Genomic DNA, 144,179 nt, shown 5'->3' on the forward strand with positions numbered 1-144,179 from the left:
TCAAAGTAGAGCTTGCAGCTCTCTCTGAATGCAAAAAACTGACTTCTCTCCCTGGAGAAGCAATCAGGAAGCGTAGCTCAAAGTTCTGACACAGTTCCTGGAGTGAAAGGGGACTGCACAGAACCCACAGCCACCACCTGTTCCTGCAGCTGCAAGCGGGTGGTTAGGTCCTGTACAAGGTTTATAAGGACCGCCACAGCCTCTATCGAGGGGTTCAAAATTGCTGGTCGTATACAAGGGTCTGACCTCCCTTCGACCAGTGTTACTATCAGGACAGGGTCCGGGATACTGGAAGTCCCTGAAGAAACCCGCGACCCCTGTCCCTGCCTACTTGCCCCCCTGGGCTAAACCCCACGGTGACAACTGGGCAGCGGTCCCTACACTCAACTAGGGAAGCGGGACATGGGAGCGACAAACAGACATTGGGGACAAACAAACAGTAGAATGGTCAGACTATCCGGGTCAGCAATAGGAAGGTACGCGGTACTAAGGGGTCAGGCAAAAACGAAGTCAAGTCCAGAAAGCAGAAAGTCAGAAAGCCAGGGTCACAACAGGAGTCAAACAATATGCGGGTGCAGCTGGAAGACCAAACTAACACTGGCAACTATTTGCACACACAGACAGGTTTAAATCCTGTCAGAGCTCCCGCCCCAGCAGCTGATTGAGGCGGGGAGTCTCACAGCCACCGGAAACACTCAGCCCTGTTGGGGACCCCGGCCCCAGCCCTGAGGGAGGCGGAGAAGAAGATGAGTGCTGGGTTGCCATGGAGCCGAGGACGCGGCGTGGTGTGGCCCCCACCGCGTCCCTAGCAACCCGGCGGCGAGGAGGAGCCTGGCGGCCAGGGGAGATGACAAGGGCTGGGGCTTCCCTGTGCGGCACGGCAGCTGCCTGTGTGACAGGACCGGCGGCGAGGGAACGGAACCATGAGCCGCTGGTCCTGACAGAATCAGGTACACAACATCAGATGTGGAACATGTGAATGTCCCTGGGATCTTATAGTCCTGCTGTGTGTTGGGAATCTCTATCCTGTCCATGGTCAGTACATGTCAGCAGGTCTCACAGCCCCTTACACTGCAGGGATAAGTTCCTTTTTGTGTGTCAGAGGGCAATGCACTCCTGATTATAAAGTTACCCAAATTTGGAGGTTGCCTGTAACACATAAGCAGAGGGTCCAGGAATATAGTGTTCAGAGGGTCATCCTTGTGTAGGTATGGTGGAGTTTCTTTGCAGTTTTCCTTAGTACCTCTAGTTGCAGATTGTAGGTCACTACTAGAGGTACACAATTATTTCTTTCCTTCTCCTTGGCATTGGACAGAGTGGAATTGCACGCACTTCATGGTGAGCAACAAAGTGTGGATGTGGACTTAGATTGTATTCTGGTGCAAGATGGCTTCCAGCCTTGTTGTTCTTCTTCTGCATCTCAACCCAAGCCCGTGAAAATTTCCCGCCTCGCTGTTACCACCAAGGCTGTGAGAAAATAAGGGGGGTCACCCCCATCATGGAGCAAAGTCCAAGACCAATCAATGCACAGCAAGCTGAGGACAGCCCAGGAAAGAAGTCATTGAGCTTGGTGAGTGGCACTCTGGACTTGTCTCTACATACTCGCCTGAAAAACCCAGTGAAGAGGATGTCTACTGATGCAACTACGGGCGTCCCTAAGAAAAGAGGAAGTTTCCCTTTTGGACCATGGCTGGAAACTCAATCTTGTCTCAGTGATCAGCAAGATATGCCTGTGTTCTCCCTCAGTCGTCCTGTTTCGCTTCCTTCTGGGGAGGAAAGGCTGAGGGAGCCTGCTACTGTGGACTCTGGTGAACGGGAGTATCCATCTACCACCTATTATTCCCCACCGGATATAAGACTACAGAGGCTGCAAGAATACCGGACTGAGGAGGGTATAGTGGAGAGTTGCTACCCTTGGTTGATTCTAATTCACTACCTCAACCAAGAAGTAAGGGACTTGTTGCCGGCATGCTTGTTACAATTTATCAAGGTGTATGGTGACCAGAACTTCTCCTTCCTTTTTGTGCAGGAGCGTAATCGGCACCCAGTGAGACCGCATCCAATAGTTCCTGCTACACCACCTTCATACAAGATCTGTCCTTGGCCCTGGAGGGAACCCAGGCCATTGCAGGGGTTGGCTGGTCTATCTCAACAGAGCACCATACAGGACTTCTATGCAACACGGCGGCAGACTGACTTGGGCTGTTGTAAGCTGCTTCAGCAAGCATCGGATGCTGATACGGACTCTGAGGACATAGAGGTAAGTAACATACATAGCATGCTAGGCTGATTGAAGACAATATCCATCTAATTTAGCCTGCTTCTGCACCCCCCTTGTTGATGCAGAGGAAGTAAATAAAACCCAAAGAGGCAAATGCCAATTTAGCTCATTTGGAGGAAAAAATTCTTTCCCAACTCCATAATGGCAGTCAGAATAATTTCTGGATCAACGTTTGCGTTCTACCTAACTCCAAGACCTGGATCACCAGCCCCACTGGTCACCTAATGTCTATATCCTGTAATATCATAGTGCTCTAGAAAAACGTTTAGTCCCTCTTAAACTGCTCTGTGGATGCTGTCATCACCACGTCCTCAGGCAGAGAGTTCCACAGTCTCACTGCTCTTACAGTAAAGAACCCCCTTCTGTGTTGGTGATGGAACCTGCTTTCTTCTAAATGTAGAGGATGCTCTCTTGTTACCATCGCAGTCCTGGGTATAAACAGATCATGCAGAGATCCTTGTATTGTCCCCTCATGGATTTATACATAGTTATTTGGTCGCCCCTTAGCCATCTTTTTTCCATGGTAAATAATCCCATTTTCAATGCTTCTCTGGGTATTCCAGCCCTCCCATTCCGTTTATTCAAGCACTGCAACATCTTTCCTGAGCACCGGTGACCAGAACTGTGCGCAGTATTCCATGTGGGGCCTGACAAGTGCCTTATATATTATAATAATAATGTTCTCGTCCCTCGCCCCTATACCTCTTTTACTGCACCCCAAGACTTTATTAGCTTTTGCAGCAGCTGACTGGCATTGGTTGCTCCAGTTTAGTATACAGCCCACTAGTACCCCCAGGTCTTTTCCCTAGCAGTACCCCATTTAGTGTATATTGGTGACATGCGTTTCTCCTGCCCATATGCAGAACCTTACATTTATCAACATTGAACTTTATTTCCCATTTTTCTGCCCAAGCCCCCGGCTTATCTCGGGCCGTTTGTAGCCGCACATTGTCCTCCGTTGTAGTAATTATCTTGTAGAATTTTGTATCATCTACAAATATTGATATTTTACTGTGCACTCCCTCTATCAGGTCCTTGATAAATATATTGAACAGAATGGGGCCAATACTGAACCCTGGGCCCCCCACTAGTAACAGGGGCCCAATTAGCGTATGAGCCATTTATTACCCCCCTCTGCTTTCTATCTCTGAGCCAGTTTTTTTACCCAGATACACACGTTTTCACCCAATCCAAGCTGTCTCATTTTATATATCAGCCTATTGTGGCACAGTGTCAGATGCTTTAGAGAAGTCCAGATATACGAGATCAATAGACTCTCCCCGGTCCAGCCTAGAGCTTACTTCATGGTAGAAGCTGATTGGTCTGACATGATCGACCCTTCATGAATCCATGCTGGTGAGGAGTTATTCCGTTGTTCTCCTTGAGGTATTTTAGGATGGCATCTCTCAGAAACTCCTTGAATATTTTTCCAATTATTGAAGTGACACCGGCTGTAGTTACCAGGCTCACTTTTAGATCCCTTTTGGTATATTGGGACCACACTGGCAATGCGCCAATCCAGTGGTACAACCCCGTTATCAATGGGGTCCCTAAATATAAGAAATAGCTGTCTGTCTATCACTATACTTAGTTCCCTTAGAACTCTTGTGTGTATTTCATCTGGGCCCGGCGATTTATCGATTTTAATATTCTTTAACTGGCTCTGCACTTCCTCCTGTGTTAGGTATGCAATTTCATTCCCCTGCATCTCATGCGACATTTCATTTTCATTCGTGAATACACTTGAGAAAAAGCTATTTAATAGATTTGCATTCCCCCCATCGTCTTCTATGAGTTGTCCTGCATTATTTGTTAAAGGGCCAGCGCTTTCTGTACAAATCCTTTTACCATTTATATAATTGAGGAACAGTTTAGGGTTATTTTTGCTCTCTTTGGCAATCAGTCTCTCTGCCTCCTCCTCGGTAGTTTTGATCTTTCCTTTACATAATTTTTTCCCCTCTATAATTTTGGCGCTTCTTCACTGCCTTCTTGTTTTAGTAATTTAAATGCTATTCTTGTCTATTACCCCCCCCCCCCCATCCTTACAGTCTTGTCGAGCCACATTGGTTTCCTCTTATTTTTGAAGGGCATGAGGTACAGGAGGTAATTAGGATGTTTTTAAACTTCTCCTATTTATCGTCTGAGCTCTTGTTTTTGAGGACATTGTCCCAATTTATGTTCCCAAGAGTAATTCTGAGCTGATCAAATTTGGCTTTACTAAAGTTTTTTTTTTTTTTTGTAGCTCCCTGGTAAGGCTTCCTATTGAATGACAGCTGGAATTTAGTTATATTGTGGTCACTATTTCCTAAGTGTCCCTGCACCTGTACCCCCATGATTCGGTCTGATTTGTTAGTTAATACTAAGTCCAGAGTGGCCCTCCCTCTAATTGGTTCCTGCACAAGTTGGGGGAGGTAGTTATCTTTAAAGAGGTTGTCCGGCTGTGACAAGTGCATGTATGCACTTCTGTGTGGCCATTACAAAGCACTTTGTAATATACTATGTACTTTGTAAATGAGCCATACAGAAGTTATATACTCACCTATAAAGGGGCCCCCTCCCCCCTTATGCTTACCATTCTGCCATCCCTGGATATAACAAATTCTCCAGCTGGTCTTCTTTTCTTGTTGTGCTTGTCAGCTCTTGGAAAACGCGTGTCTTCGCGCATGTGCAGTTTACTTAAAAGTCCACGCTGAAACCAATTCTGACAGCAGCATCCACCAGCTGACTGTCATCAGCTGAAGGGTAAGTATTACTATTGAGGGCAGTGTCGGGGGGATGGGTGGTGTCACTATTGCTAGGGGCAGCTATTGGGACAGCTATTGGAGTCCCTATTACTGCTGGGGCAATTACTGGGGGTCACTATTACTACTGGGACAATTATTGGGGGTCACTATTTCTGCTGGGGCAACTATTGGGGGTCCCTACTTCCGCTGGGGCAACTATTGGGGGTCACTATTACTGCTGGGACAACTACTGGGGTCAATATTACTGCTAGGGCAATTATTGGGGGTCACTATTACTACTGGGGCAACTATTGGGGGTCAATATTTGTGCTGGGGTAACTACCGTATCAGGGGTCACTATTACTTCTGGGGCAACTATTGGGAGTCACTATTACTGCTGGGGCAACTATTGAAGGTCACTATTACTGCTGGGGCAATTATTGGGAGTCTCTATTACTAGTGGGGCAATGTTTGGGGGTCATTACTACTGCTTGGGCAACTGCTGGGGGTCACTATTACTGTTTGGGCAACTGTTAGGGGTAACTCTGCTGGGCCAACTGTTGGGGGTCACTATTACTACTGGGACAACTGTTGGGTCACTATAACTGCTGGGGCAACTGTTGGGAGTCACTATTATTGCTTGGGCAACATTTTGGGGGGGTCACTTTCTGCTGTGGCAACTGTTAGGGGGTCAGTTTTACTGCTGGGGCAACTGTGGGGTGGTCAGTATTACTGCTGGGGCAATTGTGAGGGGGTCAGTATTACTGCTTGGGCAATTATTGAGTTGTCAGTATTACTGCTGGGGCAATTATTGGGAAGTCAGTATTACTGCTGGGGCAACTGTAGGGGAGTCAGTATTACTGCTGGGGCAACTGTGGGGGGAGGTCAGTATTACTGCTGGGACAATTGTGGGAGGTCACTATATTGGGTTCTATTTTTAATGCGGTCTCGGGTGTGGTTTTTGGGTGCTGTTCCGCATGTGGTTTTTGGGTGCGGTTTCAGGTGCGGGTTTTCAGTCCGCTTTTTGGGTGTGTTTTCGGGTGCAGTTTGTGCCACGTTTTCGGCAGCGCTGCAAACGCTGCCCATTCATAGCAATGTTGGTCATTCAGTTTAATGGAGGTGGGCGAGGTCAGAAGAGACTGACCTTTAGTTCAATGAAGGTGGGCGGGCCATGGGCGGAAGCTGTCGGGGCCAGGAGACACTGCTTTTCAGTTCAATGTGTCCTGCCATCATCGGGAGCACGCACACAGAGGCATAGGGCATTGTGGGAATGCAGCACAATGGGGCCATCTTTGAAAGCTGCTTTCAACATCAAATTACAAAGTAAGAAACAGACATTACAGCTGATATGCCTGTCGGTTTGAATCCCTGTATGCTGTGCTTTACAATGCTTAGTAAAGGGAAGCATTAATATTATAAAAAAAGTTCACCCTGCGTGGCCGGACAACACCTTTAATTATTCTCAAAAACTTATCGCCTATACTGCATTTACCGGTTTTGTCTTCCCGTATTATATCCGGATAATTAAAGTCCCCCATAATAATCACTTCATTGCAGTTTGACACCTCTTCTATCTGCCTTAATAATAAGTTTTCATTTTCTTCTGTTGCTTTTGGTGGTCTATAGGAGACCCCTATCAGGATTTTGTTATTCTTTACTCCCTGTATTTTTACCCACAGTGATTCCACGAGTTCATTTCCTGCACCTATATTTTCGGCATTAGGTACGATTTATCGTACAGACATACCCCTCCCCCTTTCTGGTTCCCACGGTCTCTTCTGAAGAGATTGTAACCCAGTAAGTTCACCGCCCAATCGTACTTATCATCAAGCCATGTTTCCGTTATTCCCACTATATCGTAATTTTCATCCTTCTCGCTTCGAGCTCACCCACTTTACTGATCAGAGTTCTTGCATTCGTTGCCATACAATTTATACGGTGGTTGTTATTCTTTATTTTCATTGTTCTACCTTTGGTCCTATTAGCTATACTGCCAGTTCTAACTGTACTAACCCCACCTCCTGCTCGATCCCCACTCCCATTACTTGGTCCCAGGCCTCTGTCTACACTATCTACCCCTCGATTTCTCTTGGTGCCCATCCCCTGGTCCCTAGTTTAAATACCCCTCCAGCCTTCTAGCCATCTTCTCTCCCAGCACAGCTGCACCCTCTCCATGGAGATGCAGCCCATCCCTACGGTAGAGCCTGTAGCTGACAGCAAAGTCAGCCCAGTTCTCCAGGAACTCAAATCAGGGTGAGAGATCCTGATAGTTCATTCCTTAATGCCTCCATAGGAGCGAGCTCTTGGAGCAGCATGCCAACTCCCATCGGCTGTAGTACTGAATCGGAAGTTGAAGAGCCGATAGGGGCCACCAGTACTTAGAAGAGTAACCCGCTGTTGAAAACGACTCTCATTTGCTTAGACTCTTTTTCAGAGACATTATTGTTTTCCCCATTAAGCCCAAAAAGGACTGAAAAGTTAAATATTTCCCTATGTATAATCTGAAAAAATGTTTGCATATTGTGTCTTTCAAAAGTTGATTGCATTACTGCTTTAATGCATAGTAATGTTAAGATGATTAAGTAATGTGCAGGAGGATAATGAAAGTATCAAAGTAAAGTCGCTTGCATTATTAGGAATGTTTGAGTTTGAGTGACTTGTATACAAATGTACTAGTAATTATTAGGAAATTATTATACCAGTGTTTCTGGTGGCGCAATGCGCCACACAGCTTTGCCACATACACGTCACACACACAGCTGTGGTACATGGAGGTGTGACAGACACACACAGCTGTGGTACATGGAGGTGTGACAGACACACACAGCTGTGCTACATGCCATGCAACTGACAGACACAGCTTTGGTACATGACATGTGCCTGACAGACATGACATGCGCACGGTACAAACACAGCTCTGCTACATTATATGCGCGTGACAGACACAGCTATGCCACAGTACATGTGGATGCTACAAACTCAGCTCTGCTACATGACATGCGTGTCACAGACACAGCTTTGGTACATGACATGTGCCTGACAGACATGACATGCGCATGGTACAAACACAGCTCTGCTACATTATATGCGCGTGACAGACACAGCTGTGCCACAGTACATGTGGATGCTACAAACTCAGCTCTGCTACATGACATGCGCATCACAGACACAGCTTTGGTACATGACATGTGCATGGTACAAACACAGGTCTGCTACATTATATGCATGTGACAGACACAGCTGTTTCATAGTACATGCCTATGTTACAAACTCAACTCTGCTACATGACATGCGCGTCACAGACACAGCTTTGGTACATGACATGCGCCTGACAGACATGATATGTGCATGGTACTAACACAGCTCTGCTAACACTATATGCGCGTGACAGACACAGCTGTGCCACAGTACATGCACATGTTAGAAACTCAGCTACATGACATGCACGTCACAGACACAGCTTTGGTACATGACATGCGCATGGTACAAGCACAGGTTTGCTACATTATTTGCACGTGACAGACACAGCTGTGCCACAGTGCATACACAGGTTACAAACTCAGCTCTCCTTTATGGCATGTGCATCACAAACAGCTTTGGTACATGACATGCACCTGAGAGATATGACATGCATATGGTATAGAGATGAGCGAGCACCAAAATGCTCGGGTGCTCGTTACTCAAGACGAACTTTTCGCGATGCTCGAGGGTTCATTTCGAATAACGAACCCCATTGAAGTCAATGGGCGACCCGAGCATTTTTGTATATCGCCGATGCTTGCTAAGGTTTTAATTTGTGAAAATCTGCAAAACCCAAGAAAGTGATGGAAACGACACAGCAACGGATAGGGCAGGCGAGGGGCTACATGTTGGGCTGCATCTCAAGTTCCCAGGTCCCACTATTAAGCCACAATAGCGGCAAGAGTGGCCCCGCCCCCCCAACAACTTTTACATCTGAAAAGCCCTCATTAGCAATGCATACCTTAGCTAAGCACCACACTACCTCCAACAAAGCACAATCACTGCCTGCATGACACTCCGCTGCCACTTCTCCTGGGTTACATGCTGCGCAACCCCCCCCCCCCCCCCGCACGACCCAGTGTCCACAGCACACACCAAAGTGTCCCTGCCCAGCCTTCAGCTGCCCTCATGCCACACGCTGGCCTTATAGCTACACCACCCTCATGTCTATTTATAAGTGCGTCTGCCATGAGGAGGAACCGCAGGCACACACTGCAGAGGGTTGGCAGGGCCAGGCAGCAACCCTCTTTAAAAGGGGTGGGGCGATAGTCCACAATGCTGTACAGAAGCAAAGAGAAATGCAATCCTGTGCCACCTCCATCTGCAGCTGCACACGTGGGCATAGCAATGGGGAACCTATGTGCCACACACTATTCATTCTGTCAAGGTGTCTGCATGCCCCAGTCAGACCACGGATTTTTATAAATAGTCACAGGCAGGTACAACTCCGCAATGGGAATTCCGTGTGCACCCACAGCATGGGTGGCTCCCTGGAACCCACCGGCTGTACATAAATATATCCCATTGCATTGCCCATCACAGCTGAGGTAATAATGTCATGTTTAATGCAGGTGGGCTTCGGCCCACACTGCATGCCCCAGTCAGACCGGGGTTCTTTAGAAGTGGACAGATGCATTTACAACTCCCTGTGGACCCACAGCATGGGTGGGTGCCAGGAAGCCACCGGCGGTACATTAATATATCCCATTGCAGTGCCCAGCACAGCTGAGGTAATAATGTCATGTTTAATGCAGGTGGGCTTTGGCCCACACTGCATGCCCCAGTCAGACCGGGGTTCTTTAGAAGTGGACAGATGCATTTACAACTCCCTGTGGACCCACAGCATGGGTGGCTCCCTGGAACCCACCAGCGGTACATAAATATATTCCATTGCAGTGCCCAACACAGCTGATGTAACGTCAGCTGTAATGCAGGTGGGCCAAAAATTAATTGGATTACACTGTAGGCGAGGGCCCCCAAAAATTGGTGTACCAACAGTACTAATGTACCTGAGAAAAATTGCCCATGCCCAACCAAGAGGGCAGGTGAAACCCATTAATCGCTTTGGTTAATGTGGCTTAATTGGTAACTAGGCCTGGAGGCAGCCCAGTAAAAATAAAAATTGGTTGAGGTGAAAGTTTCAACGCTTTAATGAGCATTGAAACGTATAAAAATTGTTTACAAAAATTATATGACTGAGCCTTGTGGGCCTAAGAAAAATTGCCCGTTCGGCGTGATTACGTGAGGTTTCAGGAGGAGGAGCAGGAGGAGGAGGATGAATATTATACACAGATTGATGAAGCAAAAAGGTCCCCGTTTTTGATGGGGATAGAGAACGATGCTTCCATCTGCGGGTGCAGCCTACGTATTGCTTAGGTTTCGCTGCTGTCCGCTGGTGGAGAAGAGAAGTCTGGGGAAATCCAGGCTTTGTTCATCTTGATGAGTGTAAGCCTGTCGGCACTGTCGGTTGACAGGCGGGTACGCTTATCTGTGATGATTCCCCCAGCCGCACTAAACACCCTCTCTGACAAGACGCTAGCCGCAGGACAAGCAAGCACCTCCAGGGCATACAGCGCGAGTTCAGGCCACGTGTCCAGCTTCGACACCCAGCAGTTGTAGGGGGCAGAGGCGTCACGGAGGACGGTCGTGCGATCGGCTACATACTCCCTCACCATCCTTTTACAGTGCTCCCGCCGACTCAGCCATGACTGGGGAGCGGTGACACAGTCTTGCTGGGGTGCCATAAAGCTGTCAAGGGCCTTAAAGAGTGTTGCCCTGCCTGTGCTGTACATGCTGCCTGATCTCCGCGCCTCCCCTGCTACCTGGCCCTCGGAACTGTGCCTTCTGCCACTAGCGCTGTCGTATGGGAATTTCACCATCAGTTTGTCCGCCAGGGTCCTGTGGTATAGCAACACTCTCGAACCCCTTTCCTCTTCGGGTATGAGAGTGGAAAGGTTCTCCTTATACCGTGGGTCAAGCAGTGTGTACACCCAGTAATCCGTAGTGGCCAGAATGCGTGTAACGCGAGGGTCACGAGAAAGGCATCCTAACATGAAGTCAGCCATGTGTGCCAGGGTACCTGTACGCAACACATGGCTGTCCTCACTAGGAAGATCACTTTCAGGATCCTCCTCCTCCTCCGGCCATACACGCTGAAAGGATGACAGGCAAGCAGCATGTGTACCCTCAGCAGTGGGCCAAGTTGTCTCTTCCCCCTCCTCCTCATCTTCCTCCTCCTCCTCACCGCGCTGAGATATAGACAGGGGGGTGCTCTGACTATCCAGCGACATACTGTCTTCCCCTGGCTCTGTTTCCGAGCGCAAAGCGTCTGCCTTTATGCTTTGCAGGGAACTTCTCAAGAGGCATAGCAGAGGAATGGTGACGCTAATGATTGCAGCATCGCCGCTCACCACCTGGGTAGACTCCTCAAACTTTCCAAGGACCTGGCAAATGTCTGCCAACCAGGCCCACTCTTCTGAAAAGAATTGAGGAGGCTGACTCCCACTGCGCCGCCCATGTTGGAGTTGGTATTCCACTATAGCTCTACGCTGCTCATAGAGCCTGGCCAATATGTGGAGCGTAGAGTTCCACCGTGTGGGCACGTCGCACAGCAGTCGGTGCACTGGCAGATTAAAGCGATGTTGCAGGGTGCGCAGGGTGGCAGCGTCCGTGTGGGACTTGCGGAAATGTGCGCAGAGCCGGCGCACCTTTCCGAGCAGGTCTGACAAGAGTGGGTAGCTTTTCAGAAAGTGCTGAACCACCAAATTAAAGACGTGGGCCAGGCATGGCACGTGCGTGAGGCTGCCGAGCTGCAGAGCCGCCACCAGGTTACGGCCGTTGTCACACACGACCATGCCCGGTTGGAGGCTCAGCGGCGCAAGCCAGCGGTCGGTCTGCTCTGTCAGACCCTGCAGCAGTTCGTGGGCCGTGTGCCTCTTATCTCCTAAGCTGAGTAGTTTCAGCACGGCCTGCTGACGCTTGCCCACCGCTGTGCTGCCACGCCGCGCGACTGCTGGCGACGTGCTGCTGCTGACACATCTTGATTGCGAGACAGAGGTTGCGTAGGAGGAGGAGGAGGAGGGTGCTTTAGTGGAGAAAGCATACACTGCCGCAGATACCAGCACCGAGCTGGGGCCCGCAATTCTGGGGGTGGGTAGGACGTGAGCGGTCCCAGGCTCTGACTCTGTCCCAGCCTCCACTAAATTCACCCAATGTGCCGTCAGGGAGATATAGTGGCCCTGCCCGCCTGTGCTTGTCCACGTGTCCGTTGTTAAGTGGACCTTGGCAGTAACCGCGTTGGTGAGGGTGCGTACAATGTTGCGGGAGACGTGGTCGTGCAGGGCTGGGACGGCACATTGGGAAAAATAGTGGCGACTGGGAACTGAGTAGCGCGGGGCCGCCGCCGCCATCATACTTTTGAAGGACTCCGTTTCCACAACCCTATACGGCAGCATCTCAAGGCTGATAAATTTGGCTACGTGCACGTTTAACGCTTGAGCATGCGGGTGCGTGGTGGCGTACTTGCGCTTGCGCTCAAACACTTGCGCTAGCGACGGCTGGACGGTGCGCTGACAGACATTGCTGGATGGGGCCGAGGACAGCGGAGGTGAGGGTGTGGGTGCAGGCCAGGAGACGGTAGTGCCTGTGTCCTCAGAGCGGGGTTGGATCTCAGTGGCAGGTTGGGGCACAGGGGGAGAGGCAGTGGTGCAAACCGAAGGCGGTGAACGGCCTTCGTCCCACCTTGTGGGGTGCTTGGCCATCATATGTCTGCGCATGCTGGTGGTGGTGAGGCTGGTGGTGGTGGCTCCCCGGCTGATCTTGGCGCGACAAAGGTTGCACACCACTGTTCGTCGGTCATCTGCACTCTCAGTGAAAAACTGCCAGACCTTTGAGCACCTCGGCCGCTGCAGGGTGGCATGGCGCGAGGGGGCGCCTTGGGAAACAGTTGGTGGATTATTCGGTCTGGCCCTGCCTCTACCCCTGGACAGCGCACTGCCTCTTGCAACCTGCCCTGCTGCTGCCCTTGCCTCTCTCTCTGAAGACCTGTCCTCAGTAGGTGTAGCAAACCAGGTGGGGTCAGTCACCTCATTGTCCTGCTGCTCTTCCTCCGAATCCTCTGTGCACTCCTCCCTCGGACTTACTGCCCTTACTACTACCTCACTGATAGACAACTGTGTCTCATCGTCATCGGCCTCCTCACCCACTGAAAGGTCTTGAGACAGTTGCCGGAAGTCCCCAGCCTCCTCCCCCGGACCCCAGGAACTTTCCAATGGTTGGGCATCAGTCACGATAAACTCCTCTGCTGGGAGAGGAACCACTGCTGCCCAATCTGAGCAGGGGCCCGAGAAAAGTTCCTGGGAGTCTGCCCGCTCCTCAGAATGTCTCATTTTCATGGAGTGAGGAGGCTGGGAGGAAGGAGGAGCAGCAGCCAGAGGATTCTGAGTTGCAGCAGTGGATGGCGCAGAACTGTGGGTGGACGATAGATTGCTGGAAGCACTTTCTGCCATCCACGACAGGACCTGCTCACACTGCTCATTTTCTAATAAAGGTCTACCGCGTGGACCCATTAATTGTGCGATGAATGTGGGGACGCCAGAAACGTGCCTCTCTCCTAATCCCGCAGCAGTCGGCTGCGATACACCTGGATCAGGAGCTCGGCCTGTGCCCACACCCTGACTTGGGCCTCCGCGTCCTCGGCCGCGTCCACGTCCTCTAGGCCTACCCCTACCCCTCAGCATGCTGTATTACCAGTAATGCAGAAACAGAACGCTGTAATTAAATGTGCCGCTTATTGGCCTGTGGTTGGAGGCTCACTTCGCTTACGGAACGCCAGGAAATAATTTGGCGCAAGCCTGCTGTAACACTTAGCTGGCTGCGTATGATTTTGTAGAACTACTACACCCAGCACAGTCAGACCCAGAACACTGAGCACAGTCACAGGCAGGCCAAATAGATTTTTTGACCAATATTTTTTAGAAAAGGCCCACTGCCTATATTCAATCAATAATATGTCTTCTGTCCCTGCCTCCACACTTCTGTCCCTGGAGTATTACTGCAGGGCGCAATGCTCTGCACGGCCGATATACCAAAAAAAAAATGTGCAACACTGCAAAAAGCAGCCTCCACAGTACTGCACACGGTTAGATGTGGCCCTAAGAAGGACCGTTGGGGTTCTTGAAGCCTACAATAACTCCTAACACTCTCCCTATAGCAGCTCCAACACGATAGCCCTTTCCCTCAGCTATGTCAGAACGCATCTGTGGCGAGCCGCGGGAGGGGCCGATTTTTATACTCGGGTGACACCTGATCTCGCCAGCCACTCACTGCAGGGGCGTGGTATAGGGCTTGAACGTCACAAGGGGAAGTTGTAATGCCTTCCCTGTCTTTCAATTGGCCAGAAAAGCGCACTAATGTCTCAGAGATGAAAGTGAAAGTAACCCAAACATCGCGTGGTACTCGTTACGAGTAACGAGCATCTCGAACACGCTAATACTCGAACGAGTATCAAGCTCGGACGAGTACGTTCGCTCATCTCTAATATGGTACAAACACAGGTCTGCTACATTATATGCGCGTGACAGACACAGCTGTGCCACAGTACATGCACATGTTACAAACTCAGCTGTACTACATTTATGCTGACTGCACACGACGCACACAGCTCTTGGATACAGTGATGAGCCCCTGGTCATGTGATCCCTGTCTCCACCCACACAGGTGATCAAATGATGGTGACATAATCACCAGTCCTGTACTTTGTCAGCTTATCCAGTATACAGTACTACCAAACTCCAGATTGGCTCCTCCCACAGCAGTGACGTCAACACAGGTCCTTTAGCCCACCAGATCTCTGTGGTGACGGTAGGTCAGTGTCTTCTGTCAGGAATGCTGAGTTGTCTCTAACATAACAATGGCTTAGTTGTATTCTCAGTGTGTTAGGACCTGCCATAATGGCACCAGGGGGTGGAGCTATGACAATACCAGGGTGTGTGGCTATAATGTCATCAGCGGCGGGGATATGTCATTGCCAGGGGTGGGGCTATGACATCAGGAGGGAGCCGAGCTATGAGACTCACTCACACACTTACTTACTTACTTACATACAAACAGACAAGTGATTGTTAGTAATTTGCTTGGCTGGTTTTATCTACATGTCTCCACTAATCCACTTTACATGTGTGCCAGTGCCTGATTGTTATCTTGTCTGTCACAGGGGATACAGCCTCATTATCATTTTTCTCAACACGGTTGGGGGTATTGACTTCTAGCTACCACCCTTCATGTAGTTTTTTCAGGGGATGTGATGGTCATTCCACTTGCCTCCTGTTTCTAAACCTGTCAGTCACCCTTTTCTATTTTTTGTCTAGCTACAGTGTTGTATTTTCTCTTTTTCAAGTATTCTTTAGTCTTTAGGGAGAAGAGTTATGTAAGTGCCCCATAGCAATGCTAATGCATCTTGGATTCTGTCCAACCTAGCAATAATCTCCAGTCATTATGGCCATACCACATTTCATACACACTGTCCTATATTAATGCTTTTCAAAGAAAGTGATGTCTTAGGTAGTCTAAGAACACCTGGATGGGTAAGCTCTGAGTAGTAACCAGAGGGGGAATAAGTGTTTAGAGGTTTCGCCTTGCACACTCCAGATAACGTGGAATGTGGATTCTTCTGCTATACTGTGATTTTGCTCTCTGTCACACCACTTTGCATTTTGCCCCATTTTCCTGCTGGCATGAGTTTGTACCACTGTTGAACTGTGCGGTTATTTTTCAAGTAAACAAGCACTGCCGACAGTTCCCGACTATGCTCCTTAAACATTTCCCTGTGTGTGGACCACTTATTTCAACACCTGGATCAACCTGGAGGAGGGAACGGTGGCGTCACGAGTGACAGGACTTTTAAGGTAATCAACGTATCGGGTTACCCCTGTGAAAGTTTCCCCTGAGGTAACTTAGACAGGTCCTGTGCTACCCCCACCCCACAGGGAGGAGATGGCAGAGCCCCATGACAAGGCCTAAATAATAATAATAATAATAATCTTTATTTGTATAGCGCCAACATATTCCGCAGCGCTTACATAGACAGGGGGGATACAGAAAGGCAAAAGTACAAACATTACAGAACCACGGTTACATATAGTAATCAGTTGATGGAGACAATAGGGGTGAGGGTCCTGCTCCAACGAGCTTACATACTACAAGTAATGGGGTGATACAGAGGGTAAAGGGGCTGGAGATGTGCACGGTATGGCGAAGTGTGAGGGATGCTATACACATAGACAATGGTCAGACATTTAGCCGTGTGACGGCAGAAACGGTGTGACTGCAGGAGCGGTTTATGATGGCTAGCAGGGATTGCAGTCAGTAGGTCAGGGAGCATGTTATCAGGCGGAGTACAGAGAGGTTTGTTTAGGGAATGCGGTATGCCTCCCTGAAGAGGTGCGTTTTTAGAGCACGCCTGAAGTTCTGCGAGTCCTGGATTGCTCGGGTAGCCTTTGGTAGTGCGTTCCAGAGGACCGGTGCTGCTCTGGAGAAGTCTTGGAGGCGGGAATGAGACGTTCGAATTAAAGGGGCGCTCAGTCTGGTTTCGTTAGCAGAGCGGAGAGCCCGGGCTGGTTGATGGATTGAGATAAGGGAGGCGATATAGGGTGGCGCTGCACTGTGGAGGGCTTTGTGGATGAAGGTAGCGAGTTTGAATTGAATTCTGTATTTAACGGGCAGCCAGTGCAGTGACTGGCACAGGGCAGAGGCGTCCGAGTAGCGGCTGGACAGGAAGATGAGCCTGGCTGCCGCATTCAGGATGGACTGGAGAGGGTAGAGTCTGGTGCAGGGGAGGCCGATCAGCAACGAGTTGCAGTAATCAAGCCGGGAGTGGCTGAGGGCGACAATAAGCGTTTTTAACGTCTCCACAGTGAGAAAAGAGCGGATTCTTGCGATGTTCTTGAGGTGCAGCTGACATGTTCGGGCCAGAGATTGGATGTAGGGGGCAAAAGAGAGATCAGAGTCAAATATGACCCCAAGGCAGCGGGCGTGTTGTCTATGAGTTATGGTGGCGCCACACACTGAGATGGAGATGTCAGGATGACGTCGGTTAGTGCAGGGCGGAAATATCAGTAAGTCAGTTTTAGAGAGGTTTAGTTTTAGGTAGAGAGAGAGGACATAGTGTTAGAGACAGCAGACAGACAGTTGGTGATGTTTTGGAGGAAAGGTGCAGAGATGTCACGGGAAGAGGTGTATAGCTGGGTGTCATCAGCATAGAGGTGGTATTGGAGGCCAAAACTCCTGATGGTTTGTCCAATAGGGGCTGTGTAGATAGAGAAGAGAAGGGGGCCAAGGACCGAGCCCTGGGGGACCCCAACAGCAAGGGGAAGAGGAGGAGAGGTAGAGCCAGCAAAGGAGACACTGAAAGAGCGGTCAGATAGGTAAGAGGAGAACCAGGAGAGGGCAGTGTCCTTTAGGCCAATGGAGCGTAGCATACTGAGGAGGAGTTTGTGGTCAACAGTGTCAAACGCTGCAGAAAGGTCGAGGAGGATCAGTAGGGAGTAATCGTCCCTCGATTTGGCTGTCAGTAGGTCATTGGATACCCTAGTAAGGGCAGTTTCTGTCGAGTGTTGAGGTCGGAAGCCAGACTGTAGGGGGTCTAGGAGAGAGTTCTCTGATAAATAGCTTACAAGGCGGGAGTAAACCAGCCGTTCTAGTAGTTTGGAGATGAAGGGGAGGTTTGAGATGGGTCGGTAGTTGGCAGCATCGGTCGCGTCCAGAGTCGGTTTCTTTAGCAGTGGGGATATGATGGCGTGTTTGAAAGAAGAGGGAAAGATGCCAGAGGTCAGAGAGAGGTTGAATATAGTGGTGAGATGGGAGATGACCACTGGGGAGAAGGAACGGAGGAGGTGTGAGGGGAGAGGGTCGCTAGCGCAGGTGGTGGGGCGAGCAGAGAAGAGCAATTTGGAGACTTCTTCCTCTGTCGCTGGTCTGAGTACAGACAGTGAGCAGGAGCTAGATGCAGTGCTGACAAGACTAGGGTCAGGGCTAGTCTGGGATTGGGAAGTTATTTCCTGACGGATGTCGTCTATTTTCTTTTGAAGTAAGCAGCCAGCTCTTCAGCACTGAGATCCGTCACTGGGGGCTGCGGTTTTGGGCTGAGAAGGGAGTGAAAAGTATCAAAGAGCCGTTTAGGACCTTGCTATCTCCTCGGCTGTGGGCCTGCTCCTCAGACACTGCATCTGTGCTCTGCGAGTTCCATGCTGGGAGGAGTGCAAAGTAGGGAGGCTTCTTCTCAGTGGTCAGTGGTCACTGACTCTATGACTCTTCATCTCTAGAGCTTCTGCCACACTGCACGATGGAAGAGAATTTCTTTGAGTTGCCCACAATTGCCGCAAACTTCAATATTAGCTCACAATGTAACGTCAACAAGAGTTTTACCTTTCGCTATTTATCTTCCGTTTCCTTTGTTGTCTTCCACCTTGGATTATTAGGCAATGGGTTTGGACTGTGGAATTTGTATATGAATTGGAAGAAAGGGACATCACTGAATATGTTTGTGTTGAACCTTGGCATTGCTGCCCTTCTCTATGAGGGGACATTGACATTTTTTGTGTCCTATTACTTCAGTGAAAGTGAATATGAAAAGTGAAAAGGTTATGAATTCTGTCGCCTCGCATGCCTTTTTACCACATTAATATGTACGCAAGTGTTTCCTTCCTCACCTAGAAACTAGAACAATATGGAAAGGAAAGTTCAAGCCTAGGTAAAAATATACAGCTATTTAATACATTTGAGAACCTTGCTATTAGAAGTGAAAAGAAAGGACAAAGACAAACAATTCAGAAGGAAAGCAGAGGAAGAAGAGACCCTGATCACAAACTAACATGTTCCTACACAAATGCCCAGAGCATGGGAAGCAAACAAGGAAAATTGAAGCTCCTAACACAGGAAGAAAAATATAATGTCATCGGCATCACGGAAACTTGGTGGGATGATACACATGATTGGAATACAAGGCTTGAAGGATACAATGTATTTATAAGAAACAGACCTAATAAAAGGGGAAGAGGTGTTGTGTTGTATGTTAGGAGAACATTCATCTCCGCAGAGGTTCAAGTTTCAGAGCTGGGAGTTCTGTAGAAACTGTTTGGGTAAGAATACAAGGAGAGAACAACAGAAAGGACACCATTGTAGGCATTTACTATAGGCCGCCTGGACAAGCAGAAGATATGGAGGAACTCTTTCTACATCAGATGGCCAAGCTCTCAAAGACGCCCAACATAGTGATCATGGGAGATTTTACCCATCCAGACATTTGTTGGGAATCTCTCAGGTAAATGTAATGGATCTAACAGATTCTTATCCGCTCTTGTGACAACTTTATCTTCCAGAAGGTAGAAGAGAAAATAAGGGGATCTGCAATCTTGGACCTAATTCTTACCAACAGGGAGGGCATGGTTGAGGAAGTAAGGGTGGCTGGGACCTTAGGAGGCAGTGATCATGATATCCTTGGATTTTGGATAACAAGGGGAGGAAGACCTGAGAAGACTAAGACCTCAAGGTTGGATTTCATAAAGGCAGACTTTAATAAACTCAGAAAGAGGAAGAATCCAATGCCTGGATGTTCTTAAGGACAGAAATGTTCAAGAAGGTTGGGAAATATTGCTTAAGGAGATTCTCAAAGCACAATCGTTACCAATCCCTAAAAGAAGGAAGAATGGGAAGCATTTAAAGAGCCCAGGATGGATGAACACAGAACTTGTACACATGTTATAAAGGAAGAAAATATGTTTATTAAATGGAAAGAGGGAGAATATCTAAAGAAGAATATAATGCGGTCTGCAGAAACTGTAGGGCAAGGGTCAGAAAAGCTAAAGCTAATAATTATTTTAGGCTTACAATAGAGGCCAAAAGCAACAAAAAAAGGATTTGGGGGGTCAAAAGCAAAAGAAAAGTCAAAGATGCTATTGGATCCTTACAAGATGAAAATGGTGAATTGGTTAAGAATGATGTTGGGAAGGCCGAACTTTTAAATTCCTATTTTATATCTGTTTTCTCTTAGAAAGTAGATAGAACATCAGCCGACCCTCCCTGTGATATTGGGAGGATAAGAGAATGCAGTCTATCTATAAGCAGAAAGATCAATCACAAATAGTCAATTAGTCACAGTACACGCTTCACCTTAGCTTGTAAGGAAGGATATCATCACATAAGTGGTGCACGCTTGTCCCGATCCTGGATCCCTGGATCAAAAGTATGTCAATCCACTGAAGAAGAGAAGAGCAGCACTCCAGGGAGTAAAATCACATTAGTATCTTTATTGTGCCCATAATGGGGCACAATAAAGATACTAATGTGATTTTACTCCCTGGAGTGCTGCTCTTCTCTTCTTCATTGTATAAGCAGAAAGATGGTGAGGGAACACTTAGCTAACTTAAACGAATTGAAGTCTCAAGGTCAAGATGAATTATTTTCTAAACGTTTTCTTTTTATTGAAATAAATCAGAAATGCCAGGGAATTGAAACAGTCTGGCCTCACAGGGCCTAATTAGTTACATATACAAAGTGTTGAAATTGTAGCATATAAAGCGTATATACAATATATGTGATATGCTCACAAAGATATGAAGACTGGCAGTAAATTGAGGGGAGCGGTGGGGGTGATACAGGATGGGGGGGAGAGGTGGGTGAGGGGGGGGGTAAAAGAAAGTAACAAAGTAACAAATGGCAAGCACAGTGTCTTTTTGTCATAAAGTCCAGATGAATTATATCCTAGGATACTAAAGGAAGCAGCGGAGATAATTGCCATAATCTTTGAAAACAGTAGAACAGGAGAAGTCCCAGAAGATTGGAAAAGGGGAAATGTTGTAACTATCTTCAAAAAAGGGGAAAAGGTGGATCCAGGAAACTACAGGCCTGTGAGCCTGACTTCTATACCGGGAAAGATCTTTGAGCCAGCATGGGTTTCTAACAAACAAGTCATGCCAGACGAATCTTAATTCCTTCTATGACAGAATCACCAACTGGGTTGACAGGGAAAGGCAGCGGATATAGTTTATCTTGACTTGAGTAAAGCATTTGACAAAGTATCTCATACCATACTTATTGAAAAAATGACCAAATATGGGATTGACAAGGCAACTGTTAGGTAGATTCACAACTGGCTGAGTGATCGTACTCAAAGAGGGGTCATAAATGGCTGCACATCCACGTGGAAGAATGTATCAAGTGGGGACCACAAGGCTCTGTCCTAGGCCCAGGGTTGGTCAACATTGTTATAAATGATCTAGAGGAGGGAATTGTGGGAAACTGATCAAATTTGCTGACAACACAAAGCTAGGAGGGATAGCTAACACTAGGGAAGAGAGGGAGAGTATTCAAAGAGATCTAGAAAAGCATGAACAGTGGGCGAGGAGAAATGCAAAGTCCTACATCTGTGCAAGAAAAATGAAAAAGCACATACAGAATGGGAGGAATTGGGCTAAGCAGCACATGTGAAAAAGACTTGGGTATACTAATAGATCATAGACGGAACATGAGTCAACAATGTAATGCAGCAGCCAAAAAGGCAAACACAATTCTGGGATGTATTAAGAGAAGCATAGAGTCTAGATCACATAAGGTCATTATCCCCCTCTACTCTTCCTTAGTCAGACCTCATCTGGAATACTGTGTCCAGTTGTGGGCACCCCACTTTATACAAGACATCGACAAACTGGAGCAAGTTCAGAGAAGAGTTACCAAGATGGTGAGCAGTCTGCAAATCATGTCCTATGAGGAACGGTTAAAGGATCTGGGAATGTTTAGCAGAAGAGAAGGCTGAGAGGAGAGTTAATTGCTGTGTACAAATATCTGAAGGGCTGTAACAGTGCAGAGGGGGATCAGCCCTATTCTCATTTGCACAAGGAAAGAACAGAAGCAATGGGATGAATTCTCCTTCAATGGAAGTGTTCAAACAAAGGCTGGACAAATATCTGTCTGGGATGATTTAGTGAATCCTGCATTGAGCAGGGGCTGGACCCGATGACCCTGGAGATCCCTTCCAACTCTACCATTCTATGATGATTCACCTGCGTCAATGTTCAGCACTACCTGGGAACAGCTTCCAGAACCTGCTCCCCTCATTGTCCATATTGCTCACTGTTCAGACTTGTTACAACCAAGCGCAGTGAGCGCTTATAAAATACAGAAGCCCCATGTTACCATGCATCGGCTGCCGGGGCCGCGGGTGGTTGGTCGGCGCAGTGCGCACGCTCGTGGGTCCGGGCGGTGGCGTGTGCGTCTGTGAGTGCAGCTCTATGCACGAGTCCCTGTCCTGAGATTCTGCTGGGAGGCGTTGCCTCCCCCTCTCCGCCCCTGGGCGGAGGCTTCTGTTTATAAGGCTGGCAGTGAGGTCCATTCACTGCCAGTTAGTGGTTTCTGTTTGAGTGTGCTAGCTGCCTGCCTCTGGCAGTCTCCTGTTTTCAGCTTTTGCTATTTCTGCCAGGTTAACCATCTGCCTTGGTCTGCTGCTATTTTCTGTTTGTTTATTCACCTACCCTTCCTGTCGGTATCCTACCCTGTTCCATCTTGGTACGCCAGCGTCCCTCCTCGGTCCCTAGCAAGTGTAGGGACCGCCGCCCAGTTGCCCGCTGGGGTTAGCCAGGAGTGGAGGCAAGTAGGCAGGGACAGGGGTTGTGGGTAAATTCTAGGGCAACCCAGGCTGGCGTATCATCGGGTAGGATACCGTAACACCCCAACCCTGAAGCATCAAGCAAGTATTCCTCATCCTGATCCTATTGGCCGTCTGCTTCTTCCCATATCATATATTTCAGAACATTTCTGGTGAGCTATAAGTTACGCCAGAAAAGGTAGAACCCCTGTTTGAGATACTGCAGGGAAATGGTGAACTACCCACGCATACGGCTGGCGCTGGTACGGTGTAGTGCATGGACCTGTCACGGTGGCACTTACCAACTCCTAGTCCCGGAGGGAGTTACCACAGCAAAGGATAGGGCCAGTAGTTCTCAGGATGAGGGGAGTAATCGTTTGTAGTTAGAAAATACGAATATATATACACACACATATCTATATACACACACATACACACGTGTGAGGAACTATACCAGACCTCCGTGTGTTGTGTTTTTCTTTACTGCCGGCTACGGGATATTGAGGTGGGCCTGATTGATGCTGTAAGTGGTGTTACCCTAACAGTAAAACTTTATTAGTGACTTTTGAAACACAGTATAGCAAACTTCAGCAGGCAGACTTTACAGTGCAGGAAAATTAGTATTTTTCAGCAAAACTTGACATGAAGGCCAATGGCCACAGAATGGCAGTAATTATCACCCCACTCTCATAGACTTTAATATGTGTGGGTGTCAGTTAAAGGTGTACCACTATACGGGGATCCAGACTTCAGACGGCCGCATAGGAATTATAAACAGACATAAGATTATTCTCAGAGGTTCGGTAGACTTCTGCACTGGCCTTGCTTGAGGAAACGTACAGTCACCAGAAGAAGGAGTTACTTTCAATGGCTCTCTAGTAATAGGACTTTTGGGGAAAAACACTTAGGCTCACTCACTCCCATTTTCAGTCCTCTTTTAACCCCTTAATGACGCGGCACCTTTTTTTTTTAAATTTTGTTTTTTCCTCCCCCCTCCAAAAATATCGTAACTCCTTTATTTATCCATCGACGTCACTGTACATGGGCTTGTTTTTTGTGGGACGAGTTTATTTTTCAATGGGGTTATTTAAAGTAGCATATAATGTACTGAGAAGGAAAAAATGGGTAGCGCTCCAAGAAATGGATAGAGAGTATGGTATTAAATAAAAGGTATAGAATGCTGTGGAGAGAAGACTCACCCCGTGACGCCGGGCCCGTTTGATGGGCTCCGGTACGTCAAAATCCGGAATTGCGCATCAACCCACAATATAGATAAACTTCCTTGCACTGGTCATAGGAGACATCTCGAAGAGAGCGTCATGGTTGATCCCAGAAGTGAAAAAGCTCACCACAGGATAGACAGAGCAAATAAGTATAGTACAGAAAATTAACCAGCGCTCCAGTGTTTGGAAAGTAACAAGCAGAATGTATAACGATGTATTGTGAGATCTGGTTGTACAATATATCTCACTTACTTCACAGGGGTGCTTATAGGAAAGCAGGTAGAATTCAAACGATGTAATCGGAAATCTTTATTTGCGACGCGTTTCGGCCGAGCTGTCGGCCTTTCTCAAGCACGCTTCTATAAGCACCCCTGTGAAGTAAGTGAGATATATTGAACAACCAGATCTCACAATACATCGTTATACTTTCCAAACACTGGAGCGCTGGTTAATTTTCTGTACTATACTTATTTGCTATATAATGTACTGAAAAACTTTTTAAAAAGTAGAGTAAAATGAAAAAAAAACGACATTGATACCAAACATGTATAGTTTTTTTTTTTACTGTACTACTCTTTTTTTTAAAGACATTTAATTTTATTAAATTATTTTCTGCTGCATCTTCTGCGCGTAATAACTTTTTTTATTTCTCCGTTGACGTAGTTGTGCAAGGGCTCATTTTTTGCGGGATGTCCTGTAGTTTACGTTAGTCCCAATTCGGAATACATACAACATTTTGATCACTTTTTATTGCATTTTTTTCTGGGAGACAGGGTAACTGAAAAAGTGCATTTCTGGCGTTCTCTGTTTTTTCTTTCAGATGAAGTTCACTGCGCGGGGAAAATAATGCGCTTCTTTGATAGATTGGACTTTTACGGACGCCGCGATACCAAATAAGTATTTTTCTTTTATTATTTAGATTTTTTTTATTATAGATATGGCAAAAGGGGGTGATTTAAACTTTTATTCCTTTTTTTTTTTTTTTACAATTTTTAAAACTTTATTGATCTTATTTTCACTTTTCTTTTAAGCCCCCCCCCCCCCGGGGGGGCATATTAACTTATTTCACAAGACTTCTGCTCGATTCACAACCCGATTGGTTGTTTGAATCACAATTACAGCAACCTGATTGGTTGCTTGGGTTGGCTGATTCACAGTGATTAGTTGTTTGGGTTGGCTGATTCACCAATCAAGTTGCGAATCGAGCAGGAGTCTTGTGGAATAAGTTAATATGCCCCTGGGGGACAACAACTAGCGATGCTTTGAACGCTCCTGCAGTATCATGTAATGCCATAGCATTATGTCATACTGCGATTTGACAGGAATTCTATCAAGCCACCCCACGGGGATAGCTTGATAGGCAGTCTGCTAAGGCAGCCCTGGGGCCTTTCAGAAGGCCCCCGGGTACCATGACAGCTGCATGGCTCCCCTAATCGCATATTAGCCTTTTACTCCCCACTTCTACACGAGCCAACCTAAACAACCAATCACTGTGAATCAGCCAACCCAAATAACTAATCACTGGGAATGAGTAAATCCAAACAACCAATCTGGTTGTGAATGGTGTGCATTTGGGGAGTAATATAGATATATGCTCGCGGGTGTCAGATGTAATAAACAGCTGACGCCCACGCTGTATGAAGAGAGGTCGCCCTGCCCCCTCTCTTCATACATACCCCGACGCTCCAGGACGTAAATGTACATCCTGGAGTGGGAAGGGGTTAAAGATGCAGTCTTTCCTTCTCCTCCATCTTCAGCTGCAGAAGGGCTGATGGTGTCCTCCTGCGCCTCTGTGGTAGCAAACCATCAGATGGTAGATGGGTGCTCCTCAGCCGACAAGGTGGATCTCCCTTCTCGAAGCCAATCACTCATACTCTTAAGGGAGTTAACCCTTTAGACGCTGCAGCTGTGCATTACACATATAGAAAATATACATGACAGCTTAGCACAGCGCATCCACACAAGACACACATGTATGGCATGTATGAGGGCCCAGAATGTTCTTCTGGGACATTACATATTAATTTGCTCTTCAGAGTTTGGCAGCTTCGAGGAAGATGCACCCACAATTTTAAGAGTCTTTATATATCTTATCAGGTGACCTGAGAGTTGGCGGCCATGATCAGCACCATTAACCCTTTACTTTATTTAGTGACCAATGAAAGCTTTGTTTCAAAATTTAGGCAGAAACTCATCTATATAGTCACTCTGTTCCTAATGATAAGGCTACAACTATGAAAGGGACGGAACAGGAAGAGATGTTTGAAGAACTTGACAAATGTTGCAGAACTCTACATATGAGCTGTATAGTCCCCAATGTTCTGGAGGAGAGTAGACCCAACCTGTGTGATGGCATCTGAAATATTGTCCCTGAAGAGAACCCTTGGGTGAGAGGTCGGTAATTAAACCATGATCTATATACTAGTATTCTGCTGCACTGCTTCCATAGCCATAGAAATCTAAGCTTATAATCAGTGAATAAAGGAGAAAGGAGAGGAGACCCCAAACATCTAAGGGAAAGGAGAAGTGGACTTGTTATTTGTATAGCGCCAACTTACTCCGCAGCTTTCAGGCAATTTATTTATTAACCCCCAGCAAGCTGGGTACTCATTTTACCGACCTCAGAAGGATGGAAGGCTGAGTCAACCTTGAGTCGGCTACCTGAACTGTTCAGGGATTGAACTCACAACCTTCAGGTAACACTCTGTGCCACATGAGGCCCCCATCTATGACATATAACTCCATCAGGGCTCTTAGTGTCTACAGTGGGGGGTAACAAAGACTACATGCTCTGCTGACAGCTCAGACCTTACAGGGGACATAAGACTAGATGAACAGAACCCCTAATGGCAGTGGTTAAATAAAGAGTCCACAGTCCAAGAGTGAAGTTTCAAGAAAACAACAGAAGGTGCACAGCTGTACTTTACTCACATTTTTCCAGCTTTGATTTCTCAACAATGACTTGCATTGACAGTTTTTCTGAAACAACACTTTTCCTTGCTAAGATTCTTTCCTTTTCCGCACTCTGAGTCATACACTTACAACACGGATTACTGGGTGTTCACCCTTCTCGACCCACGGTATAAGGAGAACCTTTCCACTCTCATTCCCAAAAAGGAAAGGAGTATGAGAGTGATGCAATACCACAAGACCCTGGTGGAAAAGCTGATACTGAAGTTCCCATCTGACAACGCTAGCGGTAGAGGACGTAGTTCAGTGGGCCAACTAGCAGGGGAGACGAGGGGAACAGGCAGCATGTCCAGCGCAGCCTTTGCAAGTTTTAGGGCACCACAGCCAGACTATGTCACCACTCCCCAGTCTAGGCTGAGTAGGAGGGAACAGTGTAAAAAGATGGTGAGGGAGTACATAGCCGACCGTACCAACATCCTCTGTGATCCCTCTGCTCCATACAACTATTGGGTGTCAAAGCTGGACACGTGGCACGAACGTACGCTGTACGCCTTGGAGGTGCGGGCCTACCCTGCCACTAGCCTGAGGGTGTTATCAGAGAGGGTGTTTAGTGCTGCTGGGGGGATTATCACAAATAAGCATACCCGCCTGTAAACTGACAGCGCTGACAGCCTTACACTTATTAAGATGAACAAAGCCTTGATTTCCCCAGACTTCTCTTCTCCATTGGTGGAAAGCAGCTTAACATAAAGTATCTTTAAGCTGGAACTGGAGAACCATGCACCCTCTATCACTCCAAAAAATGGTAGAAGTAGCTTGGTCTATCCTTCTCTGATCTTCCTCCTCCTCCTAAACCAGCATGTCAGCACGCTAAACAGCCAATTCTTCAGAGGGCCAAAATGCTCTGTAAAAACTATTTTATGCGGAGGGCTGCCTCCAGGCTCTGTCAAAACAATTTTTTCTGAGGGCCACCTCCAGGTTCTCACCACCAATTTTGAAGAGGTTCACCACTAGAATTCAGCAAACGTGCTGGTTCCAGCTTCATACGCCCAATGTATCCCAGCGCAGTGTCCAGCTATCTGACACTGAGACAGGATGACTTGTCCTGGTTTGGCCACTCTAATTTTTTCATAATACATGCTGGCTTTCCCTGAGGCACTGGTTAAAAAGCCCCTCGGGGGGAGGCAGGGGCTGGGACAGGGGGTAGCTTGCCTGTCGGTGGACCGCCACCTGGATCCCATTAAGCAAATACGAGCTCTATGTTAAAAAAAAGTATTTCAGGGGTTCACCTGCACTCTTGGTACACAAATGTTTCAGGGGTTCGCCTATACTCTTGGTAAAGAAATTGTTTCAGGGGTTCGCCCATACTCTTGGTAAACAAATACCCTGCACTCTCGCTCAAAAAATCTTTCAGGTTCTCACCTGCAATCTTGGTAAAAAAAATTCTTCTACATTGTTAATGTAGAAAACAACCTATTTTAAAAAGAAGTACTGGCCTCTGAGTCCCCCCTATGCTGGCATTTGTGGCTAATGAACTGTTGCGACGGAGGTGGCATGGAATGGCACTTACAATCATACATTAATTTGTCTGCTATTTGTCAGCTATGAAGCACAATTTTAAAAGGGTCACACGGCATGCAAAAATGTATCCCAGCGCGGTGTACATCTTTGGCTGCTAATTTCTTTACAGTTCATGATGTCTTTCCCTGAGGGAAACTGGTTAACAAGCCCCTCGGGGAGAGGCAGGAGCTGGACAGGCGGTAGCTTGCCTGTCGGTGGACCGCCACCTGAATCACATTAAGCAAGTACGAGCTGTCACTCAAAAAAGCTTTCAGATTTTAACCTGCACTCTGGCTAAAAAAAATCTTTTGTTTTAGAATGGGTACTGGCATCTGAGTCCCCTTTATGCCCACATTTGTGGCTCATGAAATTTTGTGACAGAGGTGGCACGGGATTGGAATTATGACCATATGTTAATTTATCAGCAATTCTCATCAGCATTGTGGGCTATCACCCACAATTTCAAAGAGGGTCGCTGCCGTCTGGGATGGGGACAGCTGGACGCTGCGCTGGAAATAAAATATCAGTACGCTCGAGCCTGCGTCCTGGGTGGGATTGGACAGCAATGCCAGCATTTAACAGGGGAGAGAAATGGCAGTGGTGTCACCCGCAGGTGGTGATTTGCCTTCGTTGCACCTAGTGTGGTGCTTAGCTAAGATGTGCCAGCGTGTGTGCCTTGCTAATTATGGTCTGGCCCAACTAAAATTGTTAGGGGGGTGACCACCAGGGTCTTGCCCACAATTTGGCTTAAAGGGGTTGTCCCGCGAAACAAAGTGGGTCTATACACTTCTGTATGGCCATATTAATGCACTTTGTAATGTACATCGTGCATTAATTATGAGCCATACAGAAGTTATTCACTTACCTGTTCCGTTGCTAGCGTCCTCGTCTCCATGGTGCCGTCTAATTTTCAGCGTCTAATCGGCGGATTAGACGCGCTTGCGCAGTCCGGTCTTCTTCTTTTCTGAATGGGGCCGCTCGTGCCGGAGAGCGGCTCCTCGTAGCTCCGCCCCGTCACGTGCCGATTCCAGACAATCAGGAGGCTGGAATCGGCAATGGACCGCACAGAAGACCTGCGGTCCACCGAGGGTGAAGATCCCGGCGACCATCTTCACAAGGTAAGTAAGAAGTCACCGGAGCGCGGGGATTCAGGTAAGCCCTATCCGGTTTTCTTTTTTAACCCCTGCATCGGGTTTGTCTCGCGCCGAACGGGGGGGCTATTGAAAAAAAAAAAAACGTTTCGGTGCGGACAACCCCTTTAATAGTGCGACCTGGGAGCCTCAGATGCATCCATGTATGCTGCCCCTGCTGTTCCTTATCCATTTCTGTGGTGTTTTTATCACTTTCTGATGTTTTCAGGTGAATCAAGCACCACGGAATAAGTTGGTGCTATACAAATAAAGATTATTATTATATTATTATAATCGCACACCCTCCCCTATGCAGAGCATTGGTCACCATGAAAAATGCTCGAGTCTCCCATTGACTTCAATGGGGTTCGTTATTCAAAACAAGCTCTCCAGCATTACGAAAGGCTCGACTCAAGTAACGAGCACCTGAGCATTTTGGTGCTTGCTCATCTGTAGGCTCTACCATCTTCTCTGCCAGCAGTAACGTGGGGGAGATCACAGTAGTTATAACCTGGGGTTGCCTTAAGCTCAGTTGTCATTTGTGACACCACCGTTCTGTCCTCTGAGGATTCTTGGGGTATTTGGAGATCCACAGTCCAAGTCATCTGTGTAATCCCTGTCCCGGCAACACTCTTTTTCTTCACCAGTCAACACTCACTCTCATTTCTTCCTTTTCTCGCTGTGGAGCGGTTTGTCCTTCTCTCAGCGCTCCGTAGAAGCACCGAGGTCTCCTGGGTAGAATAGGCCTAGGCTAAGCATAAAGAAGTCACTCAGCTTCCTCCATCCTCTCCACACACAGACCAATGTCACTAGTTTCTGCGTGGCTCACTCCAGGGAAATCCAAGGAAGTCAAAGGGCCTACTTGAGGGTCATTTAGCAGGAACATAGGATGTTCCTCTCGGTCATTAGTGAAAACAAATGTAAAGTTTGTATCCCCATACTCAACAATGTATGGCTGGAGATGGGATGGTAAAGCATCCTCGGCGGCCTGATGATCTTGGTGAATTAAGATCCATGAAGGCTGTGGAGCAGTGTTAAATCCGTCGTGAGTCCAGTAGATCTTCGGTGTTGAATCCACCTTCCTGGACGGGGAAAAGTTGGCTGAAGTGTTTCTCCTCACTAGTCGCCCTGTTATCGTGTCTCCGGTTACAGTTCGGGGAATAGAAGGTGACTTTGTGATCCTGGTGTAGGCCACAGCAATGGCCAGTGCGGTGAACCCCTTTTCCATTGCAGGGTCAAGCTCTGATATTCTCTCCTCAGGTGGAGGTGAAGCGGGGGAACTCTGTGGCATTAACTCCACTACCTCTGGTTCATCACCCCAGTAAAACTGCGGCCTTGGTGATGGATAGACAGCTGGAACTGCCATCAAAACTGTGGTTGCCATCTCGCCTGCAGTGATGCTCTCGCTGTCCTGCTGGGTGTTGCCTGGTGTCTCTCTCATCAGCATGAGTAGCTCATTCCCTGGACAGTCTCCAGCATTCTGCTGCTGTTCCGCAGTGGGGTTTTCCCCCAACCCTACTTTTCTCACAGCTACGGTGAAAAACTGGTGGCAGAAAAGATGGTCGGGAATTTCACTGGAGGAGGAAGAAGGCTGTGCGCCATCTTGGGAGTCCATTACGTCTTCTATATTTTCGGTCACGTAATGAAGACTTGGCAATTCTACTTTGTCGAACAGTAAAACGGTTCTTCTCCAGGCGGTAATGCATCTGGGACACATACAATTTTTGCTCAATTAAAGAATCCTTCCTTTTACTCTGCATCTTGGCAGGTGACTTGGCTTTGCCTCTCCGGTTCTCCTAAAAACCTTTATTTGCAAATTAATATATTTCTTGCATCGCTGCATTCAAAGTCCTATAACTTTTTTATTTTTCCAACAACAGCAACAGGGTTGTTCTCTGCGTGATGAGCTGTTGTTTTCATTGGTACCATTTCAGGGGACTTACGGCTTTTTGATCACTTATATTGCCTTTTTTGAGAGGCAAAATGAACAAAAAAAAAAAAAGCATTTAGGCCAATTTGGCCATTTCTAATTTTTTTAAAACTATTATTTTTTTCCGCTGCGAACTGGAAGCTGGGAGCGCTGACTGCAGGAAGCCTTCAGAGGGGGTGAGGGGGAGCACTGCATAGTGCGCATTGCGGAAGTACCGCGGGATAGACGGCTTCCATTGACTTCAATGGAAGCCGGCCGTGCGTAACCCACATAAAATCATAGCATGCTCTGATTTATTCTCCATGAGCTGAAAAATCGCAATCGATTTCGCCTCTTGGAGATGAAATGGCATTTTGCCATTGAATACTATAGGCTGCATCTGCGGCGGAGTCTGGAGGCGGATGCCCGCCGTGGGCTATGCAATGCAAAAACGCCCATGTGCAGGAGGCCTCACTTATAGATACTGGGGGCTGGCTACATGATCAATGCAAACAAATCTCACCGGAGTAGCCGTTTAAGCCTCTATGATGGATACGTCCTGGTCCTGTGCCCGCATGATCACAGCGAGAGCACAGTGTTGACTAACAGTCAACCTCTCACTCTGAAGGCCAGGATCAGAGAAAACTCGGATCCATGCCAATACATAAATAGCGGGCATACGCGCACAGATTACTAGGACTGATAGTCCGAGTAAAAAAAATAAAATAACAGCATATCCTATGTCAATGCGCGGTGTTCAGCACATGGGACGGGATGTCCTCTCTGATGCAAGTTGTGCCCAGGAATATCATGGCAAACGACCCCTATAATCATCTCCATGTGGTCACTATACCAAAACGAACATTATCAATAACACTCTATACTGCCCCATAGAGATCAATACCGACATACTGTTACTGACTACAGACCACTACAAAGATCAGTATTACCAATAACACCACTATATGAGGGCCAAATAATACCCCCAGACTGTGACCACAAACTACCACCATAATGCTGCTGAAAGAAACACTATACAAAGACCAACCTTACCCCAATACAGTGCACATATAGCAGTATATACCAGATCTTCAAGCCCTATAAGTGATCACAGGCGAAGTAGTCTTGTCTGCGGAATGACACACAACTTCCCAACAACCTGGTTTGGTTTTCCAAGCCTCTAGATAATCTTCCCATCCACAGTGCCCCACTCAGTAATAAGGCCCCTTATGGCCTCCAAAAAAAGGGTCGAGCCATGAACATTGGACAGATCAAGGAAAATTAAGCAATTCCACAATTTCATGTGTTTAAAATAAATGTTGCTGTCCTGATTCTAATACGAATGGCACCCGTTTCATATCTCCATGCGCCCTTTCTAGATGAGGGGTGAGCTGCAGGACCCCCATTCATTACCCCAGCACAGATAAGGGGACCCTACCACCAACGGCCGTGGCACTGGGCTGCGTCCCAGGGTTCTTCTAGTTGTACAGATAATGACATTGGCTTCTCCGCTCGGCTCGATGAGTTCTCCTGTCTGGGGGGCTTTCACTACTGGGGTCTGCTGCTAGTGCAGAGGTTCTGTGTCTATGGTTGCTGTTCCATTAGTCAGTGTCTTCATCTCCTCGTCAATTCTGAGGGATCAGAGAAGGATCCTGCATGCTCGTCCTTTGGAGACCCCGCTGACCCTTTATTAGAAGATCTCTGCTCAGCTACAATTTAACACATCAAAATTGTGCAATTGCTTAATTTTTTCTAATCTATTGTTTAAAAGGTGCTTTTGTTCGGGGAACAACCCCTTTAAGTAAAAACGCCCCTCGTGCACTGAATTAAAACAGTTGAAGCAAAAATGTAGACATGATTACAGTGTGATCAGTGGGGGTCTCACTGCTGAATGGAGGTCCCCACACCTCACAGTGAAGAGATTGAGCGGCGCGGCTTCACTTGCTTCCAATGGCGCTGCTTGAGATCGCTTGCCCACGGCTATTTCCTTCAGCCCCCTGAAATGAATAGATCAGCGCCGCCCATTTGCCATCATTTCCAGTGAGTGCGGCAATCCTGCAGTTATAAGAAGAGGGGGACTCAGCCCCCCCATTCTCAGGATCGGTGTGGATCATTATGGGCAGAGCTCCACTGGTAAGACTCATCATCGATCCTCTGGAAATGGGATTCAAGCTGTTTTGGTACAACCCCTTTAAAGAATAATCCCCTGTATACATTACAATAAGCCCAGATAACATTCCCTCCCCGCAGTCCACGCCACTTAAGGTGGAGCAATCCAATGATTGCTACGGTCAGTCCCCGCCCCCTCACATGTCACATGATCGCAGCAGAAAGTCATGTGTGCGCTGTGCATTAGGGGTGCAGGGGGGGAGTAACCAGCTTTGTTTCCCTGCACTCCCCAGGAGCCCACCAATGGCTAATCCGTGTTGGGTGCAGACAACGGCCAGGAGGTCCCCATATTCTGCAGGCTGAGAGCACAGGAGTGGTCTCTGTGATTATGTCCTGCACTAGAGCTATGCGTTCGTTTATACAGTCTGTAGGTGCGCCATTTTTGGGCCCGCTGTGACTTGGCTCTACATGTTGTCTCTCGCTCATCAGTGACACCCTATACCATAATGGGATCCCATTAGCGCAGCAGCCCCGGCATTCACTCCGAGCATAGGAGCAGCAATGTGCTTGCATCCTACCGCATTCGCCAGATGCATTCGTTCTCCTGACACCAAGTCATGCGAATACAATGGAAACGCAAAATATTTCCTACAAACTCCACAGCCGGACTCCCAGAACACATCCAGTCATACTCTATTAGCGCAGTAGACTGTACCACACATGATGGGATTAGATACACGACTCAGCAGAACTCGGTTTAATATGATACACTGTAGCCGAGGACTGTTTTATGGGAAGTGCAAGTACATTGCACACTTCACTGTGAGCATAGGATAGAAGGAAACAGCACAGCAAAGTCCATGGCGAGTTCTCCGGCGGCGCGGCCGCCCCATTTGCTCACGGAGATGTTTATGCATCTTTGCTCGAATGCGATTTTCGTCATGGAAGATTTCCCCCAGCTTGCGGCAGCAGTTTCCAATTTTAGGGTAGATGCAGAAAATGTAACGTTACACGCGAGTTCTGCGCTGGATTCACATTTCATCCCTCTGCATTGAAGATCAATCAAATCAACAACAGCAACTAACAGTAGTAATGTGCAGCGCGGGGAACGTGTCACGGGACCCCATGCAGCCCCCGGACAAGATGTGCAAAGCAGCACCATGGCGGCATGAGTGGACATACTCTGAAAACCGCGCTTCCCCCTAGGTAACCCTGCTAGAGAGACTCCGTACCTGGACAGGTGACAGCGGGGAACATTCCATCTCCACCTGGCATGCCATCCCCACACAGACATACAGGTGCTAGTGGGCGCCGGCGCCTCCGTGCAGCAGGTAACCACAGAAGAAGCACATCTACTCATGGCCCTTACTACACCAACTGTCCAGCAAGAAACGACCCCACAGCAGCGCTCCCGGATAACTACACAGAGAGAGAAGAGCAGAGAAATCCGAAAGCGTGGGGAGGAAGGCAGCGGAGCGCAGGGAGGAACGCAGCGGAGCGCGGGGAGAAAGGCAGCGCAGCGCGGGGAGGCAGGCTGCGCAGCGCGGGGAGGCAGGCTGCGCAGCGCGGAGAGGAAGGCAGCGCAGCGCGGGGAGGAAGGCAGCGCGGGGAGGAAGGCAGCGCAGCGCGGGGAGGAAGGCAGCGCAGCACGGGGAGGGAGGCAGCGCAGCGCGGGGAGGAAGGCAGCGCGGGGAGGAAGGCAGCGCAGCGCGGGGAGGAAGGCAGCGCAGCGCGGGGAGGAAGGCAGCGCAGCGCGGGGAGGAAGGCAGCGCGGGGAGGAAGGCAGCGCAGCGCGGGGAGGAAGGCAGCGGAGCGCCGGGAGGAAGGCAGCGGAGCGCCGGGAGGGAGGCAGCGGAGCGCCGGGAGGGAGGCAGCGGAGCGCAGGGAGGAAGGCAGCGGAGCGCAAGGAGGAAGGCAGCGGAGCGCAAGGAGGAAGGCAGCGGAGTGCGGGGAGGAAGGCAGTGGACTGCCTCTTGTTTTGCTTGTAACAGCAAAGAAACAGACACCTTGTAGAAAAGGAAAACAACAAGTATTTGCAGATGTAACAGAAGCCTCACATACATGGTGACACCGCAAGACGTTTACTGGAGCCCTTCTGGAATGAGCACACCCCGTCACGGGGATACAGAGGATGCACAGACTCACATCAATCAGGTGAGAAGAGAAAGACAAGCTTGTATGAAGGTGGAGGACCCTGAAGGAAAGCAGAAGACCCCAATGTTCCTGCCAGCAGTATCCAATCAGTTGTTCCCTGAGAGCCCCCAACACATTTCATAGTCATTATTCTGTACAAGGACTGAAGTTCTGGCGGTGGGCCGGTGGTCTCAGGATATGTACATAGTAAACAGGGAGACGTCCTCAGGCAGCCTGCGCTTTCATATCAACGTCCGCTCAGCCGGCCATCAGCAGCTTCGGAAGATAAACTTGTAATGGATGAGGATTTGCTCCACTATTTGGTTTTGGTAGACCATGTTCATGGCAATGTTGCTCCCCTCCTGCTCGGGTCTCAGCAGGGTCGGCCCGAACACAATAGCGACACTCTGGACTGACATGCGATTTGCGTCTTTATGTTCAATGACACTGAAATGAAAAAAATAAGGACCAGTAAAAAAAATAGCAAAACTCCGGCGGTTTAATGTTTCAGATTGAAAACTAATGCGTAATAAAGGGGAGCTCTGCATCCCCGCCCCGGGTGAGTGCAGCGGTATTACTTGCATCATCCAGCACACAATGGTTTTGGGTGTAAATTGTACAAATTTTATACACTCCTTTTTTCTCTCTTGCAAAAGTTTATCAAAATTGAGATTGTAGAAAAATAATGCAAATTTGAGGAACAAACACTGCGGCACAAAGTGAAGGCATAAAAACCCCAAACATTTCCAAGGGCACCTTCTAATAAAAACCACAGCTGTTCTCACCACAATAATAAGTGTATGCTACAGCTGAAAACCCCGGCGATCATCTGCGATCTGTGGGGAGCCCAACCAACAAATGCTCATTTTCTTCAGCACCCCCCATAGGGGAGAAGCGGCATTACATGACAAGCAATAAAGGAGTTACCACAGCACTGCCTATTCTCAGGACAGATAAGTCTCTGGATCACTAGAAGGCCAATTCTAGGCCCCCCAAGCACTAGAAAGCAGGGGGTCCAAGCTCCCATTTCTGAATGGAGAAGCAGTCGCGCATGCACACTACCACTCCATTCATCTCTACAGGACCGTCCTTGGCTCCCTTACAATTCTATAGAGATGAATGCAGCGTTGGAGCGCACATGTGATCAACGCTCTATTTATATGGGGGGTGGGGGGGCACACTGTTCTGGTGATGATGGGGGTCCTAAGCAATGGACACCTTGTCACAGACTTGTCAAGGATCCTGTGATTTGGTGAAAAGTTGCTATGGTGGGGCAACCCATTTAGAATCCATGCATTAGCCAGGTCATGCACGAACATGTCAGGTTCTCCAACTTAATGGAGGTTCGTGGCAAATGACCGTCTTTTATAACAAGAGCAACAATAGTGTAGTCCTTCCAGAAAGAGCTACGTGATGTAAATACTCTTGTACTGCAATATTCTAGCATCACTTTGTTATATGGATGATCTGCTAATAATGTGGACAAAAACTGCAACGAGTTCCATCTACCTGTCAGACTCCCTCTCAACCACATACATTTCCTCGACATGACCATATGCACTCTGTCAAGAATAACCCTCCGCCCCCAAAAGAAGTTTTCGTTCTCCTGCAACACCTGTCCTGCAACTCCATCTCAGGCAAATATGTAAATGATGAGAGTTGTGGTGATTAGATGGACAGTCACCGGAGGCCCTAAAAGTGGTTCCCCCCTTGGCCTATAAGAGGCTCTCGGAGGCCCCTTGTGTGTAGTGACTAGAGATGAGCGAGCACCAAAATGCTCGGGTGCTCGTTACTCGCGATGCTCGAGGGTTCGTTTCGAGTAACGAACCCCATTGAAGTCAAGGGGCGACCCGAGCATTTTTGTATTTCGCCGATGCTCGCTAAGGTTTTCATTTGTGAAAATCTGGGCAATTCAAGAAAGTGATGGGAACGACACAGCAACGGATAGGGCAGGCGAGGGGCTACATGTTGGGCTGCATCTCAAGTTCACAGGTCCCACTATTAAGCCACAATACCGGCAAGAGTGGGCCCCCCCCCCTCCCAACAACTTTTACTTCTGAAAAGCCCTCATTAGCATGGCATACCTTAGCTAAGCACCACACTGCCTCCAACAAAGCACAATCACTGCCTGCATGACACTCCGCTGCCACTTTTCCTGGGTTACATGCTGCCCAACCCCCCCCCCCCCTGCGCGCGCGCGACGCAGTGTCCACAGCGCACACCAAACTGTCTCTGCGCAGCCTTCAGCTGCCCTCATGCCACACCACCCTCATGTCTATTTATAAGTGCGTCTGCCATGAGGAGGAACCGCAGGCACACACTACAGAGGGTTGGCACGGCTAGGCAGCGACCCTCTTTAAAAGGGGCGGGGCGATAGCCCACAATGCTGTACAGAAGCAATGAGAAATATAATCCTGTGCCACCGCCATCAGGAGCTGCACACGTGGGCATAGCAATGGGGAACCCATGTGCCACACACTATTCATTCTGTCAAGGTGTCTGCATGCCCCAGTCAGACCGCGTTTTTTTATAAATAGTCACAGGCAGGTACAACTCCGCAAGGGGAATTCCGTGTGCACCCACAGCATGGGTGGCTCCCTGGAACCCACCGGCTGTACATAAATGTATCCCATTGCAGTGCCCATCACAGCTGAGGTAACGTCCGATTAAATGCAGGTGGTCTTCGGCCCACACTGCATGCCCCAACCTGACCGGGCTTTTTAATTCATAGACACAGGCAGGTACAACTCCCTATTGTGAAGTCCCTGTGGACCGACAGCATGGGTGGCTCCCTGGAACCCACCGGCTGTACATAAATATATCCCATTGCATTGCCCATCACAGCTGAGGTAACGTCAGCTTTAATGCAGGTGAGCAAAAAATTAATTGGATTACACTGTAGGCGAGGGCCCCAAAAAATTGGTGTACCAACAGTACTAATGTACCTCAGAAAAATTGCCCATGCCCAACCAAGAGGGCAGGTGAAACCCATTAATCGCTTTGGTTAATGTGGCTTAAGTGGTAACTAGGCCTGGAGGCAGCCCAGTTAAAATAAAAATTGGTTCAGGTGAAAGTTCCAACGCTTTAATGAGCATTGAAACGTATAAAAATTGTTTACAAAAATTAGATGAGTGAGCCTTGTGGGCCTAAGAAAAATAGCCCGTTCGGCGTGATTATGTGAGGTTTCAGGAGGAGGAGCAGGAGGAGGAGGAGGAATATTATACACAGATTGATGAAGCAGAAATGTCCCCGTTTTTGATGGGGATAAAGAACGATGCTTCCATCCGCGGGTGCAGCCTACGTATTGCTTAGGTATCGCTGCTGTCCGCTGGTGGAGAAGAGAAGTCTGGGGAAATCCAGGCTTTGTTCATCTTGATGAGTGTAAGCCTGTCGGCACTGTCGGTTGACAGGCGGGTACGCTTATCCGTGATGATTCCCCCAGCCGCACTAAACACCCTCTCTGACAAGACGCTAGCCGCAGGACAAGCAAGCACCTCCAGGGCATACAGCGCTAGTTCAGGCCACGTGTCCAGCTTCGACACCCAGTAGTTGTAGGGGGCAGAGGCGTCACGGAGGACGGTCGCGCGATCGGCTACGTACTCCCTCACCATCCTTTTACAGTGCTCCCGCCGAATCAGCCGTGACTGGGGAGCGGTGACACAGTCTTGCTGGGGAGCCAGAAAGCTGTCAAAGGCCTTAGAGAGTGTTCCCCTGCCTGTGCTGTACATGCTGCCTGATCTCTGCGCCTCCCCTGCTACCTGGCCCTCGGAACTGCGCCTTCGGCCACTAGCGCTGTCGGATGGGAATTTTGCCATCAGTTTGTCCGCCAGGGTCCTGTGGTATAGCATCACTCTAGAACCCCTTTCCTCTTCGGGTATGAGAGTGGAAAGGTTCTCCTTATACCGTGGGTCGAGCAGTGTGTACACCCAGTAATCCGTAGTGGCCAGAATGCGTGTAACGCGAGGGTCACGAGAAAGGCATCCTAACATGAAGTCAGCCATGTGTGCCAGGGTACCTGTACGCAACACATGGCTGTCCTCACTAGGAAGATCACTTTCAGGATCCTCCTCCTCCTCAGGCCATACACGCTGAAAGGATGACAGGCAAGCAGCATGGGTACCCTCAGCAGTGGGCCAAGCTGTCTCTTCCCCCTCCTCCTCATGCTCCTCCTCCTCCTCCTCAACGCGCTGAGATATAAACAGGAGGGTGCTCTGACTATCCAGCGACATACTGTCTTCCCCCGGCTCTGTTTCCGAGCGCAAAGCGTCTGCCTTTATGCTTTGCAGTGAACTTCTCAAGAGGCATAGCAGAGGAATGGTGACGCTAATGAGTGCAGCATCGCCGCTCACCATCTGGGTAGACTCCTCAAAGTTTCCAAGGACCTGGCAGATGTCTGCCAACCAGGCCCACTCTTCTGTAAATAATTGAGGAGGCTGACTCCCACTGCGCCGCCCGTGTTGGAGTTGGTATTCCACTATAGCTCTACGCTGCTCATAGAGCCTGGCCAACATGTGGAGCGTAGAGTTCCACCGTATGGGCTCATCGCACAGCAGTCGGTGCACTGGCAGATGAAACCGATGTTGCAGGGTGCGCAGGGTGGCAGCGTCCGTGTGGGACTTGCGGAAATGTGCGCAGAGCCGGCGCACCTTTCCTAGCAGGTCTGACAAGCGTGGGTAGCTGGCGACGTGCTGCTGCTGGCGACGTGCTGCTGCTAACACATCTTGATTGCGAGACAGAGGTTGCGTAGGAGAAGGAAGAGGAGGGTGGTTTAGTGGAGGAAGCATACACCGCCGCAGATACCACCACCGAGCTGGGGCCTGCAATTCTGGGGGTGGGTAGGACGTGAGCGGTCCCAGGCTCTGACTCTGTCCCAGCCTCCACTAAATTCACCCAATGTGCCGTCAGGGAGATATAGTGGCCCTGCCCGCCTGTGCTTGTCCACGTGTCCGTTGTTAAGTGGACCTTGCCAGTAACCACGTTGGTGAGGGCGCGTACAATGTTGCGGGAGACGTGGTCATGCAGGGCTGGGACGGCACATCGGGAAAAGTAGTGGCGACTGGGAACTGAGTAGCGCGGGGCCGCCGCCGCCATCATACCTTTGAAAGCCTCCGTTTCCACAACCCTATACGGCAGCATCTCCAGGCTGATAAATTTGGCTATGTGCACGTTTAACGCTTGAGCATGCGGGTGCGTGGCGGCGTACTTGCGCTTGTGCTCCAACACTTGCGCTAGCGACGGCTGGACGGTGCGCTGAGAGACATTGGTGGATGGGGCCGAGCACAGCGGAGGTGAGGGTGTGGGTGCAGGCCAGGAGACGGTAGTGCCTGTGTCCTGAGAGGGGGGTTGGATCTCAGTGGCAGGTTGGGGCACAGGGGGAGAGGCAGCGGTGCAAACCGGAGGCGGTGAACGGCCTTCGTCCCACCTTGTGGGGTGCTTGGCCATCATATGTCTGCGCATGCTGGTGGTGGTGAGGCTGGTGGTGGTGGCTCCCCGGCTGATCTTGGCGCGACAAAGTTTGCACACCACTGTTCGTCGGTCGTCTGCACTCTCAGTGAAAAACTGCCAGACCTTTGAGCACCTCGGCCTCTGCAGGGTGGCATGGCGCGAGGGGGCGCTTTGGGAAACAGTTGGTGGATTATTCGGTCTGGCCCTGCCTCTACCCGTGGCCACCGCACTGCCTCTTCCAACCTACCCTGCTGCTGCACTTGCCTCCCCCTCTGAAGACCTGTCTTCAGTAGGCGTAGCAAACCAGGTGGGGTCAGTCACCTCATTGTCCTGCTGCTCTTCCTCCGAATCCTCTGTGCGCCCCTCCCTCGGACTTACTCCAATTACTACTACCTGAGTGACAGATAACTGTGTCTCATCGTCATCGTCCTCCTCACCCACTGAAAGCTCTTGAGACAGTTGCCGGAAGTCCCCAGCCTCATCCCCTGGACCCCGGGAACTTTCCAAAGGTTGGGCATCCGTCACGACAAACTCCTCCAGTGGGAGAGGAACCATTTTTTCCCACTCAGGGCAGGGACCCAAGAACAGTTCCTGAGAGTCTGCCTGCTCCTCAGAATGTGTCATTTTCATGGAGTGAGGAGGCTGGGAGGAAGGAGGAGCAGCAGCCAGAGGATTCAGAGTTGCAGCAGTGGACGGCGCAGAACTCTGGGTGGTCGATAGATTGCTGGATGCACTTTCTGCCATCCACGACAGGACCTGCTCACACTGCTCATTTTCTAATAATGGTCTACCGCGTGGACTTATTAATTGTGAGATGAATGTGGGGACGCCAGAAACGTGCCTCTCTCCTAATCCCGCAGCAGTCGGCTGCGATACACCTGGATCAGGAGCTCGGCCTGTGCCCACACCCTGACTTGGGCCTCCGCGTCCTCGGCCGCGGCCGCGTCCACGTCCTCTGGGCCTACCCCTACCCCTCAGCATGGTGTATTACCAGTAGTGCAGAAACAGAACGCTGTAATTAAATGTGCCGCTTATTGGCCTGTAGTTGGAGGCTGACTTCGCTTACGGAACGCACAGCAGAGCCAGGAAACAATTTTGCGCACGCCTGTAGTGAGACGTAGGTGCGTATGACTGAGCTAGTGGAATTCACAGCGCAGAAGCAGTCAAGTGGCCAAAGGCCAGTAGTAGGCCTTAAGTATTTTGCTTCTATTTTTTTAAAATGCTGAGCTGAGACAGCAGACAGATACTGTAGGCCGCGTATAATATTATGTATACTGCTTCCCTCTGGAGGGATGACGGCGATCATGTAACAGAGACAGCAGATCCAGGAAACAATTTGGTGCAAGCCTGCTGTAACACTTAGCTGCGTATTAATTAGGACTACTACCCCCAGCAGATAGATACTGTAGGCAGTGTATAATATTATGTATACTCTTTCCCTCTAGCGGGATGACGGCGATCATGTAACAGAGACAGCAGATCCAGGAAACAATTTTGCGCAAGCCTGCTGTAACGCTTAGCTGCGTATTAATTAGGACTACTACCCCCAGCAGACACGCAGTAAACTGAAGACGGTCACAGGCAGCCCAAATATAGTATTGTTCCCCAATTTTTGGGAAAAAGCCCACTGCCTATATAGCCTGAATATCTCTTTCCCTGCCTCACCAGTACTGCCCCTATACTCTGTACAATGACTGCAGACTGAGGACGCAATGCTCTGCACGCCCGATATACAAAAAAAAAAATTGTGCAACACTGCTCACAGCAGCCTCAACAGTACTGCACACGGTCAGATGTGGCCCTAAGAATGACCGTTGGGGTTCTTGAAGCCTACACTAACTCCTAACGCTCTCCCTACAGCAGCTCCAACACTATAGCACTGTCCCTCAGCTATCTCACAACGCATCTGTGGCGAGCCGCGGGAGGGGCCGATTTTTATACTCGGGTGACACCTGATCTCGCCAGCCACTCACTGCAGGGGGGTGGTATAGGGCTTGAACGTCGCAGGGGGAAGTTGTAATGCCTTTCCTGTCTTTCTATTGGCCAGAAAAGCGCGCTAACGTCTCAGAGAGGAAACTGAAAGTAACCGAAACATCGCGTGGTGCTCGTCACGAGTAACGAGCATCTCGAACACGCTAATACTCGAACGAGTATCAAGCTCGGACGAGTACGTTCGCTCATCTCTAGAAAGGAGTAAAAGTGTTTAATTGCTGCGGATTGACGGTCCTGCACCCCCTATATAATTACTGATATCTCCATCACAAAAGAGAAAAATAATGAATTCTGTTTATTATACTAAACGCTGGCCTGGTGCGATTCATTCATCACCCATTAGATTTTGTAAAGCAGTGGCGTCACAAACAGGTTACTAGGAGCATTACATATATCCCACAACACCCATTTATAATGGACTCTCCTGCAGGGGGGTGTCGGGGAATAGCCTCCTGCAGGAGAGTGCAGACCCCCATCACCATAACCAACCGCCCCTCGCACGTATATTACAAATGCTTTGAGCTCATTACTCTTGCAGGAGGCTGTCTGACTCTGAGATGTCGGGGAACCTGGAGGGGAAGTCAGTACTTCTGGGGTACAATTACAAGGTGTGGGACAGCCCACCTGATGTGATAGTATGGACATCACGAATAGACTGGCACGCAGTACAAGCTTTAGTGCCCTTCTGTATATACGGCTGGCCACGTCTTCCATCCACTGACCTGCACAGATGCCTAAACAGCAGCCTCATCGTCTCCAGGTTGGGGGGCGGCAGCGACAGGACCAGCTCCTTCAGGCGGGAGATCTTCTGGTTCTGATCACTTAATTCTTGCAAATAAAGGAAAATCATGTTAAGAAGGAAATGCTGAGAATACGAGGTGCGGCTCATCGTAGTGTCCAAGAAGAGCCACGCGGACCAACATCACACACAGCAGTTACCATATATCCAAGAACCAAGATCTGAAGCCCCACGACCCCCTCCAGACACCAGCAGGGACTTACTAATCACTTCCACAAACTGCTCAAAATAACTATAAGGGAACAATGGCTCCGGCAGCTCCCGAAAAAACAGCTTCAGCGCTCCGGTGATCACATGGACGTCCTCCCAGCGGCCATCATCCAGGCTGAAGTTCTCACCTGTAAAACCGTATGAAGCAGCCGTCAGCAACAGATAGTGGGGGGTTCAGAAGACATTGTGGGGGTCCCTGATGGCAGAGCTGTGCAGTTTTAAGAATAACTAAGGCCGCCTGCACACAAACAGGTCGGATTCCGCATGTGGGAGCCCGCAGCAGAATCTGACCCTATGCCCGGCGCATCAGCGCATACCTGTCTTTTCATCTGTATTGCGGCTGGTTGCAGCGAGCGACATGCGCACTACAGATTTTTTTAATTAATGTTTATTTTTCCCCGCACCGTCGCCAGACGATGACGCGGAATCCACGACCTATCTGCAATGCAATTGTGGATGGGCTGCGGGTCACGAAAATAGAGCATGCTGCAATTTTTCCTTTGCTTGCAGAAACCGCAGTTGGTTTCCGTGAGTGCAGGAAGAGTCGATTTCCCATGCTATGGACGCCGACCACGGATTCCGCAATGCAAATCCATTTGTGTGCAGGTGACCTAACGGAATCCGTTGGAATTGATTCGTAAAATACAATGAGGCTCGATTTTGTATTACATTGTGTCTACATAAAGACCGCTGTACTACCCTGTCAGGACTCCAACCTGCGACCTCCTGCACTCCGAGCAGCAGCTCTGGACAGCTCCCTCTGATTCCCTGTGTGCCCCACCCAATGTCTTGTACCTTCGCCGATTAGGCTCTCTATAATAACCTGGCTTCTCCCTCTTGGCGGGTTTATTGTGCTCAGTGCCTATAAAGCTGCTCCCTACAAGACCGTTCCCATGTACTGAGGCTATCCCACCTGACCCGCTGTACCGCACCGCCATCCTGTGTGCCAGACCAAGGCTACCCCACATCTTCCAGTAAGGGCTACCGCAAGAGATTCCAGTCCCGCGCCAGACTCACCATACATTCACATCTTGTAATCAACCACGGTACAAGACGTGACCTCTTAAATGTATCAATGCAGAAAGGAAGGTAATTCCACAGCGTTCACTTCTTCCCTTACAACTGTATCTACACACTACATTCTCACCGTGATCCACCTTATAGCGCAACTTCTGAATGACTGCAAGGTTTCCACTGATCCGGTACAAGCCATCAATGTCCAGACCTAAAAGACACAGAGTGCTGAGCTATAAGGGGTTAAAAGGAGATATTCAGCCTCTACAAACAGATAGCCTTGGGACAGACCAGCTAATCAGTGGGAGGGCCCGCTGCGCCGCAACAGGCCACCAGCTAATCACAGGCATGAACCCTACCCACTGACTGATTGTTAGAGTCTGGCTACGGTCAGAGTTCTGCAGTCAGCCCATCTCAGCGAGACTGGAGGTTCATGGGTTAATGAGGGCATTTAGCTGCAGGAGGTCTGTATACTCTCACAGCCCCGAAGGGCCTCTTACAGACTTTCTGCCTGATCAGCACTGTTATGGCCTTTATGCGGCAGAGGATCACTAGCATGGTGACCAATGATCTCTAATAGGGTTGTTTGTCCTCATCTAGATTACAGTCATCATCTCATTATGCTGAGTCGTCTGGCTGTCCAGGGAGATCTCATCAGCACGTTCACACAGATAGATCACTGCTCGTACTCATCATCGGCATTAACTCCAGACATGATGGCAGGAGATCTAGTAGCTCCCTAGGTTATTCAGCAGGATCTGCTTCCTTCAGCCTTGGACAATGGACTTACCTCGTCTCTCCACCACTTCAATGCAATGGCTGACGAACTCCGGCACGTCCCGCTTCTCCTGCTCACACAGCTGATGGAGGTGGCAGCCAAAGACTTGGTCTGTAGGAAGATAATGAAGATGTAGGTGAGATGGTCAGGCAAATGGGGGACGTGAACCATCAGCCCTCCTTACCGCGGATGTAGCCCTTGTCTCGGAGGGACTGTAACGTTGGCCTCCTCTGCAGGAACCTCCTCAGTTTGGCCCTTACATTGCGGTCGCTGTCCGAGTTCTGTCCTGTAGAAACACAACGCTCCACCTGTGACAACCGCTTAGGGGCCCAAGATCTAGGAATGAAGCGGAAGTAACAGGGTCCACAAGAACCCCATAAAATACGCCCGGAAGGTCAAATAGGAAGAGGTTGTCCCCCACCAAGACTGGAGTTTGCTGTCCTCCCAGCTAATGCAGCGACTGGACATCATCTTACCACAATGTCACAGTAGGCAGCCAGGGAGAAGACGGACGGCGACAGGAAATCCTGTAGTTAAGCAGGAGTTTCCACCCTCCTACCACTTTAACCTACTGATCTACCCTCATGCCATACTGCTGCCTGGGCTGACTACAGAAAGTCCAGGAATGAAGCTCAGTGTTGCTGACTACCCAGTGACGCCACGTCTGCCGCCCACCAAAAGGTTCTCTTACCTGGATTCTTCTTCTCGTCTTTTACTCCTAAAGTCTCAGTTGAACCAAATTCACTGAGTGACTCGTTGTCGTTCTCCGAGGTGTAATCTGAGGACTAGAAGAGTTACTGGGTCAGACAGGACCTACTACATGGGACCACATATCCTGCAGAGTCAGGGCCACAAGCTAAAGGAGATGTGCCAGTTTATTAAGGGGATATCAGTTATTTCACTTTTTTCTGCAATGCAAACCAGAAAACCGCATTAAAATGTAGCTTTTCTCCAAAGTCGCTTTGAGGCTAGTATTTTGCTGTAGTCACATAAAATAGAGACATGCCCGCTATATCTGAGTAAAGCTTAATAGACTAAAGTCCCTCCCAGGTGCTGGCTGTAGCTTGGCTTTAATAGTAGTATCTCTTCACTGACACGCATGTGGCAGTGGACGCATGTGGTCCCTGTGACGAAGTGGGCCCGTGATTAAGTGTGACTTCCATGCAGTTTAACATGGCAGTTCAACAGGGCAAGAGACAGGTCCGCCACAAACTCTGCTTTAATTCCTCTCGTTTCAAAGCTATTGCAAATGCTTTCACCTCTCTTCTAATCCTTGCTCTCAGTCTCAGAACTTCTTCCAAGTGCCCCCAACCGGGGCACACTATTCACATTAGCCCCTCTCTCCTGTCCTCCCCTATGCACAGCCCGCACGCACTCTATACTTTCTTACTAAGCCTCACACCCCCTAATACCACTAACAAACATTACTGCCACCCCACAAATCTCCTAATCATCTGCTCACGCTTGCTATTTTGCTGCTACTAGCAGCTGGGGATATCTCTCCCAATCCTGGCCCACCCTCCACTGCTCTTAACTATTACCCCCTACCTGACTCACTAGCACACCCCTCAAGCCCCACTGCTAGCCCATGCATACCCTCCCCCAACTCCTTTCAATGTGCCCTCTGGAATTGCCAGTCAGCATGTAATAAACTCCCCACCATCCACGACTATTTTACTGCCCATTCTTTTAATCTGCTCGCTCTCACAGAAACGTGGATACAGCAGTCTGACACGGCCTCCCCTGCTGCACTGTCCTACAATGGCCTGCAGTTCTCCCATACCCCTGCAGTTCTCCCATACCCCGAGACCAGAGGACAGGCGTGGCGGAGGAGTAGGTGCTCTTCTCTCCCCGAAATGTACCTACCAGGTCATCCCCCCTGTACCCTCACTCACTTTTCCTTCATTTGAGGTACATATGCTACGGCTTTTCCGCCCGCTGTCCATGCGAGTAGCAGTCATCTATCGCCCCCCCAGGTGCTGCTCGCCTGTTTTTGGACCACTTTGCCACCTGGCTCCCCCACTTCCTATCCTGCGAAATCCCAACCCTCATCTTAGGCGATTTTAAAGGAGATGTCCCGAGGCAGCAAGTGGGTCTATACACTTCTGTATGGCCATAATAATGCACTTTGTAATGTACATTGTGCATTAATTATGAGCCATACAGAAGTTATAAAAAGTTTTATACTTACCTGCTCCGTTGCTAGCGTCCTCGTCTCCATGGTGCCGACTAATTTTCGGCCTCCGATGGCCAAATTAGCCGCGCTTGCGCAGTCCGGGTCTTCTGTAGTCTTCTATGGAGCCGCTCGTGCCAGAGAGCGGCTCCGTGTAGCTCCGCCCCGTCACGTGCCGATTCCAGCCAATCAGGAGGCTGGAATCGGCAGTGGACCGCACAGAAGAGCTGCGGTCCACGAAGACAGAGGATCCCGGCGGCCATCTTCAGCAGGTGAGTATGAAGACGCCGGACCGCCGGGATTCAGGTAAGCGCTGTGCGGGTGGGTTTTTTAACCCCTGCATCGGGGTTGTCTCGCGCCGAACGGGGGGGGGGTTTAAAAAAAAAAAAAAACCCGTTTCGGCGCGGGACATCTCCTTTAACATCCCCACTAATGACCCTATCTCCCCATCTGCCTCTCAGCTTCTTTCGCTCACCTCCTCCCTTGGTCTCTCTCAACTCACAGCCTCTCCCACTCACAGGGATGGCAATACTCTGGATCTGGTCTTCCTCCGGCTCTGCTCTGCTTCCAACTTCACTAACTCCCCTCTCCCGCTCTCAGATCATAACATCCTCTCTTTCTCTGTCACGCTCCCTAACATCTCTCCACACCCACCTACCTATCGTACCTACAGGAACTTAGAGGCCATCCACACACAAGACTTTGCTGAATCCCTACAGTCCTCTCTGTTCCCTATCTCTCTCCTCTCCTGCCCCAACCTGGCTGCCGCTCACTACAACACCGCTCTCAAACATGCCCTGGAAGAAGCGGCGCCCCCCAGGACCCGAGCCATCCGATGTAGACCACGGCAACCCTGGCTCACACCTCAAACGCGCTTCATCCGGCGGTGCTCTAGAAGTGCTGAACGGCTGTGGAGGAAATCGCAAACGTCTGCAGACTTCCTCCACTACAAATTCATGCTCAAAACCTACAACTTCGCCCTCCACCACGCCAAACAAGTCTACTTTACCTCTCTCGTCTCCTCACTATCGCACAACCCTAAACAGCTCTTTGATACTTTTCACTCCCTTCTCAGCCCTAAACCGCAGCCCCCAGTGACGGATCTCAGTGCTGTTGAACTGGCTGCCTATTTCAAAAAGAAAATTGATGACATCCGTCAAGAAATAACCTCCCAATCCCAGACTAGCCCTGACCTTAGTCCTGTCAGCACGGCATCTAGCTCCTGCTCACTGTCTGTACTCAGACCAGCGACAGAGGAAGAAGTCTCCAAACTGCTCTTCTCTGCTCGCCCCACCACCTGCGCTAGCGACCCTCTCCCCTCACACCTCCTCCGATCCCTCTCCCCAGTGGTCATCTCGCATCTCACCACTATATTCAACCTCTCTCTGGCCTCTGGCATCTTTCCCTCTTCTTTCAAACATGCCATCATATCCCCATTGCTAAAGAAGCCGACTCTTGACGCAACTGACGTTGCCAATTACCGACCCATCTCAAACCTCCCCTTCATCTCCAAATTACTAGAACGGCTGGTTTACTCCCGCCTTGTAAGCTATCTATCAGAGAACTCTCTCCTCGACCCCCTACAGTCTGGCTTCCGACCCCAACACTCCACAGAAACTGCCCTTACAAGGGTATCAAACGACCTACTGTCAGCCAAATCAAGGGGTGACTACTCCCTACTGATCCTCCTCGATCTCTCTGCAGCATTTGACACAGTTGACCACAAACTCCTCCTCAGTATGCTTCGCTCCATCGGCCTAAAGGACACTGCTCTCTCCTGGTTCTCCTCCTACCTATCTGACCGCTTTTTCAGTGTCTCCTTTGCTGGCTCTACCTCTCCTTCTCTTCCCCTTGCTGTTGGGGTCCCCCAAGGCTCGGTCCTCGGCCCCCTCCTTTTCTCTATCTACACAGCCCCTGTTGGACAAACCATCAGGAGCTTTGGCCTCCATTACCACCTCTATGCTGATGACACCCAGTTATACACCTCTTCCCGTGACATCTCTGCACCTTTCCTCCAAAACATCACCAACTGTCTGTCTGCTGTCTCTAACACCATGTCCTCTCTCTACCTAAAACTAAACCTCTCTAAAACTGACTTACTGGTGTTTTCTCCTTCCACCAACCGACCTCCTCCTGACATCTCCATCTCAGTGTGTGGCGTCACCATAACTCCTAGACAACATGCCCGCTGCCTTGGGGTCATATTCGACTCAGATCTCTCATTTACTCCCTACATCCAGTCAGTGGCCCGAACATGTCAGCTGCACCTAAAGAACATCTCAAGAATCCGCTCCTTTCTCACCATAGACACGCTGAAAACGCTTGTTGTTGCCCTCATCCACTCACGGCTCGACTATTGCAACTCCTTGCTGGTCGGCCTCCCCTGCACCAGACTCTACCCTCTACAATCCATCCTGAATGCGGCAGCCAGGCTCATATTACTGTCCAGCCGCTACTCAGATGCCTCTGCCCTGTGCCGGTCACTGCACTGGCTGCCAGTTAAATACAGAATTCAATTTAAACTTATTACCTTCATCCACAAAGCCCTCCACAGTGCAGCGCCCCCCTATATCGCCTCCCTCATCTCAATCCATCACCCAGCCCGGGCTCTCCGCTCGGCAAACGAAACTAGACTGCACACCCCTCTAATTCGAACTTCTCACTCCCGCCTCCAAGACTTCTCCAGAGCAGCACCGGTCCTCTGGAACGCACTACCAAAGAACATCCGGGCAATCCAGGACTCGAAAAACTTCAGGCGTGCTCTAAAGACGCACCTCTTCAGGGATGCATACCGCATTCCCTAAACAAACCCTTCTGTACTCCGCCTGATAACATGTTTCCTGACCTACTGACTGCAATCCCTGCTAGCCATCATAAACCGCTCCTGTAGTCATATTGATCCTGCCGTCGCATAGCTAAATGTCTGACTGTTGTCTGTATATAGCATCCCTCACTCTCCAGCACGCGATACTGTGCACACCTCCAGCCATTTTACCTTCTGTATCACCCCACTATTTGTAGTATGTAAGCTCGTTGGAGCAGGACCCTCACCCCTATTGTCTCCATCAGCTGATTACTATGTAACCGTGGTTCTGTAATTTTTTGTACTTTTGTCTTTCTGTATTTCCCCTGTCTATGTAAGCGCTGCGGAATATGTTGGCGCTATACAAATAAAGATTATTATTATTATTAAAGGCAATGTTCAAACGGCAGCATCTGCCTCCCCACCTCCATGTGATGTGCTCTATGGGGGTCAGAAGCTGCAATACCCCCCTGGTGACCGAGGACTGGTCGGTCCAGTGATGCTGGAGCCAGATAAGTGAGCTCAGGCTACATGACACCAATGACCCCTGATGCCGCTCTCGGTGGTCCACACATGGGGCGGTGAAGGGTCAGACACTTACTAGGTGCACGCTCTTGCCAATACTCTTGCTGATTGATGCAAACCAATCTTTGGCGATGGCCTCAGAGTCATGGTGAATCAGATATTCGCACCCATTGCGCGTCCTAAGCTGGAGAATCAGAACAAAGACAACTTTAACATACAAGGTACTGAGACTGGAGACCCCCGCAATGCTAAGACTAAAGGGGCTGCAGAATTAGTTAAGCAATTAGATGCCTTCACAGGCTTTCCTCGGCCACTTGGAGCGCGCCCATAGCTGCAGTTCCCAGGTGGCTGAGAGCTGTGCCATGCAGGACAGTGAAATACAATAGTGGGGGTCCCCAGGGTCGTACCCCACTGTACACACTGTTACGGCATACCCTGGGTACATTCTAGAGAGGAATATTCCCTTAATGATGTCATCTACAGGATCTCAGGCTCTGGGTGTCACAGACACATAAGGGGGTGATACTACAGAAGACAGGGTGGGGATAACAAGGGCAAAGGACACCCAGGGAAGGGGGATATACAGGACACACTTGGCAGTTTGTAGCACTCACCTCCATGACATGCTTTTTACTAGACTTGTCTTTGGTGGCCCAGCTGAGTGTCGCCCCCTGTAACCTGACCGTGTGCTCCGGGACGGTGAGCAGCGATTGCTTCTGAAATGGGAGAAAACAACAAATATAAAGAAGTCATGAGGTGCAGCGGGTCCAGACAGGGGGAGCGGTTTTTCCTGGGGACCCCTAGTGGGTCCATCATCCGTTCTCCCCAGGCCCCCAGCGGATCCAGCTAGGGACCACACAGGGGGCAGCAGTCCTCCCAGGCTCCCAGCGAGGCCACAAAGGTGGCGGCAGTCCTCCCCAGGCCCCCAGCGGGGCCACACAGGGGGCGGCAGTCCTCCCCAGGCCCCCAGCGGGGCTACACAGGGGGCGGCAGTCCTCCCCAGGCCCCCAGCGGGGCCACACAGGGGGCGGCAGTCCTCCCCAGGCCCCCAGCGGGGCCACACAGGGGGCGGCAGTCCTCCCCAGGCCCCCAGCGGGGCCACACATATACTCTACTTCTATAAGGAGCTATCCCCCTATACATCCCTCATTATATGCATTTTACATCTCTGCACAACAGACGTCTATCAGCTGTGCAATATAAGATAGGGCAGATTTAGGAGTCACCCACATCCACCTCTGTACCCCCTCACCAGGCTGCTGGATGAGAGGTTTTTGGTATCCTTGAAGAATGTCAGTATCCCTCCTTCGAGGACAGTCCACGACGAGCTCCAGTTCTTCCTGCATGAGAGAAGAAGATGAGGAAAATTTACTAAGGCCGGGATTTCCTGTGCAGGTCTTAGGAAGATTCCCCTGATGCATGGACTACACTAAGAGGCACGCCCCTCTTCACATATGTAGTGCATCCCGCCACCTCGGTGCCCTCACTGAAATGTACGTCTACTCATTTTTACATAACCCTGTCATAGAATCATAGATCATAGATCACAGAATGGTAGAGTTGGAAGGGACCTCCGGGGTCATCGGGTCCAACCCCCTGCTCAGTGCAGGATCACTAAATCATCCCACACAGATGTCTGCCCAGCCTCTGTTTGAACACTTTCATTGAAGGAGAACTCCCCACCTCCCATGGCAACCTGTTCCACTCATTGATCCCCTCACTGTCTAATATCTAATATGTGTCTCCTCCCTTTCAGTTTCATCCCATTGCTTCTAGTCTTTCCTTGTACAGATGAGAATAGGGCTGATCCCTCTGCACTGTGACAGCCCTTCAGATATTTGTAGACAGCTATTAAGTCTCCTCTCGGCCTTCTCTTCTGCTAAACATTCCCAGATCCTTTACCCGTTCCTCATAGGACATGGTTTGCAGACCGCTCACCATCTTGGTAACTCTTCTCTGAACTTGCTCCAGTTTGTTGATGTCTCTTATAAAGTGGGGTGCCCAGAACTGGACCCAGTATTCCAGATGAAGTCTGACTAAGGAAGAGTAGAGGGGGGTAATGACCTCACGTGATCTAGACTCTATGCTTCTCTTAATACATCCCAGAATTGTGTTTGCCTTTTTGGCTGCTGCATCACATTGTTGACTCATGTTCAGTCTATGATCTATTAGTATACCCAAGTCTTTTTCACATGTGCTGCTGCTTAGCCCAATTCCTCCCATTCTGTATGTGCTTTCTTCATTTCTCTTGCCCAGATGGTAGGACTTTGCATTTCTCCTTATTAAATACCATTCTGTTGGTCGCTGCCCCTGTCGGTCCGGGACAGCCACACCCCTCCTGATAAGCCACATCCACTTTTCAAAAGGTTGTGGGGTCGGCACAGGCAGAAGAGAAGTCCCAAACTTTTTGCACAAACAGGTGGTAAATCTTAGTCATTAGGATATGAGGCCGGAGCAACCAGAGAGGCATTCTAGCACCTGTGTGGTACGCAAACGGCCTCTCAGAGAAGATGTCCCCACCGCGCAGAACCCTCTTATGTGTCACCCTGACAACAATGGACAGAACCCGGAAGCTTCTCACTCAATCATGAAGGTCCCTCGTCTGCTGAGTCTTTTGATCACTTGCAAAACCATATGAAGCAGCCGTCAGCAACAGATAGTGGGGGGTTCAGAAGACATTGTGGGGGTCCCTGATGGCAGAGTTGTGCAGTTTTAAGAATAACTAAGGCCGCCTGCACATAAACGGGTCGGATTCCGCATGTGGGAGCCCGCAGCAGAATCTGACCCTATGCCCGGCGCATCAGCGCATACCTGTCTTTTCATCTGTATTGCGGATGGTTGCAGCGAGCGACATGCGCACTACAGATTTTTTTATTAATGTTTATTTTTCCCCGCACCGTCGCTAGGCGATGACGCGGAATCCACGACCTATCTGCAATGCAATTGTGGATGGGCTGCGGGTCACGAAAATAGAGCATGCTGCAATTTTTCCTTTGCTTGCAGAAACCGCAGTTGGTTTCCGTGAGTGCAGGAAGAGTCGATTTCCCATGCTATGGACGCCGACCACGGATTCCACAATGCAAATCCATTTGTGTGCAGGTGACCTAACTCCTCCACCCCATCGCCTATATATATGAAGAACCTCCAGCACAGCTGTACCCCCAGTCACTCCTCCACCCCATCGCCTATATATATGAGGAACCTCCAGCACAGCTGTACCCCCAGTCACTCCTCCACCCCATCGCCTATATATATGAGGAACCTCCAGCACAGCTGTACCCCCAGTCACTCCTCCACCCCATCGCCTATATATATGAAGAACCTCCAGCACAGCTGTACCCCCAGTCACTCCTCCACCCCATCGCCTATATATATGAGGAACCTCCAGCACAGCTGTACCCCCAGTCACTCCTCCACCCCATCGCCTATATATAGGAGGAACCTCCAGCACAGCTGTACCCCCAGTTACTCCTCCACCCCATCGCCTATTTATATGAAGAACCTCCAGCACAGCTGTACCCCCAGTCACTCCTCCACCCCATCGCCTATATATATATATATATATATATATATATATATATATGAGGAACCTCCAGCACAGCTGTACCCCAGTCACTCCTTCTACACCCTATCACCTATATAGGAGGAACCTCCAGAACAGCTGTGCCCCCAGTCACTCCGCCACCCCATCGCCTACATATATGAAGAACCTCCAGCACAGCTGTACCCCCAGTCACTCCTCCACCCCATTGCCTATATATATGAGGAACCTCCAGCACAGCTGTACCCCAGTCACTCCTTCTACACCCTATCATCTATATAGGAGGAACCTCCAGCACAGCTGTACCCCCAGTCACTCCTCCACCCCATCGCCTATATATATGAAGAACCTCCAGCACAGCTGAACCCTCAGTCACTCCTCCACCCCATCGCCTATATATATGAGGAACCTCCAGCACAGCTGTACCCCAGTCACTCCTTCTACACCCCATCACCTATATAGGAGGAACCTCCAGCACAGCTGTACCCCCAGTTACACCTCCACCCAATCGCCTATATTTGGAGGAACCTCCAGCACAGCTGTACCCCCAGTCACTCCTACACCCCATCGCCTATATATAGGAGGAACCTCCAGCACAGCTGTACTCCAGTCACTTATTTAGGAAAGCTAGGCCACCACTCACCGTAGTCTCCTCCCATTCTCCAGGATCTTAGTCTTTTGCAGGACTCCGGCTTTCTCCAGGCCTTTTGTCTGCAGTGATGAAGACAAGAATCCAAGAGTGATGATCAGATCAGAAGACAAAAGCTGCAGAAACCCCATTCAACTGCAGTACTGCTCATCGAATAGAAGAGTTTATTTATTTAGGGGTTCTAATATCGGGCATCTGGGGCGCATGCCCAGGATTTATGGCTTGGTGTCCCCGATTCTCCAGCGAGTGCCACTATATCCAAGTCCTCAGGGCGCAGATACAGTACAGCTGAAAACTATGGTGGTGCTCCCTGCCATTTGCTATCATAGGCCACAAGCTGCTTTAGATCTGGTGCCTACCACACACCGGGCGCATGCCGTGGACATCGACAGAGACTCGATAATCTCTAAAAGGTCAGGAACAGTGCCCACCCTGAGGCGGGAGTGAGGGCAGACAAGTACAAGTTGTTTTTTCCTTTCAGGGGCACTACTAAAGGGGAGTGCACAAAGAGGGCCATTACTGTGTAAGGGGTATAAAAGGGCACATTATTACTGTGTGGTGGGGGCACTAAAAGCAGCATTACAACTGTTTGAGGGGATCTAAAAGTAACATACACCATATGAGGAGTGTGTGGAGAAGTGTCTGCATGGGAGTGGAGGGTTGGAAAAGTGAGCAGTCTAAAGATGTTTGAGCAGCAACTTTTACAGAAAAGTCATAGCTGACAAAAGTCGTTATGGTGGTCTGGGCCAGATGGTCAAAAAAAAACAAGGTAAACAACAACAAGAGACAACATCAACTTTGATCACTGCATATAACAATGCTATAATCACTTATACAGTCATGAAAAGCCCCCTATATAGAACTGGCATCTACCACTACATGGTGACTGTAAAGGGTGAATATTGGTCTTTGTAGAGAGATTTCATTCAGTAACGGTATGGCGGTATCATTCGGTCACTATGTAGCGGTAACAGTCATGTTGTGGAGGTGTCTGGGCTTTTTATAGTGTTATCATGGTGAATATATCATTTAAAAGGTATATCATCATACATACTGCAGTTACTGAAGAGGCACATCGTTTGCGAGGAGGCCTCAGCAGTACACCATATACATTATAGATTGTAGTTTTAGTTTTTCTAATTTGCGGTGAGGAGACCAAAACTCATGGCGTTGGGCTTGTGCCCCCGATTATTGGACAAGCCTTATAGGTTGCTCCCATTACCTCCGACGCTACACCTCTCCTGACACAGACTGCACAGCTTCTCCCTTTACTCCTATCAGGGATGCCTCTACGCAAAGTGCGTGTACCATTCTCCTAGGACTCCACTAGAGGGCAGCACAGAAAAGCCCCAACTGCATTCACTACAGGACACCGCTTCACACACGGTGATCAGCGGAAATCTTGGGGACAGTCTGCTCAACAAATTGCACAACAGTCAGGAAAGAGTACCAGAAGATGTGGCATACATGAGGGACAGGTGAGGAGTCTTACCTCTGTTGGCAGGTAGAGGCCTGTGAAAACATTGCTGTTCTGATCAAGGACACTGTTCCTGCTCTGTAGTTCTGGGGGGCTGAGCTGTGGGCAGAGACAAGTAGTAGTAATACACAGCCTTCATTACAACAGATGATGGTGGTCCCGGGATGATGGGGACACTGGCATGATGGGGAAAAAGGAGTGGTGGAGGGTGAGCCCGGGGATGATAGGGAGTACAGGGATCATGGGTGGGCACAAGCCAGGAAGCATGAGCCTGGGGATGTTGGGGGTAAGATGGGGGGGAGGGGTGATGCACTCACTGACCTGTGGCAGCTTCCACTGTGACATGGAGCCATCTGGGGTGTAGAAATAGGTCTTCCCGTACTGGTCCTGAGACTGCAGCCACTGCAATGAGAGGGTGCGACCTTTACCAGGGCCTTACATTAGGTGACACACAAGAGGTTTTCTTACTTGCAGCCCACCTAGAGCCATCCAGAGTACATGACTAGAGCCCCCTGCACTGATGGGCAGGAGGTGGCCGCAGCCGGAGCTGCAGTCCTGGGACTCACCGTTTCACCAGTGGAGTTGTGGATATACAGTTTCTGTCCATCTTTGATCTGACAGGACCAGCCTGAGAATTGACCATCTGCTGGGGCTTGCTGTGGGGGAGGGGGGATACAAGGTCCATCGTAGTCGGCCTCTGGATAAACATCTATGTTGTCAGGAGAATATTCAGGGTAGTCAGCTTCTGGAGTTGGGGGCTGTAGACACAAAGAGACAATGATCTAACTTCCTGCATTCACGTTGGCATATTACAGTTAGACATGGCTGGACAAGAGCGGCCAGTGGATGTGACTCAAAGCCCAGAAGCAACCTAACGGAGAGCTAGTCAGTATCAGCCCTACCACGAGCTCCCAAAACACAGGCAACCGATAGGACAACAGCTGATTCTGATACCCTGGTAGTCCAGATACAGGAGGATATAAACACTCAGTTGCCAAGGACACCTCCACCGCCTGCATGAACAGAATTCATCATAGACACTGAATGAGACTTCATGAACCTTCTCAGTCATCCGATTAAATCAATGATGTTAGGTATCATTTTACATTCCAGCTGCTGGATAAACCATAATGCAGATAACGCCACCTGTGGGCTGGTAGTGGTGGTGCACTGGGAGGGGATATCCTATATACTCCTATACCAACCCTTCTGTCCACTGATCCATAAGGAGAGAACATTGGCCTCCCTGCTGGCAGATGTGGCTCGCTCTCTGGAGGTGGATCCCAGGAGGTCTCTCCCGTCACTAAATTGTAGAAGTAGAACTGCCCACTGGACTCATCAAAATGTTTCTCAAACTCTGGTTCTCCGGGTAGAGGGCTCAGGGAAGCCAGAGAGATGGGCGACTGAAGCGTATCCTCCGTTTGGTCAAAAGGACAATCCCAGGTGGTCTCCCCAGTCACACAGTTGTAGTAGAAAAGTTGTCCACTCCTCTTATCTGTGTGAGTCTCCCAGTCCTCTATGGTGCTGGCGGAGTAGGACGTTCTCTGCCTCAGCCCGGCTCTACAAAAGTCTTCCAAGTTGGCATAGATGGGAGACGGAGCTTCCTCTTCATTTACCACCTACAAGAGAACAAGTAACAGTGAGTTGATGGCTCGTGGCGCCCCCTGCCCTCACCCGCAGCATCCCTCCGCCTTCCAGAAGAGAAAGCATATGGACAAGAAGTGAAAGAGCTAGAAGAACATGTCTACAATGGCTGAAATCGAAGCTCCACTTACTAACGGGCGATAGGTTCTGGTGACAACTGATGAATATTCACCTCTTCAGACTCTACTTCCGGGGTCTTACAGAGGTGGGCACGTTTCTAGTATTCTACAATTAGTCAAAACTGATAATGGACTCCCATGTAATGGACAAGCCTTCAATGTTTTGAGTAATTTTGGTTCAGCCAATGGCAGATAACACCCTACAAGCCAATGGAGTTAACATTCACGTGCACTTTAGGGAAGAGTTAGAGTCACTGATTTGGCGCACATACCAATGAAATTCATCACATTCAAAGACTAAAGTTGCTCCTGCCCAACTAACATTCTCGCAGGCGGCACCTTGTTTATATCCACTGCCATGCGAGTTTGGTGACGGCATCTCATTACTCATCAACAATTTGCTCCGTTATTGTCTCTTAAATAAGTTGAATTCCTTCCTGGTGACTAAATAAGTTCCCACACCCATCAACCAACTCAAGAAAAGAGAAGCGTCGAGAGGAGACACCGGGGAAGAGACACAGTGGACCCCACAGTTGGAGGACACACAAGGAAGGGGTCGTACCAAATAAAGAGAGCAGATAGACAAGTAGCACACCGCCATGAATCCAAACCGCTTACAAGTGTTTAGGGCATCTTGTAACAAAGAATGAGATCCAAAGACTTCTCTCCTGAGACAATCACCACGTGCAGATCTACGCGTCCAGCGCCATCCACAGCTTGTGACATCCTGCGGAGCGTACGGGCAGGTTTAGATGCTCCAATATCAAGATGACAATTTCTTAGCAGGTTTATGATCCAGCTGTCTGTTGCAAAGACTCCCCCCACAACCCCATCGTCGCGAACGCTCGCAGTGTTGTCACTCCAGAGCTACCTGGCACAACGAATGGCACGGTGTGGTGTTAAGCGATGAATGGAGGTTCTGTCTCAATGATAATGATCTCCATGCGAGGGTCTGGAGGCGACATGACAGTCAGGCTGATCCGTCCGCTATTTTGAAGCACCACACAGCTGGTCAACATGGAGTCATGGTTTGTAGCGCCATCAGCATCAACAGCCAATAACCTCTAATACTCATCAAGAGCACACTGATAGCCCGGCAGAGTGTACCCAATGCCATTACTTTCTGGCACTATACTCGTGACGACTCACCCTCAGAGTAGCTCATCAATAATCTATTAATCACCACAATCAGCTAACTGAAAAGGCAGGGGCATTTGTGTGAGTGCGGAGGCCTCCTCTTAGGCCTGTGATGTCACATGGCTTGTAAGGACCTCAGTGCCATTCAATGAAATGGGACTGAGCTGCAATACCAGGCACTACCACTACACGATGCATAGCACTGTGCCTGGTATGGACTGAAGGGACAGCAGCACTCACCTGATTGCCAGTGCGGCAGACCCCCCACCAATCAACTATTAATGGCTTATCCTGAGAACAGACCATCAATACTGTAGTCCCAGAAAAAAAACTTAAGCTTATGAAAGTCCAACCTTTGAAAGGAATAGAACAAATGCTGTGAAGGAGTAGCCTGCAGCGCCAAAGGAGCGGGCCCCAGCCTAGGAGACAGCGGGGTAGAGTTTAGGCCTTGTCACGGTGGCTCTACCATCTCCCACCTGGAGGGTGACCAGGGACATGTCCAAGGGGCAGAGCGCCAGCAATTAAATAGGTTAACCCAGTAATGGTTACCTTAGTCCTTTTGTCACGTGTCACACCACTGTTCCATCCTACATGGGGAATTCTTGATGATGAAATAGAGTCCACAAACGCAGAGTTGAGTTTAAAGGCAGAACCAGGAACAGTGAGTAAAGACGTTTACTTGGAACACAACTTGAAAACAGTCCAACAACAGTTTTACATCCACCGGTGAGACACTGATTCAGGAGGACATGTGGTGTGACAGGGAGGAAATATGGGGGGCAGAGGGACTTCCACAGGCCAAGTTATCTGTGTATCTCTGTTCCCGGACACCTTTCCATGAACACACCAACTCTACCGGTACACACTCACGGAGCAGGAACATACATGCAGCATTGCTTATTGGAGACTCGCAATCCTTGCGGCTTCTCTCTCTCTCTCGATTCTCTGGGTAGGGAAGAAAGAGGGATCCACAACACACATAGGCTATCCTCTCAGCTTCCTCCATCTTCCCTACACACAGACAAAAGGTGTCTGTGTGCAGACAGGCTCCACACTTGAAAGCAGGATGCTCACAGCAAGACTGACAGGAAAGACAGATCTCAATCATGCACCTTGCAAACACATATATCAAACAAGGTCACATGACATATAAACGATACATTTCCAGACATAACCCAGACAGTAACCTATTCAGTGCTGCAGCTATGCAATACACATCATATTCACTCACGGAAGAATTTGGGAATATAAATTGATAACAACCTTTGACACGCTGAACACGGGGTTAAATTATTCCCCAGGATTTATGCGTGAATGGGAAGTGTGAGACATTTATTATTCATATAAAACCCCCATCAACAGTAATCCAGGGACCATAAACTTTCACTCCCTTATCAGTGTTTAGCTAAAAATGTTTGTGTATCTCTTGTAGCAATTCAAGCCTGCTGACCTCCCCCCCTCCAACAGTAATTTAGGGACCATAAAACTTTCACTCCGCTATCAGTGCCTAGACAAAAAAAGTTTGTTTGCTGTTGCAGAATTCCTTTTAAGTGCGAACCAATCACATCCATATCTGTGCCTTGTCATAAGTATGTATGTATATATATATATATCCATGTCTGTGCCTTGTCATAAGTGTGTATATATATATATATATATATATATATATATATCCATGTCTGTGCCTTGTCATAAGTATGTGTGTATATATATATATATATATATCCATATCTGTGCCTTGTCATAAGTATGTGTGTATATATATATATATATATATATATATCTCCATATCTGTGCCTTGTCATAAGTATGTGTATATATATATATATATATATATATATATATATATCCATATCTGTGCCTTGTCATAAGTACGTGTATATATATATATATATATCCATGTCTGTGCCTTGTCATAAGTATGTGTGTATATATATATATACATATCCATATCTGTGCCTTGTCATAAGTACGTGTGTATATATATATATATCCATGTCTGTGCCTTGTCATAAGTATGTGTGTATATATATCCATGTCTGTGCCTTGTCATAAGTATGTGTGTATATATATATATATATCCATGTCTGTGCCTTGTCATAAGTACGTGTATATATATATATATATATATATATATATATATCCATATCTGTGCCTTGTCATAAGTACGTGTGTATATATATATATATCCATGTCTGTGCCTTGTCATAAGTATGTGTGTATATATATATATATATATATATATATATATCCATGTCTGTGCCTTGTCATAAGTACGTGTATATATATATATATATATATATATATATATATATATCCATATCTGTGCCTTGTCATAAGTATGTGTGTGTATATATATATATATATATATATATATATATATATATATATCCATATCTGTGCCTTGTCATAAGTACGTGTGTATATATATATATATATATATATATATATCCATGTCTGTGCCTTGTCATAGGTATATATATATATATATATATATATATATATATATATACACTGTATATCCATATCTGTGCCGTGTCATAAGTACGTGTGTTATAAGTATGTATAAATATGCATGCCTCTTCAGATCCAATCCATAAGCCTGAAGAAGAACCCTGCGTTGGTACGAAAGCTCGCTATTATTACATCATGTATTTTTGTTATCCATTAAAAGGTCTCATATCTACAACATTACGTCGTTTCCCTTGCTGAGAACAATCACACACTGACAACACATAAGCACAAGACAACTTAGACCACCCAGAAACTTCTGTACACTACACCTGCTGTCCACAAATACCATGAAGGACAGTTACACAAGGGGAGGCCAATGCCCGTTTATAGAGGTTTAATTTGTGTCTCCTGTCCAATCACATAAAGAAATAAATCCCCATCTGTATGTGTTGCTGAGCGGGACGTCCTGGAAGACCACAATCCAATATGGAAGGGCTGAATCCTGACACTGCTCTTCAGGTTGTCAGATGATGTCATACAGGGGTGGTCCTTGCTCTGGTGAACTTGTTGCTGGTAAATCCTCCAGCCGGCTTCTTGTACAGCGTTTGTGTTTTTACATTTTTTCCAGTTTCCTCACAGCCTTCGGCTCACTATCTTTCATTTCATCACTGCTACAATGGGCCCAATACAGATCCCTCCACTAAGATGCACTGGGGGCTGAAGACGGGGAGTGGGAGGTTTCCTGGACCTGTCCGTAAAGGCGGAAACCACCCAGCAGCTGCTCCCGATAGGAGGATGGCGCTTGTGCTTCCATTGATGGACTCATTTCCTGTAATGAGCTAAACTGCAAACAGACCGCGCAGAAAGCCACACGCCGCCTTCCTGTCAGTATAACCTATCGTAGGGACTACCAGACTGCAAGACCTACAGTGCAACCAATTGCACCAGTCAGTGCAGTTTCTATGAAGGCTCCCCAACACAGGGGTCTCTACAAGGGAGAGAGCAGCTATTTCTACACATTTCAATGTTTGCTGCATAACTTTGGCTGGTTGCTTGTGAAATTAACAGCTTCCCAGTAATGTTTCCTGCTTGAAGGCCACAGGTTTACAAAACCTCTAACCACCACACTTAAAGGGACCCTGTCATCAACCATGAGCACCATAATCTAAGAGCAGGACTATCTCTTATATAGAGATGAATAGGAGTACATGCAGCTTTGAGTCTAATGCACCGTCTGCATGCTGCCATTAGGGGGTGACAGCAGCGGGGATCTGGGTAAGTATAAAAAATCTCCCCTGGGCTTCTGCTCCTTGATTTAGACCAGTAGTTCCCAAACTTTTCCAGCCATGCAGCGTTTTTTGAAGCAAAAGTTTCTTGTGGAGCCCCAAAGCGGAACAGAGGGTGTGGTCAGGGGAGGGGTTAGGGGCTGGGCTTATCGCGACATGATTTTTACCTATGTCGTTATAAAAAGGACAAGGAGAAACACTAGATGGGCTATTGATATACATTATATTTAAAATTAACATGTTGCGGAATTAAATCCTGCACCACATGTCAATATCCACACTGGTTTTGTGCAGATTTTTTCCACAGTGTGGGGATGAGATTTTCGAAATCTCATCCACTCTGCTACTACAGCTACTGTAAATTCTGCAGCAAATCCAGCCCGTGTAGTAATAGTAGAAGCTGGCCCCTACTGTGGCCCCAGTAGCAATAGCTGACCTCTAGCGCGGCTCCAGTAGCAATAGCTGACCCCTACCGCGGCCCCAGTAGCAATAGCTGACCCCTACCGCGGCCCCAGTAGCAATAGCTGACCCCTACTGCAGCCCCAGTAGCAATAGCGGACCCCAACTGCAGCCCCAGTAGCAATAGCTGACCCCTACTGCGGCCCCAGTAGCAATAGCTGACCCCTACTGCAGCCCCAGTAGCAATAGCTGACCCCTACCGCAGCCCCAGTAGCAATAGCTGACCCCTACCGCAGCCCCAGTAGCAATAGCTGACCCCTACTGCAGCCCCAGTAGCAATAGCTGACCCCTACTGCAGCCCCAGTAGCAATAGCGGACCCCTACTGCAGCCCCAGTAGCAATAGCGGACCCCAACTGCAGCCCCAGTAGCAATAGGCTCCCCCATTACAGCCCGAGTAGTAATAGGATCCCTCATTGCCCTTGGGGCTCAGTGAGAGCTTCTCGGGGCTCCGATGGAGGGTCTAGGTCCCCGCTCTACTCACTGCTGTAGCAGAGTCTGGATAGTCTGTACTGAGGAAATCAGCATGCAAAACCTGTGGTCAGCATAGCAACGCGGATCACATGACGGGAGCAAACTCATGTGATCCGTATTGCTATGCCGACCACAGGTCTTGCATGCTGATTTCCTCGGTACAGGCTATTCAGACACTGCTACGGCGATGATAAGAGAGTGGACCTAGACTCTCCATCGGAGCCCCAGCGAAGCTCTCGCAGTGCCCCAAGAGCTCTGCGGAGCACACTTTGGGAAACCCTGACTTAGAATATGGTGCTCGTAGCTGGTGACAGGTTCCCTTTAAGACACTGTCTAAAGATACCCTCATAGTGAGACCTTGACCCTCCAACATGTGGTATACAGAGAATATAATTCTCAGTACGTGAGGACATGGACATCCGGACCCTTCCTGGTAGTCTGCATACAAACTCAATTAAATAATGTGTACATACCATAGAGGTAGACCACACAGCTAATCCTAACCCTTGGAACAGTGTTCTCCAGTCCTCAGGGACCCCACAGGTCATGTTTTCAGGATATCATATAGTAAGACCACCTGCAGCAACGTCTGAGGACTGACAATAATTACATCACCTGTGCAACACTGAGGAAATCCTGAAACCATGACTTATTGGGGTGACTTGAGGACTTACAGTGGGGATATACTGCCTTGGAAAGAGGGAGCCCAGTCCTGGTTGGTCCCATTTCCTTTGAACTGGGCACTGGGAACAGATTCCTATCGTGGTTACATAGTGTTGTCTTCTTGCAAACTTACCTGCATTGTAGGACCGAGTGTGAGGAGGACATTCCAGCTGAGTCATGTAGCCCGAATGCCTCTAGTAGATACAGGTTCCCATGTGTACCACAAGTACCCGATACCACAATCAAGAGATGCCCCAACCACAACGAAGGTTGATGGGCTTGTGACCTCTTTGGTCAATCTATTACATACGAGATTTATATTAGCGGCAGAAGAGAAGGAGCAACAATATCCGATTATTAACTCGTTGAAAGAGAAAGATGTTCCTTCCACCCGGAAATCGAGCAGACACCAATACAAGACTCCCTAGTCAGGTGGCAGCCGTAGACAAGAAGACTTGGGGGGCAAGTATACGGTATGCGGTCTGAAGGCATTATGGATCATATGCAGTGTGAGCCCCTATATGGACAGGGACAAACACACAGCACCAGCAGAAGACAAGATGCAAAGCTCAGCACATCTTCTTACAACAACACATATGCATTATATGTGACACCTTCTAATACACAGGAAGGGGGATGATTAGCACCAAACACAGAGGTGGAGGCCCTCGGTGCTGCCGACTACAGAGAAGTCCCTGACCATACCTCTGAGGTCCTGGGTGGCCCTGGCTCCCTCTTCCTCATCCTTCTGGAGCTTCTACTGAAGAAATCCATCATGGTTGCAGACCCCGATCCTCACACGGGCAGCACCCATTTCTCAGACCTCAGGCACATAGTTACTCGGAGCAGAGACATAGCAGGCGCAGGAGAAAGAAGAACTAGAAGCAGTTGTGTGAAGGTTAGCACATTTCCTGTGTGAGGTGAAGGAAGGAAGCTGTCAGTGAAGAAGATCAGGCGGCCTGTCCGAAGGCTCAGGAGAACAACCAGTGCTGTGCGGAGGGGCCCCCGCACTCCAGGGGTTCTCCGCTTCTGCACATTCTGGTTACATTCAGGTATATTTGAGAACATTTAGAGATTCACAGACTCCAATCAAGGACAAGAAAGGATCTGCCTGCAGCGACGCTTCCTTCAGTGCTGCCTGGAGACGATTCTTCTTTGCTTTCCCTTCAACTCCCCTCTGTGCTACCTGGCAGTCTCCTGAAGACGTCTCCCCTCCTGCAGTTCCTCTGATTAAATGTCTCTGGCACCAGTAACCCCTGGGTCTATACAAGGTCTCCCTTGTGTTATGGAGCCACTGGGCCCGTTCCAAGATTGACTCAAGCGTCCAGACTTGTGGTCCTGCCTGCTGGATCTACCTCTTCAGTCCAGTGGAAAGGTAAATTAGAACCTTGTTTCCAGTGGGTGGGTGGGATTAGAGCCCTCGATCCCAGTGGGTTGGGGTAGGTTTCAGTGCATCACGTTCAGCGGTGTAGTCTCCCTGCCCTCACATGCTCTTACTTCTTAGTCCACTTCTTTCTTAAAATGGAAGGAACCACTGCCGACCATAGGGGACAGAAGTCACCAGATTGTACCCGGACCCTCACAGTGATGTTATCGCCTGATTATATGACCATCAGACCCTGTCACTCCGACAGTAACCTGCAGTTCGTCTCACCCTGAAGAGTGAAGCCGATAAGTGACGGATATCTATGTGTCACATACCGATCTACACTTACGAGGACAGTAACCTCCACACTCACATCTCTTCATTGCAGCCAGATGATTAGACTCATTAAGGCCCATTTACACACAATAATTATCGCTCAAAATTTGCTCAAAAGCAGTCTTTTGAGCGATAATCGTTGTATCTAAACGCACGGCCATTGTGCGCTATTCGTGCGCTATTTGCTCATTGCTAACAATGGTACTTATCAGCATCGTGCTGAGTTCTTGGCGGGATACCACTGACAGTATTGTTTTAGCTGCTCTCCAAGAACACAGCAGCTGTATACAAAAGGCATTGCTCCCGCTGTCCTCTGTACATAGCAGAAGCCTTCATTTACACACTAATAGGCTCTTAAGTGGTTAATTAGTTACTTAAGAGCTTATGCAAAGTGAACGCTTAAAACTGTCACCCAAACTGCCGTTTGAGGGAATTTTGAGCAATCATCTTGCCATGTAAATGCACACAATGATTATTGCTCAAAAGATTGCTTTTGAGCGATAATCATCGTGTTTACATGGGCCTTTACCCACAATACTAATGGGGCTATAGTGTTCCAGCGCCGGCATTGGGGGAAGGGGGCAAACTGGGCAAACGACCAGGGCTCCCAGCAATCTGAGGCACCAACATGTGCATAGATAGGTCGCTGCAAACCTCCCGGCATGGAAGGAGCGCCACTGAGGCTACAAGAGACCAACAGGAAGCTCCACCCCCAGCAGGAAGCTCCACCCACAGAGGCCCCTGCAAGCCGCTGTAGTGAGGGGTAAGTGGTCAACTGAAGACGTTATATCTGCCTCTATATAATGTATAGATGGCCCCTATGAGCGCCTGCATGTGTGTAAATTACATGTATAAGACATGACTGGCGAGACGTCACTGAAAACACGCTAAATTATCGAAAGAAGAAAATAGTGTCTTATTGTTTGTGCGGAGACGGCGGGCGTTCAGCTCTGGAGCGCTCACTAAGGCCTCTTACACGGGCGGCTGTTTACAGCGTTTATCAAGTATTTTAACACTGAACGAAGCATCTTAATGCAGCGTTTATACATTGTGCTAAAACGAATGCTGGATCTGTTTTGGGGCATCGCACGTGTTTGACGCCCTGCATCACTCACCGAAAGGAATGGGCTGCATTAAAAATGGCGTAAACACTGTAAAAGGCTGCGTGCTTACTATGCCACCGGGAAGGGAAAAACGTGACGTCATCAGTTTACACAAAGTACGCCGGAAACACGGAGGGAGACACTGACAAAGACGCCTCAACACGCCGCTCTCAGCGCCGCAGCGGTCACCAGCGCTTGTGCGGCGGCTAAAGGCCTTTTCTTCTTTTGTTTTTAAAGCAGAGAAACGGAATTAAAACAGAAATAAACGGAGGGGATTAATTTTCCCACTAATTCCAATGGAAAGGTTTCTTTTCGCTTCTCTTCCGTTTGGTTTATTCTTGTGTTTTTGAACCCGTTGAAATCTACGCAGAAAAAAACTGATGTTTTAATTCAGCTTCTCCTCTCCAAAAACGGAAAGGAGACGGAAAGCCCCAACGCGGCTGCGAGCAGACTCCGAGACGTAGAAGCAAATATTAAGGAGTTCTTCCCATCTCGGATTTTCATACCCCACCACCCCCAATCTTTAACTACTTGGGACCCATTAAACCACTTTTCAGAAGGAGGCTACCACTCCAAATCGTAGCGACTGTTTCAAGTGGGTTGGCTCCCAGAATGCCATGCAGCTGCCCACAGTCCTTAAACAGGAGGTCTTACAAATTCTGACTAACGAGGCTTACTTAAAACAGGAATCCCTTCAGATTTATCAATTGATTACTAGACCAATAAATGGCGCACTTTTAGTTAGAACACAAGCTGCGCGTTCCCAGATGGAACAGAGCCACGAACCAGACTTCCTGGCCAACTTTTTTGGAAAAGCCAATGAAGATAAAGGGGGGCGTGTAGTTTTCATGGGAGGTGGCATTAGTCAGCTCGCACACGCGGTCCGTGCTGCCGGCATCATGTTATAGAGCCGAGCGGACCGATATCTTACAGGACAGACTCAGTAGAACTTCTCTGCAAATTCTGAGCTGAACAGTTCAGTGGGCGGAGCTATCTGTGTATATATATATGTATCTCTGTACGTACAGAGGAGGCTGTCAATCATTGATCGCTCCGCTCAGGAAAGGGGTGCTATGTAATCCCTGTATGGGGAAGGAAAGGGTGGGGATACTATGTAATCCCTGTATGGGGAGGGGGGTGATACTATGTAATCCCTATATAAGGGGGAGGGGAGGGTGGGGGTACTATGTAATCCCTGTATGAGGGAGGGAGGGGTGGGGATACTATGTAATCCCTGTATGGGGGAGGTGGGTGATACTATGTAATCCCTGCATGGGGAGGGAGAAGTGGGGATACTATGTAATTTCTGTACGGGGGAGGGGGGGGGGGTGATATAATGTAATCCCTGTATAAGGGGGAAGCAGGAGATACTATGTAATCCCTGTATGGGAGAGGGAAAGAGGGAGGGGTGGGGATACTATGTAATCCCTGTATGGGGGAGGGGGTGATATGTAATCCCTGTATAAAGTGGAGGGAGGGGTGGGGATACTATGTAATCCCTGCATGGGGAGGGAGAAGTGGGGATACTATGTAATCCCTGTACGGGGGAGGGGGGGGGTGATATAATGTAATCCCTCTATAAGGGGGAAGCAGGGGATACTATGTAATCCCTGTATGGGAGAGGGAAAGAGGGAGGGGTGGGGATACTATGTAATTTCTGTATGGTGGAGGGCGGGGATACTATGTAATCCCTGTATGGGAGGGGGAAAGAGGGAGGGGTGGGGATACTATGTGATCCCTGTATGGGGGAGGGGGTGATATGTAATCCCTGTATAAAGTGGAGGGAGGGGTGGGGATACTATGTAATCCCTGCATGGGGAGGGAGAAGTGGGGATACTATGTAATCCCTGTACGGGGGGGGGGGGTGATATTATGTAATCCCTGTATAAGGGGGAAGCAGGAGATACTATGTAATCCCTGTATGGGAAAGAGAAAGAGGGAGGGGTGGGGATACTATGTAATTTCTGTACGGGGGGGGGGTGATATAATGTAATCCCTGTATAAGGGGGAAGCAGGGGATACTATGTAATCCCTGTATGGGAGAGGGAAAGAGGGAGGGGTATGGATACTATGTAATCCCTGTACGGGGGAAGGGGGGGGGGGTGATATTATGTAATCCCTGTATAAGGGGGAAGCAGGGGATACTATGTAACCCCTTTATGGGAAAGGGAAAGAGGGAGGGGTGGGGATACTATGTAATCCCTGTACGGGGGAGGGGGGGAGATATAATGTAATCCCTGTATAAGGGGGAAGCAGGGAATACTATGTAATCCCTGTATGGGGGGAGGGGTGATACTATGTAATCCCTGTATAAGGGGGTAGGGAAGGGTGGGGATACTATATAATCCCTGCATAGGGGAGGGAGGGGTGGGCATACTATGTAATCCCTGCATGGGGAGGGGCGGGGATACTATGTAATCCCTGTATGGGGGAGGGAGAAGTGGGGATACTATGTAATTTCTGTATGGTGTAGGGCGGGGATACTATGTAATCCCTGTATTGGGGAGGGGTGATACTATGTAATACCTGTATAAGGGGGAAGCAGGAGATACTATGTAATCCCTGTATGGGAAAGAGAAAGAGGGAGGGGTGGGGATACTATGTAATTTCTGTACGGGGGGGGGGGGGGGTAATATAATGTAATCCCTGTATAAGGGGGAAGCAGGGGATACTATGTAATCCCTGTATGGGGGAGGGAAAGAGGGAGGGGTGGGGATACTATGCAATCCCTGTACGGGGGAGGGGACGGGGTGATATTATGTAATCCCTGTATAAGGGGGAAGCAGGGAATACTATGTAACCCCTGTATGGGAAAGGGAAAGAGAAAGAGGGAGGGGTGGGGATACTATGTAATCCCTGTACGGGGGAGGGGGGGAGATATAATGTAATCCCTGTATAAGGGGGAAGCAGGGAATACTATGTAATCCCTGTATGGGGGGAGGGGTGATACTATGTAATCCCTGTATAAGGGGGTAGGGAAGGGTGGGGATACTATATAATCCCTGCATAGGGCAGGGAGGGGTGGGCATACTATGTAATCCCTGTATTGGGGAGGGGGTGATACTATGTAATACCTGTATAAGGGTGAGGGAAGGGCGGGGATACTATGTAATCCCAGTAAAAGGGGGGAGGGAGGGGTGGGGATACTATGTAATTCCTGTATGGTGGAGGGAGGAGTGGGGGTACTATGTAATCCATATATGGGGGAGGGAGAAGTGGGGATACTATGTAATCCCTGTATGGCGGAGGGGGTTGGGGATACTATATAATCCCTGTATGGGGAAGGAAGGAAGGAAGGAAGGAAGGAAGGAAGGAAGGAGGGGGTACTATGTAACCCCTATATCGGGAAGAGAGAAGTGGGGATACTATTTGATTTCTGTATGGGGAGGGAGGGGTGGGGATACTATGTGATTCCTGTATTTGGGGGTATACTATGTAATCCCTGTATGGGGGAAAGAGGGGTGGGGATACTATGTAATCCCGGTATGGGGGATGGAGAAGTGGGTATACTACCACCCCACCACCTGCGCTAGCGACCCTCTCCCCTTACACCTCCTCCGTTCCTTCTCCCCAGTGGTCATCTCCCATCTCACCACTATATTCAACCTCTCTCTGACCTCTGGCATCTTTCCCTCTTCTTTCAAACACGCCATCATATCCCCGCTGCTAAAGAAACCGACTCTGGACGCGACCGATGCTGCCAACTACCGACCCATCTCAAACCTCCCCTTCATCTCCAAACTACTAGAACGCCTGGTTTACTCCCGCCTTGTAAGCTATTTATCAGAGAACTCTCTCCTAGACCCCCTACAGTCTGGCTTCCGACCTCAACACTCGACAGAAACTGCCCTTACTAGGGTATCCAATGACCTACTGACAGCCAAATCGAGGGGCGACTACTCCCTACTGATCCTCCTCGACCTTTCTGCAGCGTTTGACACTGTTGACCACAAACTCCTCCTCAGTATGCTACGCTCCATTGGCCTAAAGGATACTGCCCTCTCCTGGTTCTCCTCTTACCTATCTGACCGCTCTTTCAGTGTCTCCTTTGCTGGCTCTACCTCCCCTCCTCTTCCCCTTGCTGTTGGGGTCCCCAGGGCTCGGTCCTCGGCCCCCTTCTTTTCTCTATCCACACAGCCCCTATTGGACAAACCATCAGGAGTTTTGGCCTCCAATACCACCTCTATGCTGATGACACCCAGCTATACACCTCTGCCCGTGACATCTCTGCACCCTTCCTCCAAAACATCACCGACTGTCTGTCCGCTGTCTCTAACACCATGTCCTCTCTCTACCTAAAACTAAACCTCTCTAAAACTGACTTACTGGTATTTCCGCCCTCCACTAACCGCCCTCCTCCTGACATCTCCATCTCAGTGTGTGGCGCCACCATAACTCATAGACAACATGCCCGCTGCCTTGGAGTCATATTTGACTCTGATCTCTCTTTTGCCCCCTACATCCAATCTCTGGCCCGAACATGTCAGCTGCACCTCAAGAACATCGCAAGAATCCGCTCTTTTCTCACTGTGGAGACGTTAAAAACGCTTATTGTCGCCCTCATCCACTCCTGGCTCGATTACTACAACTCGTTGCTGATCGGCCTCCCCTGCACCAGACTCTACCCTCTCCAGTCCATCCTGAATGCGGCAGCCAGGCTCATCTTCCTGTCCAGCCGCTACTCGGACGCCTCTGCCCTGTGCCAGTCACTGCACTGGCTGCCCGTTAAATACAGAATTCAATTCAAACTCACTACCCTCATCCACAAAGCCCTCCACAGTACAGCGCCCCCTATATTGTATCCCTCATCTACAGCGCAGTGCCCCCCTATATTGTATCCCTCATCCACAGCGCAGCGCTCCCCTATATTGTATCCCTCATCCACAGCGCAGCGCCACCCTATATTGTATCCCTCATCCACAGCGCAGCGCCACCCTATATTGTATCCCTCATCCACAGCGCAGCGCCACCCTATATCGCCTCCCTTATCTCAATCCATCACCCAGCCCGGGCTCTCCGCTCTGCTAATGAAACCAGATTGAGAGCCCCTTTAATTCGAACTTCTCATTCCCGCCTCCAAGACTTCTCCAGAGCAGCACCGGTCCTCTGGAACGCACTACCAAAGGCTACCCGAGCAATCCAGGACTCGCAGAACTTCAGGCGTGCTCTAAAGACGCACCTCTTCAGGGAGGCATACCGCATTCCCTAAACAAACCCCTCTGTACTCCGCCTGATAACATGCTCCCTGACCTACTGACTGCAATCCCTGCTAGCCATCATAAACCGGTCCTGCAGTCACACCGTTTCTGCCGTCACACGGCTAAATGTCTGACCATTGTCTATGTGTATAGCATCCCTCACACTTCGCCATACCGTGCACATCTCCAGCCCCTTTACCCTCTGTATCACCCCATTACTTGTAGTATGTAAGCTCGTTGGAGCAGGACCCTCACCCCTATTGTTTCCATCAACTGATTACTATGTGTAACCGTGGTTCTGTAATGTTTGTATTTTGTCTTTCTGTATTCCCCCCTGTCTATGTAAGCGCTGCGGAATATGATGGCGCTATACAAATAAAGATTATTATTATTATTACTAAGTAATTCTTGTATGGGGGGAGAGAGGGGGTGAGTGAGGGGGTACTATGTAATCCCAGTAAGTAATTCCTGTATGGGGGAGGGGGAAGGTGGGTGATACTATGTAATCCTTGTATGGGGTAGGGAGAAGTGGGGATACTATGTAATTTCTGTTTGATCGAGGGTGGGGATACTATGTAACCCCTATATGGTGGAGGTGTGGGGATATAATGTAATCCCTGTATGGTGGAGGGGTGGTGAAAATATGTTATCCCTGTATGGGGGAGGGAGAGAGGGAGAGTTAGGGAAATTATATAATCTCTATATATGGAGTAGGGGGGAGTGGGATGATACTATGTAATCCCTGTATAAGGGGGAGGGAGGGAATACTATGTAATCCCAGTATGGGGGAGGCAGGAGATACTATGTATTCCCAGTATGAGAGAGGGAGAGGATACTATATAATCCCTGTATGGGGAGGGGTGGGGATACTGTGTAATTTCTGTATGGGGGAGGGTGGGCAGGGATACTATGTAATTCCTGTATGGGGGAGGGGGGTGGACAGGGATACTATGTAACCCCTGTATGGCGGAGGGGGAGTTTGGAAACTATGTAATCCCTGTATAGGGAGGGAGGGGTGGGGATACTATGTAATCCCTGTATGGGGAGGGATCAAGTGGTGGGGATACTATGAAATCCCTGTATGTGGGAGGGAGGGGTGGAAATACTATGTAATTCCGGTATGGGGGATGGAGAAATAGGGATACTAAGTAATCCCTGTATGGGGGGGAGGGAGGGGGTGAGTGAGGGGTGGGAATACTATGTAATCCCTGTATGGGGGAGGGAGGAGTGGGGGATACTATGTAATCCCTGTATGGGGGAGGGAATGGAAAAATACTATGTAATCCCTGTATGGAGGGTTGGAGAAGTGGGGATATTATGTAATCCCTGTATGGGGGGAGGGAGAGGGTGAGTTCGGGGTAGGGATATGATGTAAACCCTGTATGGGGGAGGGAGAGAGATAGAGAGGGTGGGGGGTAGTATGTAATCCCCGTATGAGGGAGGGAGGGGTGGGAAAACTACCTAATTCCTGTATGGGGGAAAGGGGTGATACTATGTAATCCCTGTATGGGGGGGGGGGGGATACTATGTAATTTCCGTATGGTGAAGGGTGGGGATACGATGTATCCCCTGTTTGGGAAGGGGTGGGGATACTATGTAATCCCTGTATGGTGGAGGAGTGCGGATACTATGTAATCCCTGTTTGGGGAGGGGTGGGGATACTATGTAATCCCTGTATGGTGGAGGAGTGGGGATACTATGTAATCCCTGTATGGTGGAGGGGTGGGGATACTATGTAATCCCTGTATGGTGGAGGGGTGGGGATACTATGTAATCCCTGTATGGTGGAGGGGTGGGGATACTATGTAATCCCTGTATGGTGGAGAGGTGGGGATACTATGTAATGCCTGTATGGGGGTGGGGGTGATACTATGTAATTCCTGTATAAAGGGGAGGAAAGGTGGGGATACTATGTAATCCCATTATGGGGAAGGGAGGGGATACTATATAATCCCTGTATGGGAAGGGGTGGGGATACTATGTAATCCCTATATGGTGGAGTGGTGGGCATACTATGTAATCCCTGTATAAGGAGGAGGGAAGAGGGAGGATACTGTGTAATCCAAATATTGGAGAAGGACGGGGAGGGAGGAAGGATACTATGTAATTCCTGCATAGGGGAGGGCGGGGATACTATGTAATTCCTATATGGGGGAAGGCACAGATACTATGTAACCCATGTATAGGGAGAAAGGGTTGGGGATACCATGTAATCCCTGTATGGGGGAGGGAGGGTTGGGGATACCATGTAATCCCTGTATGGGGGAGGGAGGGTTGGGGATACCATGTAATCCCTGTATGGGGGAGGGAGGGGTCGGAATACAATGTAATCCCTGTATTTCAGAGGGATGAAGGGGTGGGGATACAATGTAATTCCTGTATGGGAGAGGAATAGAAGGGTGGAAAAACTATGTAATCCCTGTATGGTAGAGGGGTGGGGATACTATGTAATCCCTGTATGGTAGAGGGGTGGGGATACTATGTAATTCCTGTATGGGAGAGAGAGAAGTGGGAATACTATGTAATCCCTGTATGGGGGATGGAGAAATTGGGTTATTAAGTAATCCCTGTATAGGGGGGAGGGAGAGGGTGAGTGAGGAGTAGGGATAAAATGTAATCCCTTTATGGGGGAGGGAGGGGGAGGTATACTATGGTAACCCTGTATGGGGGAGGGAAAGAGGGAGTGAGGGTGGGGATACTATGTAATCCTTTTATAAGGGAGGGAGTAGTGGGGAATACTATGTAATCCATGTATAGGGGAAGGAGGGGAGGGAATACTATGTAATTCCTGAATAGGGGAGGGGGGTGATACTATGTAATCCCTGTATAAGGGTGAGGGAAGGGCGGGGATACTATGTAATCCCAGTATTGGGGACTAAGAGGAAGGGGGGTGATACTATGTAATCCATGTATGGGGGATGGAGGGGTGGGGATACTACGTAATTCCTGTATGGGGGGAGGGGGAGGTGGGTGATACTATGTAATCCCTGTAAAAGGGGGGTGGGGATACTATGTAATCCCTGTATTAGGGAGGGGAGAGGGGGGTGATACTATATAATCCTTGTATAAGGGTGAGGGATGGGTGGGGATACTATGTAATCCCTCTATGAGGGAAGGAGAAGTGGGGATACTATGTAATTTCTGTATGGTGGAGGGCGGGGATACTATGTAATCCCTGTATAGTGCAGGGGTGGGGATACTATATAGTCCCTGTATTGGGGAGGGGGGGAGTGATACTATGAAATCCCTGTATAAGGGTGAGGGAAGGGGGAGGATACTATGTAAACCCAGTATTGGGGACGATGTAACCCCTGCATGGGGGAGGGACAGAGGGAGTGAGGGTGGGGATAACATGTAATCCTTTTATAGGGAGGGAGGAGTGGGGGATACTAAGTAATCCATGTATGGGGGATGGAGGGGTGGGGATACTACGTAATTCCTGTATGGGGGGGAGGGTGATACTATGTAATCCCTGCAAATGGGGGGGGGGGGGATACTATGTGATCCCTGTATGGTGGAGGGGTGGGGATATTATACGATCCCTGTATGGTGGGGAGTGGGGATACTGTGTAATCCCTGTATAGTGGAGGGGTGGGGATACTACGTAATTCCTGTATGGGGGGAGGGGGGAGGGGGTGATACTATGTAATCCCTGTATGGGAGAGGGGTGGGGATACTGTGTAATCCCTGTATGGGGGGGGAGGGGGTACTATGTAATTCCTGTATGGGAGAGAGAGAAGTGGGGATACTATGTAATCCCTGTATGGGGGAGGGAGGGGGAGGGATACTATGTTAACCCTATATGGGGGAGGGAAAGAGGGAGTGAGGGTGGGGATACTATGTAATCCTTTTATAAGGGAGGGAGTAGTGGGGAATACTATGTAATCCATGTATAGGGGAAGGAGGGGAGGGAATACTATGTAATTCCTGAACAGGGGAGGGGGGTGATACTATGTAATCCCTGTATAAGGGTGAGGGAAGGGCGGGGATACTATGTAATCCCAGTATTGGGGATGGAGGGGTGGGGATACTACATAATTCCTGTATGGGGGGGGTGATACTATGTAATCCCTGTAAAAGGGGGGTGGGGATACTATGTAATCCCTGTATTGGGGTGGGGGAGGGGGGTGATACTATGTAATCCCTGTATAAGGGTGAGGGAAGGGTGGGGATACTATGTAATCCCAGTAAAAGGGGGGAGGGAGGGGTGGGGATACTATGTAATCCCTCTATGAGGGAAGGAGAAGTGGGGATACTCTGTAATTTCTGTATGGTGGAGGGCGGGGATACTATGTAATCCATGTATGGGGAGGGGTATGGATACTATGTAATCCCTGTATGGTGGAGGGGTGGGGATATTATGCAATACCTGTATAGTGGAGGGTTAGGGATACTATGTAATCCCTGTATAGTGGAGGGGTGGGGATACTATATAGTCCCTGTATTGGGGAGGGGTGGGCATACTATGTAATCCCTGTATTGGGGAGGGGGGGGAGTGATACTATAAAATCCCTGTATAAGGGTGAGGGAAGGGGGAGGATACTATGTAAACCCAGTATTGGGGACTATGTAACCCCTGCATGGGGGAGGGAGAGAGGGAGTGAGGGTGGGGATACCATGTAATCCTTTTATAGGGGAGGGAGGAGTGGGGGATACTAAGTAATCCATGTATGGGGGATAGAGGGGTGGGGATACTACGTAATTCCTGTATGGGGGGGGGGGGGAGGGTGATACTATGTAATCCCTGTAAATGGGGGGGGGGGGGATACTATGTGATCCCTGTATGGTGGAGGGGTGGGGATATTATGCGATCCCTGTATGGTGGAGGAGTGGGGATACTATGTAATCCCTGTATGGGGGGAGGTGGGTGATACTATGTAATCCCTGTAAAAGGGGGGAGGGAGGGGTGCGGATACTATGTAATCCCTGTATAGTGGAGGGGTGGGGATACTATGTAATTCCTGTATGGGGGGAGGTGGGTGATACTATGTAATCCCTGTAAAAGGGGGGAGGGAGGGGTGCGGATACTATGTAATCCCTGTGTGAGGGAAGGAGAAGTGGGGATACTATGTAATCCCTGTATAGTGGAGGGGTGGGGATACTACGTAATTCCTGTATGGGGGGAGGTGGGTGATACTATGTAATCCCTGTAAAAGGGGGGAGGGAGGGGTGCGGATACTATGTAATCCCTGTGTGAGGGAAGGAGAAGTGGGGATACTATGTAATTTCTGTATGGTGGAGGGCGGGAATACTATGTAATCCCTGTATATTGGACGGGTGAGGACACTATGTAATCCCTGTATGGGGAGGGGTGGGGATACTATGTAATCCCTGTATGGTGGAGGGGTGGGGATACTATGTAATCCCTGTATGGGGAGGGGTATGGATACTATGTAATCCCTGTATAGTGGAGGGGTGGGGATACTATATAGTCCCTGTATTGGGGAGGGGTGGGCATACTATGTAATCCCTGTATTGGGGAGGGGGGGAGTGATACTATAAAATCCCTGTATAAGGGTGAGGGAAGGGGGAGGATACTATGTAAACCCAGTATTGGGGACTATGTAACCCCTGCATGGGGGAGGGAGAGAGGGAGTGAGGGTGGGGATACCATGTAATCCTTTTATAGGGGAGGGAGAAGTGGGGGATACTAAGTAATCCATGTATGGGGGATGGAGGGGTGGGGATACTACGTAATTCCTGTATGGGGGGGGGGAGGGTGATACTATGTAATCCCTGTAAATGGGGGGGGGGGGATACTATGTGATCCCTGTATGGTGGAGGGGTGGGGATATTATGCGATCCCTGTATGGTGGAGGAGTGGGGATACTATGTAATCCCTGTATGGGGGGAGGTGGGTGATACTATGTAATCCCTGTAAAAGGGGGGAGGGAGGGGTGCGGATACTATGTAATCCCTGTATAGTGGAGGGGTGGGGATACTATGTAATTCCTGTATGGGGGGAGGTGGGTGATACTATGTAATCCCTGTAAAAGGGGGGAGGGAGGGGTGCGGATACTATGTAATCCCTGTGTGAGGGAAGGAGAAGTGGGGATACTATGTAATCCCTGTATAGTGGAGGGGTGGGGATACTACGTAATTCCTGTATGGGGGGAGGTGGGTGATACTATGTAATCCCTGTAAAAGGGGGGAGGGAGGGGTGCGGATACTATGTAATCCCTGTGTGAGGGAAGGAGAAGTGGAGATACTATGTAATTTCTGTATGGTGGAGGGCGGGAATACTATGTAATCCCTGTATGGGGAGGGGTGGGGATACTATGTAATCCCTGTATGGTGGAGGGGTGGGGATACTATGTAATCCCTGTATGGTGGAGGGGTGGGGATACTATGTAATCCCTGTATGGTGGAGGGGTGGGGATACTATGTAATCCCTGTATGAGGTAGAAGGTGAGGGAGGGAGGGGTGGGGATACTATGTAATCCCTGATATAGGGGAGGGGGGGGTACTATGTAATCCCTGTATAAGGGTAAGGGAAGGGGGAGGATACTATGTAATCCCAGTATTGGGGACGGAGGGGGATAGAGGGAATACTATGTAATTCCTGCATGGGGGAGGGCAGGGATACTGTGTAACCCCTGTATGGGGGAGGGAGACAGGGAGTGAGGCTGGGGATACTATGTAATCCCTGTATAGTGGAGGGGTGGGGATACTATGTAAACCCTGTTTGGGGAGGGAGAGATGGAGTAGAGGGCGGGGATAATGTGTAATTTCTGTATCGTGGAGGTATCGGGATACTATGTAATCCGTGTATAGTGGAGGGGTGAGGATACCATGTAATCCCTGTATGGGGAGGGGTGGGCATACTATGCTATCCCTGTATGGTGGAGGTGTGGGGATACTATGTAAACCCTGTTTGGGGAGGGAGAGATGGAGTAGAGGGCGGGGATACTGTGTAATTTTTGTATCTTGGAGGTATATGGATACTATGAAATCCCTGTATGGGGAAGGGTGGGGATACTATATAATCCGTGTATAGTGGAGGGGTGGGGATACCATGTAATGCCTGTATGGGGAGGGGTGGGGATACTGTGTAATCCGTATATGGTGGAGGTGTGGGGATATAATGTAATCCCTGTATGGTGGAGGGGTCAGGATACTATGTAATACATATATTATGGTGGTACGGGTATATTATGTAATCCCTGTATGGTGGAGGGGTGGGGATACTATGTAATCCCTGTATGGGGGAGAAGGTGAGGGAGGGAGGAGTGGGGATACTATGTAATCCCTGTATGGGGGAGGGGGGGGGGTGATACTATGTAATCCCTGTTTAAGGGTGAGGGAAGGGGGAGACTACTATGTAATCCCAGTATTCGGGACGGAGGGGGAGGGAGGGAATACTATGTAATTTCTGCATGGGGGAGGGCAGGGATACGATGTAACCCCTGTATGGAGAGGAAGAGAGGGAGTGAGGGTGGGGATACTATGTAAACCTTTTATAGGGGATGGAGGAGTGGGTGATACTATGTAATCCCTGTAAGAGAGGGGAGGGAGGGGTGGGGATACTACGTAATTCCTGTATGAGGGAGGGAGAAGTGGGGATACTATGTAATTTCTGTATAGTGGAGGGGTGAGGATACTATGTAATCCCTGTATGGGGAGGGGTATGGATACTATGTAATCCCTGTATGGTGGAGAGGTGGGGATACTATGTAATCCCTTTATGGGGGAAAAGGTGAGGGAGGAAGGGGTGGGGATACTATGTAATCCCTGTATAAGGGTAAGGGAAGGGGGAGGATACTATGTAATCCCAGTATTGGGGACAGAGAGGGAGGGAGGGAATACTATGTAATTCCTGTAAAAGGGGGGAGGGAGGGGTGGGGATACTATGTAATCCCTGTATGAGGGTGGGAGAAGTGGGGATACTATGTAATTTCTGTATGGTGGAGGGCGGGGATACTATGTAATCCCTGTACGGGGAGGTATATGGATACTATGAAATCCCTGTATGGGGAGGGAGAAGTGGGGATACTATGTAATCCCTGTATAGTGGAGAGGTGGGGATATTATGCAATACCTGTATGGTGGAGGGGTGGGGATACTATGTAATCGCTGTATGCTGGAGGGGTGGGGATACTATGTAATCCCTGTATAGTGGAGAGGTGGGGATATTATGCGATCCCTGTATGGTGGAGGGGAGGGGATATTATGCGATCCCTGTATGCTAGAGGAGTGGGGATATTATGCAATACCTGTATGGTGGAGGGTTGGGGATACTATGTAATGGCTTTATGCTGAAAGAGTGGGGATATTATGCGATCCCTGTATAGTGGAGGGGTGGGGATATAATGTGATACCTGTATGAGGGAGAAGGTGAGGGAGGGAGGGATGGGGATACTATGTAATCCCTGTATAGGGGAGGGGGTGATACAGGGATTACATAATATCACCCCCCCCCCCCTCCCCAATACTGGGATTACATAGTATCCTCACCCTTATACAGGGATTACAATGTAATCCCAGTATTGGGGACGGAGGGCGAGGGAGGGAATACTATGTAATACCTGCATGGGGGAGGGCAGGGATACTATGTAACCCCTGTATGGGGGAGGGAGAGAGGGAGTGAGGGTAGGGATACTATGTAATCCCTGTATGGGGAGGGGCATGGATACTATGTAATCCCTGTATGAGGAGGGTGGGGATACTACGTAATCCCTGTATAGTGGAGGCGTGGGGATACTATGTAAACCCTGTTTGGGGGAAGGAGACATGGATTAATGAGCAGGGATACTATGTAATTTCTGTATAGTGGAGGTATCGGAATACTATGTAATCCCTGTATGGGGAGGTGTGGGGCTACTACGTAATACGTGTATAGTGGAGGGGTGGGGATACCATGTAATCCCTGTATGGGGAGGTGTGGGGCTACTACGTAATACGTGTATAGTGGAGGGGTGGGGATACCATGTAATCCCTGTATGGGGAGGGGTGGGCAAGCATACTATGTTATCCCTGTATGGTGGAGGGATGGGGATATTATGTAATCCCTGTATGGTGGAGGGGTGGGGATACTATGTAATCCTTCTATGGTGGAGTGTTGGGGATACTGTGTAATCCCTGTGTAAGGGAGAGGCAGTGAGCGGTGGGATACTATGTAAACCCTGTATTGGAGAGTGAGGGGTGGGGATACTATGTAATCCCTGTATGGGGGAGGGAGAAGTGGGGGATACTATATAATCCCTATATGGGGAAGGAGAAGTGGGGATACTATGTAATCCCTGTATGGGGGAGGGAGGGGGAGATGGGTAGTGATACTATGTAATCCTCGTAAATGGGAAGGAGGGGGGAGGGATGTGGATACTATGCAATCCCTGTATGGGGGAGGTAGGGGGAAAGGTGTAGGGGATACTATGTAATCCCTGTATGGAAGAGGGAGAAGTGGGGTTACTAAGTAATCCCTGCATGGGGGAGGGAGACGTCTGGATACTATGTGATTCCTGTATCTGGGGGGGGGGGGGGGGGGGGGGATACTATGTAATCCCTGTATGGGTGGAGAATTGGGGATACTATGTAATCCCTGTATGGTGGAGAATTGGGGATACTATGTAATTCCTGTATGTGAGAGGGAGAAGCGTGGGATACTATGTAATCCCTGTATGGGGTTTGGGAGGGGGAGAGGGGTAGGGATACTATGTAATCCCTGTACGGGGGAGGAAGGGATGGTAATACGATGTAAACCCTGTATGGGGAAGGGAGAGAGGGGTGGGGATACTATGTAGTTCCTGTGTGGGGGAGGGACTAGTGGGGGATACTATGTAATCCCTGTATGGGGAGGGAGAAGTGGGGGATACTATGTAATTCCTGAATGGGGGAGGGAAGGGTGGGGATACTACGTAATTCCTGTATGGGGGAGGTGGGTGACCCTATGTAATCCCTGTATAAGGGGGAAGTGAGGGGTGGGAGTACTATGTAAACCCTGTTTGGGGGATTGGGAGAGGGAGTGAAGGGTAGGGATACTATGCAATCCTTGTATGGGGAGGGGTGGGGATACCATGCAATCCCTGTATGGGGAGGGGTGGGATATTATGTAATCCCCGTATGGTGTAGGGGTGGGAATACTGTGTAATCCCTGTATGGGGGAGGGGTGGGATACTAAGTAATCCCTGTATGGGGGAGGGAGAACTCTGGATACTATGTGATTCCTGTATTTGCGGGGGGGATACTGTGTGATCCCTGTATGGGTGGGGAGGGTGGATACTGTGTAATCCCTGTATGGTGAAGGGGTGGAGATATTATGCAATCCCTGTGTGGTGGAAAATTGGGGATACTATGTAATCCCTGTATGGGGGAGAGTGGGGGAGAGGGCATGTATGGCTTGAGAAAGGTGCCCTGTTGTGCACTGAAACGCGTCGCCTCATTAAAAGTTTCGTCTGACTTTAACCTTTGGTCTACTACTATGCACCTTGGAGCATAGCTCTATACTGTGTTGAGGACACTCCGAGGAGGGGGCAACTGTGCATCATACCCCCCTCCTTTCAAGTAAGTGTCACACCTCACTATTACTTTTATGTGAATTTGTTCTCAGTTCACTCCATCTCTGAGCGCAGACTTTTTTTCTGACTTTTCGTTTTCTGTATGGGAGAGGGAGGAGTAAGGGATACTATGCAATCCCTGTGTGGTGGAGAGTTGGGGATACTATGTAATCCCTGTATGGTGGAGAGTTGGGGATACTATGTAATCCCTGTATGGTGGAGAGTTAAGGGTTCTATGTAATCCCTGTATGGGGGAGAGTGGGGTATTATGTGATTCCTTTTCTTGGGGGGAGGGATACTATGTAATCCCTGTATGGGGGAGAGAGCGGTGGGGATACTATGTAATTCCCGCATGGGGAAGGGTGGGAATACTATGTAATCCCTGTATGGGGGGATAAAGTGAGGGAGGGAGGAGTGGGAATACTATGTAATCCCTGCATGGGGAAGGGTGGGAATACTATGTAATCCCTGTATGGGGAAGGGTGGGAATACTATGTAATCCCTGTATGGGGGGATAAAGTGAGGGAGGGAGGAGTGGGTATACTATGTAATCCCTGTATACGGGAGGGACGAGAGGGAGTGAGGGTAGGGATACTATGTAATCCCTATATGGGGAGGGAGAAGTGGGGATGCTATGTAATTCCTGTATCGGGGAGGGAGGGGGAGAGGGGTAGGGATACTATGTAATCCCTGTATGGGAGAGGAAGAAGTGGGGTTACTGCGTAACCCCTGTATGGGGGAGGGGGGGATATTTTGTGATTCCTTTTTTTGGGAGGGATACTATGTAATCCCTGTATGGGGGAGGGGAGGAGTGAGGGGCGAGGATACTATGTTATCCCTGTATGGAGGTGAGAGGGAGGGGTGGGGGATACTATGTAATCCCTGAATGGGGGAGGGATAGAGTTGTGGGGATACTATGTAAACCCTGTATGGGGAGGGAGAGAGTGAGTGAGTGTAATCCCTGTATGGGGGGAGGGGGAGATGATATGTAATCCCTCTATGGGGGGGGGGGGGCGAAGTTAGGGGGGTAATATGTAATTCCTGTATGGGGTGGAGGGAGGGTGTGGGGGGATAATAATAATCTTTATTTTCTATAGCGCCAAACAAACATATTCCACAGCGCTTGCAAAAACAGGGGGATACAGAAAGACAAAAGTACAAATATACAAAAACCACGGTTACATAGTAATCAGCTGATGGAAACAATAGGGGTGCGGGTCCTGCTCCAACCAGCTTACATACTACAATTAATGGGGTGGAGGTAAAGGGGCTGGAGATGTGCCTGGTATGGTGAGTGAGGGATGCTATACACATAAACAATGGTCAGATATTAAGCCGTGAGGTGGCTGAATTGGTGTGACTACCGGGGGCAGTTGATGGCAGCTGGCAGGGACTGCAGTCAGCAAGTCAGGGAGCACAGAGGGGTTTGGTTTCGAGGTTGTGGTATGCCTTCCTGAAGAAGTGCATTTTTAGAGCACACCTGAAGTTTAGTGAATCTGCGATTGCGTGGATAGTTTTGGGAAACACATTCCAGAGGACTGGTGCTTCTCTGGAGACGTCTTGGAGGCGGGAATGAGAGGTTCGAATTAGTTTAGCACTAGTCTGATTTTGTTAGCGGAGCAGAGGGAGCGGGCTGGGTGGTGGATTGAGATGAGGGATATAATGTAGGGCGGCGCTGTGCTGTGGATGAGGGATACAATGTAGGGTGGCGCGGTGCTGTGGATGAGGGATACAATGTAGGGCGGCGCGGTGCTGTGGATGAGGGATACAATGTAGGGCGGCGCGGTGCTGTGGATGAGGGATACAATGTAGGGTGGTGCTGTGGATGAGGGATACAATGTAGGGCGGCGTGGTGCTGTGGATGAGGGATACAATGTAGGGTGGTGCTGTGGATGAGGGATACAATGTAGGGTGGCGCGGTGCTGTGGATGAGGGATACAATGTAGGGCGGTGCTGTGGATGAGGGATACAATGTAGGGCGGCGTGGTGCTGTGGATGAGGGATACAATGTAGGGCGGTGCTGTGGATGAGGGATACAATGTAGGGTGGCGCGGTGCTGTGGATGAGGGATACAATGTAGGGTGGCGCGGTGCTGTGGATGAGGGATACAATGTAGGGTGGCGCGGTGCTGTGGATGAGGGATACAATGTAGGGCGGCGCGGTGCGGTGGATGAGGGATACAATGTAGGGCGGCGTGGTGCGGTGGATGAGGGAGGCAATATAGGGTAGCGCTGCACTGTGGAGAGCTTTATGGATGAAGGTAGTGAGTGTGAATTGTATTCTGTATTTGACGGGCAGCCTGGCAGTGACTGGCACAGGGCAGAGGCGTCCGAGTAGCAGCTGGACAGGAAGATGAGCCTGGCTGCCACATTCAGGATGGATTGGAGAGGGTAGAGTCTGGAGCGGGAGGCCGATCAGCAGCGAGATGCAATAATCGAGCCGGGAGTGGTTGAGGCGACAGTAAGTGTTTTTAGCGTGTCCACGGTGAGAAAAGAGCGGATTCTTGCGATGTTCTTGAGGTGCAGCTGACATGTTCGGGCCAGAGATTGGATGTAGGGGGTAAAGGAGAGATCGGAGTTGCATATGACCCCAAGGCAGCGGGCGTGCTGGGAGTTATGGTGCCACAGACTGAGATGGAGATGTCAGGATGAGGTCGGTTAGTGGAGGGTGGAAACACCAGCAGGTCAGTTTTTGAGAGGTTCAGTTTTATGTAGAGAGAGGACATGGTGTTAGAGACAGCGGACAGACAGTCGGTGGTGCTCTGGAGGATCGGTGCTGTGATGTCATGGGAGGAGGTATATAACTGGGTGTCGTCAGTGTAGAGATGGACCTGAAAGCCAAAACTACTGATGGTCTGTCCAATGGGGGCTGTGTAGACGGAGAAGAGGAGGTGCCTGGGGACTGAGCCCAGGGGTACCCCAACAGCGAGGGGAAGAGGAGGGGGGGTAGGGCCAGTAAAGGAGACACTGAATGAGCGCTCGGATAGGTAAGAGAACCAGGAGAGAGCAGTGTCCTTTAGTCCAATGGAGCGAAGCATACTGAGGAGGAGTTTGTGGTCAACAGTGTCAAATGCTGTGGAGAGATCGAGGAGGATCAGTAGGGGGTGGTCATCCCTCCATTTGGTTGTCAGGAAGTAACCTGACATCTTTGTAAGGGCGGTTTCTGTTGAGTGTTGGGGGCGGAAGCTGGACTGTAGGGGGGTCGAGAAGAGAGTTTTCTGAGAGATAGTTTATAAGGTGGGAGTAGACCAGCCGTTCTAGTAGTTTGGAGATGAAGGGGAGATTAGAGATGGGTCGGTAGTTGGCAGCATCAGTCGTGTCCAGAGTCAGTTTCTGTAGCAGTGGGGATATGATGGGGTGTTTGACAGAGGAGGGAAAAATGCCAGAGGTCAGAGAGAGGTTGAATATAGTGGTGAGATGGGAGATGACCACCGGGGAGAGGGACCGCAGAAGATGTGAGGGGAGAGGGATTGCAGGAGGTGTGAGGGGAGAGGTTCGCTAAGCAGGTGGTGGAGCAAGCAGAGGAAAGCAATCTGGAGACTTCTTCCTCTGTCGCTGGTCTGAGTACAGACAGTAAGCAGGAGCTAGATGCAGTGCTGACAAGACTAGGGTCAGGGCTAGTCTGGGATTGGGAAGTTATTTCCTGCCGGATGTTGTCGATTTTCATTTTGAAGTAAGCAGCCAACTCTTCGGCACTGAGATCCCTCACAGGGGGCTGCGGTTTAGGGCTGAGAAGGGAGTTAAAAGTATCAAAGAGATGTTTGGGGTTGTGAGATAGTGAGGAGACGAGAGGTGAAGGAGACTTGTTTGGCAGGGTGGAGGGCGAGGGATGGAGGGATAATATGTAATACCTGTAAAGTGGTGGTGGTGGTGGTGGTGGTGGTGGGAGGGGGGGTGGAACAATATGTAATCCCTGTATGAGGGAGGGGGGGGGGGAGGGAGGAGAATATGTAATCCCTGTATGGGGGGGGGGGGAGATAATATGTAATTTGATAACTTGAAGTGTACATTTATACATTTTTAGTAAAGCCGCCGGGACTGTTTGGGAGGACAAGAGGTGCTGCAGCTCTGTTCGGGGGAAACAATTACCAGAGGGGAGAACATTAGACGGTCAGCTCACTTGTCCAGCTGGCCGTGGGGCCTCCAGCTATTCCTTTACCACAGCACCGCACTCACCTATCGCAACTCCCATCTCTCCGCTCCCCACCTGCACTCACCTGTCCTCGGGTCTCTGCAGTCACATCCTGGGTCAGGTGACACGCTATTTGCATAGGGAGTGGCCATCACCTCTCCTCTGACATTAACCCTTGAGTGGCTGAGCATGTAAATCCAGTCTGACCGCTTCTGATTGCACCTTGTGCCACATTCCTGTCCATCACCGTTATGATCTCCGCTCTGGTGTAACCTGCAGCAAGCAATAGCTGGGAGCTCAGTTCTTGCTGGGGCAGGGACCATTAATATACTGGCCTGAGGACTGGAGACCCTCAAAGTTACTAAAAGTATGATCGCTCAGTACAGGGATGCACACCATGTCACAATGCCATCCTGTGCGGCCCTATTCATCTAGAAATATCTATATGTAGCTGCTCATATGGAACACAGCAGAACTCCTATATATTAGGGTGCCCTTGTTAGTCTTGTCTGGGTCCATTATAAGGGAAAAGGGGGGGACTTGTTATTTGTATAGCGCCAACTTATTCTGCAGTGCTTTTAGGTAAATTATTTATTACCCCCCAGCAAGCTGGGTACTCATTTTACCAACCTCAGAAGGATGGAGGTCCTTTAGCTGGCTACCTGAATCAAGCGGAGGTTGAACTTGCAACCTTCAGGTCATGAGCGAGAAGCTTAGGACTGCATACTGCTGCCTTAACACTCTGTGCCACATGAGGCCCATTATAAGGAAAATAATGTCTCTTGACCTGTTTGTCCCTCCAGATATGAGTATATAACTTATAGGCGTTGTATATAATACAGTTCTGTACATTGTGGATTGTAGGACATCCATCCTCTGTAAGGCTGCCTGTCCAGGGGCGATGATCCACGGGCTGCTTATCGATTAGGGTTGCTATGGAAAGCACAGCACCGGCATCCACAAGCGGAGAATCATAGCGTTTCTCCGCTTGCGAGATTTCAATAACGGCATGCTGTGATTGCCGCGATTCTCCACGGTGAGCCTATCTGCAGATAGGCTTATCTCGGAGACCTGTCAGGGCTCCCCACTCCCCCCGCAGCAGTGGACAGGGGGCCTAAGGTTATTTCCATTGTATCGACTTCTCCTCCCAGATATGTTGATTGGGGGGGAAGGTGATCCCAATTGTCCCAGTAGGTGGGAAATCCCTTAGTGGCCATGGGAAGTGTTTTAGTATGGAATGTGGCCCTGCCCTAGTATTTTGCATTCTTCCTGTCTGCTGCTGGTACATTTTACTGGCTAAGGCTGCTTTCCCACGAACGTATATCGGCTCGGTTTTCATGCCGAGCCGATATACGTCGTCCTCATCTGCAGAGGGGGAAGGATGGAAGAGCCAGAAGCAGGAACTGAGCTCCCACCCCCTTTCTGCCTCCTCTCCGCCCCTCTGCACTATTTGCACTGAAAGGAGGTGGGGCAGGGGTGGGGCTAAGTTCCACGAATGAGCCCCACCCCTGTCCCGCCTCTCCCCATTGCAAATAGTGCAGAGGGTAGGAGACGAGGCAGAGAGGGGGCGGGATCTCAGTTCCTGCTCCTGGCTCTTCCATCCTCCCCACCCCCCCTGCACATGAGGACGACGTATATCAGCTCGGCGTGAAAACCGAGCCGATATACGTTCGTGGGAATGCAGCCTAAATGAAACTTTAATTTAAGTCATTTCTGCCATCCACCTCCCCCAAATAGCATCTTTCACCCATCCTTGTTGAGATGCTTGCCTTTTCTAAGGAGAGCAATAAATCCCCCCCACCCTCCTTTTGGTCAGTAGGTTTGCAAATCTAAACTTAGCTGGCTAGTCAATTGGAACCCGATTAGCCACTCCCATTTGTTTCCTAGTTGTACCTAAACTTTCATTATAAAATCAGTGTAAGCATGTATGCCACTCGAGTATGAGTGGTATTAAGTGTGATGCAGTTCGACAGGTAGGCCACAAACTCTGCCTAAATGCCTTGCACTTCAAAGCTATCGCTAATGCTGTCACCTCTGGTCTCATCCTTTCCAGAACCTCTTTCAAATGCCCACCTCTGGGGTACTCTATTCACATCAGCCCCTCTCTCCTGTCCTCACCTATGCACAGCCCGCGTGCACTCTTTGCTTTCTTACTTAGTCTCAAAACCCCTAATGCCACTAAGAAACATAACAGCCGCCCTCATAAATCTCCTACCCATCTGCTAACCCTTGCTATCTTGCTGCTACTAGCAGCTGGGGATATCTCTCCCAATCCTGGCCCACCCTCCACTGCACCTAACTATTACCCCCACCTGACTCACTAAGAAAATCCCCAAGCCCAACTGCTAGCCCATGCGAACCCTCCCCTGACTCCTTTAAATGTGCACTCTGGAACTGCCAGTCAGCATGTAATAAACTCCCTGCCATCCACGACTTTTTTACTGCTAAATCTCTAAACCTGCTAACTCTCACAGAAACGTGGATACAGCAGTCTGACACGGCCTCCCCTGCTGCACTGTCCTACAATGGCCTGCAGTTCTCCCATACCCCGAGACCAGATGACAGGCGTGGTGGTGGAGTAGGTGCTCTTCTCTCCACGAAATATACCTACCAGGTCATCCCCCCTGTACCCTCACTCACTTTTCCATCATTTGAGGTACATACGCTACGGCTTTTCCGCCCGCTGTCCATGCGAGTAGCAGTCATCTATCGCCCCCCAGGTGCTCCTCGCCTGTTTTTGGACCACTTTGCTGCCTGGCTCTCCCACTTCCTATCCTGCGAAATTCCAACCCTCATCTTAGGTGATTTTAACATCCCCACTAATGACCCCATCTCCCCATCAGCTTCTTTCGCTGACCTCCTCCCTTGGTCTCTCACAGCCTCTCCCACTCACAGGGATGGCAATACTCTTGATCTGGTCTTCCTCCGGCTCTGCTCTGCTTCCACCTCACTAACTCCCCTCTCCCACTATCAGATCATAACCTCCTCTCTTTCTCTGTCACGCTCCCCAACATCTCTCCAGACCCACCTACCTACAGTACCTACAGGAACCTTAAGGCCATTCACACCCAGGACTTTGCTGAGTCCCTACAGTCCTCTCTGTCCCCCATCTCTCTCCTCACCTGCCCCAACCTGGCTGCCGCTCACTACAACACCGCTCTCAAACATGCCCTGGATGAAGCAGCGCCCCCTAGGACACGAGCCATCCGATGTAGACCACGGCAACCCTGGCTCACGCCTCAAATGTGCTTCATCAGTCGGTGCTCTAGAAGTGCTGAACGGCTGTGGAGGAAATCGCAAACGTCCGCAGACTTCCTCCACTACAAATTCATGCTCAGAACCTACAAGCTTGCCCTCCACCATGCCAAACAAGTCTACTTCACCTCTCTAGTCTCCTCATTATCCCACAACCCTAAATGGCTCTTTGATACTTTTCACTCCCTTCTCAGCCCTAAACCACAGCCCCCGGTGACGGATCTCAGTGCTGAAGAGCTGGCTGCTTACTTCAAAAAGAAAATTGATGACATCCGTCAGGAAATACCTTCCCAATCCCAGACTAGCCCTGACCCTAGTCTTGTCAGCACTGCATCTAGCTCCTGCTCACTGTCTGTACTCAGACCAACGACAAAAACTGTCCTTACAAGGGTATCAAACGACCTCCTGACAGCCAAATCAAGGGGTGATTACTCCCTACTGATCCTCCTCGACCTTTCTGCAGCATTTGACACTATCGACCACAAACTCCTCCTCAGTATGCTTCGCTCCATCGGCCTAAAGGACACTGCTCTCTCCTGGTTCTCCTCCTACCTATCTGACCGCTCCTTCAGCGTCTCCTTTGCTGGCTCTACCTCCCCTCCTCTTCCCCTTGCTTTTGGGGTCCCCCAGGGTTTGGTCCTTGGCCCCCTCCTTTTCTCAATCTACAGAGCCCCTATTGGACAGACCATCAGGAGTTTCGGCATCCAATACCACCTCTACGCTGACGACATCCAGCTATATACCTCTGCTCGTGACATCACAGCGCCAGTCCTCCAAAACATCTCTAACACCATGTCCTCTCTCTACATAAAACTAAACCTCTCAAAAACTGACCTGCTGGTGTTTCCACCCTCCACTAACCGCCCTCCTCCTGACATCTCCATCTCAGTGTGTGGCACCATAACTCCCAGCACGCCCGCTGCCTTGGGGTTATATTCGACTCCAATCTCTCCTTTACCCCCTACATCCAATCTCTGGCCCGAACATGTCAGCTGCACCTCAAGAACATCACAAGAATCCGCTCTTTCCTCACTGCAGACACGCTAAAAACGCTCACTGTCGCCCTCATCCACTCCTGGCTCGATTACTACAACTCGTTGCTGATCGGCCCCCCCTGCACCAGACTCTACCCTCTCCAATCCATCCTGAATGCGGCAGCCAGGCTCATCTTCCTGTCCGGCCGCTACTCGGACGCCTCTGCCCTGTGCCGGTCACTGCCAGGCTGCCCGTCAAATACAGAATACAATTCACACTCACCAGCCTCATCCATAAAGCCATTCACAGCACAGCGCCACCCTATATTGTATCCCTCATCCACAGCGCCGCCCTACATTGTATCCCTCATCCACAGCGCCGCCCTACATTGTATCCCTCATCCACAGCGCAGCGCCCCCCTATATTGTATCCCTCATCCACAGCGCCGCCCTACATTGTATCCCTCATCCACAGCGCAGCGCCCCCCTACATTGTATCCCTCATCCACAGTGCAGCGCCCCCCTACATTGTATCCCTCATCCACAGCGCAGCCCCCTATATTGTATCCCTCATCCACAGTGCAGCGCCCCCCTACATTGTATCCCTCATCCACAGCGCAGCGCCCCCCTATATTGTATCCCTCATCCACAGCGCAGCGCCCCCCTATATTGTATCCCTCATCCACAGCGCAGCGCCCCCTATATCGCCTCCCTCATCTCAATCCATCACCCAGCCCGGGCTCTCCGCTCTGCTAATGAAACCAGACTGAGCGCCCCTTTAATTCGAACTTCTCATTCCCGCCTCCAAGACTTCTCCAGAGCAGCACCGGTCCTCTGGAACGCACTACCAAAGGCTACCCGAGCAATCCAGGACTCGCAGAACTTCAGGCGTGCTCTAAAAACGCACCTCTTTAGGGCTCAGTCACATGGGTGTTTGTAACAGGCGCTTGTAACGGGCGCTTGTAACGGGCGCTTGTAACGGGCGCTTGTAACGGGCGTTTTTCCGCACATCAAAAAATTTGCACTAGATAGAACCAATGCTTTTCAATAGCAGCGGTCACATGTGCAAATTTTACATGCATAAAAACGCTTGTGCGAAAACTATAGGACACCGGTTCGCAGAGCGCATGTAACTGCAATCTGCGGCAAACCGGTGTTCTGTGTATGTGAAACCCCTGGAAGCTGTCGCATCCAGGGGTTTCACCTTGCGCTCAATGGGCCCGGCGGCCCCATTGAGAACATATAGTAAAGATCGCGATCCTCTGCCACAGCTGTCACAGCTGCTGCAGAGGAGAGCGATGTTCTTCCATTGAATTCAATGGAGCCGATAATACAGCCGTCTCCATTGAAAGCAATGGGCTTCCGGCAAGCGCTGCAGTGATTTTCGGGGAAGGACTTCAAATATAAGCCCTTACCTGAAAATCAATCCAAAAATGTGTAAAAAATAAAAAAAATGTATACTCACCTCTCTGCAGCATGCCGGGGCTCAGCCGCATCTAGCCGGCTCTTGTCCTGCCCTGCTCTTAGTAGTATTCAGCAGGTGGGAATTTAAAATCCCCGCCTGCTGAAAGGGCTGCCTCTGATTGGCTGAGCACTTTGACCAATCAGAGACAGCTCTCAGCTATTGAATGACAGCTGAGAGCTGCCTCTGATTGGTCCCTGCACTCAGCCAATCAGAGGCAGCACTCACCCATTCATGAATTCCTGAAAATCATTGCAGCTTTTGCCGGCAGGACATTGCTTTCAATAGAGCCGGCTATCACAGTGTCCAGTGACAATGGGACTCCCCGCGGAAATTAAGAAATCCTCTGCTACAGCTGTCAAATCTGTAGCAGAGGATCGCAATGTTCTCTGTATGTCAATGGGGCCGCTGCAGCTGCCGCCGGACCCATTGACCACAGGTGAAACTCCTGGATGTGACAGCATACAGGGGTTTCACATCCAAGGAATCCCCTGCTGCAGCTGTCACAGCTGCAGCAAGGGATAGCGGGCAGCACTCTTCTTGAGCGGATAAACGCTGCTAGCAGCGTTTTTTCTGCCGTGGCGCCCGCTTCAGTCACGCAAATTTTTGAAGGCATAACTGATGCGTTCAAAAATTTGCATGTCAAAACACCCGTGTGACTGAGGCCTCAGGGAGGCATACCGCATTCCCTAAACAAACCCCTCTGTACACCTCCTGATAACATGCTCCCTGACCTACTGACTGCAATCCTTGCCAGCCACCATCAACTGTCCCTGCAGTCACACCGATTCTGCCGTCGAACGGTTAAATGTCTGACCATTGTCTGTGTGTAGTATCCCTCACTCTCCACCCCGCCATAGCGTGCACATATCCACCCGCCATACCGTGCACATCTCCACCATACTGTTCACATCTCCAGCCCCTTTACGTTCTGTATCACCCCATTACTTGTAGTATGTAAGCCCATTGGAGCCGGACCCGCACCCCTATTGTCTCCATCAGCTGATTACTATGTAACCGTGGTTCTGTAATGTTTGTCCTTTTGTCCTTCTGTATCCCCCCTGTCTATGTAAGCGCTGCGGGATATGGTGGCGCCAAATAAAGATTATTATTATTACTGACATGAAGACTAGACAACCCTCAGTATTATACACATGAGGAGTCCAACGACCTGAGGGATGATATGTAATATATACTGCATTACCCTAACATATATATATATGTTGTACACACACAAACATGGCCAGAAGTATGTGCCCCCTGCTCATTACTGACTGTATGCCATATGGGAATGGCTATAAATGTAGCACACAGTCGGAATTCTATGGACGCGGCAATACCAATTATGTTTGTTTGTTTTTTTAAGTGACAAGTGGGAGGGTTTCCCTTCAACTTTTAGATTTTCACATATAGAAGTGTCAAAATCCACACCGAACGTCACTTCTAACGGGTGTAGAGTACACAGCACTGCGGCAAAAATCACCCATGACTCGAAAAGTGCTTGATATGTGCAGCCAACGCTCTTTTCCAATATGGTGTCCTTATAACCGAAGAGGTGGCGCTCTTGGTCATTCCCCAAAGGTGACAGTATGGCTATAATGTAGAGCTCTGGAGTTTCAGAGACCGTATCCCATGATAGGATTAGATACATTTAGGCCGAGTATCCACAGACGATTTGTCATAGAGTGATCCACGGCGATAAATTGTACGCGGGGCACGCATGGCACGCTTTCCATAGGATGACTATGGAAAGCACAACCCAATGTGCACGAGCGGAAAATCATTATGAATTGCACGGAAAACCGCGGTGACATTAGGACGTGGACACTCGGCCTTAGGAGCAGACTGTATCACACATGATAGGATTAGATACATTTAGGAGCAGACTGTATCACACATGTTAGGATTAGATACATTTAGGAGAAGACTGTATCATACATGTTAGGATTAGATACATTTATGAGCAGACTGTATCATACATGTTAGGATTAGATACATTTAGGAGAAGACTGTATCATACATGTTAGGATTAGATACATTTAGGAGCAGACTGTATCAGACATGATAGGATTAGATACATTTAGGAGAAGACTGTATCATACATGTTAGGATTAGATACATTTAAGAATAGACTGTATCACATATGTTAGGATTAGATACATTTAGGAACAGACTGTATCGCATATGTTAGGATTAGATACCATTAGAAACAGATGGTCCATGGTGCATTATCTACCAACCCACCCCCCATACATTTTTGGGCTTCTGAAGAATTGCAGGAACTCTCCTTCTCTTCAAAAGGGAAATGTTGGCGACACTTAAGGAAGAAGACAATGTTCTGCGGAAGGAAGGAAAGACCCCCAGATGCATCTGTGATACAAGGGTCCGGCTCTACCAGCAGTGGGCAGCCCCTTCTCCGCAGCAGTCCGGAACATTGTAACCCAGCAGGGGGCAAGAAGCCGCAGAACGGGGCAGAGCTACCCAGAACACACGTGAGACGCCACATTGCCCCGACCCCAGCGATCAGCCGGCGGGCAGAAAGAACAGATGAGAAACGTCCCAACATAGAAGGCGAAGCGCACAAAGAGAACACCGCCTACAGTCCCGCTGCAGCAGATCCCCCCAAAACAGCGTTTCATCCGCGGATCCCCCACAACAGCGTTTCATGCACAGATCCCCCACAACAGCGTGTCATGCGCAGATCTCCCGCCCCCACAACAGCGTGTCATGCGCAGATCTCCCCCCACAACAGCGTGTCGTGCGCAGATCCCCCCCCACAACAGCGAGTCATCCTCAGATCTGCTCCCCCTCCCGCACCCCCACACAGCAGGCAGTTATCCTCGGATTCCCCCACAACAGCGAGTCATCCTCAAATCTGCCCCCCCTCGCACCCCCCACAACAGGGAGTCATCCTCAGATTCCCCCAAAACACGGAATCATCCTCAGATCCCCCCACAACAGCGTGTCATCTTCAGATCCCTCCCACAACAGCATGTTATCCTTAAATTCCCCCCACATCAGCGTGTCATCCTCATATCTGCCCCCCCCCCGCAACCCCCCACAACAGGCAGTCAGCCTCAGAATCCCCCAAAACGCGGAGTGATCCTCAGAATCCCCCAAAACGCGGAGTGACCCTCAGATTCCCCCAAAACGCGGAGTGATCCTCAGATTCCCCCAAAACGTGGAGTGATCCTCAGATACCCCCCCCCAAACATGGAGTCATCCTCAGATTTCCCCAAAACATGGAGTGACCCTCAGATTCCCCCAAAAAGCGGAGTGATCCTCAGATTCCCCCGAAAAGCGGAGTGATCCTCAGATTCCCCCAAAAAGCGGAGTGATCCTCAGATTCCCCCAAAACAGGGAGTCATCCTCAGATTCCGCCAAAACAGCGAGTCATGCTAAGATCCCCCACAACCCCGTGTCATCCTCAGATCCCGCCACCCCCCACAACAGCGTGTCATCCTCAGATCCCCCATAACAGTGTGTCATCCTCAGATCCCCCCACAACAGCGAGTCATCCACATTTTCCCCACCCCCCCACATCAGCGTGTCATGCTCAGATCCCCCATAACAGCGTGTCATCCTTAGATTCCCCCCCAACAGAGTGTCATCCTCAGATTCCCCCAAAACAGGGAGTCATCCTTAGATTCCCCCAAAACAGGGAGCCATCCTCAGATCCCCCCCACATCAGCGTGTCATCCTCTGATCCCCCATAACACTCTGTCATCCCCAGATCCCCCATAACAGCGTGTCATCCTTAGATTCCCCCCCAACAGCGTGTCATACTCAGAACCCCCACAACAGGGAGTCATCCTCAGATTCCCCCGCAACAGGGAGTCATCCTCAAATTCCCTCGCAACAGTGTGTCATCCTCAGATCCCCCCACAACAGCGAGTCATCCACATTTCCCCCACCCCCCCACATCAGCGTGTCATGCTCAGATCCCCCATAACAGCGTGTCATCCTTAGATTCCCCCCCAACAGAGTGTCATCCTCAGATTCCCCCAAAACAGGGAGTCATCCTTAGATTCCCCCAAAACAGGGAGCCATCCTCAGATCCCCCCCACATCAGCGTGTCATCCTCTGATCCCCCATAACAGCGTGTCATCCTTAGATTCCCCCACAACAGGGAGTCATCCTCAGATTCCCCCGCAACAGGAAGTCATCCTCAGATTCCCCCGCAACAGGAAGTCATCCTCAAATTCCCCCGCAACAGGGAGTCATCCTCAGATTCCCCCGCAACAGGGAGTCATCCTCAGATTCCCCCAAAACAGGGAGTCATCCTCAGATTCCACCAAAACAGGGAGTCATCCTCAGATCCCCCCCAAACAGCGTATCATCCTCAGATCCCCCCACAACAGCGTGTCATCCTCAGAACCCCCCCCCCCCCACACACACACACACGCACATCAGTGTGTCATCCTCGGATCCCCCATAACACTATGTCATCCTCAGATCCCCCATAACAGCGTGTCATCCTTAGATTCCCGACCCAACAGAATGTCATCCTCAGATTACCCTAAAACAGGGAGCCATCCTCAGATTTCCCCACAACAGCATGACATCCTCAGATCCCCCCCCCACATCAGCGAGTCAACCTCAGATCCCCCCTAACAGCGTGTCATCCTTAGATTCCCGACCCAACAGAATGTCATACTTAGATTCCTCAGAACTCCCCCAACAGGGAGTCATCCTCAGATTTCCCCACAACAGCGTGACATCCTCAGATTTCCCCACAACAGCGTGACATCCTCAGATCCCCCCCACATCAGCGAGTCATCCTCAGATCCCCCATAACACTATGTCATCCTCAGATCCCCCCTAACAGCATGTCATCCTTAAATTCCCGACCCAACAGAATGTCATACTTAGATTCCTCAGAACTCCCCCAACAGGGAGTCATCCTCAGATTTCCCCAAAACAGTGAGTCATCCTCAGATTTCCCCAAAACAGTGAGTCATCCTCAGATTTCCCCAAAACAGGGAGTCATCCTCAGATTTCCCCAAAACAGGGAGTCATCCTCAGATTCCCCCGCAACAGGGAGTCATCCTCAGATTCCCCCGCAACAGGGAGTCATCCTCAGATTCCCCCGCAACAGGGAGTCATCCTCAGATTCCCTCGCAACAGGGAGTCATCCTCAGATTCCCTCGCAACAGGGAGTCATCCTCAGATTCCCCCGCAACAGGGAGTCATCCTCAGATCCCCCCAAACAGCGTATCATCCTCAGATCAGCCTCAGATTCCCCCAAAACAGGGAGACATCCATAGATTCCTTCAAAACAAGGAGTCATCCTCAGATCCCCCCACAACAGCGTGTCATCCTCAGATCCCCCATAACGGCATGTCATCCACAGATCCCCCCCCCCACCCCCACAACAGCGTGTCATCTGCAGATCCCCCGCTACAACAGCATGTCATGCTCAGATCCTCCCCACAACAGCGAGTCATCCGCAGATCCCCCCACAAGAGCATGTCATCCTCAGATTCTCCCCCCCAACAGCGTGTCATCCTCAGATTCCCCCACAACAGTGAGTCATTCGCAGATCAACCCCCCAACAGCTAGTCATCCGCAGATCCCCCCCCCCCCACAACACCGTGTCATTCTCAGATCCCCCCACAATAGCGTGTCATCCACAGATCCTCCCCAAACAGCAAGTCATCCATAGAACTCCCCCCCCGCAACAGCGTGTCATCTGCAGATCCCCCCTACAACAGCATGTCATGCTCAGACCCCCCCCCCCCCCAACAGCGTGTCATCCTCAGATTCCCCGATAACAGCGTGTCATAGAATGGCACAGTTGGAAGTGACCTCCAGGGTCATCGGGGCCAACCCTCTGCTCAGTGCAGGATTCAGTAAATCATCCCAGACAGATGTCTGTCTAGCCTCTGTTTGAACACTTGCATTGAAGGAGAACTCACCACCTCCCATGGTAACCTGTTCCACTCATTGATCCCCTCACTGTCTAATATCTAATCTGTGTCTCCTCCCTTTCAGTTTCACCCCATTGCTTCTAGTCTTTCCTTGTACAGATGAGAATAGGGCTGATCCCTCTGCACTGTGACAGCCCTTCAGATATTTGTAGACAGCTATTAAGTCTCCTCTCAGCCTTCACTTCTGCTAAACATTCCCAGATCCTTTACCCGTTCCTCCTAGGACATGATTTGCAGACCGCTCATCATCTTGGTAACTCTTCTCTGAACTTGCTCCACTTTGTCTATATCTTTTTTAAAGTGGGGAGCCCAGAACTGGACCCAGTATTCCAGATGAGGTCTGACTAAGGAAGAGTAGAGGGGATAATGACCTCACATGATCTAGACTCTATGCTTATCTTAATACATCCCAGAATTATGTTTGCCTTTTTGACTGCTGCATCACATTGTTGACTCATGTTCAGTCTATGATCTATTGGTATACCCAAGTCTTTTTCACATGTGCTGCTGCTTAGCCCAATTCCTCACATTCTATATCTGCTTTCTTCATTTTACTTGCCCAGATGTAGGACTTTGCATTTCTCCTTGTATAATTCTGTTAGTCGCTGCCCACTGTGCAAGCTTTTCTAGATATTTTTGAATCCGCTCTCTCTTCCCTAGTGTTAGCTATCCCTCCTAGCTTTGTGTCATCAGCAAATTTGGTCAATTTCCTATCAATTCCCTCCTCAGATTCCCCTATAACAGCGTGTCATCCGCAGATCCCATCCCCACAACAGGGAGTCATCCGCAGATCCCCCCCACAACAGCGTGTTGTTTGCAGATCCCCCCCACAACAGCGTACCATCTGCAGATACCCTCCCACAACAGCGTGTCATCTGCAGATCCTGCCCCCCACAACAGCGTGTCATTCTCAGATCCCCCCCACAACAGTGAGTCATCTGCAGATCAACACCCCCAACAGTTAGTCATCCTCAGATCCCCCAACAGCGTGTCATCCAAAGATCCCCCCCACAACAGCATATCATCCTCAGATCCCCCCCACAACAGCGTGTAATCCTCAAATCCCCCATAACAGCATGTCATCCTCAGAATCCTCCCCACAACAGCGTGTCACCCTCAGATCCCCCCACAATAGCGAGTCATCCGTAGATCCCCCCCCCCCCCCAGCAGCTAGTTATTCCCAGATCCCCCCACAACACCGTGTCATCCTCAGATTCCCCCATAACAGTTAGTCCTCCTCAGATCCCCCCACAACAGCGTGTCATCCTCAGATCCCCCATAACAGCATGTCATCCTCAGAAACCCCCACACCAGCGAGTCATCCGCAGATCCCCCCCACCACAGCGTGTCACCCTCAGATCCCCCCACAACAGCTTGCCATCCACAGATAACCTCCCACAACAGCGTGTCATCTGCAGATCTCCCCCCCCCCACAACACCGTGTCATCCTCAGATTCCCCCATAACAGTTAGTCCTCCTCAGATCCCTCAACAACAGCGTGTCATCCGCAGATCCCGCGCACAACAGCGCACCATCTGCAGATCCCCTCCCACAACAGCGTGCTATCCGCAGATTCACCGCACAACAGCGCGCCATCTGCAGATCCCCTCCCACAACAGCGTATCATCCTCAGATCCCCCCCCCACAACAGCGTGTCATCCTCAAATCCCCATAACAGAATGTCATCCTCAGATCCCCCCACAACAGCGTGTCATCCTCAGATCCCCCAACAGCGTATCATCCTCAGATCCCCCCCACAACAGCGTGTCATCCTCAAATCCCCATAACAGAATGTCATCCTCAGATCCCCCCACAACAGCGTGTCATCCTCAGATCCCCCAACAGCGTGTCATCCACAGATCCCCCCACAACAGCGTATCATCCTCAGATCCCCCCCACAACAGTGTGTCATCCTCAAATCCCCTATAACAGCATGTCATCCTCAGAATCCTCCCAACAACAGTGTGTCATGCGCAGATCCCCCCCCACAACAGCGTGTCATCCTCAGATCCCCCCACAACAGCGTATCATCCTCAGATCCCCCGCACAACAGCGTGTCATCCTCAGATCCCCCATAACAGCATGTCATCCTCAGAAACCCCCACACTAGCGAGTCATCCGCAGATCCCCCCCCACAACAGCGTGTCACCCTCAGATCCCCCCACAACAGCTTGCCATCCACTGATCACCTCCCACAACAGCGTGTCATCTGCAGATCCCCCCCCCCCAAAACAGCGTGTCATTCTCAGATCCCCCCAGCAGCTAGTTATCCCCAGATCCCCCCACAACACCGTGTAATCCTCAGATTCCCCCATAACAGTTAGTCCTCCTCAGATCCCTCAACAACAGCGTGTCATCCTCAGATACCCCCACAACAGCGTGTCATCCTCAGATCCCCCCACAACAGCGTGTCATCTGTAGATCCGCTCCACAACAGCACGCCATCTGCAGATCCCCTCCCACAACAGAGTGCTATCCGCAGATCCACCGCACAACAGCGCGCCATCCGCAGATCCCCTCCCACCACAGCGTATCATCCTCAGATCCCCCCCACAACAGCGTGTCATCCTCAAATCCCCCATAACAGAATGTCATCCTCAGATCCCCCCCACAACAGCGTGTCATCCTCAGATCCCCCAACAGCGTGTCATTCTCAGATCCCCCCCACAACAGTGAGTCATCTGCAGATCAACACCCCCAACAGTTAGTCATCCTCAGATCCCCCAACAGCGTGTCATCCACAGATCCCCCCCACAACAGCATATCATCCTCAGATCCCCCCCACAACAGCGTGTAATCCTCAAATCCCCCATAACAGCATGTCATCCTCAGAATCCTCCCAACAACAGTGTGTCATGCGCAGATCCCCCCCCCCCACAACAGCGTGTCACCCTCAGATCCCCCCACAATAGCGAGTCATCCGCAGATCCCCCCCCCCAGCAGCTAGTTATCCCCAGATCCCCCCACAACACCGTGTCATCCTCAGATTCCCCCATAACAGTTAGTCCTCCTCAGATCCCCCCACAACAGCGTGTCATCCTCAAATCCCCCATAACAGCATGTCATCCTCAGAATCCTCCCAACAACAGTGTGTCATGCACAGATCCCCCCCACAACAGTGTGTCATCCTCAGATCCCCCCACAATAGCGAGTCATCTGCAGATCCCCCCACAACAGCGTGTCATCCTCAGATCCCCCCACAACAGAATGTCATCCTCAGATCCCCCTGACCAGCGAGTCATCCGCAGATCCCCCCCACAACAGCGTGTCATCTGCAGATCCCCCCCCCCCCAAAACAGCGTGTCATTCTCAGATCCCCCCAGCAGCTAGTTATCCCCAGATCCCCCCACAACACCGTGTAATCCTCAGATTCCCCCATAACAGTTAGTCCTCCTCAGATCCCTCAACAACAGCGTGTCATCCTCAGATACCCCCACAACAGCGTGTCATCCTCAAATCCCCCATAACAGCATGTCATCCTCAGAATCCTCCCAACAACAGTGTGTCATGCACAGATCCCCCCCACAACAGTGTGTCATCCTCAGATCCCCCCACAATAGCGAGTCATCTGCAGATCCCCCCACAACAGCGTGTCATCCTCAGATCCCCCCACAACAGAATGTCATCCTCAGATCCCCCAGACCAGCGAGTCATCCGCAGATCCCCCCCACAACAGCGTGTCACGGTCAGATCCCCCCACAACAGCTTGCCATCCACAGATCACCTCCCACAACAGCGTGTCATTCTCAGATCCCCCCAACAGCTAGTCATCCCCAGATCCCCCCACAACACCGTGTCATCCTCAGATTCCCCCATAACAGTTAGTCCTCCTCAGATCCCTCAACAACAGCGTGTCATCCTCAGATACCCCCACAACAGCGTGTCATCCTCAGATACCCCCACAACAGCGTGTCATCCGCAGATCCCCTCCCACAACAGCGTGCTATCCACAGATCCACCGCATAACAGTGCGCCATAGGCAGATCCCCTCCCACAACAGCGTATCATCCTCAGATCCCCCCCACAACAGCGTGTAATCCTCAAATCCCCCATAACAGAATGTCATCCTCAGAACCCCCTCCACAACAGTGTGTCATGCGCAGATCCCCCCCACAACAGCGTGTCATCCTCAGATCCCCCCACAATAACGAGTCATGCACAGATCCCCCCACAATAGCGAGTCATGCTCAGATCCCCCATAACAGCATGTCATCCTCAGAAACCCCCCAACAGCGTGTCACCCTCAGATCCCCCCCACAACAGCTTGCCATCCGCAGATCACCTCCCACAACAGCGTGCCATTCGCAGATCTCCTCCCACAACAGCGTGTCATCTGCAGATCTCACCTACCACAACAGCGTGTCATTCTCAGATCCCCCCCCAACAGCTAGTCATCCCCAGATTCCCCCATAACAGTTAGTCATCCTGAGATCCCTCCACAACAGTGTGTCATCCTCAGATCCCCCCAACAACAGCGTGTCATCCTCAGAAACCCCCACACCAGCGAGTCATCCGCAGATCCCCCCCACCACAGCGTGTCACCCTCAGATCCCCCCACAACAGCTTGCCATCCACAGATAACCTCCCACAACAGCGTGTCATCTGCAGATCTCCCCCCCCCACAACACCGTGTCATCCTCAGATTCCCCCATAACAGTTAGTCCTCCTCAGATCCCTCAACAACAGCGTGTCATCCGCAGATCCCGCGCACAACAGCGCACCATCTGCAGATCCCCTCCCACAACAGCGTGCTATCCGCAGATTTACCGCACAACAGCGCGCCATCTGCAGATCCCCTCCCACCACAGCGTATCATCCTCAGATCCCCCCCACAACAGCGTGTCATCCTCAAATCCCCATAACAGAATGTCATCCTCAGATCCCCCCACAACAGCGTGTCATCCTCAGATCCCCCAACAGCGTGTCATCCACAGATCCCCCCACAACAGTGTATCATCCTCAGATCCCCCCCACAACAGTGTGTCATCCTCAAATCCCCTATAACAGCATGTCATCCTCAGAATCCTCCCAACAACAGTGTGTCATGCGCAGATCCCCCCCCCACAACAGCGTGTCATCCTCAGATCCCCCCACAACAGCGTATCATCCTCAGATCCCCCGCACAACAGCGTGTCATCCTCAGATCCCCCATAACAGCATGTCATCCTCAGAAACCCCCACACTAGCGAGTCATCCGCAGATTCCCCCATAACAGTTAGTCCTCCTCAGATCCCTCAACAACAGCGTGTCATCCGCAGATCCCGCGCACAACAGCGCACCATCTGCAGATCCCCTCCCACAACAGCGTGCTATCCGCAGATTCACCGCACAACAGCGCGCCATCTGCAGATCCCCTCCCACCACAGCGTATCATCCTCAGATCCCCCCCACAACAGCGTGTCATCCTCAAATCCCCATAACAGAATGTCATCCTCAGATCCCCCCACAACAGCGTGTCATCCTCAGATCCCCCAACAGCGTGTCATCCACAGATCCCCCCACAACAGCGTATCATCCTCAGATCCCCCCCACAACAGTGTGTCATCCTCAAATCCCCTATAACAGCATGTCATCCTCAGAATCCTCCCAACAACAGTGTGTCATGCGCAGATCCCCCCCCACAACAGCGTGTCATCCTCAGATCCCCCCACAACAGCGTATCATCCTCAGATCCCCCGCACAACAGCGTGTCATCCTCAGATCCCCCATAACAGCATGTCATCCTCAGAAACCCCCACACTAGCGAGTCATCCGCAGATCCCCCCCCACAACAGCGTGTCACCCTCAGATCCCCCCACAACAGCTTGCCATCCACAGATCACCTCCCACAACAGCGTGTCATCTGCAGATCCCCCCCCCCAAAACAGCGTGTCATTCTCAGATCCCCCCAGCAGCTAGTTATCCCCAGATCCCCCCACAACACCGTGTAATCCTCAGATTCCCCCATAACAGTTAGTCCTCCTCAGATCCCTCAACAACAGCGTGTCATCCTCAGATACCCCCACAACAGCGTGTCATCCTAAGATCCCCCCACAACAGCGTGTCATCTGTAGATCCGCTCCACAACAGCACGCCATCTGCAGATCCCCTCCCACAACAGAGTGCTATCCGCAGATCCACCGCACAACAGCGCGCCATCCGCAGATCCCCTCCCACCACAGCGTATCATCCTCAGATCCCCCCACAACAGCGTATCATCCTCAGATCCCCCGCACAACAGCGTGTCATCCTCAGATCCCCCATAACAGCATGTCATCCTCAGAAACCCCCACAACAGCGTGTCATCTGTAGATCCGCTCCACAACAGCACGCCATCTGCAGATCCCCTCCCACAACAGAGTGCTATCCGCAGATCCACCGCACAACAGCGCGCCATCCGCAGATCCCCTCCCACCACAGCGTATCATCCTCAGATCCCCCCCACAACAGCGTGTCATCCTCAAATCCCCCATAACAGAATGTCATCCTCAGATCCCCCCCACAACAGCGTGTCATCCTCAGATCCCCCAACAGCGTGTCATTCTCAGATCCCCCCCACAACAGTGAGTCATCTGCAGATCAACACCCCCAACAGTTAGTCATCCTCAGATCCCCCAACAGCGTGTCATCCACAGATCCCCCCCACAACAGCATATCATCCTCAGATCCCCCCCACAACAGCATATCATCCTCAGATCCCCCCCACAACAGCGTGTAATCCTCAAATCCCCCATAACAGCATGTCATCCTCAGAATCCTCCCAACAACAGTGTGTCATGCGCAGATCCCCCCCCCCCACAACAGCGTGTCACCCTCAGATCCCCCCACAATAGCGAGTCATCCGCAGATCCCCCCCCCAGCAGCTAGTTATCCCCAGATCCCCCCACAACACCGTGTCATCCTCAGATTCCCCCATAACAGTTAGTCCTCCTCAGATCCCCCCACAACAGCGTGTCATCCTCAAATCCCCCATAACAGCATGTCATCCTCAGAATCCTCCCAACAACAGTGTGTCATGCACAGATCCCCCCCACAACAGTGTGTCATCCTCAGATCCCCCCACAATAGCGAGTCATCTGCAGATCCCCCCACAACAGCGTGTCATCCTCAGATCCCCCCACAACAGAATGTCATCCTCAGATCCCCCAGACCAGCGAGTCATCCGCAGATCCCCCCCACAACAGCGTGTCACGGTCAGATCCCCCCCCCCAAAACAGCGTGTCATTCTCAGATCCCCCCAGCAGCTAGTTATCCCCAGATCCCCCCACAACACCGTGTAATCCTCAGATTCCCCCATAACAGTTAGTCCTCCTCAGATCCCTCAACAACAGCGTGTCATCCTCAGATACCCCCACAACAGCGTGTCATCCTCAGATCCCCCCACAACAGCGTGTCATCTGTAGATCCGCTCCACAACAGCACGCCATCTGCAGATCCCCTCCCACAACAGCGTGCTATCCGCAGATCCACCGCACAACAGCGCGCCATCCGCAGATCCCCTCCCACCACAGCGTATCATCCTCAGATCCCCCCCACAACAGCGTGTCATCCTCAAATCCCCCATAACAGAATGTCATCCTCAGATCCCCCCCACAACAGCGTGTCATCCTCAGATCCCCCAACAGCGTGTCATTCTCAGATCCCCCCCACAACAGTGAGTCATCTGCAGATCAACACCCCCAACAGTTAGTCATCCTCAGATCCCCCAACAGCGTGTCATCCACAGATCCCCCCCACAACAGCATATCATCCTCAGATCCCCCCCACAACAGCATATCATCCTCAGATCCCCCCCACAACAGCGTGTAATCCTCAAATCCCCCATAACAGCATGTCATCCTCAGAATCCTCCCAACAACAGTGTGTCATGCGCAGATCCCCCCCCCCACAACAGCGTGTCACCCTCAGATCCCCCCACAATAGCGAGTCATCCGCAGATCCCCCCCCCAGCAGCTAGTTATCCCCAGATCCCCCCACAACACCGTGTCATCCTCAGATTCCCCCATAACAGTTAGTCCTCCTCAGATCCCCCCACAACAGCGTGTCATCCTCAAATCCCCCATAACAGCATGTCATCCTCAGAATCCTCCCAACAACAGTGTGTCATGCACAGATCCCCCCCACAACAGTGTGTCATCCTCAGATCCCCCCACAATAGCGAGTCATCTGCAGATCCCCCCACAACAGCGTGTCATCCTCAGATCCCCCCACAACAGAATGTCATCCTCAGATCCCCCAGACCAGCGAGTCATCCGCAGATCCCCCCCACAACAGCGTGTCACGGTCAGATCCCCCCACAACAGCTTGCCATCCACAGATCACCTCCCACAACAGCGTGTCATTCTCAGATCCCCCCAACAGCTAGTCATCCCCAGATCCCGCCACAACACCGTGTCATCCTCAGATTCCCCCATAACAGTCCTCCTCAGATCCCTCAACAACAGCGTGTCATCCTCAGATACCCCCACAACAGCGTGTCATCCTCAGATACCCCCACAACAGCGTGTCATCCGCAGATCCCCTCCCACAACAGCGTGCTATCCGCAGATCCACCGCATAACAGTGCGCCATCCGCAGATCCCCTCCCACAACAGCGTATCATCCTCAGATCCCCCCCACAACAGCGTGTAATCCTCAAATCCCCCATAACAGAATGTCATCCTCAGAACCCCCCCCACAACAGTGTGTCATGCGCAGATCCCCCCCACAACAGCGTGTCATCCTCAGATCCCCCCACAATAACGAGTCATGCACAGATCCCCCCACAATAGCGAGTCATGCTCAGATCCCCCATAACAGCACGTCATCCTCAGAAACCCCCCAACAGCGTGTCACCCTCAGATCCCCCCCACAACAGCTTGCCATCCGCAGATCACCTCCCACAACAGCGTGCCATTCGCAGATCTCCTCCCACAACAGCGTGTCATCTGCAGATCTCACCTACCACAACAGCGTGTCATTCTCAGATCCCCCCCCAACAGCTAGTCATCCCCAGATTCCCCCATAACAGTTAGTCATCCTGAGATCCCTCCACAACAGTGTGTCATCCTCAGATCCCCCCAACAACAGCGTGTCATCCTCAGATCCCCCCACAACAGCGTGTCATCCTCAGATCCCCCCACAACAGCGTGTCATCCTCAGATCCCCCCACAACAGCGTGTCATCCTCAGATTCCCCCACAACAGTGTGTCATCCACAGATCCCCCCACAACAGCGTGTCATCCCCAGATCCCCCCAAAACAGCGTGTCATCCGCAGATCCCCCGCACAACAGCGCGCCATCCGCAGATCCACCGCACAACAGCTAGTCATCCCCAGATCCCCCCCCACAACACCGTGTCATCCTCAGATTCCCCCATAACAGTTAGTCATCCTCAGATCCCCCCACAACAGCGTGTCATCCGCAGATCCCCCCACAACAGCGTGTCATCCGCAGATCCCCCCACAACAGCGTGTCATCCGCAGATCCCCCCACAACAGTGTGTCATCCGCAGATCCCCTCCCACAACAGCGTGCCATCCGCAGATCCCCCGCACAACAGCGTGCCATCTGCAAATCCCCCCCACAACAGCCTGTCATCCGCAGATCCTCCCCACAACACCGTGTCATCCGCAGATCCCCCAAGAACAGCGTGTCATCTGCAGATCCCCCCCCCACGACAGCGAGTCATCCGCAGATCCCCCCCACACACACACACAACAGTGTGTCATCCTCACCTACCCCACCCCTCCCCACAGCTCCGTGTCATTCTCAGATTCACCCTCACAACAGCGTGCCATCCGCAGATCCCCCCCCCCCCCCACCGCAGTGTGCCATCCGCAGATCCCACTCCAGAGCAGGGAGTCATCTGCAGATCCCCCTCCACAACAGCGTGCCATCCTCAGATCTCCCCATAACAGCGTGTTATCCGCAGATCCCCCTTGCAACAGCGTGTCATCCACAGATTCCACCCGCAACAGCGAGTCATCCTCATTTCCCCACGACAACAGCGTGCTATCCTCAGACCCCCCCCCCCACAATAGCATGTTATCCACAGATTCCCCAGCAACAGCGAGTCATCCTCATTTCCCCACGACAACAGCGTGCTATCCTCAGACCCCCCCCCCCACAATAGCATGTTATCCACAGATTCCCCAGCAACAGCGTGTCATCCACAGATTCCCCCCTCCCACAACAGCGTGTCATCCTTCAATCCCCCCACAACAGCGAGTAATCCGCAGATCCCCACAACAACAGCATGCCATTTTCAGATTCCCCCACAACAGCGTATCAACCGCAGTTCCCCTCCAACAACAGCGTGCCATCCTCAGATCCCCACCATAACAGCGAGCCATCCTCAGAATTTCCCATAACAGCGTGTCATCCTCAGACCCCCTCCACAACAGCCTGTCATCTGCAGAACCCCCCACAACAGCGTGTCATCCTCAGACCCCCTCCACAACAGCTTGTCATCTGCAGATCCCCCCCATAACAGCATGCCATCCTCAGATACCCCCACAACAGCGAGTGATTCGCAGATCCCCCCCCCCACTACAGCCTGTCATCCGCAGATCCCTCCATAACAGCGTGTTATCCGCAGATCTCCCTTGCAACAGTGCGTCATCCACAGATTCCACCCACAACAGCGAGTCATCCTCAACCCCCCCCCCCAAAAGTGAGTCATCCTCAGTTCCCCCCGACAACAGCGTGCTATCCTCAGACCCCCCCACAACATCGTGTTATTCACCGATTTCCCCACAACAGCGTGTCATCCTTCAATCCCCCCCACAGCAGTGATCCTTAGATCCCCCCCACTACAGCCTGTCATCCGCAGATCCCCCCACTGCAGCGTGTCATCCGCAGATTCCCCCTGCAATAGCGTGTCATCCTCAGTTTCCCACCACCACTACAACAGCGTGCCATCTGCAGATTCCCCCTTCCCCACAACAGCGTGTCATCCTTCAATCCCCCCACAACAGCGAGTGATCCGTAGATCCCCCCACTGCAGCTTGTCAACCGCAGATCCCCCCCACTGCAGCGTGTCATCTGCAGATTCCCCCCGCAATAGCGTGTCATCCTCAGTTTCCCACCACCACTACAACAGCGTGCCATCTGCAGATTCCCCCCGCAATAGCGTATCATCCTCAGTTTCCCCCCAACACCACAACAGCGTGCCATCTGCAGATTCCCCCTTCCCCACAACTGCAGTTCATCCGCAGATCCCCCCCATAACAGCGAGTCATTCGCAGATTCCCCCTCCCAACAGCGAGTCATCCTCAGATTCCCCCATAACAGTGAGTCATCCTCAGATTGACTCCCACAAGAGCGTGCCATCCACAGATCCCCCCACAACAGCCTGTGATCTGCAGATCCCCCCCACAACAGTGTGCCATCCTCAGATTCCCCCACAGCAGTGTATCATCTGCAGATTTCCCCCATAACAGCGAGTCATTCGCAGATTTCCCCTTCCAACAGCGTGTCATCCTCAGATCCCCCTCATAACAGCGTGTCATCCTCAGATCTACTCCCACAACAGCATGCCATTCGCAGATCCCCCCCCCCCACAACAGCCTGTCATCTGCAGATCCCCCCACAACAGCGTGTCATCCTCAGACCCCCTCCACAACACCTTGTCATCTGCAGATCCCCCCCACAACAGTGGGCCATCCTCAGATTCCCCCACAGCAGTGTGTCATCTGCAGATCCCCCCATAACAGCGTGTCATCCTCAGATCCCCCCCATAACAGCGTGTCATCCTCAGATCTACTCCCACAACAGCATGCCATTCGCAGATTCCCCCCCCCCCCCCCACAACAGCCTGTCATCTGCAGATCCCCCCACAACAGCGTGTCATCCTCAGACCCCCTCCACAACACCTTGTCATCTGCAGATCCCCCCCACAACAGTGGGCCATCCTCAGATTCCCCCACAGCAGTGTGTCATCTGCAGATCCCCCCATAACAGTGTGTCATTCTCAGATCCCCCCACAACAGCGGGTCATCCTCAGATCCCCCCACAACAGCGCGTCATCCGCAGATTCCCCCATAACAGTGTGTCATCCTCAGATCTACTCCCACAACAGCCTGTCATCCGCAGATCCCCCCCCACAACAGCCTCTCATCCGCAGATCCCCCCCCCCCACAACAGCATGTCATCCTCAGACCCCCTCCACAACAGCCTCTCATCCGCAGATCCCCCCCCCCCACAACAGCCTGTCATCCGCAGATCCCTCGACAACAGTGAGTCATCCGCAAATTCTCCCACAACAGCGTGTCATCTGCAGATCCCCCAACCCGCTGCACTCAAGATTCCTGCAGCACCCAGTATGGAGCGATGGACGGTCATGACCGCTACAATCATGGACACGGCAGTAAGTCACTGACTGTTGGCCTCGACTAACTTCAGGATGCCCCCCACCACATAATCCCATTTGCTGCCACATGGAATTACCTTTTCCGATGCCGAGGAGTTGTCCAGACGCTGCCGGATGGTCGGTTCCTCCATGTGAGGTTGGATTCCCTGGATGGTGACTCTGTCGGGGGGGTGCTGGTTTAAGAAGGGTGGCAAAGACTTTAGGAGCTGCAGATCATTGAGAGACTGTGAGGGTCTAATCCTGGGCTGCAGCTCTGGGCGTCCCATGAGGCTGATCCGCTTGAGCGGGTCGAGGACCTTCTTGGAGTTGTGGAAGGTTCTCAGCTTGTGGTTGGTGTGGATACCGTCCTGTGACCGTCTCTGTTCTGGGTTGTGACTCAGCTGTGACAGATCCAGTAAAGAACGAGATGATCCTGTAGTGATCTGGTGCCGCACCTTGCCTGTCCCAGCGGTGCCCATCTTGTGTAGTGCTGCCGGAGTCGTAGCCGCTCCATGCTTCTCGGCTGCCACAAATGTGTAGCTGTACTGAGTACAAGGTGAGCGCCCTGCGACCTCCTCTGACCTCTCCCACGAGCGTTCAGTCCCGTAGGCTCCTGAGGACAGGATCTTAACGTACTTTGCAGGGATGTAGAAGGGCTTGGACTTGTGGTCTCGACAGACATGCCACCAGTGCTCGTTGGTCCTCTTTAGGAGAACGTAGCGCTCGTGGGGCTTTATGCAGATGACACGGCCGTCCTTGGCCGTGTACTCAAATCCGTGCTCTACCAGAACATAGTCCTTGTCCAAAATCCCAGGACTCTGCATCCTGACGGCTCAGGCTTCCCTGGAAGGGTGAGATGTCAAAGATGATTAGTGGCATGTAGGCAGGTCTCTGCTTGTACCTATCTGACATAGCTGGAACTCAGCAGGAGGGGCGAACAAGTGAAATAACACAAAGTACCAAACCTGCTCCCAAGTCACAGACAACACAGCTTACCCAGGAGCGAGTGTGACCGCACATGCTGAGGAGCAACCAGCTTATGCAATTACCCAAATGCAGAGGTTAGGAACCTGCAAGACGTACGGCCAGGTGACTGATACATACACAAAACAGTGGGGCGGCTGACATATTCCACCGAACACCCAGATCTGGATCCAGCGCTCAGGCCGCCATGTGGAGCTGCGGGGCGGGGGGCGCCATTCCCAGGATACTCGTCTAGAGGAATCTGCTACAGCCCTGGAAGGAAAGACTTGGTTACTGGGCGGACATACCACAAAGCCTCCGTCGCCTCATCTGCTCCTTCCTGTGCTGTGTGCGGAGCACAGGAAGAGCGGCGGGTTCCTGTACGTGACACCCCTCAGGCCCGCAGTCATAAGCAGGGAATGTGCCGTCACCCTAACCTATTAAAACACAGAGGAACCTACAGCTTGAAATGACAGCTAATATCCCACCAAAACCATCCCCGTACCCGCAATACTACCGTGCCCGTACCTGCAATACTACTGTCCCCATCCCGCAGTACTACCATCCCCGTACCTGCAATACTACTGTCCCCATCCCGCAGTACTACCATCCCCGTACCTGCTTCTCTCCACTGCATGGTAACCAGGGACCTTCTCACTCACCACAAGGTTGAATTAAGGAAAGGGTGTGCCAAGTGCCAGCATACAGCTGGGTGCAGTCTCTGCGGTCTCCAGTTGGCACAGAACAGGGCAGTGCTATTATAGGAAAATAGTGTGGGATGGATAAACAGGCAGGACTAAAGGGTCCTCATATGGGAAAGCTATATAGGTGCTGGGTGCAGTAAAGGATCAGCACTGGAGCTCTGTACAGTATAGGAGCAGTGTAGCATCAGTATACCGGTAGGGTGCAGTATAGGATGAGTGCTGGAATTAGGTGCAGTATAGGAGCAATGTATCATCAGTATACGAGTTGGATGCAGTATAGGATCAGTATTGGAGCTCTGTACAGTATAGGAGCAGTGCATAATCACTAAATGGGCTGGGTGCAGTATAGGATGAGTACTGGAGTTAGGTAAAGTATAGCAGCAGTGCATCATTAGTATACAGGTTGGGTGCAGCATAGGATCCGTACTGGAGCTCCATACGATAAAGGAGCAGTGCATCATCAGTATATGGGCTGGTGGCAGTATAGGATAAGTACTGGAGCTTTGTATAGTAAAAGAGCAGTGTAGAGTAAGAATACAGGTTGGGTGCAGTTTAGGATGATTACTGGAGTTAGGTACAGTATAGGAGCAGTGTATCAGCAGTATATGGGCTGGGTGCAGTATAGGATGAGTGCTGGAATGAGGTACAGGATAGGACCCCAGTGTAGCATCAGTATATGGTACATTATAGGAGCAGTGTATCAGCAGTATATGGGCTTGGTGCAGTATAGAATCAGTACTGGAGCACCGTACAGTATAGGAGCAGTGTATCAACAGTATACGGGTAGGGTGCAGTATAGGATCGGTACTGGAGCTCTGTACAATATAGGACCCGTGAAGTGTCAGAATACGGGTTGGGTGCAGTATAGGAAGAGAACTGGAGTTAGGTACGGTATAGGAGCAGTGTATCAGCAGTATATGGTTGGGTGCAGTATAGGATGAGTGCTGGAGAAAGATACTGTATAGGAGAGGTGTATCAGCAGTATACGGGTTGAGTGCAGTATAGGATGAGTACCGGAGTTAGGTACGATATAGGAGCAGTGTATCATCAGTATAGGGCTGGGTGCAGTATGGAATGAGTACTGGACCTCCGCACAGTATAAGAGCAGCGTAGCATCCGCATATGGGCTTGGTGCAGTATAGGATAAGTACTGCAGTTAGGTACAGTATAGGAGCAGCGTATCATCAGTATATGGGCTGGGTGCAGTATAGGATGAGTGCTGGAATTAGGTACAGGATAGGACCCCAGTGTAGCATCAGTATATGGTACATTATAGGAGCAGTGTATCAGCAGTATATGGGCTTGGTGCAGTATAGAATCAGTACTAGAGCACCGTACAGTATAGGAGCAGTGTATCAGCAGTATATGGGCTGGGTGCAGTATAGGATCGGTACTGGAGCTCTGTACAATATAGGACCCGTGAAGTGTCAGAATACGGGTTGGGTGCAGTATAGGTAGAGAACTGGAGTTAGGTACGGTATAGGAGCAGTGTATCATCAGTATAGGGCTGGGTGCAGTATAGGATGAGTGCTGGAGTAAGATACTGTATAGGAGTGGTGTATCAGCAGTATACAGGTTGAGTGCAGTATAGGATGAGTACCGGAGTTAGGTACAGGATAGGACCAGTGTAGCATCAGGACACGGGTTGGGTGCAGTATAGGATCAGTACTGGAGCTCGGTATATTATAGGAGCAGTGTAGCATCAGTATATGGTACAGTATAGGAGCAGTGTAGCATCGTATATGGGCTTGGTGCAGTATAGGATCAGTTCCGGAGCTCCGTACAGTATAGGACCAGTGTAGCTTCAGAATATAGGTTGAGTGCAATGTAGGATGAGTGCCGGAGTTAGGTACGGTATAGGAGCAGTGTATCATCAGTATAGGGCTGGGTGCAGTATAGGATGAGTGCTGGACTAAGATACTGTATAGGAGTGGTGTATCAGCAGTATACAGGTTGAGTGCAGTATAGGATGAGTACCGGAGTTAGGTACGATATAGGAGCAGTGTATCATCAGTATAGGGCTGGGTGCAGTATGGAATGAGTACTGGACCGCCACACAGTATAGGAGCAGCGTAGCATCCGCATATGGGCTTGGTGCAGTATAGGATGAGAACTGCAGTTAGGTACAGTATAGGAGCAGCGTATCATCAGTATATAGGCTGGGTGCAGTATAGGATGAGTGCTAGAGTTAGGTACAGGATAGGACCCCAGTGTAGCATCAGTATATGGTACATTATATGAGCAGTGTATCATCAGTATATGGGCTTGGTGCAGTATAGAATCAGTACTGGAGCACCGTACAGTATAGGAGCAGTGTATCAGCAGTATATGGGCAGGGTGTAGTATAGGATGAGTGCTGAAGTTAGGTACAATATAGGTCCAGTGTAGCAACAGTATATGGTATATTATAGGAGCAGTGTATCATTAGTATATGGGCTTGGTGCAGTATGGGATGACTGCTGGAGTTAGGTACAGTATAGGAGCAGGGTAGCATCAGTAAACGTTACATTATAGGAGTAGTGTGTCATCAGTATATGGGCTGGGTGCAGTATAGGATGAGTACTGGAGTTAGGTACAGTATAAGACCAGTGTAACAATAGGTATATGTTACATTATAGGAGCAGTGTATCATCAGAATATGGGCTTGGTGCATTATAGAATCAGTACTGGAGCACCGTACAGTATAGGAGCAGTGTATCATCAGTATAGGGCTGGGTGCAGTATAGGATGAGTGCTGGAGTAAGGTACTGTGTAGGAGAGGTGTATCAGCAGCATGCATGTTGAGTGCAGTATAGGATGAGTGCCAGAGTTAGGTACAGTATAGGAACAGTGTATCATCAGTATATGGGCTTGGTGCAGTATAGAATCAGTACTGGAGCACCGTACAGTATAGGAGCAGTGTACCAGCAGTATATGGGCTGGGTTCAGTATAGGATGATTGTTGGAGTAAGGTACTGTATAGGAGTGGTGTATCAGCAGTATACGGGCTGAGTGTAGTATAGGATGAGTGCCGGAGTTTGGTACAGTATAGGAGCAGTGTATCAGCAGAATATGGGCTTCGTGCAGTATAGGATGAGTGCTGGAGCACCGTACAGTATAAAAGCAGTGTATCATCAGTATAGGGCTGGGTGCAGTACAGGATGAGTGCTGGAGTAAGGTACTGTATAGGAGTGGTGTATCAGCAGTAAACCGGCTGAGTGTAGTATAGGATGAGTGCCGGAGTTAGGTACAGTATAGGAGCAGTGTATCATTAGTATATGGGCTTGGTGCAGTATAGAATCAGTACTGGAGCACCGGACAGTATAGGAGCAGTGTATCAGCAGTATATGGGCTTAGTGCAGTATAGAATCAGTACTGGAGCACCGTACAGTATAGGAGCAGTGTATCAGCAGTATATGGGCTGGGTGCAGTATAGGATGAGTGCTGGAGTAAGGTACTGTATAGGAGTGGTGTATCAGCAGTATACAGGCTGAATGTAGTATAGGATGAGTGCCGGAGTTAGGTACAGTATAGGAACAGTGTATTATCAGTATATGTGCTTGGTGCAGTATAGAATCAGTACTGGAGCACCGTACAGTATAGGAGCAGTGTATCAGCAGTATATGGGCTGGGTGCAATATAGGATGAGTGCTGGGGAAAGGTACAGTATAGGAGCAGTGTATCATCAGTATATGGGCTTGGTGCAGTATAGAATCAGTACTGGAGCACCGGACAGTAGAGGAGCAGTGTATCAGCAGTATAGGGCTGCGTGCAGTATTGGATGAGTGCTGGAGTAAGGTACAGTATAGGAGCAGTGTATCAGCAGTATATGGGCTTGGTGCAGTATAGAATCAGTGCTGGAGCACCGTACAGTATAGGAGCAGTGTATCAGCAGTATATGGGCTTGGTGCAGTATAGAATCAGTGCTGGAGCACCGTACAGTATAGGAGCAGTGTATCAGCAGTATATGGGCTTGGTGCAGTAAAGAATCAGTGCTGGAGCACCGTACAGTATAGGAGCAGTGTATCATCAGTATAGGGCTGGGTGCAGTATAGGATGAGTGCTGGATAAGGTACTGTATAGGAGTGGTGTATCAGCAGTATACGGGCTGAGTGCAACATAGGATGAGTGCTGAAGTTAGGTACAGTATAAGACCAGTGTAACATCAGTATATGGTACATTATAGGAGCAGTGTATCATCAGTATATAGGCTTAGTGCAGTATAGGATGAGTGCCGGAGTTAGGTACAGTATAGGAGCAGTGTATCAGCAGTATATGGGCTTGGTGCAGTATAGAATGAGTAGTGGAGCACCGTGCAGTATAGGAGCAGTGTATCAGCAGTATACGGTATATTATAGGAGCAGTGTATCATCAGTTTAGGGCTGGGTGCAGTATAGGATGAGTGCCGGAGTTAGGTACAGTATAGGAGCAGTGTATCAGCAGTATATGGGCTGGGTGCAGTATAGGATGAGTGCTGGAGTAAGGTACTGTATAGGAGTGGTGTATCAGCAGTATACAGGCTGAGTGTAGTATAGGATGAGTGCCGAAGTTAGGTACAGTATAGGAGCAGTGTATCAGTAGTATATGGGCTTGGGGCAGTATAGAATCAGTACTGCAGCACCGTACAGTATAGCAGCAGTGTATCAGCCGTATATGGGCTGGGTGCACTATAAAATCAGTACTGGAGCACCGTACAGTATAGGAGCAGTGTATCAGCAGTATATGGGCTTGGTGCCGTATAAGATGAGTGCCGGAGTTAGGTACAGTATAGGAGTGGTGTATCAGCAGCATATGGGCTGGGTGCAGTATAGGATGAGTGCCGGAGTTAGGTACAGTATAGAAGCAGTGTATCAGCAGTATATGGGCTTGGTGCAGTATAGAATCAGTACTGGAGCACCGGACAGTATAGGAGCAGTGTATCAGCAGTATATGGGCTGGGTGCAGTATAGGATGAGTGCTGGAGTGAGGTACTGTATAGGAGTGGTGTATCAGCAGTATATGGGCTGGGTGCAGTATAGGATGAGTGCCGGAGTTAGGTACAGTATAGGAGCAGTGTATCAGCAGTATATGGGCTTGCTGCAGTATAGAATCAGTACTGGAGCACTGTACAGTATAGCAGCAGTGTATCAGCAGTATATGGGCTGGGTGCCGTATAGGATGATTGCTGGAGTAAGGTACTGTATAGGAGCAGTGTATCAGCAGTTTACGGGCTGAGTGCAGTATAGGATGAGTGCTGGAGCACCGAACAGTATAGGAGCAGTGTATCATCAGTATAGGGCTTGGTGCAGTATAGCATGAGTGCTGGAGTAAGGTACTGTATAGGAGTGGTGTATCAGCAGTATACGGGCTGAGTGCAGTATAGGATGAGTGCTGGAGTTAGGTACAGTATAGCAGCAGTGTATCAGCAGTATACGGGCTGAGTGTAGTATAGGATGAGTGCCGGAGTTAGGTACAGTATAGCAGCAGTGTATCAGCAGTATATGGGCTGGGTGCAGTATAGAATCAGTACTGGAGCACCGTACTGTATAGCAGCAGTGTATCAGCAGTATACGGGCTGAGTGTAGTATAGGATGAGTGCCGGAGTTAGGTACAGTATAGCAGCAGTGTATCAGCAGTATATGGGCTGGGTGCAGTATAGAATCAGTACTGGAGCACCGTACTGTATAGGAGCAGTGTATCAGCAGTATATGGGCTGGGTGCAGTATAGAATCAGTACTGGAGCACCGGACAGTATAGGAGCAGTGTATCAGCAGTATATGGGCTTGGTGCAGTATAGAATCAGTACTGGAGCACCGTACAGTATAGGAGCAGTGTATCAGCAGTATATGGGCTGGGTGCAATATAGGATGAGTGCTGGGGAAAGGTACAGTATAGGAGCAGTGTATCATCAGTATATGGGCTTGGTGCAGTATAGAATCAGTACTGGAGCACCGGACAGTAGAGGAGCAGTGTATCAGCAGTATAGGGCTGCGTGCAGTATTGGATGAGTGCTGGAGTAAGGTACAGTATAGGAGCAGTGTATCAGCAGTATATGGGCTTGGTGCAGTATAGAATCAGTGCTGGAGCACCGTACAGTATAGGAGCAGTGTATCAGCAGTATATGGGCTTGGTGCAGTATAGAATCAGTGCTGGAGCACCGTACAGTATAGGAGCAGTGTATCATCAGTATAGGGCTGGGTGCAGTATAGGATGAGTGCTGGATAAGGTACTGTATAGGAGTGGTGTATCAGCAGTATACGGGCTGAGTGCAACATAGGATGAGTGCTGAAGTTAGGTACAGTATAAGACCAGTGTAACATCAGTATATGGTACATTATAGGAGCAGTGTATCATCAGTATATAGGCTTAGTGCAGTATAGGATGAGTGCCGGAGTTAGGTACAGTATAGGAGCAGTGTATCAGCAGTATATGGGCTTGGTGCAGTATAGAATGAGTAGTGGAGCACCGTGCAGTATAGGAGCAGTGTATCAGCAGTATACGGTATATTATAGGAGCAGTGTATCATCAGTTTAGGGCTGGGTGCAGTATAGGATGAGTGCCGGAGTTAGGTACAGTATAGGAGCAGTGTATCAGCAGTATATGGGCTGGGTGCAGTATAGGATGAGTGCTGGAGTAAGGTACTGTATAGGAGTGGTGTATCAGCAGTATACAGGCTGAGTGTAGTATAGGATGAGTGCCGAAGTTAGGTACAGTATAGGAGCAGTGTATCAGTAGTATATGGGCTTGGGGCAGTATAGAATCAGTACTGCAGCACCGTAACGTATAGCAGCAGTGTATCAGCCGTATATGGGCTGGGTGCACTATAAAATCAGTACTGGAGCACCGTACAGTATAGGAGCAGTGTATCAGCAGTATATGGGCTTGGTGCCGTATAAGATGAGTGCCGGAGTTAGGTACAGTATAGGAGTGGTGTATCAGCAGCATATGGGCTGGGTGCAGTATAGGATGAGTGCCGGAGTTAGGTACAGTATAGAAGCAGTGTATCAGCAGTATATGGGCTTGGTGCAGTATAGAATCAGTACTGGAGCACCGGACAGTATAGGAGCAGTGTATCAGCAGTATATGGGCTGGGTGCAGTATAGGATGAGTGCTGGAGTGAGGTACTGTATAGGAGTGGTGTATCAGCAGTATATGGGCTGGGTGCAGTATAGGATGAGTGCCGGAGTTAGGTACAGTATAGGAGCAGTGTATCAGCAGTATATGGGCTTGCTGCAGTATAGAATCAGTACTGGAGCACCGTACAGTATAGCAGCAGTGTATCAGCAGTATATGGGCTGGGTGCCGTATAGGATGATTGCTGGAGTAAGGTACTGTATAGGAGCAGTGTATCAGCAGTATACGGGCTGAGTGCAGTATAGGATGAGTGCTGGAGCACCGAACAGTATAGGAGCAGTGTATCATCAGTATAGGGCTTGGTGCAGTATAGCATGAGTGCTGGAGTAAGGTACTGTATAGGAGTGGTGTATCAGCAGTATACGGGCTGAGTGCAGTATAGGATGAGTGCTGGAGTTAGGTACAGTATAGCAGCAGTGTATCAGCAGTATACGGGCTGAGTGTAGTATAGGATGAGTGCCGGAGTTAGGTACAGTATAGCAGCAGTGTATCAGCAGTATATGGGCTGGGTGCAGTATAGAATCAGTACTGGAGCACCGTACTGTATAGCAGCAGTGTATCAGCAGTATACGGGCTGAGTGTAGTATAGGATGAGTGCCGGAGTTAGGTACAGTATAGCAGCAGTGTATCAGCAGTATATGGGCTGGGTGCAGTATAGAATCAGTACTGGAGCACCGTACTGTATAGGAGCAGTGTATCAGCAGTATATGGGCTGGGTGCAGTATAGAATCAGTACTGGAGCACCGGACAGTATAGGAGCAGTGTATCAGCAGTATATGGGCTTGGTGCAGTATAGGATGAGTGCCGGAGTTAGGTACAGTATAGGAGCAGTGTATCAGCAGTATATGGGCTGGGTGCAGTATAGAATCAGTATATGGGCTGGGTGCAGTATAGGATGAGTGCTGGAGTAAGGTACTGTATAGGAGTGGTGTATCAGCAGTATATGGGCTGGGTGCAGTATAGAATCAGTACTGGAGCACCGGACAGTATAGGAGCAGTGTATCAGCAGTATATGGGCTGGGTGCAGTATAGAATCAGTACTGGAGCACCGGACAGTATAGGAGCAGTGTATCAGCAGTATATGGGCTTGGTGCAGTATAGGATGAGTGCCGGAGTTAGGTACAGTATAGGAGCAGTGTATCAGCAGTATATGGGCTGGGTGCAGTATAGAATCAGTATATGGGCTGGGTGCAGTATAGGATGAGTGCTGGAGTAAGGTACTGTATAGGAGTGGTGTATCAGCAGTATATGGGCTGGGTGCAGTATAGAATCAGTACTGGAGCACCGGACAGTATAGGAGCAGTGTATCAGCAGTATATGGGCTGGGTGCAGTATAGAATCAGTACTGGAGCACCGGACAGTATAGGAGCAGTGTATCAGCAGTATATGGGCTTGGTGCAGTATAGGATGAGTGCCGGAGTTAGGTACAGTATAGGAGCAGTGTATCAGCAGTATATGGGCTGGGTGCAGTATAGAATCAGTATATGGGCTGGGTGCAGTATAGGATGAGTGCTGGAGTAAGGTACTGTATAGGAGTGGTGTATCAGCAGTATATGGGCTGGGTGCAGTATAGAATCTGTACTGGAGCACCGGACAGTCTAGGTGCAGTGTAACATCATTATACGGGTGCAGTACAGGATCAGCGCTGGGCGTTGTGTGAGAGGAGTGTAGGATAAGTGTAGGGCAGGGTGTTGTGTTCGGGCAGGTCTGATGAGAGGCCGTGTATCAGCTTGCTTCTGCCTTCTTAAGCATTTCCTGTTGAACACATTCAGTCAACCTGAGACTCGCTCACTGCCTTGCAGTAAAACATGACACAACATAAACCAACCACAAAGTGACTGCTCAGCGCCATCCTCACCATAGGGCCCTGAATAGCAGCCAGTAGGGTCAGCTCCGTATACACAGGTGGCAAGGGATAATATAGTCCGAGGATGAGCTCCTGAGGAAGGTACAGAATGATGGGACCACGGATGCCAATTTCCTAATTGTTAAAGGGGGTCTGAGATGTGGTCATTCCCCTTGCACTAAGCTGTAATATACTCACCTCTCCCAGCTCCTTGCCGTATCCACTGCCGCCGCTCCGAGTCTTCCCCGTGATATTATGTGTATCTGCAACCAATGACAGAGCCCAGCGCTCCATCCGTGATTGGCGTCAGCAACCTGTGATGTCTCGTACCTAGGCTGACTGCAGCCAATGAACTAAAAACTGGGCACAGAGGATGGCACGGAGGATGGCGCAGCAGTGCTGCAGGGTTTCATCGGTCGCTTATTATTTTGATGCACAATATTTACATATAAAGCAAAATCTCAGAAACCCCTTTAAATTCCAGAACTAATAAACACGAGCCTAGAAGAGCAGCTCAAGAACGTCCGCGGCATTTAGTGAGGCTGACAATCATTCTTATAACCAGTAGGCTTCAGCCCCAAAATAACAGCCAGCAGTCCTTGTCCCCCTGCAGAGAAACAGGACAATCAGGGAGGATGTCTCCTCAAGAGCTGACAGTCACCACTGAGCATCAGATCTTAAATAGGACCTTGAATTCCACAACTGACCCAATCAATCATGTGATGCACACATGTCATAAAAGGTCTATAATATCGGGCCAGCTCAGTATATATGTATGTGATCGGCGGAGTTTAATACAGGGTCATCTCAATATATAGAGTAACATTGTATGTGAGGCTCAAAATCCATCCAGTTCAGCCTATTACCCCCAATGTTGATCCAGAGGAAGGCAAAAAAAAAAAAGGCAGAAGACAATTTTCCTCATTTTAGGGAAGAAAATTCCTTCACGACTCCAATCTGGTATCAGGATAATCCCCAGATCACCGACTCTCCTGAGTAATCAGTGACATAACATGTAATAATGTAACACTCAAGAAAGACGACCAGAACCTCTTATACTCTCACTGTGTTTCCCTGAAAATAAGACACTGTCTTATATTTACTGTTGCCCCAAGAGAAGCACAATGTCTTATTTTCTGAATGGTTACGAATAGAGATGAGCGAACGTACTCGTTATGAGTACTTACGCACCCGAGTACCGCCATTTTCGAGTACTTCAGTACTCGCGCGCAAAGATTCGTGGGGCGCCGGGGGGCAGGGAGAGGCGTGGCGGTGCGGGGGGTAGCAGCGGGGAACAGGGGGGAGCCCTCTCTCTCTCCCTCTCCCCCCCACTCCCCGCTGCTACCCCCCGTGCCACCACGGCGCCCCCCGAATCTTTGCGCGCGAGTACTGATGTACTCGAAAATGGCGGTACTCGGGTGCGTAAGTACTCGTAACGAGTACGTTCGCTCATCTCTAGTTACGAATTATCGAGCGACGGCTGTGATCTATGTCGTGTAGAAACCTTCTTTTCTCATGACGCAGAGAGCGCCCCCTTGTTACAGTCCTGGGAATAATAGATGATGGTAGAGATCTCTATACTGACCCAGATATATCTATGGCTTTCATGTTACCTCAGCAGTATAATATATAACAACCAATCACAGCACAGCTTTCATGTTACCTCAGTATAATCTATAACAACCAATCACAGCGCAGCTTTCATGTTACCTCAGTATAATATATAACAACCAATCACAGCGTAGCCTTCATGTTACCTCAGTATAATCTATAACAACCAATCACAGCGCAGCTTTCATGTTACCTCAGCATAATATATAACAACCAATCATAGCGCTGATTTCATGTTACCTCAGTATAATATATAACAACCAATCACAGCGTAGCTTTCATGTTACCTCAGTATAATATATAATAACCAATCACAGCGCAGCTTTCATGTTACCTCAGCATAGTATATAACAACCAATCACAGCGCAGTTTTCATGTTACCCCAGTGTAATATATAACAACCAATCACAGTGCAGCTTTCATGTTACCTCAGTATAATATATAATAACCAATCACAGCGCAGCTTTCATGTTACCTCAGCATAGTATATAACAACCAATCACAGCGCAGTTTTCATGTTACCCCAGTGTAATATATAAAAACCAATCACAGCGCAGCTTTCATGTTACCTCAGCAGTATAATATATAACAACCAATCACAGCACAGCTTTCATGTTACCTCAGTATAATATATAACAACCAATCACAGCGCAGCTTTAATGTTACCTCAGTATAATATATAACAACCAATCACAGCGCAGCTTTCATGTTACCTCAGTATAATATATAACAACCAATCACAGCGCAGCTTTAATGTTACCTCAGCAGTATAATATATAACAACCAATCACAGTGCAGTTTTCATGTTACCTCGGTATAATATATAACAACCAATCACAGCACAGCTTTCATGTTACCTCAGTATAATATATAACAACCAATCACAGTGCAGCTTTCATTTTACCTCAGCAGTATAATATATAACAACCAATCACAGCGCAGCTTTCATGTTACCTCAGTATAATATATAACAACCAATCACAGTGCAGCTTTCATGTTACCTCAGCAGTATAATATATAACAACCAATCACAGTGCAGCTTTCATGTTACCTCAGTATAATATATAACAACCAATCACAGTGCAGCTTTCATGTTACCTCAGCAGTATAATATATAACAACCAATCACAGCACAGCTTTCATGTTACCTCAGTATAATATATAACAACCAATCACAGTGCAGCTTTCATGTTACCTCAGCAGTATAATATATAACAACCAATCACAGCACTGCTTTCATGTTACCTTAGTATAATATATAACAACTAGAGATGAGCGAACGTACTCGTAACGAGTACTTGCGCACCCGAGTACCGCCATTTTCGAGTACTGCAGTACTCGCGCGTAAAGATTCGGGGGGCGCCGTGGCGGCACGGGGGGTAGCAGTGGGGAGTGGGGGGGAGAGGGAGAGAGAGAGGGCTCCCCCCTGTTCCCCGCTGCTCCCCCCCGCACCGCCGCGCCTCTCCCCGCCCCCCGGCGCCCCCCGAATCTTAACGCGCGAGTACTGCAGTACTCGAAAATGGCGGTACTCGGGTGCGTAAGTACTCGTTACGAGTACGTTCGCTCATCTCTAATAACAACCAATCACAGCACAGCTTTCATGTTACCTCAGTATAATATAACAACCAATCACAGCGCAGCTTTCATGTTACCTCAGCGGTATAATATACAACAACCAATTACAGCACAGCTTTCATGTTACCTCAGCAGTATAATATATAACAACCAATCACAGTGCAGCTTTCATGTTACCTCAGTATAAAAATATAACAACCAATCACAGCACAGCTTTCATGTTACCCCAGTAGAATATATAACTATCAATTACAGCGCAGCTTTCATGTTACCTCAGCAGTATAATATATAACAACCAATCACAGCACAGCTTTCATATTACCTCAGTATAATATATAACAACCAATCACAGCGCAGCTTTCATGTTACCTCAGTATAATATAACAACCAATCACAGCGCAGCTTTCATGTTACCTCAGCAGTATAATATATAACAACCAATCACAGCGCAGCTTTCTGGTTACCCCAGTAGAATAAATAAGAACCAATCACAGCACAGCTCTCATGTTACCCCAGTATCGTATATAACAACCAATCACAGTGCAGCTTTCATTTTACCTCAGTATAAAATATAACAACCAATCACAGCGCAACTTTCATGTTAACTCAGCAGTATAATATATTACAACCAATCACAGCACAGCTTTCATTTTACCTCAGTAGTATAATATATAACAACCAGTCACAGCGCAGCTTTCATGTTACCTCAGTAGTATAATATATAACAACCAGTCACAGCGCAGCTTTCATGTTACCTCAGCAGTATACTATATAACAACCAATCACAGCACAGCTTTCATGTTACCTCAGCAGTATAATATATAACAACCAATCACATCGCAGCTTTCATGTTACCTCAGCAGTATAATATATAACAACCAATCACAGCGCAGCTTTCATGTTACCTCAGTATAATATATAACAACCAATCACACCACAGCTTTCATGTTACCTCAGCATATTATATAACAACCAATCATAGCGCAGATTTCATGTTACCTCAGCATAATATATAACAACCAATCACAGCGCAGCTTTCATGTTACCTCAGTATAATGTATAACAACCAATCACAGCGCAGTTTTCATGTTACCTCAGTATAATATATAACAACCAATCACAGCGCAGCTTTCATTTTACCTCAGTATAATACATAACAACCAATCACAGCGTAGCTTTCATGTTACCTCAGTATAATATATAACAACCAATCACAGCGCAGCTTTCATGTTACCTCAGCATAATATATAACAACCAATCACAGCGCAGTTTTCATGTTACCTCAGTGTAATATATAAAAACCAATCACAGCGCAGCTTTCATGTTACCTCAGCAGTATAATATATAACAACCAATCACAGCACAGCTTTCATGTTACCTCAGTATAATATATAACAACCAATCACAGCGCAGCTTTCATGTTACTTCAGCAGCATACTATATAACAACCAATTACAGCACAGCTTTCATGTTACCTCTGCAGTATAATATATAACAATCAATCACAGCACAGCTTTCATGTTACCTCAGCAGTATAATATATAACAACCAATCACAGCACAGCTTTCATGTTACCTCAGTATAATATATAACAACCAATTACAGCACAGCTTTCATGTTACCTCTGCAGTATAATATATAACAATCAATCACAGCACAGCTTTCATGTTACCTCAGCAGTATAATATATAACAATCAATCACAGCACAGCTTTCATGTTACCTCAGCAGTATAATATATAACAATCAATCACAGCACAGCTTTCATGTTACCTCAGCAGTATAATATATAACAACCAATCACAGCACAGCTTTCATGTTACCTCAGTATAATATATAACAACCAATCACAGCACAGCTTTCATGTTACCTCAGTACAATATATAACAACCAATCACACCGCAGCTTTCATGTTACCTCAGTATAATATATAACAACCAATCACAGCGCAGCTTTCATGTTACCTCAGTGTAATATATAACAACCAATCACAGCGCAGCTTTCATTTTACCTCAGCAGTATAATATATAAAAACCAATCACAGCGCAGCTTTCATGTTACCTCAGTATAATATATAACAACCAATCACAGCACAGTTTTCATGTTACCTCGGTATAATATATAACAACGTTATGAGTACTTACGCACCCGAGTACCGCCATTTTCGAGTACATCAGTACTCGCGCGCAAAGATTCGGGGGGGCGCCGTGGCGGCACGGGGGGTTGCAGCGGGGAGTGGGGGGGAGAGGGAGAGAGAGAGGGCTCCCCCCTGTTCCCCGCTGCTACCCCCCGCACCGCCACGCCTCTCCCAGCCCCCCGGCGCCCCACGAATCTTTGCGCGCGAGTACTGAAGTACTCGAAAATGGCGGTACTCGGGTGCGTAAGTACTCATAACGAGTAAGTTCGCTCATCTCTAATAACAACCAATCACAGCGCAGCTTTCTGGTTACCCCAGTAGAATAAATAAGAACCAATCACAGCACAGCTTTCATGTTACCCCAGTATCATATATAACAACCAATCACAGTGCAGTTTTCATTTTACCTCAGTATAATATATAACAACCAATCACAGCGCAGGTTTCTTGTTACCTCAGTATAAAATATAACAACCAATCACAGCACAGCTTTCATGTTACCTCAGCAGTATACTATATAACAACCAATCACAGCACAGCTTTCATGTTACCTCAGTATAATATATAACAACCAATCACTGCACAGCTTTCATGTTACCTCAGCAGTATAATATATAACAACCAATCACAGCGCAGCTTTCATGTTACGTCTGTATAATATATAACAACCAATCACAGCGCAGCTTTCTTGTTACCTCAGTATAATATATAACAACCAATCATAGCGCAGCTTTCATGTTACCTCAGTATAATATATAACAACCAATCACAGCGCAGCTTTCATGTTACGTCTGTATAATATATAACAACCAATCACAGCGCAGCTTTCATGTTACCTCAGTAAAATATATATAACAACCAATCACAGCGCAGCTTTCATGTTACCTCAGTATAATATATAACAACCAATCACAGCGCAGCTTTCATGTTACGTCTGTATAATATTTAACAACCAATCACAGCACAGCTTTCATGTTACCTCAGTATAATATATAACAACCAATCACAGCGCAGCTTTCATGTTACCTCAGTATAATATATAACAACCAATCACAGCACAGCTTTTATGTTACCTCAGCAGTATAATATATAACAACCAATCACAGCACAGCTTTCATGTTACCTCAGTATAATATATAACAACCAATCACAGCACAGCTTTCATGTTACCTCAGCATTATAATATATAACAACCAATCACAGCGCAGCTTTCGTTTTACCACAGCAGTATAATATATAACAACCAATCACAGCACAGCTTTCATGTTACCTCAGCAGTATAATATATAACAATCAATCACAGCGCAGCTTTGATGTTACCTCAGCAGTATAATATATAACAACCAATCACAGCACAGCTTTCATGTTACCTCAGTATAATATATAACAACCAATCACAGTGCAGCTTTCATGTTACCTCAGCAGTATAATATATAACAACCAATCAGAGCGCAGCTTTCATTTTACCACAGCAGTATAATATATAACAACCAATCACAGCACAGCTTTCATGTTACGTCTGTATAATATCTAACAACCAATCACAGCACAGCTTTCATGTTACCTCAGTATAATATATAGCAACCAATCACAGCGCAGCTTTCATGTTACCTCAGTATAATATATAACAACCAATCACAGCGCAGCTTTCATGTTACCTCAGTATAATATATAACAACCAATCACAGCGCAGCTTTCATGTTACCTCAGCGGTATAATATATAACAACCAATCACAGCACAGCTTTGATGTTACCTCAGTATAATATATAACAACCAATCACAGCGCAGCTTTCATGTTACCTCAGTATAATATATAGCAACCAATCACAGCGCAGCTTTCATGTTACCTCAGTATAATATATAACAACCAATCACAGCGCAGCTTTCATGTTACCTCAGTATAATATATAACAACCAATCACAGCGCAGCTTTCATGTTACCTCAGCAGTATAAAATATAACAACCAATCACAGCACAGCTTTCATGTTACCTTAGTATAATATACAACAACCAATCACAGCACAGCTTTCATGTTACCTCAGTATAATATATAACAACTAATCACAGTGCAGCTTTCATGTTACCTCAGTATAATATATAACAAACAATCACAGCGCAGCTTTCATGTTACCTCAGTATAATATATAACAACCAATCACACCACAGCTTTCATGTTACCTCAGTATAATATATAACAACCAATCACAGCGCAGCTTTCATTTTACCTCAGCAGTATAATATATAACAACCAATCACAGTGCAGCTTTTATGTCACCTCAGCAGTATAATATATAACAACCAATCACAGCACAGCTTTCATGTTACCTCAGCAGTATAATATATAACAACCAATCACAGCACAGCTTTCATGTAACCTACGCAGTATAATATATAACAACCAATCACAGCGCAGCTTTCATGTTACCTCAGTATAATATATAACACCCAATCACAGCGCAGCTTTCATGTTACCTCAGTATAATATAACAACCAATCACAGTGCAGCTTTTATGTCACCTCAGCGGGTTAATATATAACAACCAATCACAGCGCAGCTTTCATGTTACCTCAGTATAATATATAACAATCACAGCGCAGCTTTCATGTTACCTCAGTATAATATATAGCAACCAATCACAGCACAGCTTTCATGTTACCTCAGTATAATATATAACAACCAATCACAGCACAGGTTTCATGTTACCTCAGTATAATATATAGCAACCAATCACAGCGCAGCTTTCATGTTACCTCAGTATAATATATAACAACCAATCACACCGCAGCTTTCATGTTACCTCAGTATAATATATAACAACCAATCACAGCGCAGCTTTCATGTTACCTCAGCAGTATAATATATAACAACCAATCACAGCACAGCTTTCATGTTACCTCAGTATAATATACAACAACCAATCACAGCACAGCTTTCATGTTACCTCAGTATAATATATAACAACTAATCACAGTGCAGCTTTCATGTTACCTCAGTATAATATATAACAAACAATCACAGCGCAGCTTTCATGTTACCTCAGTATAATATATAACAACCAATCACACCACAGCTTTCATGTTACCTCAGTATAATATATAACAACCAATCACAGCGCAGCTTTCATTTTACCTCAGCAGTATAATATATAACAACCAATCACAGTGCAGCTTTTATGTCACCTCAGCAGTATAATATATAACAACCAATCACAGCACAGCTTTCATGTAACCTACGCAGTATAATATATAACAACCAATCACAGCGCAGCTTTCATGTTACCTCAGTATAATATATAACACCCAATCACAGCGCAGCTTTCATGTTACCTCAGTATAATATAACAACCAATCACAGTGCAGCTTTTATGTCACCTCAGCGGGTTAATATATAACAACCAATCACAGCGCAGCTTTCATGTTACCTCAGTATAATATATAACAATCACAGCGCAGCTTTCATGTTACCTCAGTATAATATATAGCAACCAATCACAGCACAGCTTTCATGTTACCTCAGTATAATATATAACAACCAATCACAGCGCAGCTTTCATGTTACCTCAGCAGTATAATATATAACAACCAATCAGAGCGCAGCTTTCATTTTACCACAGCAGTATAATATATAACAACCAATCACAGCACAGCTTTCATGTTACCTCAGTATAATATATAACAACCAATCACAGCGCAGCTTTCATGTTACCTCAGTATAATATATAACAACCAATCACAGCACAGCTTTCATGTTACCTCAGTATAACATATAACAACCAATCACAGCGCAGCTTTCATGTTACCTCAGTATAATATATAACAACCAATCACAGCGCAGCTTTCATGTTACCTCAGTATAATATATAACAACCAATCACAGCGCAGCTTTCATGTTACCTCAGTATAATATATAACAACCAATCACAGGGGAGCTTTCATGTTACCTCAGTATAATATAACAACCAATCACAGTGCAGCTTTTATGTCACCTCAGCGGGTTAATATAAAACAACCAATCACAGCGCAGCTTTCATGCTACCTCAGTATAATATATAACAACCAATCACAGTGCAGCTTTCATGTTGCCTCAGTAGTATAATATATAACAACCAATCACAGTGCAGCTTTCATGTTGCCTCAGTAGTATAATATATAACAACCAATCACAGTGCAGCTTTCATGTTGCCTCAGTAGTATAATATATAACAACCAATCACAGTGCAGCATTCATGTTGCCTCAGTAGTATAACATATAACAACCAATCACAGCACAGCTTTCATGTTACCTCAGTATAATATATAACAACCAATCACAGCGCAGCTTTCATGTTACCTCAGTATAATATATAACCACCAATCACAGCACAGCTTTCATGTTACCTCAGCAGTATAATATATAACAACCAATCACAGCACAGCTTTCATGTTACCTCAGTATATTATATAACAACCAATCACAGTGCAGCTTTCATGTTGCCTCAGTAGTATAATATATAACAACCAATCACAGTGCAGCTTTCATTTTACCACAGTATAATATATAACAACCAATCACAGCGCAGCTTTCATGTTACCTCAGTATAATATATAACAACCAATCACAGCGCAGCTTTCATGTTACCTCAGTATAATATATAATAACCAATCACAGCGCAGCTTTCATGTTACCTCAGTATAATATATAACAACCAATCACAGCGCAGCTTTCATGTTACCTCAGCGGTATAATATATAACAACCAATCACAGCACAGCTTTCATGTTACCTCAGTATAATATATAACAACTAATCACAGCACAGCTTTCATGTTACCTCAGTATAATATAACAACCAATCACAGCGCAGCTTTCATGTTACCTCAGTATAATATATAACAACCAATCACAGCGCAGCTTTCATGTTACCTCAGTATAATATATAGCAACCAATCACAGCGCAGCTTTCATGTTACCTCAGTATAATATATAACAACCAATCACAGCGCAGCTTTCATGTTACCTCAGTATAATATATAACAACCAATCACAGCGCAGCTTTCATGTTACCTCAGCAGTATAATATATAACAACCAATCACAGCACAGCTTTCATGTTACCTCAGTATAATATATAACAACTAATCACAGCACAGCTTTCATGTTACCTCAGTATAATATATAACAACTAATCACAGTGCAGCTTTCATGTTACCTCAGTATAATATATAACAACCAATCACAGCGCAGCTTTCATGTTACCTCAGTATAATATATAACAACCAATCACAGTGCAGCTTTCATGTTACCTGAGTATAATATATAACAACCAATCACAGCGCAGCTTTCATGTTACCTGAGTATAATATATAACAACCAATCACACCACAGCTTTCATGTTACCTCAGTATAATATATAACAACCAATCACACCACAGCTTTCATGTTACCTCAGCAGTATAAGAAATAGCAACCAATCACAGCGCAGCTTTCATTTTACCTCAGCAGTATAATATATAACAACCAATCACAGTGCAGCTTTTATGTCACCTCAGCAGTATAATATATAACAACCAATCACAGCACAGCTTTCATGTTACCTCAGCAGTATAATATATAACAACCAATCACAGCACAGCTTTCATGTAACCTACGCAGTATAATATATAACAACCAATCACAGCGCAGCTTTCATGTTACCTCAGTATAATATATAACACCCAATCACAGCGCAGCTTTCATGTTACCTCAGTATAATATAACAACCAATCACAGTGCAGCTTTTATGTCACCTCAGCGGGTTAATATATAACAACCAATCACAGCGCAGCTTTCATGTTACCTCAGTATAATATATAACAACCAATCACAGCGCAGCTTTCATGTTACCTCAGTATAATATATAACAACCAATCACAGCGCAGCTTTCATGTTACCTCAGTATAATATATAACAACCAATCACAGGGGAGCTTTCATGTTACCTCAGTATAATATAACAACCAATCACAGTGCAGCTTTTATGTCACCTCAGCGGGTTAATATATAACAACCAATCACAGCGCAGCTTTCATGTTACCTCAGTATAATATATAACAACCAATCACAGTGCAGCTTTCATGTTGCCTCAGTAGTATAATATATAACAACCAATCACAGTGCAGCTTTCATGTTGCCTCAGTAGTATAATATATAACAACCAATCACAGTGCAGCTTTCATGTTGCCTCAGTAGTATAATATATAACAACCAATCACAGTGCAGCATTCATGTTGCCTCAGTAGTATAACATATAACAACCAATCACAGCACAGCTTTCATGTTACCTCAGTATAATATATAACAACCAATCACAGCGCAGCTTTCATGTTACCTCAGTATAATATATAACCACCAATCACAGCACAGCTTTCATGTTACCTCAGCAGTATAATATATAACAACCAATCACAGCACAGCTTTCATGTTACCTCAGTATATTATATAACAACCAATCACAGTGCAGCTTTCATGTTGCCTCAGTAGTATAATATATAACAACCAATCACAGTGCAGCTTTCATTTTACCACAGTATAATATATAACAACCAATCACAGCGCAGCTTTCATGTTACCTCAGTATAATATATAACAACCAATCACAGCGCAGCTTTCATGTTACCTCAGTATAATATATAACAACCAATCACAGCGCAGCTTTCATGTTACCTCAGCAGTATAATATATAACAACCAATCACAGCACAGCTTTCATGTTACCTCAGTATAATATATAACAACCAATCAGAGCACAGCTTTCATGTTACCTCAGTATAATATATAACAACCAATCACAGCACAGCTTTCATGTTACCTCAGCAGTATAATATATAACAACCAATCACAGTGCAGCTTTCATGTTGCCTCAGCAGTATAATATATAACAACCAATCACAGCGTAGCTTTCATGTTACCTCAGTATAATATATAACAACCAATCACAGCGCAGCTTTCATGTTACCTCAGTAGTATAATATATAACAACCAATCACAGCGCAGCTTTCATGTTACCACAGTATAATATATAACAACCAATCACAGCGCAGCTTTCATGTTACCTCAGTATAATATATAACAACTAGAGATGAGCGAACGTGATCGGCTCCGCCCCTTTTCGCCCGAACACCGAACTTTGCGAGCAATTCCGTGCTCGGGCGAAAAAAGTTCGGGGGTCGCCGTGGCAGCGCGGGGGGGTGCGGCGGGGAGTGGGGGGGGAGAGGGAGAGAGAGAGGGCTCCCCCCTGTTCCCCGCTGCTGCCGCCCGCGCCGCCGCGCCTCTCCCCGCCCCCCGGCGCCCCCCGAAGCTTTACGCGCGGACACTGAAGTCCTCGGCAAAGCCGGTGTCCGGGAGCGTAAGTGTTCGTTAAGAACACGTTCGCTCATCTCTAATAACAACCAATCACAGCGCAGCTTTCATGTTACATCAGTATAATATATTACAACCAATCACAGCACAGCTTTCATGTTACCTCAGCAGTATAATATATAACAACCAATCACAGCGCAGCTTTCATGTTACCACAGTATAATATATAACAACCAATCACAGCGCAGCTTTCATGTTTCCTCAGTATAATATATAACAACCAATCACAGCGCAGCTTTCATGTTACCTCAGTATAATATATAACAACCAATCACAGCGCAGCTTTCATGTTTCCTCAGTATAATATATAACAACCAATCACAGCGCAGCTTTCATGTTACCTCGGCATTCCCAATATCCAGCAATTGTTTTGCGGAATGTTCGGCGGATTTATGAACACTCCTCCCGCTCCTCGTAATGCCTTTTTCTACGTCTGGGGGACATAACTCTTTATGATGCTCACACGCGCCCCACCTATCATAGGATAGATGTACTATAGCAGATACCTTCCCAGGAGTGTACTCAACAATATCCCAAAGTGTCATGGTGATCGTATGAATGGGGCAGTAATGCATAAAGGACAGACAGACAGACATTCCTTTTTATATACCGTATATACTGGAGTATAAGCCGAGTCACTAAGTTTTATCACAAAAACCCGTTAAAATGTATTGACTGGAGTATAAGCCGCGTTATACTCAATTATATACTAGTTAAAGAAAAAACGCAATACTCACCTCCCAGCCGGCTTCTGTGTCCCCGGCGCGATGGTCTTCCCGGCGGTGGGCAAGCTGCTTTAGACTTCTCCCCGCTGTCATCTCCCTGCTCGGATTTGAATTCCTCCGCCGTCAGCGCTGTGTAAGTAGGCACTGTGATTGGATCAAGCGCCAGCCAATCACAGCCGGTGCTCGATAAACCAATCGCAGCTATTCAGTGATGTCATCCCCTGAACGGCTGTAAATGATTGAGCGCCGGCTGTGATTGCCTGGCGCTCGAACCAATCACAGTGCTCAACGTGGGGAAATTCAAAGCCGAGCAGGGAGATGACAGCAGGCAGAAGTCTAAAGCAGCTTGCCCACCGCCGGGAAGACCATCGCGCCAGGGACACAGACGCAGGCTGGGAGGTGAGTATCGCAGGGTTTTTGTTGTGTTTTTTTTTTGTTTTAACCTCACTCGAGTATTATCCGAGGGGGCTTCTTCAGCATAAGAAAACTAGGCTTATACTGGAGTATATATGGTATATAGATTATATGTATGTGTGTCTGTGTGTGTTTATACATAGGTATGATGTGTATGTATCGCCTTAGACGCCACCTTTTTGTTTTCCCGCGTGCCTAGATCACTGTTGCCATAAGCTACAAATACAAAATTTTGAAAACCTCTATTAGACACATAAGGCTTTCATGTTAAGTAACATTCATTACCATAGAAACAAGAACACAAAGCCAAAGCAGCCCCTGATTTATATATTTATATTACACACACACACATATACATATACACACATCTATACACACACACAGATATATATATCTATATATATAAAGCTGAAAGCCCTCACTGACACTCACTGACTCACTCACTGACTCACCAAAAGTTCTCCAACTTCCCCATGTCGTAGAAACATGAATTTTGGCCCAAGCATAGATTATCTCCAAAATAGGAAAAGTAATTGGGTCCCAACTCGATTATTCAATTCTAGCGCAAAAGAATTAGCGTCCAAATTTTACGTACGGAATGTATTTTTCTCACTTCCCGATGTCATAGAAACTTGAAATTTGGCACGAGCGTTGATTATGTCATAAATAGGAAAAGCTAATGGGTCCCAACTCGATTATTCAATTCTTTGCGCAAAAGAATTAGCGTCCAAATTTTACATACGGAATGTATTTTTCTCACTTTCCGCTGTCATAGAAAAGTGAAATTTGGCAATAGCATTGATTATGTCATAAATAGGAAAAGCTAATGGGTCCCAACTCGATTATTCAATTCTATGCGCAAAAGAATTGGCGTCCAAATTCTACGTACGGAATGTAATTTTCTCACATAGAAACTTAAAATTTCGCACGGGCATTGAATATGTCATAAATAGGAAAAGCTAATGGGTCCCAACTAGAGATGAGCGAGCACCAAAATGCTCGGGTGCTCGTTACTCGAGACGAACTTTTCGCGATGCTCGAGGGTTTGTTTCGAATAACGAACCCCATTGAAGTCAATGGGCGACCCGAGCATTTTTGTATATCGCCGATGCTCGCTAAGGTTTTCGTTTCTGAAAATCTGGGCAATTCAAGAAAGTGATGGGAACGATACAGAAACGGATAGGGCAGGCGAGGGGCTACATGTTGGGCTGCATCTCAAGTTCACAGGTCCCACTATTAAGCCACAATAGCGGCAAGAGTGCCCCCCCCCCAACAACTTTTACTTCTGAAAAGCCCTCATTAACAATGCATACCTTAGCTAAGCACCACACTACCTCCAACAAAGCACAATCACTGCCTGCATGACACTCCGCTGCCACTTCTCCTGGGTTACATGCTGCCCAACCCCCCCCCCCCCCCCTGCACGACCCAGTGTCCACAGCGCACACAAAATTGTCCCTGCCCAGCCTTCAGCTGCCCTCATGCCACGCCACACTCATGTCTATTTATAAGTGCGTCTGCCAGAGGAACCGCATGCACACACTGCAGAGGGTTGGCACGGCTAGGCAGCGACGCTCTTTAAAAGGGGTGGGGCGATAGTCCACAATGCTGTACAGAAGCAATGAGAAATCCAATCCTGTGCCACCTCCATCTGGAGCTGCACACGTGGGCATAGCAATGGGGAACCTATGTGCCACACACTATTCATTCTGTCAAGGTGTCTGCATGCCCCAGTCAGACCGCGTTTTTTTTATAAATAGTCACAGGCAGGTACAACTCCGCAATGGGAATTCCGTGTGCACCCACAGCATGGGTGGCTCCCTGGAACCCACCGGCTGTACATAAATGTATCCCATTGCAGTGCCCATCACAGTTGAGGTAACGTCCGATTAAATGCAGGTGGGCTTCGGCCCACACTGCATGCCCCAGTCAGACTGGGGTTCTTTAGAAGTGTACACATGGAGTTACAACTCCGTGTGGACCAACAGCATGGGTGGGTGCCAGGAACCCACCGGCGGTGCATAAATATATCCCATTGCATTGCCCATCACAGCTGATGTAACGTCAGCTTTAATGCAGGTGGGCAAAAAATTAATTGGATTACACTGTAGGCGAGGGCCCAAAACAATTGGTGTACCAACAGTACTAATGTACCTCAGAAAAATTGCCCATGCCCAACCAAGAGGGCAGGTGAAACCCATTAATCGCTTTGGTTAATGTGGCTTAATTGGTAACTAGGCCAGGAGGCAGCCCAGTTAAAATAAAAATTGGTTGAGGTGAAAGTTTCAACGCTTTAATGAGCATTGAAACGTATAAAAATTGTTTAGAAAAATTATATGAGTGAGCCTTGTGGGCCTAAGAAAAATTGCCCGTTCGGCGTGATTACGTCAGGTTTCAGGAGGAGGAGCAGGAGGAGGAGGATGAATATTATACACAGATTGATGAAGCTAAAAGGTCCCCGTTTTTGATGGTGATAGAGAACGATGCTTCCATCCGCGGGTGCAGCCTACGTATTGTTTAGGTATCGCTGCTGTCCGCTGATGAAGAAGAGAAGTCTGGGGAAATCCAGGCTTTGTTCATCTTGATGAGTGTTAGCCTGCCGGCACTGTCGGTTGACAGGCGGGTACGCTTATCTGTGATGATTCCCCCAGCCGCACTAAACACCCTCTCTGACAAGACACTAGCTGCAGGGCAAGCAAGCACCTCCAGGGCATACAGCGCGAGTTCAGGCCACGTGTCCAGCTTCGACACCCAGTAGTTGTAGGGGGCAGAGGCGTCACGGAGGACGGTCGTGCGATCGGCTACGTACTCCCTCACCATCCTTTTACAGTGCTCCCGCCGACTCAGCCGCGACTGGGGAGCGGTGACACAGTCTTGCTGGGGAGCCATAAAGTTGTCAAGGGCCTTAGAGAGTGTTGCCCTGCCTGTGCTGTACATGCTGCCTGATCTCCGCGCCTCCCCTGCTACCTGGCCCTCGGAACTGCGCCTTCGGCCACTAGCACTGTCGTATGGGAATTTTACCATCAGTTTGTCCGCCAGGGTCCTGTGGTATAGCAACACTCTCGAACCCCTTTCCTCTTCGGGTATGAGAGTGGAAAGGTTCTCCTTATACCGTGGGTCAAGCAGTGTGTACACCCAGTAATCCGTAGTGGCCAGAATGCGTGTAACGCGAAGGTCACGAGAAAGGCATCCTAGCATGAAGTCAGCCATGTGTGCCAGGGTACCTGTACGCAACACATGGCTGTCCTCACTAGGAAGATCACTTTCAGGATCCTCCTCCTCCTCCTCCTCAGGCCATACACGCTGAAAGGATGACAGGCAAGCAGCATGTGTACCCTCACCAGTGGGCCAAGCTGTCTCTTCCCCCTCCTCCTCATCTTCCTCCTCCTCCTCCTCACCGCGCTGAGATATAGACATGAGGGTGCTTTGACTATCCAGCGACATACTGTCTTCCCTCAGCTCTGTTTCCGAGCGCAAAGCGTCTGCCTTTATGCTTTGCAGGGAACTTCTCAAGAGGCATAGCAGAGGAATGGTGACGCTAATGTTTGTAGCATCGCCGCTCACCACCTGGGTAGACTCCTCAAACTTTCCAAGGACCTGGCAGATGTCTGCCAACCAGGCCCACTCTTCTGAAAAGAATTGAGGAGGCTGACTCCCACTACGCCGCCCATGTTGGAGTTGGTATTCCACTATAGCTCTACGCTGCTCATAGAGCCTGGCCAACATGTTCCACCGTGTGGGCACGTCGCACAGCAGTCGGTGCACTGGCAGATTAAACCGATGTTGCAGGGTGCGCAGGGTGGCAGCGTCCATGTGGGACTTGCGGAAATGTTCGCAGAGCCGACGCACCTTTCCGAGCAGGTCTGACAAGCGTGGGTAGCTTTTCAGAAAGCGCTGAACCACCAAATTAAAGACATGGGCCAGGCATGGCACGTGCGTGAGGCTGCCGAGCTGCAGAGCCGCCACCAGGTTACGGCCGTTGTCACACACGACCATGCCCGGTTGGAGGCTCAGTGGCGCAAGCCAGCGGTCGGTCTGCTCTGTCAGACCCTGCAGCAGTTCGTGGGCCGTGTGCCTCTTCTCTCCTAAGCTGAGTAGTTTTAGCACGGCCTGCTGCCGCTTGCCCACCGCTGTGCTGCCACGCCACACAACACCGACTGCTTGCGACGTGCTGCTGCTGCTGACACATCTTGATTGCGAGACAGAGGTTGCGTTGGAGGAGGAGGAGGAGGGTGCTTTAGTGGAGGAAGCATACACCGCCGCAGATACCACCACCGAGCTGGGGCCCGCAATTCTGGGGGTGGGTAGGATGTGAGCGGTCCCAGGCTCTGACTCTGTCCCAGCCTCCACTAAATTCACCCAATGTGCCGTCAGGGAGATATAGTGGCCCTGCCCGCCTGTGCTTGTCCACGTGTCCGTTGTTAAGTGGACCTTGGCAGTAACCGCGTTGGTGAGGGCGCGTACAATGTTGCGGGACACGTGGTCGTGCAGGGCTGGGACGGCACATCGGGAAAAGTAGTGGCGACTGGGAACTGAGTAGCGCGGGGCCGCCGCCATCATGCTTTTGAAGGACTCCGTTTCCACAACCCTATACGGCAGCATCTCCAGACTGATAAATGTGGCTACGTGCATGTTTAACGCTTGAGCGTGCGGGTGCGTGGCGGCGTACTTGCGCTTGCGCTCCAACACTTGCGCTGCGCTGACAGACATTGCTGGATGGGGCCGAGGACAGCGGAGGTGAGGGTGTGGGTGCAGGCCAGGAGACGGTAGTGCCTGTGTCCTCAGAGCGGGGTTGGATCTCAGTGGCAGGTTGGGGCACAGGGGGAGAGGCAGCGGTGCAAACCGGAGGCGGTGAACGGCCTTCGTCCCACCTTGTGGGGTGCTTGGCCATCATATGTCTGCGCATGCTGGTGGTGGCTCCCCGGCTGATCTTGGCGCGACAAAGGTTGCACACCACTGTTCGTCGGTCGTCTGCACTCTCAGTGAAAAACTGCCAGACCTTTGAGCACCTCGGCCTCTGCAGGGTGGCATGGCGCGAGGGGGCGCTTTGGGAAACAGTTGGTGGATTATTCGGTCTGGCCCTGCCTCTACCCCTGGCCACCGCACTGCCTCTTGCAACCTGCCCTGCTGCTGCCCTTGCCTCCCCCTCTGAAGACCTGTCCTCAGTAGGCGTAGCAAACCAGGTGGGGTCAGTCACCTCATTGTCCTGCTGCTCTTTCTCTGAATCCTCTGTGCGCTCCTCCATCGGACTTACTGCCCTTACTACTACCTCACTGATAGACAACTGTGTCTCATCGTCATCGTCCTCCTCACCCACTGAAAGGTCTTGAGACAGTTGCCGGAAGTCCCCAGCCTCATCCCCCGGACCCCGGGAACTTTGCAATGGTTGGGCATCAGTCACGATAAACTCCTCTGGTGGGAGAGGAACCACTGCTGCCCAATCTGAGCAGGGGCCCGAGAACAGTTCCTGGGAGTCTGCCCGCTCCTCAGAATGTCTCATTTTCATGGAGTGAGGAGGCTGGGAGGAAGGAGGAGCAGCAGCCAGAGGATTCTGAGTTGCAGCAGTGGACGGCGCAGAACTCTGGCTGGATGATAGGTTGCTGGAAGCACTTTCTGCCATCCACGACAGGACCTGCTCACACTGCTCATTTTCTAATAAGGGTCTACCGCGTGGACCCATTAAATGTGCTATGAATGTGGGGACGCCAGAAACGTGCCTCTCTCCTAATCCCGCAGCAGTCGGCTGCGATACACCTGGATCAGGAGCTCGGCCTGTGCCCACACCCGGACTAGGGCCTCCGCGTCCTCGGCCGCGCCCACGTCCTCTAGGCCTACCCCTACCCCTCAGCATGCTGTATTACCTGTAATGCAGAAACAGAACGCTGTAATTAAATGTGCCACTTATTGGCCTGTGGTTGGAGGCTGAGTTCGCTTACGGAACGCCAGGAAATAATTTGGCGCAAGCCTGCTGTAACACTTAGCTGGCTGCGTATGATTTTGTAGAACTACTACACCCAGCACACACAGACCCAGAACACTGAGCACAGTGACAGGCAGGCCAAATAGATTTTTTCCCACAAATTTTTTTGCAAAGGCCCACTGCCTATATTCAATCAATAATGTCTTCTGTCCCTGCCTTCACACTTCTGTCCCTGGAGTATTACTGCAGGGCGCAATGCTCTGCACGGCCGATATACCAAAAAAAAAAAAATGTGCAACACTGCAAAAAGCAGCCTCCACAGTACTGCACACGGTCAGATGTGGCCCTAAGAAGGACCGTTGGGGTTCTTGAAGCCTACACTAACTCCTAACACTCTCCCTATAGCAGCTCCGGCACCAGCGGCACTTTCCCTCAGCTATGTCAGAACGCATCTGTGGCGAGCCGCGGGAGGGGCCGATTTATATACTCGGGTGACACCTGATCTCGCCAGCCACTCACAGCAGGGGGGTGGTATAGGGCTTGAACGTCGCAGGGGGAAGTTGTAATGCCTTCCCTGTCTTTCAATTGGCCAGAAAAGCGCGCTAACGTCTCAGAGATGAAAGTGAAAGTAACCCGAACATCGCGTGATACTCGTTAAGAGTAACGAGCATCCCGAACACGCTAATATTCGCACGAATATCAAGCTCGGACGAGTACGTTCGCTCATCTCTAGTCCCAACTCAATTATTCAATTCTATGTGCAAAAGAATTAGCATTAGAGATGAGCGAGCGTATTCGTCCGAGCTTGATATTCGTGCGAATATTAGCGTGTTCGGGATGCTCGTTACTCTTAACGAGTACCACGCGGTCTTCCGGTTACTTTCAGTTTCCTCTCTGAGACGTTAGCGCGCTTTTCTGGCCAATTGAAAGACAGGGAAGGCATTACAACTTCCCCCTGTGACGTTCAAGCCCTATACCACCCCCCTGCTGTGAGTGGCTGGGGCGATCAGATGTCACCCGAGTATAAAAGTCGGCCCCGCCAGCGGCTCGCCACAGATGCCTTGTGACTTAGCTGAGGGAAAGTGCTGCTGCTGGTGCTGCTGTAGGGAGAGCGTTAGGAGTCAGTGTAGGCTTCAAGAACCCCAACGGCCCTTCTCAGGGCCACATCTACTAGTGTGCAGTACTGTGTTAGCACAGTAATTTTTTTTTTTTTGTCCAAAATTGGATCTGCAGAGCATTGCGCCCTGCAATAGGGACAGAAGTGGGGGTTAGGCAGGGAGAGTGTTAGGAGTTAGTGTAGGCTTCAAGAACCCCAACGGTCCTTTCTAGGGCCACTTCTATCCGTGTGCAGTACTGTCCAGGCTGCTGTTAGCAGTGTTGCATTTTTTTTTTTTTTCTCAAAACCGGCTGTGCAGAGCATTGCACCCGGCATTAATACTACAGGGACAGAATTGTGTAGGCAGGGCCAGAAGACATTTATTATTCATTGAATACACGCAGTGGGGTCTTCCCTTTGCTAAAAAGGAAAAAAATTATATTTGGCCAGCCTGTGTCAGTCCTAAGGTCTGCGTGTACGTGTGTGCTGCGTGTACAACGTACAAAAATCAGACGCAACCAGCTACGCTTTACTGCAGCCTAGCGCCATTGTCTTTCCTGACTGGCAAATACCTGCTCTGCTAGAGTTAATAACTCTGCTACACTATACTTGTGTGACACTTTTTGAGGGCCACACCACAGATATTAAACTTCTTGTTCATTGAATATACGCAGTGGGTGCTTCCCTTTGCTAAAAAGGAAAAGAAATTATATTTGGCCTGCCTGTGTCAGTCCTAAGGTCTGCGTGTACGTGTGTGCTGCGTGGACAACGTACAAAAATCAGACGCAACCAGCTACGGTTGAGTGCAGGCTTGCGCCAATTTCTTTCCTGCCTGGGAAATCAAATCACTGGTAATACAGCATGCTGAGGGGTAGGGGTAGGCCTAGAGG

The 144,179-nt window shown here is 49.1% G+C and overlaps 1 protein-coding gene and 1 pseudogene across 4 annotated transcripts; one reads left to right on the forward strand and one right to left on the reverse strand.

The window, feature by feature from the left end:
- Window positions 1-18,364: 18,364 nt before the first annotated feature.
- LOC136588287 (P2Y purinoceptor 1-like) lies at window positions 18,365-26,121 on the forward strand (annotated as a pseudogene).
- Window positions 26,122-34,243: 8,122 nt separating this feature from the next.
- Window positions 34,244-113,534, reverse strand: ARHGAP27 (Rho GTPase activating protein 27). Of its 4 annotated transcripts, XM_066586889.1 has the most exons (18): window positions 113,413-113,534; window positions 112,936-113,067; window positions 111,930-112,674; window positions 58,246-58,659; window positions 57,607-57,798; window positions 57,362-57,442; window positions 57,056-57,139; window positions 55,558-55,625; window positions 52,626-52,713; window positions 51,988-52,089; window positions 51,450-51,557; window positions 46,564-46,657; window positions 46,057-46,158; window positions 45,885-45,983; window positions 45,228-45,305; window positions 44,074-44,208; window positions 43,794-43,899; window positions 34,244-36,081 (listed from the first exon to the last, which is right to left on the reverse strand). In XM_066586889.1, exons 3-18 carry the CDS (start codon window positions 112,653-112,655, stop codon window positions 35,904-35,906), a joined length of 2,655 nt encoding a protein of 884 aa, XP_066442986.1. In that variant the 5' UTR covers window positions 112,656-112,674; window positions 112,936-113,067; window positions 113,413-113,534; the 3' UTR covers window positions 34,244-35,903. The 4 variants fall into 4 exon arrangements, with proteins under 4 accessions (XP_066442986.1, XP_066442988.1, XP_066442990.1 ...); XM_066586891.1 differs by lacking the exons at window positions 112,936-113,067; window positions 113,413-113,534 and adding an exon at window positions 113,103-113,167; XM_066586893.1 differs by lacking the exons at window positions 111,930-112,674; window positions 112,936-113,067; window positions 113,413-113,534 and adding an exon at window positions 87,987-88,055.
- Window positions 113,535-144,179: the final 30,645 nt, after the last annotated feature.

The sequence above is a fragment of the Eleutherodactylus coqui genome, chromosome 13 (genome assembly GCF_035609145.1).
Source record: "Eleutherodactylus coqui strain aEleCoq1 chromosome 13, aEleCoq1.hap1, whole genome shotgun sequence".
Classification (NCBI taxonomy): domain Eukaryota; kingdom Metazoa; phylum Chordata; class Amphibia; order Anura; family Eleutherodactylidae; genus Eleutherodactylus; species Eleutherodactylus coqui.

Bases quoted from the DNA above. Each gene is read 5' to 3' on its own strand.
- ARHGAP27 (XM_066586889.1), bottom strand. From the start codon at position 112,655: ATGCAGAGTCCTGGGATTTTGGACAAGGACTATGTTCTGGTAGAGCAC. The intron at 51,558-51,987 runs GTGAGTGCTACA...CTGATTCTCCAG, and splicing joins GTAAAAAGCATGTCATGGAG to CTTAGGACGCGCAATGGGTG. The intron at 45,984-46,056 runs GTAAGGAGGGCT...ATCTTCCTACAG, and splicing joins AGACAAGGGCTACATCCGCG to ACCAAGTCTTTGGCTGCCAC.